This window comes from Tamandua tetradactyla, chromosome 15 (assembly GCF_023851605.1).
Source record: "Tamandua tetradactyla isolate mTamTet1 chromosome 15, mTamTet1.pri, whole genome shotgun sequence".
Taxonomy (NCBI): domain Eukaryota; kingdom Metazoa; phylum Chordata; class Mammalia; order Pilosa; family Myrmecophagidae; genus Tamandua; species Tamandua tetradactyla.
The window spans coordinates 85893931-86029365 of record NC_135341.1 but is presented as its reverse complement, the minus strand read 5'-3'; the positions used below and the strand labels follow the sequence as shown (position 1 = coordinate 86029365).

At 41.6% G+C, this 135435-nt stretch overlaps 1 protein-coding gene across 1 annotated transcript; it reads right to left on the bottom strand.

Moving 5' to 3' along the window:
* Window positions 1-16028: 16028 nt before the first annotated feature.
* On the bottom strand, window positions 16029-86233 carry ATP1B3 (ATPase Na+/K+ transporting subunit beta 3). The gene is made up of 7 exons (XM_077130297.1): window positions 86008-86233; window positions 64652-64780; window positions 52916-53023; window positions 43708-43892; window positions 42229-42279; window positions 18751-18837; window positions 16029-16712 (listed from the first exon to the last, which is right to left on the bottom strand). The coding sequence occupies exons 1-7, from the start codon at window positions 86114-86116 to the stop codon at window positions 16542-16544; spliced, it is 840 nt and encodes a 279-aa protein (XP_076986412.1). The 5' UTR covers window positions 86117-86233; the 3' UTR covers window positions 16029-16541.
* Between the last annotated feature and the right edge of the window lie 49202 nt (window positions 86234-135435).

Below are 135435 nucleotides of genomic sequence, written 5' to 3'. Positions count from 1 at the left end.
CTCCCCAGCACCCCTGGCCTCGGGGCCCCCAGCACCCCTGGCCTCAGGCCCCAGCACCCCTGGGCTCAGGTGTCACAGCCCCAGCATCCTTGGTGAGGCAGGGCCCCCCTATCTGCTTCCTGTGCTCCAGGTGGTGCCGGCCCTGTGTGCAGCCCGGTGGGCCGCAGGGACTGGGCAGTGCGGGGGTCGCGTGGGGGGCGGGGGGGGCAGGCTGGCCCGACCTCCTGCTCCCGCCCCGAGGTGACCTGGCTGGGCCCGCGGCTGTGGGGCGCCCAGTGGACACCCCGCCCGGCCGGGGCGCAGCAGCAGGCAGGCGCTGAGGGCCGCGGGGCCTGCCTCGGGCTCAGCGGAGACGGTGTGGCCCGCAGCCGCAACCCTTCCTGCTCCCGCCCCAGGGCCCATCCCTCCTGCCGCGCGAGCTGCACCGACACCCCGCCCGGCTCCCCTCCGGCCTCCCCGCGGGCAGGAGGCCCCGGGCGCCCTCGCTCACACTTGCTTCCAAGGAAGTGTCCTCAGAGCATGCACTGGGGTGAAGCCTGGGCTCAGGGTGGGAAGCCGGCCCTGGAGGGCCGAGGGACCCACAGCACCTCCGCCACGCGAATGGGGCTCCGACACGGGCCCGCGCTGACCCCGCCAGCCCCTCCTGCGCGGCTCCTGCCCCGGGTTCTAGGTGCTCACTGTCCCAAAGCCAGGAGGCTCGTTTCCTTCTTTTCCACTCCAGGGTCTGCCCGCGGAGCTCGGGGCTCGGGGGCAGGGAGGGCGCGCAGTCCCGGCCGGGCGGAGCCCCTGCGCGGGGTCCCCGGCCTGAGGCAGAAGGTGCCTCGGCCCCGCGGCGCGTGGGGGGCCGTGGACCCGGGGCCGGGGCTGCGCGGTGCCGGGGCCCAGCCCACCGCCGTCCGCACCCCTCCAGGTTTCCCACGGTTCAGCCGGCAGACCGCGCCCAGGTGAGAGCAGGGGCGTGAGAGAGGTTTACAGGGACAGACGTTTCCGGAAACGACTTCTTAAGAACAGAAGCAGCCCAGGCCCGCGGCCCCTGGAAGGAGGGTGAGGCGGGGGCCGTGCCGGGGGCCGAGTGGCCTGTCCCCTCCTGGCCGGGCAGGGGGCGGGCCCAACGAGCCCTCGCCTGGACGCCGGACAGGCCCCTGGGGCTGGGCCTCTGCCTTCGAGGCCCCCCGCGGCTCGGGGTGGCCCCTCGGGTCCGGAGCTGTGGACTGAGAGTTTCTGGGAAACGCGCCCGCCAGGGCCGCTGTCCCTCCCGTGGGCCTCGCCGAGGCTGTCCATGGTCACTGCAGGTCGCTGCCGGCCTGGCCATAAAGTGAGCCTGCCCAGGGGAGTGGGCTCTCCCCCATTCCCTCCCCACCCTGACCCCTCCTGAAGCGGAAAGGTTCCCCAGAGCCTGGGGGTAGGGGGGGGCAGAGCTTGACCCTACGGTGGGGCTGGGGCCGGGCCACGCCCTCCACCGCGAGGGGAGCCGGGCCCGGGGCGGGGGGTGCGCAGCAGCTCTGCGGCCTCTAGTGCTGGGAGCGACGGGCCGCGTGTCCGGGGCGTGAGCCACCAGCCGCCGCCGCCGCCGGCCAACAGGAGCACCCCCTTCTCTTGTTGCTGTGCAGTGTTTTGTTTTTGTTTGCAGGACTCAGCAAATACCTTTGGCACAGATGATCTGGGCAACGCCAGGGTGAGTTAAAAAAAAAATGGGCTCTTATTACACCGTGTCCTCACTGCGTCAAGAAAGGGCAAGACGAAAAGAAGAGTGAAAAGGTGCAAAGGCGCGGCGTCTGCCCGGCGGGCACAGCGCGAGGCGCGGGGGCGGGGAGGCGGCTCCCAGGGGGGCCTCGCTCGGCAGCGCTGGCCTCTGGTTTCTGGGGACCAGGTCCCCCCTTCATCCTGCGGCTGGGCCCGGCAGTCCTGCATTCTGCGCCCTTCCTCTCCCCGCAAGGAAGCCGATCAGCCAATTTCCTATAAGTCCAAAGAGACCTGGACACAGGGCAGTTGCGCGTCTTTGGGAAGCCCCAGCCCAGACGGCCCGGGGCTCAGACACCCAGGCGGCTTCACCCCTGCCCCCGCCCGGGTCCGGCCCTGTCCCCTGCCTCAGCGGGCGCCTGGCGCTCAGCGGCCGCCTCTGGCCCTGCACCCCGTGTGGGCGGCCAGCAGCAAGAGGACACTTGCCCGGAGAAGCCAGAGAGCGCGGGAAAAGGAGCTGGAACAAAGTCAAAACCAGACCATTAAGAACTGGATTAAGAAAAAGAAAACTAGATTAGGAGGTTCTTAATTCTTACAGCCGTGTCCCCGTGGTAATTATGTGTAGCGTCTCCCCAGGAGGAGCTCGGGCAGCTGGGGGGTGAGCGACCGCCCCCACGGCTCAGACCAACGCGCTGGCAGAGGCCCTCAGCTCCCCGTCCCCCCACCCAGCTGGGGCTCGGGCAGGGAAGGGCCCCACGTTCCAGGGGCTCCGAGGCAGCGGGAGATCTGTTGCCCCAGATGTGAATTTTGAGGGGCTCATCAGCTATGCACCCCCCCCCCGCCCCATTCTTAAGCTCAGGCCAGCCAAACATGGGGCCCCTGTTTAAAAAGCGGAACCGGCAGCGACACTCGTGGGAAGCCCAAGGAGAGGCGCCAGGTGGGGCCCGGCCTGTGTCCGCCTCTGCCCTGCACCGGGGTGCCCGCGGGGCCACAAATGCGCCTCCATCGCAGCACAGCTGGGAAGTTCAATGAGCTACTAGCCTTGGAAAGGGCAGACGTCCCCACGCCCCCGGGGGGCCGCGCGCAGCCCTGAGCTGGGTGCACAGCTAGGGAAGCTGGGCCGGCCCGGTAGGCGAGCGGGGAAGGCTCAGGTGACGTCGGGCACAGCAGGGTCTTGCCTTCAGACGCTGGGGACCGGGCAGCAAGACTGTGCTTCCAACAAGGAATCCTTAGCAGGATCACCAGTAGGACTTTCGCAGGGCTGGGCTGAGGGCGCGACTCTCAGCTCGCGGCCCGGGAGCCCCACCCCCGAGGTGGGGGATTCGCCCACAGCCCCCCGGGAGGTGCGGGAGGGCCCAGCCCGGAGGAGCGGCTGCAGGCCGCGCGCTTAAGGGTAAACTACGGCCCCCAAGCTCGGCAGGGCGGGCTGCACTCGGGGAAGTCCGGGTTCACGTTTCAGCCCCCAAGTCCATGGCAAACGGGTGGCCCACTCCTGGCACAGAGTCGGGGGGAGCGGCCGGTGGGAATCCGTCCTCTCGGGTTTGCGGGGGGCCTCCCTCCCGCGCTGGGCCGGCTCTAGTGGAACGGGGCGCCCCCCGCAGACGGCCTGGAGGGCGCGGCCAGGCGGACGCGTCTCGGTGTCTGCGCCCCCCGCCCACCTCCTGACTCAGTGGGCCTCCTCCCCGCACAGGCTCTCCCCAGGCGGTGGCGGGCGGCCGGGAGCGGCTGTGGGGCCTCTCCGCCCCCCAGCCGGGCCAGCGCTCCTCCCGCCCAGGGCCGGCCTGGCTCCCCACGCCGTGGCTGGACGGCCGCGTCCGGGGAGCTCCACCCCGCCCGGCGGTCCCGCTGGAGAAGACGCCGTAAGGTGCATTCGCACCCTGGAGCCACCGTTTTTAATAGCTCCTGTGACGCTAACGGCCCAGGCAGAGGAAATTAAACACCGTGGGGAGCGCGCGGGAAAGCACCCGCGGGTTCGGTGGCCCTGGAGAGGACGCGCGGCGGCCCGGGCAGGGCGGAGGTGAAGGCCCGGGGCTCCGCGCTGCCTTCCCGGGTTTCCGCGCTGCCTTCCCGGCCAGCGGAGCCGCTCCGCCCTCCGCGCCTCGCCACGTTCCCGGGGAAAACACGAACGTGAAAGTGCTCGACCCGACGGAGGAACAGCAAAGCCTGAGAAAAATCCACGTGGCAAATGGGTGACAACGAAGCTGTGATGACTCAACACCTGTGGGCGGCCGTGGCTGGGAGCGGGAGGCCAGAGGCCGGGTCCCTGCGGGAGGGACGGTGCGCCGCCGAGAGACGACCGCGGCGCGGGCAGCGCAGTCACGACGCAGCACTGACGGCCGCCGGACAGACAGACACCCAGCAGCCAAGGCCACGACCCTGCCGCCCCAGACAGGCCGAGCTGGGAGCACGTTCCCTAGGGAGGGCACTCACGGAGGGGCCGCGGGGCGGGGAGGGGCACCCATGGCAGGGCCGCCCCGGGGCGCGCACATCCCCCCCGTAAGAGGGCGGCGCGCGGGCAGGGCCCTCCTCGGAGGCGTCACGGGCGTGCGCTCGCCGCCCCTGGGAGGGGGACCCCCGGGAGCTGCCCCCGGGCCCCGCTGCCGGCCGCCTCCCCCCGCAGGCTCCCCCCCGAGAGGACGGCGGCCCGGGGGGCGCCACGGGCGGGGCTCCACCTAGCGCGGGGGCGGCGGCGAGCTGGGCCCCCCAGGGCCGGCCTGTCGCGGGGTCCGAGCCGCGCGGCAGCCGCCTGGGACGGCCTGGGACGAAGCCGCCGGGACCGGCAGCAGCCGGGTCGCGGGGTAAAGGAGCCGCGTGCCGGTCGCGCCGCCTGGTCCTCGCTTCCTCCCGCGGGACCCTGGGGACCACGCGCCCTTCCCCGCCGACACGGGCTGGCCCAGGCCTGGGCACCTTCCTGGCCCACAGGGCTGCCAAGGACCTGAGGGAGGGGTCCCGGGGTGGGGCGCCGGGCGGCGCCGCAGCCGCCAGCGGGTCCGCGCGGGGGGATTCGTTCCTGCGGGCCTCGGCCCCCGGCGCCCCCGCCCCGGGACAGCCTCAGCGCCCCCTCGCACCCCGGGCCCTCCGCAGCCGCCGCCGCGGCCTCTCAGCGCCCCTCGCTCCAGCCGGGACGCAGAGACTCAGGCCCCGCCGGGAAGGGCGGAGCGACCAGGCCTGGTGAACGGACCCGGGGTACGTCCGGCATGAGGGCCTGGGCGGGGGCTGAGGACGGCGCCGCCCTCACAGACGAGCACAGACGCGGGACTGACCTCGGCGAGGCTCCCCGGACACAGGGGACACCCCCTGCTCTGCTCACCCCGCGCAGACTTCCCCGGGCCCTGGCATGTCCGCTTCTGCCGCAGGCCCGTGTCACCTGGGCTCCCCTGGGCAATCCAGGACACACTTCCCATCTGAAGGCCACCTGATTGGTAATCTTAGCTTCCCCTACAAAGTCCCTTTCACCTCATAATTTAACAGCCACAGACGGGACACCAGAGGGCAAAGGTCATGGGGCCAAAATTCTCCTAGACAATGACTTTAGCAGCCGAACGTCCACCCCCGGAGTGCTCCCCAAAGGTGCTCTGGAGCGCCTCCCCCGAGCCCCCCAGCCCCACGGCGCCTGCCCCCGCCCCGGCCCGTCGCTGACCCCACCCCACCCCCCGCGGTTCCTTGGGTCCCTGCCCTTGCCGCCGCCCAGGACTTCCTCCCTTCTCACACCACCCCCAGCTGTTCCCAGGCACCGGGCAGAAGGGGCCCCAGTAATACGCCTGGTGCAAAAACAAAACCCCCACGGTGGCCTCCTGTCTGCTCTCCAGCCTCCCTGCCTCGGCTCCCCTTGGAGACCCAGGGCTGTAGCCCAAGGCCTGGGGGCGCTCGGAAATCCTAAGGCCAGGTCCCGCGCCCACGCTGTCCTCCGACCTCTCGCCCAGGCAGGGGGCAGGTCACAGGGCAGCGCCCCCTTCCCGTTCCAGAGTCCCGGGCGGTCGGTGCAGCGGCCACGTCCTCAAACAGGTGCAGGACGAAGGACCCGCAGCCACCAACTGGGGCCACCTGTAAACTCCAGCGCGTTCTCAGGAAAACAAATGTGCCACCTTCGGCTATTCCAGGGCATTGCGTCCTCTGGAAAGGCCACCCTCAGTGGACACATCCTGCCACTTCTGATAATGGTCAAAACAAGGTACTGCGGGCTCCCTGAAGCAAATCCAGAAACGATTCCTCAAATTTTTGAAGGCTGAAGCACAGCAGCCACTGGGATGTGAGAAAGCGGGCTTGCTCCAAAGCCAGGCCTGGGCTGCTAGCAGACAGGCTGGGAGGAAGCGCTCCGGTCACCGTTCTCCCGGCCCCGGCGCCGCAGGGCGCCCAGGATCGCTGCCCAGAGCACGCACCACTTGAAAAGACAACACAAGTCCTTCAGCGCGGGAAGTAATGGGTCTGAAAAACTGAAACCAATTTAAGCAAACTCTGTTAGGCTTTCATTCAATTCCAAGTTGGAAACTTTTACAGAAAGAAAACCAAATGAAATTAAAAATAAAATGCGCGAATCTGTGACCTTTGGAGCAAACCAGTCCGACGGCTGGGGGCAGGAAGACTTCCAAAGCCTACCTTTGCCACCGCGCCCCCCCGGGGGTGACAGAGAATAAGCAGGCTCACTCCAACAGCAGCAAAACTGCACTCGTAGTTTCTGGTTACCAGGTACTAAACACTTTTGAAAAATCTGAATATAAGAAATGTTTCTTTTGTCATACACTTCAAAGGAGGGTGAGAAGATGTGAACATTTATTAAAATTCTATTACCTTTTGGCACGTTACCCGTATTTCCTTATTTAATCCTCGACAATTGTGGGAGGCACCATCCTTATTTTACAGATGAGAAAACTGTAGCTCAGAAGATAAGCAACTGATCTAAGATCTCAAAGCAATCAAATGTAAATTGGGATTTAAAGCCAATTCCACCTCCATCTCCTTCCAGGACATTTCAATTTGATTTCTCCCAGCAGATTTCTGAATAAAATCTGATGTCCTCCTCACAGGTTGCAAGTTCAGCAATAGATAAGTCCCATTATATTTGAGATTTGCTGACACAGCAAACTAAACTAGCCTTTCTTATTAGTCAAAGAAGGATGAAGTTACAGAGACCAACTACACAAGTTCTAGGTAGAGCAATTTCTAAAGAAAATTCTAATTGGATACTACAATAATGTGAGGCTGAACGCCTGTCGTTCAAAGTGGCTGAACAATGTTGTAAGTTGTCACGACTATGCACTGAAGTGATCAAAATAAAATTACAGAACTCATGTATAAAAAGTTCCCAGTAGAGAGGACTTCCTGGAAGATGGCGGCTTAGTAAGACGTGCGGATCTTAGTTTCTGCTCCAGGACAGCTACTAGGGGAGTAGAAACGATACAGAAAGCGCCCAAAGCCACAACACAGATAAAAAAGACAGCGTACCCCATCCTGGAACAGCTGGCTGGCTGAGAGAAGCAGCTCGGGTGAGATCGCCGAGGCGTGCGGGCTTCACCAGGCGGGGCGGCAAGCGGCCGGAGTTACTCCCTTCCCCCTTCCCGGGCCGGCTGGGAGAATTGGAGAGGCGGTCCCCTGAAACCAAGGCGGCTGGCGCCCACACCACGCGCGGCCCCCCGGACCAACTGAGAGAATTGGATCGGAAACCCCCAGGCCGCGGAGAACGGTGACGGGTGGGGGAGGCCCCTTCCAAACCCGTGACTCCAGGGGAACGTGCACTCTCTCGGGCGGGCCGTGGCCGCTGGCGCCCAGGGCCGACTAGGAAATTCAGACGGGCTCTTTCCCGGGCTGCGGCGACCAGCAACCCTCCCTGCGTTCGGACCCCGGGCCGGCTCAAGCCGCTTCGGCTAGCGAACCCCCCGGACGGCGAGAGTTTTCCAAAGTCTAAGGTCCCACAGCACCTTTTACTGGTGGGACCCGCAGACAAACGTGTGCCACGAGCGCCACCTACTGGGCAGGATAAGAAAAACAGAACCCAGATATTTCACAGGAAAATCTTCCAAACTTTTGGATCCAATACCCAGGGAAATCTGTCTAAATGCGCAGACGCCAACAGAAGATAACGGATCACGCTCAAATAATTGAAAATATGGCCCAGTCAAAGGAACAAACCAATAGTTCAAATGAGATACAGGAGCTGAGACAACTAATGCTAAATATACGAACAGAAATGGAAAACCTCTTCAAAAACGAAATCGATAAATTGAGGGAGGACATGAAGAAGACATGGGCTGAACATAAAGAAGAAATAGAAAAACTGAAAAAACAAATCACAGAACTTATGGAAGTGAAGGACAAAGTAGAAAAGATAGAAAAAACAATGGATACCTACAATGATAGATTCAAAGAGACAGAAGATAGAATTAGTGATTTGGAGGATGGAACATCTGAATTCCAAAAACAAACAGAAACTATCGGGAAAAGAATGGAAAAATTTGAACAGGGTATCAGGGAACTCAAGGACAACATGAACCGCACAAATATACGTGTTGTGGGTGTCCCAGAAGAAGAAGAGAAGGGAAAAGGAGGAGAAAAACTAATGGAAGAAATTTTCACTGAAAATTTCCCAACTCTTATGAAAGACCTAAAATTACAGATCCAAGAAGTGCAGCGTACCCCAAAGAGATTAGACCCAAATAGGCGTTCTCCAAGACACTTACTAGTTAGAATGTCAGAGGTCAAAGAGAAAGAGAGGATCTTGAGAGCAGCAAGAGAAAAACAATCCATCACATACAAGGGAAACCCAATAAGACTATGTGTAGATTTCTCAGCAGAAACCATGGAGGCTAGAAGACAGTGAGATGATATATTTAAATTACTAAAAGAGAAAAACTGCCAACCAAGACTCCTATATCCAGCAAAATTGTCCTTCAAAAATGAGGGAGAAATTAAAACATTCTCAGACAAAAAGTCACTGAGAGAATTTGTGACCAAGAGACCAGCTCTGCAAGAAATATTAAAGGTAGCACTAGAGTCAGAACCGAGAAGACAGAAGAGAGAGGTATGGAGAAGAGTGTAGAAAGAAGGAAAGTCAGATATGATATATATAATACAAAAGGCAAAATGGCAGAGGAAAATATTATCCAAACAGTAATAACACTAAATGTTAATGGACTGAATTCCCCAATCAAAAGACATAGATTGGCAGAATGGATTAAAAAACAGGATCCTTCTATATGCTGTCTACAGGAAACACATCTTAGACCCAAAGATAAACATAGGTTGAAAGCGAAAGGTTGGGAAAAGATATTTCATGCAAATAACAACCAGAAAAGAGCAGGAGTGGCTATACTAATATCCAACAAGTTAGACTTCAAATGTAAAACAGTTAAAAGAGATAAAGAAGGACACTATATACTAATAAAAGGAACAATTAAACAAGAAGACATAACAAACATAAATATTTATGCACTGAACCAGAATGCCCCAAAATACGTGAGGAATACACTGCAAACACTGAAAAGGGAAATAGACACAAATACCATAATAGTTGGAGACTTCAATTCCCCACTCTCATCAATGGACAGAACATCTAGACAGAGGATCAATAAAGAAATAGAGAATCTGAATATTACTATAAAGGAGCTAGACTTAACAGACATTTATAGGACATTACATCCCACAACAGCAGGATACACCTTTTTCTCAAGTGCTCATGGATCATTCTCAAAGATAGACCATATGCTGGGTCACAAAGCAAGTCTTAACAAATTTAAAAAGATTGAAATCATACACAACACTTTCTCAGATCATAAAGGAATGAAGTTGGAAATCAATAATAGGCGGAATGCCAGAAAATTCACAAATACCTGGAGGCTCAACAACACACTCTTAAACAACGAGTGGGTCAAAGAACAAATTGCAAGAGAAATTAGTAAATACCTCGAGGCAAATGAAAATGAAAACACAACATATCAAAACTTATGGGATGAAGCAAAGGCAGTGCTAAGAGGGAAATTTATTGCCCTAAATGCCTATATCAGAAAAGAAGAAAAGGCAAAAATGCAGGAATTAACTGTTCAATTGGAAGAACTGGAGAAAGAACAGCAAACTAATCCCAAAGCAAGCAAAAGGAAAGAAATAACAAAGATTAGAGCAGAAATAAATGAAACTGAAAATATGAAAACAGTAGAGAAAATCAATAAGACCAGAAGTTGGTTCTATGAGAAAATCAATAAGATTGATGGGCCCCTATCAAGATTGACAAAAAGAAGAAGAGAGAGGATGCAAATAAATAAGATCAGAAATGGAAGAGGAGACATAACTACTGACCTCACAGAAATAAAGGAGGTAATAACAGGATACTATGAACAACTTTACACTAATAAATACAACAATTTAGATGAAATGGACGGGTTCCTGGAAAGACATGAACAACCAACTTTGACTCAAGAAGACATAGATGACCTCAACAAACCAATCACAAGTAAAGAAATTGAATTAGTCATTCAAAAGCTTCCTAAAAAGAAAAGTCCAGGACCAGACGGCTTCACATGTGAATTCTACCAAACGTTCCAGAAAGAATTAGTACCAATTCTCCTCAAACTCTTCAAAAAAATCGAAGTGGAGGGAAAACTACCTAATTCATTCTATGAAGCCAACATCACCCTCATACCAAAACCAGGCAAAGATATTACAAAAAAAGAAAACTACAGACCAATCTCTCTAATGAATACAGATGCAAAAATCCTCAGTAAAATTCTAGCAAATCGTATCCAACAACACATTAAAAGAATTATACATCATGACCAAGTAGGATTCATCCCAGGTATGCAAGGATGGTTCAACATAAGAAAATCAATTAATGTAATACACCATATCAACAAATCAAAGCAGAAAAATCACATGATCATCTCAATTGATGCAGAGAAGGCATTTGACAAGATTCAACATCCTTTCCTGTTGAAAACACTTCAAAAGATAGGAATACAAGGGAACTTCCTTAAAATGATAGAGGGAATATATGAAAAACCCACAGCTAATATCATCCTCAATGGGGAAAAATTGAAAACTTTCCCCCTAAGATCAGGAACAAGACAAGGATGTCCACTATCACCACTATTATTCAACATTGTGTTGGAGGTTCTAGCCAGAGCAATTAGACAAGAAAAAGAAATACAAGGCATCAAAATTGGAAAGGAAGAAGTAAAACTATCACTGTTTGCAGACGATATGATACTATACGTCGAAAACCCGGAAAAATCCACAACAAAACTACTAGAGCTAATAAATGAGTACAGCAAAGTAGCAGGTTACAAGATCAACATTCAAAAATCTGTAGCATTTCTATACACTAGTAATGAACAAGCTGAGGGGGAAATCAAGAAACGAATCCCATTTACAATTGCAACTAAAAGAATAAAATACCTAGGAATAAATTTAACTAAAGAGACAAAAAACCTATATAAAGAAAACTACAAAAAACTGCTAAAAGAAATCACAGAAGACCTAAATAGATGGAAGGGCATACCGTGTTCATGGATTGGAAGACTAAATATAGTTAAGATGTCAATCCTACCTAAATTGATTTACAGATTCAATGCAATACCAATCAAAATCCCAACAACTTATTTTTCAGAAATAGAAAAACCAATAAGCAAATTTATCTGGAAGGGCAGGGTGCCCCGAATTGCTAAAAGCATCTTGAGGAAAAAAAACGAAGCTGGAGGTCTTGCGCTGCCTGACTTTAAGGCATATTATGAAGCCACAGTGGTCAAAACAGCATGGTATTGGCATAAAGATAGATATATCGACCAATGGAATCAAATAGAGTGCTCAGATATAGACCCTCTCATCTATGGACATTTGATCTTTGATAAGGCAGTCAAGCCAACTCACCTGGGACAGAGCAGTCTCTTCAATAAATGGTGCCTAGAGAACTGGATATCCATATGCAAAAGAATGAAAGAAGACCCATCTCTCACACCCTATACAAAAGTTAACTCAAAATGGATCAAAGATCTAAACATTAGGTCTAAGACCATAAAACAGATAGAGGAAAATGTTGGGAGATATCTTATGGATCTTACAACTGGAGGCGGTTTTATGGACCTTAAACCTAAAGCAAGAGCACTGAAGAAGGAAATAAATAAATGGGAACTCCTCAAAATTAAACACTTTTGTGCATCAAAGAACTTCATCAAGAAAGTAGATGGGCGGGCCGCGGTGGCTCAGCGGGCAAAGTGCTTGCCTGCCATGCCGGAGGACCTCGGTTCGATTCCCGGCCCCAGCCCATGTAAAAAAACAAACAAACAAACAAAATACAATAAAACAAGAAAATGTTTAAAGATGTTTCCCTTTCTTCCTCCCTTCCTTCCTTCCATCCTTCCTTCCTTCTCTCTGTCTTTCCTTCCCTTCCTCCCTCTCTCTTAAAAAAAAAAAAAAAAAAAAAAAAAAAAAAAAAAAAAAGAAAGTAGAAAGACAGCCTTCTCAATGGGAGACAATATTTGGAAATGATATATCAGATAAAGGTCTAGTATCCAGAATTTATAAAGAGATTGTTCATCTCAACAACAAAAAGACAGCCAACCCAATTACAAAATGGGAAAAAGACTTGAACAGACACCTATCAGAAGAGGAAATACAAATGGCCAAAAGGCACATGAAGAGATGCTCAATGTCCCTGGCCATTAGAGAAATGCAAATCAAAACCACAATGAGATATCATCTCACACCCACCAGAATGGCCATTATCAACAAAACAGAAAATGACAAGTGCTGGAGAGGATGCGGAGAAAGAGGCACACTTATCCACTGTTGGTGGGAATGTCAACTGGTGCAACCACTGTGGAAGGCAGTTTGGCGGTTCCTCAAAAAGCTGAATATAGAATTGCCATACGACCCAGCAATACCATTGCTGGGAATATACTCAAAGGACTTAAGGGCAAAGACACAAACGGACATTTGCACACCAATGTTTATAGCAGCGTTATTTACAATTGCAAAGAGATGGAAACAGCCGAAATCTCCATCAACAGAAGAGTGGCTAAACAAACTGTGGTATATACATACGATGGAATACTATGCAGCTTTAAGACAGGATAAACTTATGAAGCATGTATTAACATGGATGGACCTAGAGAACATTATGCTGAGTGAGTCTAGCCAAAAACTAAAGGACAAATACTGTATGGTCCCACTGATGTGAACAGACATTCGAGAATAAATTTGGAATATGTCCTTGATAACAGAGTCCAGCAGGAGGTAGAAACAGGGTAAGATAATGGCCAATTGGAGTTGAAGGGATACAGACAGTGTAACAGGACTAGATACAAAAACTCAAAAATGGACAGCACAATAATACCTAATTGTAAAGTAATCATGTTAAAACACTGAATGAAGCTGCATCTGAGCTATAGGTTTTTGTTTTCTTTTGTTTTGATTTTACTATTATTACTTTTATTTTTTCCTCTATATTAACATTCTATATCTTTTTCGGTTATGTTGCTCGTTCTTCTAAACCAATGCATATGTACTAAGAAATGATGATCATGCATCTATGTGATGATGTTAAGAATTAATGATTGCATATGTAGAATGGTATGCTCTCTAAATGTTGGGTTAATTTCTTTTTTCCGTTAATTAAAAAAAAAAAAAAGGGATAATTGGAGCTGAAGGGATACAGACTGTACAACGGGACTGGATATAAAAACTCAGAAATGGACAGCACAATACTACCCAATTGTAATGCAATTATGCTAAAACACTGAATGAAGCTGCATGTGAGGTATAGGTTTTTTGTTTTTGTTTTTTTTTTTTTCTATTATTGTTTTAATTCTTATTCTGTTGTCTTTTTATTTCTTTTTCTAAATCGATGCAAATGTACTAAGAAATGATGAATATGCAACTATGTGATGTTATTAAGAATTACTGATCGTAATGTAGATTGGAATGATTTTTTAATTGTTTTGTTAATTCTTTTTTTAATTAATAAAAAAAAAAAAAGTTCCCAGTAGAAAACAGTTTAAAGACCTAAGGAACTAAATTACAATTTTCCTTGAGCTAGGACTATACTATAATTGATAGGAATATAATATGCTTGCTGATTTTAAGGATCAGCTAAACAGTTTAATCTTTCGCATTCATTAAATGAAGAGTGCTAGACTCCCTGGCCAGCCAAGCTGGTCTTATTTAGTCCCTTGGTTCCTTATTATTCAGACTGAGCAGCGTTAACTGTTACCCAGGATGTTAGAAATACAGAATCTCAGCCACTCCCCAGATCTAGACTCAGAATCTGCATTTTTAAAGCTGAGGTAGCATATGCCACCTGAACTATTTTTAAGTGTACAATACCGCAACATCAGTTTAGTGTTATACCACATCAACGCCACCCATAACCGAAATTTCTTCACCACCCAAGACCAAAACCCTGTACCCATTAAGCTGTAACCCCCATCTTCCCTCTCTCCAGCCCCTGGAAATTTCTAATCAACTTTCTGTCTCTGAATTGTCTTTTTCTAGATATTTCCAAGTGGATCATACATTATTTGTCCTTTTGGGTCTGGTTTATTTCACTTAGCATGATTTCAGGGTACTTCCATGTTGTAGCTTGTTATAACTTCATTCCATTCCGTGTCTGAATAGCATTCCTTTGTATGCACACACCATGTTTGTTTCTCCACTCATCTGCTGATGGACGCAAGTTTTTCCCACCCTCTAGCAACTGTGAATAATGACACTATGCACATCGGTGTCTAAGACGCTGAGTCCCTGCTTTCCATTCTTCGGGGTACTTCCCTAGGAGTGGATTGCCAGCGCACATGGAAATTCCATACGGTCCCTTTTCCTCTCCAGAACACACCGCCTTGTCTCTGGGGATGTTTTCACAAAAGTAAATTTTCACGAAGGAAGGAGTCTTTGGAATCATCTAGTACCCGCTCCCCCAACCTCCACGGCCCCCTGCATACTACTGCCAGCACTGGGACCATCATGCCACGTGCTGTGCCCAATGCCTACTGGCTCATGATCTTGGAGAAACCATCTTTCATCTCTACATGCTCAGCAAACAGTAGCAGCACACAGCGGGACTGGGATAAATACTTGTTAAATTCTCTAATTTCAACAACTGAAGAAAACAGAGCCAGGAATTGTTGGGTTAAGTCAACTAAATGACACAATAGTCAAAGCTGAGCCAACTCCAAGTTCCTGAACGAGGAGGCACAAAAATAAGATGAATTACTGATTTATGTTTGTGTCCCATTTTTCTCTCTCTCTACTCTCATTTTGGATACTTCAATTCTTATTTCATAAATGACAATTAGTCTGCTTTTTACTGGGGCGTGGCTGCCACGCGGCTCCTTCCCTCACAGCCTCATCTGCACAAGCAGATGCTGAAACCCACCTGGTCAGTCAGGTCCACGCAGCACCCAGTGTTTCCCCAGCCACTCCTGAGCCAGCTGGGCTGCAGCTACATGCCAGATACTGTTAAGAGGACCTGCTTTCCAAACCCCAGGATGAGCCAGGACCCAGCATCGAGGAGTTAATGAGAAAGCCTTTTTGACCAAAAGGAGGAAGAGAGAAATGAGAGAAAATAAAGCGTCAGTGACTGAGAGATTTCAGACAGCTGAGAAGTGATCCTGGAGGTTATTCTTAGGCGTTACATAGATATCCCTTTTTAGTTTAAGGTGTCTTGGAGCGGATGGAGGGAAGTACCTGAAACTTGGTGACCTGTGTTCCAGTAGCCTTGATTCTTCAAGACCATTGTATAAAGATGTAACTTTTACCAAAAAAAAAGTACCTGGGGTGGGCCACGGTGGCTCAGCAGGTAAGAGTGCTTGCCTGCCATGCCCGAGGACCCAGGTTCGATTCCCGATGCCTGCCCATGTTAAAAAAAAAAGTACCTGCTTTCCCTTAAAAAAAAAAAACAGGCTTTTAAGGGAAGCACACCTGTCTCAGGAGAGAAAGTAGTACTTATTATGACAAAAATCATATCAAGAATAAACTTAAGACTGAATGAAGAAATATTTCATGACACTATCCAAAGAATGCATACATAAAGCTCTATTGCTTGGTTGTGAATAAGCTTTGAGTACATTCCAAGTTTTGATATTTCATAATCTGTATTTTTAATAGAGTCCAGTTTACTAGATAAAAGCAGTAACAATATTTCACAAACTAATCTATGATTAAATTTTATGATTTAATTTTTAGAAAGTCAGATGCATAGTCCTACTACCTAAACTAAAAATGCTATGTTTTATCTATGATTTAAAATACTCAAAGTAATCTGTAAGAGATTTAGTTCTGGTTCTTTAACATAAAAAAATTTGTGCTCTTAATCAATAAAGGTACAAACTAATTCGGTATGTAAAAAATAATTTTACAAAAATCCAAGATAACACTTTCAAATCCATTTTTATTTTCTTTTTTCCTCCTCAACATATAGAACTTCTCTCAGGGGTCTCTACATAACCACATTCATTGCAGCTATAAAGTCACTTATGTTGGTCAGGTACCATTTATTGTTCTATCATTTTATCCCTAAAACTTGTTGGCATCAAAATACGACAGTTAACCAGTGTTAAATCCATAAAATATTTACAAAGCACAGCATGTTAAGTTTCAGACACCCGGCAATTAAACCACATAAAAACAGGACACAACCCCCACCCCAGGTGTTAGGGGTCAGGCGTCTCTACACTGGTTCAAAGGGCAGCAGAGGCAACAGGCAGCCACGTCGGAGGACTCGGAACACCACGATCTGGAAGCACATTACGGCGTTACCCCAGCGTCATGTACCAGCCCACCTTCTCCAAGGTGGTCTCAGAATTCTAGAGTGGCAGGTCCAACTGATACAGAATGAAGACAAGACAACACGAAATTTACTCTGTGGAAATACCCTACTAATGCTATGCATTCACTGTGACTTTGAACACAACTCGTCCCAAAAACTTGTCGCGATCATCCTGGTTTTTTAGGTTGGGTGACCCATCAATCTTGCACTCAACTGTCGTCTCTTTCTTGGTACTGTTCGAGTTGAAGACTGGCTGGACAGCAACTACTGGCTGTAAATAGCCCACCTGGCAAACAAAGGAAAGTAAATTAATACAAATGTGGTAACAACTTTGCTTACACTTTTCTCTCAGGGGTTGGTCTATTCTGTAAATTAAAAAAAAAAACAAAAAACAAGATTTTAAAATTAATCTGATCTATTACTTTCCATTTTCTACCTCACTTCTTTAAAATACTTCTAATTTTGAAATATTTTCCAACATACAGGACTGGCTGTAAAAACAATACAAAACTCAAACAGAGACTCCAATATCTCCCTCTATCCCCAACATCCAGACACCCAAAAACTGCCAACATTTAACATTTTGCCACATTTGTCATATCATTCTATTACATCTGCTTTCCTGGTTATTGCTTTTGAAGCTAGAAATTTAATTCATTAATTTTCACACTTTCGTTTTCATTGATAAGAGGGCTTTACGGCTTTGAATTTTCCTCTGATCATTAAATGCATCACCACAGTCTGTGAGTTTGTTTTCATTATTATTTTCTAGAGTCTATACTCTTGGTTTTAATTTTCCCCTTCATCCAAGAGTTGTGTAAATAGGTTTTTTTTTAAATTTCCAAGTGTACGGATCTAATTTCCAGATTCACATATTGTGTCACAAAGTACTGTTTACAATATATTTCTACTTTATAGAAAAAGATTTTTCTCTGTGACCTAGATACTCTGCGACCTAATACACAACACATTTTCGTGACTGGCTCACATGTGTTTGCGAAGGATATGTGGACTCTATTATCAGGTGTGATGACTGATAAACATTCCTAAGACCTATCTTATTGTGATAATATTAGGCCTCCTATATCCCAATGTGGTTGCTTCATAACTTGGTGCATATATATTCATAATATTTTAGCTTCACTGTGATATTTAAATATAATTCTTCACCAAAACGGAGGGACCAGGGGTGATACCAGGGCTGGGGAAGGGAGATTACAAGATGAGACCAGAACATCCTGTGATGTCGGAAAGTAACAAGTGCTCAAACAACTACAGGAGCACATTGAGAGGGCACGGCAGCAAGCTCAAGGTCGTCACCAGCCAAATATGGACAATCTGGACATCAAAATAAACAATGATTGTAATAGCTAAGGCTTTGGGAGAAAGTCTGAAACAGGATATTTACATATTCTCAAAGTGTGGCGATGCTGATCACAAAGGGGGACTGCCAACACCACCGTGACCGAGTGATGAAGGTAACTGCACCACTACAGGAGCCGATCAATGCCATGTGCCTCCTGATATGATCACTAGGAGAAATACTTCCTTTGAGAAATCCCTGACCAAAAAAAGGGGGCACAATCTATAATCTAATCATAAAAACATCAAACAATCAACACAAACAAAAAAAGTCCTATAATCATTTTTGAGGAGCACAAAGGAATGAAACAAAGACTAAAGAACTGCTCCAGAATAAAGCAGCTAAACATGTAATAATGGATATCCTGGCCCAGGATAAAACTGCTTTTCTTTTGTTATAAAGGACACTACTAGAGCAACTGGTGAAATCTGAACAAGATCTGCACACAGGATAACAGCTGTATCAATGTTAATTTCTTTTAAAGTATACTATGGTTATATAAGATAATATCCTTATTTTTGGGAAATACACATTTGGGAAATGCAGGTAAAGGGTCTTGCAGAAATTCTTTGTACTATTTTATACCGCTTTAATCTTAATTCTGAAATCATTTCCCAAAAAAAGTTTTAGAAGTATATACAGTATGACCCTAATTTTATAAAATGGTATGGTTACTTTTGGATACTGAGTTTTCTTATTTCTTGAGTACTTTTCTACATTTAAAAAATAAGCACATAATGTTTTTGTAATGAAAGAAGAAAATGGTATTTTAAAAATAATCAACCTTTATCTGCTTGGGTTTCTTTGTGCTCTAAATTAGATCTCCATTCGCCACCAACCAGGTGAGAAGGTGCACGAGTTATACTGGGCACATGTCCAGCTACTCCAGACACACCACATTTAGGAAACGTGCCCATATCCTAAAAGACGTATTATTATTTAAGAACATCTAAGTACTTACATGCAGTTTTTTCCCATAATATGGAAAATATTTTAAGTCTACCACTCCATCATGTGGATAAGTTGATAAAATTGCTGCGCTTTCATCCTAAAGTTGAAAGTAAAAGAAACATTTTTAAGTCCAGCAAAGGGAAAGGGGGATGTTAAAAATAGTATTTATTTATATGAAAGCAGTAGCACTTTTGAACAGTATGGAGAAATTGCAATACTGCTACAACTATATTATTTGTAAATGTATTTTTGAGAAGGGATGTGTCCATCTTGATCATTAAATATAACATTATTCACCCCTTGGAAAAAAAAACTTTGATTCTTCTTACATTTTTTTATATGCCCTGTACCCTTTTTCAATGAGTCCCTTCTAATACACAGTCACACCCATACGTACTGCCGGGTAAATCCTACCTACCCTTCACTGACATCTAGCCTGGTCATTGTCAGTAGGCATGTACCAGTATGTTTAGGACTGATGCTGTCCTGAAAGAATAAATGACTGTGCTTCCATGCTGGAAAGCAAGAGTCGTATAGCTGCCAATCTAGAACGCAGCACTCAGGCCTGGGAGGCAGCAGGCATTTATGAAAATCTCATGAGTAACACATTACAAATAGCCCTAATTCTAATAACTATAACTGTAACATAAACTGAAGAGATAGCAAATACACTACAATGAATTAAAATCAGTGGCAGGTTAATGAAACAATCATTTAACTAAAACATTACTAAACATCAATTGGAGACTTGGATGAACTAATTTCTATTTTTCAAAGCACATACAAAACAGTACAGCAAAAATAAGAACTTATTCTAAGGTGATGTCCTACTTACTGTTGCTTTAATTTCATTATCATGAAGCAGCACATGTGCATGGGATAGGAGGGACAAATACACTGGACAAGAGGCATGGACAAGACAGGACAGAACACACAGTGATGACACTCCCACAAAAAAAAGTCAAATTCTGATCGTTCAGATCAAGGATATATGGAAAAAACAGCCTATAACAAGGCTAAGAGAAAGTGGAGAAACCATTTTTTGATCACTATTCAACACCATACTACATGTGCACTCCTTAAAAACTTTTAATCTAATATCGTATTTACAAAGGAAAATTAGGAGCTTTGAGATCAAAGCTTTTATGCATTAACTACTTTTTATTTAACCTATTTTTCCCTAATATTTAAGCTTAATTCACAGAAACACAGGGAGAGGTAGCTGGAGGTAGGGAGGGAGGGCAAGGTGGTGGCATAGTGAGGTGTGGAATTTAGTTCGGCCTTCAGAGCAGCTAGTAAATAGCCAGGAACAGGACCGAACAACTGCTAGGGGACATCAGTGACCAGACACACAGTGTACATACACCAGTCTGGAAGAGCTGGACCAGCTGAGACCCCACCCAGAACTGTAAGTCCCCCAAGCTGTAGAGGCCGGTGCCCCGCCTCCATGGGCACAGCAGGCTGTTTCCCAGAGGGGAAAGGAAACAGACTGTACTAGCAGCTAAGGGCTTAGCTCAACCAAGATCCAACTGCAGAATTAATTAACAAATTCTGACTAGTGAAAACAGACCTCCAGCACAAATAAAAATGGAGTAAGTACTAAAGAAACCGGGATTTTCACACAGGCAAAGACAGGGTGGGGCTGAGAAGAAAAAACAACAGAGGCTTTTTTAGTAGGACAGCACCAAAATACTGGAAAAGGGCTGGACCCCAAGAAAAGAGGGCACTTAGAGCCTGGAGATACACAGAAATGCATAGAGCCACATACCAACCCAAGCTCTTGTTTGGCAAAACGTGGGAAGCTGGGGCCCTGCTCTGGAAAGGCTTTTTTCTCTGTATTTATTTATGTTTTTTACTTCTTAACAGCTCATTAAATAGAACTGCAAGCATTTTCAGGCTTCAGCACTGCCCCAGGCAAGGGCAGAATTAAGCTTGTCTGAGAAGCCAAGTAACTAGTCAGGTGAAAGGGATTAATCCCCTAAAGGGCATATCTTCCCCAAGAAAAAGGGGGCAGGACCCAGCTCAAGTGAAATCCCTCCTTCAAGGAATTCAAGCCCAGGGAATGGAAAACTGAAGTAATCAAAGCCACCCTACAATCATATCTGTCTCAACCACACCCCAGCAGGGAGAGTCACCTCAAGCTAAAGGCACTGCATCACTCTGTGCAGGTGGGACCCACAGGCAGACAAGCACCATCCTGGGGAGGATGGGAAAAGCACAGAGTCTAGAGGCTTCTTTGGAAAGTCTGTCAACCTGCTGGGTCTCACCCTCAGGGAAAACTGATGTAGGGAACTCTTAACTCCTGAGAGGAGGCTATGGGAAAATCTGACTGGGGTCTAGAATATCTGAGATCATCCTCCTCCTCAAAACAAAAAACACTCTTTTTTTTTTTTTTTAATTAATTAAAAAAAGAATTAACAAAACAATTAGAAATCATTCCAATCTACATGTACAATCAGTAATTCTTAACAACATCACATAGTTGCATATTCATCATTTCTTAGTACATTTGCCTCGATTTAGAAAAAGAAATAAAAAGACAACAGAATAAGAATTAAAACAATAATAGAAAGAAAAAAAAAAACCCTATACCTCACATGCAGCTTCATTCAGTGTTTTAACATAATTGCATTACAATTGGGTAGTATTGTGCTGTCCATTTCTGAGTTTTTATATCCAGTCCCGTTGTACAGTCTGTATCCCTTCAGCTCCAATTATCCCTTTTTTTTTTTAATTAACGGAAAAAAAGAAATTAACCCAACATTTAGAGATCATACCATTCTACATATGCAATCATTAATTCTTAACATCATCACATAGATGCATGATCATCATTTCTTAGTACATATGCATTGGTTTAGAAGAACTAGCAACATAACCGAAAAAGATATAGAATGTTAATATAGAGAAAAAAATAAAAGTAATAATAGTAAAATCAAAACAAAAGAAAGCAAAAACCTATAGCTCAGATGCAGCTTCATTCAGTGTTTTAACATGATTACTTTACGATTAGGTATTATTGTGCTGTCCATTTTTGAGTTTTTGTATCTAGTCCTGTTACACTGTCTGTATCCCTTCAACTCCAATTGGCCATTATCTTACCCTGTTTCTACCTCCTGCTGGACTCTGTTATCAAGGACATATTCCAAATTTATTCTCGAATGTCTGTTCACATCAGTGGGACCATACAGTATTTGTCCTTTAGTTTTTGGCTAGACTCACTCAGCATAATGTTCTCTAGGTCCATCCATGTTATTACATGCTTCATAAGTTTGTCCTGTCTTAAAGCTGCATAGTATTCCATCGTATGTATATACCACAGTTTGTTTAGCCACTCTTCTGTTGATGGAGATTTCGGCTGTTTCCATCTCTTTGCAATTGTAAATAACGCTGCTATAAACATTGGTGTGCAAATGTCCGTTTGTGTCTTTGCCCTTAAGTCCTTTGAGTATATTCCCAGCAATGGTATTGCTGGGTCGTATGGCAATTCTATATTCAGCTTTTTGAGGAACCGCCAAACTGCCTTCCACAGTGGTTGCACCAGTTGACATTCCCACCAACAGTGGATAAGTGTGCCTCTTTCTCCGCATCCTCTCCAGCACTTGTCATTTTCTGTTTTGTTGATAATGGCCATTCTGGTGGGTGTGAGATGATATCTCATTGTGGTTTTGATTTGCATTTCTCTAATGGCCAGGGACATTGAGCATCTCTTCATGTGCCTTTTGGCCATTTGTATTTCCTCTTCTGATAGGTGTCTGTTCAAGTCTTTTTCCCATTTTGTAATTGGGTTGGCTGTCTTTTTGTTGTTGAGATGAACAATCTCTTTATAAATTCTGGATACTAGACCTTTATCTGATATATCATTTCCAAATATTGTCTCCCATTGAGAAGGCTGTCTTTCTACTTTCTTGATGAAGTTCTTTGATGCACAAAAGTGTTTAATTTTGAGGAGTTCCCATTTATTTATTTCCTTCTTCAGTGCTCTTGCTTTAGGTTTAAGGTCCATAAAACCGCCTCCAGTTGTAAGATCCATAAGATATCTCCCAACATTTTCCTCTATCTGTTTTATGGTCTTAGACCTAATGTTTAGATCTTTGATCCATTTTGAGTTAACTTTTGTATAGGGTGTGAGAGATGGGTCTTCTTTCATTCTTTTGCATATGGATATCCAGTTCTCTAGGCACCATTTATTGAAGAGACTGCTCTGTCCCAGGTGAGTTGGCTTGACTGCCTTATCAAAGATCAAATGTCCATAGATGAGAGGGTCTATATCTGAGCACTCTATTTGATTCCATTGGTCGATATATCTATCTTTATGCCAATACCATGCTGTTTTGACCACTGTGGCTTCATAATATGCCTTAAAGTCAGGCAGCGCGAGACCTCCAGCTTCGTTTTTTTTCCTCAAGATGTTTTTAGCAATTCGGGGCACCCTGCCCTTCCAGATAAATTTGCTTATTGGTTTTTCTATTTCTGAAAAATAAGTTGTTGGGATTTTGATTGGTATTGCATTGAATCTGTAAATCAATTTAGGTAGGATTGACATCTTAACTATATTTAGTCTTCCAATCCATAAACACGGTATGCCCTTCCATCTATTTAGGTCTTCTGTGATTTCTTTTAGCAGTTTTTTGTAGTTTTCTTTATATAGGTTTTTTGTCTCTTTAGTTAAATTTATTCCTAGGTATTTTATTCTTTTAGTTGCAATTGTAAATGGGATTCGTTTCTTGATTTCCCCCTCAGCTTGTTCATTACCAGTGTATAGAAAAGCTACAGATTTTTGAATGTTGATCTTGTAACCTGCTACTTTGCTGTACTCATTTATTAGCTCTAGTAGTTTTGTTGTGGATTTTTCCGGGTTTTCGACGTATAGTATCATATCGTCTGCAAACAGTGATAGTTTTACTTCTTCCTTTCCAATTTTGATGCCTTATATTTCTTTTTCTTGTCTAATTGCTCTGGCTAGAACCTCCAACACAATGTTGAATAATAGTGGTGATAGTGGACATCCTTGTCTTATTCCTGATCTTAGGGGGAAAGTTTTCAATTTTTCCCCATTGAGGATGATATTAGCTGTGGGTTTTTCATATATTCCCTCTATCATTTTAAGGAAGTTCCCTTGTATTCCTATCTTTTGAAGTGTTTTCAACAGGAAAGGATGTTGAATCTTGTCGAATGCCTTCTCTGCATCAATTGAGATGATCATGTGATTTTTCTGCTTTGATTTGTTGATATGGTGTATTACATTAATTGATTTTCTTATGTTGAACCATCCTTGCATACCTGGGATGAATCCTACTTGGTCATGATGTATAATTCTTTTAATGTGTTGTTGGATACGATTTGCTAGAATTTTACTGAGGATTTTTGCTTCTATATTCATTAGAGAGATTGGTCTGTAGTTTTCTTTTTTTGTAATATCTCTGCCTGGTTTTGGTATGAGGGTGACGTTGGCTTCATAGAATGAATTAGGCAGTTTTCCCTCCACTTCGATTTTTTTGAAGAGTTTGAGGAGAATTGGTACTAATTCTTTCTGGAACGTTTGGTAGAATTCACATGTGAAGCCGTCTGGTCCTGGACTTTTCTTTTTAGGAAGCTTTTGAATGACTAATTCAATTTCTTTACTTGTGATTGGTTTGTTGAGGTCATCTATGTCTTCTTGAGTCAAAGTTGGTTGTTCATGTCTTTCCAGGAACCCGTCCATTTCATCTAAATTGTTGTATTTATTAGCGTAAAGTTGTTCATAGTATCCTGTTATTACCTCCTTTATTTCTGTGAGGTCAGTAGTTATGTCTCCTCTTCCATTTCTGATCTTATTTATTTGCATCCTCTCTCTTCTTCTTTTTGTCAATCTTGATAGGGGCCCATCAATCTTATTGATTTTCTCATAGAACCAACTTCTGGTCTTATTGATTTTCTCTACTGTTTTCATATTTTCAATTTCATTTATTTCTGCTCTGATCTTTGTTATTTCTTTCCTTTTGCTTGCTTTGGGATTAGTTTGCTGTTCTTTCTCCAGTTCTTCCAATTGAACAGTTAATTCCTGCATTTTTGCCTTTTCTTCTTTTCTGATATAGGCATTTAGGGCAATAAATTTCCCTCTTAGCACTGCCTTTGCTGCATCCCATACGTTTTGATATGTTGTGTTTTCGTTTTCATTCGCCTTGAGGTATTTACTAATTTCTCTTGCAATTTGTTCTTTGACCCACTCGTTGTTTAAGAGTGTGTTGTTGAGCCTCCAGGTATTTGTGAATTTTCTGGCATTCCACCTATTATTGATTTCCAACTTCATTCCTTTATGATCCGAGAAAGTGTTGTGTATGATTTCAATCTTTTTAAATTTGTTAAGACTTGCTTTGTGACCCAGCATATGGTCTATCTTTGAGAATGATCCATGAGCACTTGAGAAAAAGGTGTATCCTGCTGTTGTGGGATGTAATGTCCTATAAATGTCTGTTAAGTCTAGCTCCTTTATAGTAATATTCAGATTCTCTATTTCTTTATTGATCCTCTGTCTAGATGTTCTGTCCATTGATGAGAGTGGGGAATTGAAGTCTCCAACTATTATGGTATTTGTGTCTATTTCCCTTTTCAGTGTTTGCAGTGTATTCCTCACGTATTTTGGGGCATTCTGGTTCAGTGCATAAATATTTATGATTGTTATGTCTTCTTGTTTAATTGTTCCTTTTATTAGTATATAGTGTCCTTCTTTGTCTCTTTTAACTGTTTTACATTTGAAGTCTAACTTGTTGGATATTAGTATAGCCACTCCTGCTATTTTCTGGTTGTTATTTGCATGAAATATCTTTTCCCAACCTTTCACTTTCAACCTATGTTTATCTTTGGGTCTAAGATGTGTTTCCTGTAGACAACATATAGAAGGATCCTGTTTTTTAATCCATTCTGCCAATCTATGTCTTTTGATTGGGGAATTCAGTCCATTGACATTTAGTGTTATTACTGTTTGGATAATATTTTCCTCTGCCATTTTGCCTTTTGTATTATATATATCATATCTGACTTTCCTTCTTTCTACACTCTTCTCCATACCTCTCTCTCCTGTCTTTTCGGTTCTGACTCTAGTGCTCCCTTTAGTATTTCTTGCAGAGCTGGTCTCTTGGTCACAAATTCTCTCAGTGACTTTTTGTCTGAGAATGTTTTAATTTCTCCCTCATTTTTGAAGGACAATTTTGCTGGATATAGGAGTCTTGGTTGGCAGTTTTTCTCTTTTAGTAATTTAAATATATCATCCCACTGTCTTCTAGCCTCCATGGTTTCTGCTGAGAAATCTACACATAGTCTTATTGGGTTTCCCTTGTATGTGATGGATTGTTTTTCTCTTGCTGCTTTCAAGATCCTCTCTTTCTCTTTGAACTCTGACATTCTAACTAGTAAGTGTCTTGGAGAACACCTATTTGGGTCTAATCTCTTTGGGGTGCGCTGCACTTCTTGGATCTGTAATTTTAGGTCTTTCATAAGAGTTGGGAAATTTTCAGTGAAAATTTCTTCCATTAGTTTTTCTCCTCCTTTTCCCTTCTCTTCTTCTTCTGGGACACCCACAACACATATATTTGTGCGCTTCATATTGTCCTTTAGTTCCCTGATACCCTGTTCAAATTTTTCCATTCTTTTCCCGATAGTTTCTGTTTGTTTTTGGAATTCAGATGTTCCATCCTCCAAATCACTAATTCTATCTTCTGTCTCTTTGAATCTATCATTGTAGGTATCCATTGTTTTTTCTATCTTTTCTACTTTGTCCTTCACTTCCATAAGTTCTGTGATTTGTTTTTTCAGTTTTTCTATTTCTTCTTTATGTTCAGCCCATGTCTTCTTCATGTCCTCCCTCAATTTATCGATTTCGTTTTTGAAGAGGTTTTCCATTTCTGTTCGTATATTTAGCATTAGTTGTCTCAGCTCCTGTATCTCATTTGAACTATTGGTTTGTTCCTTTGACTGGGCCATATTTTCAATTATTTGAGCGTGATCCGTTATCTTCTGTTGGCGTCTGCGCATTTAGACAGATTTCCCTGGGTATTGGATCCAAAAGTTTGGAAGATTTTTCTGTGAAATCTCTGGGTTCTGTTTTTCTTATCCTGCCCAGTAGGTGGCACTCGTGGCACACGTTTGTCTGCGGGTCCCACCAGTAAAAGGTGCTGTGGGACCTTAAACTTTGGAAAACTCTCGCCGTCCGGGGGGTTCGCTAGCCGAAGCGGCTTGAGCCGGCCCGGGGTCCGAACGCAGGGAGGGTTGCTGGTCGCCGCAGCCCGGGAAAGAGCCCGTCCGAATTTCCTAGTCAGCCCTGGGCGACAAGCGTGGTGGGAGGGCGCCAGCGGCCACGGCCCGCCCGAGAGAGTGCACGTTCCCCGGGAGTCACGGGTTTGGAAGGGGCCTCCCCCACCCGTCACCGTTCTCCGCGGCCTGGGGATTTCCGATCCAATTCTCTCAGTTGGTCCGGGGGGCTGTGCGTGCTGTGGGCACTAGCCGCCTTGGTTTCAGGGGACCGCCTCTCCAATTCTCCCAGCCGGCCCGGGAAGGGGGAAGGGAGTAACTCCGGCCGCTTCCCGCCCCGCCCGGTGAGGCCCGCGCGCCTCGGCGATCTCACCCGAGCTGCTTCTCTCAGCCAGCCAGCCGTTCCAGGATGGGGTACGCTGTCTTTTTTATTTCTGTTGTGGCTTTGGGCGCTTTCTGTATCGTTTCTACTCCCCTAGTAGCTGTCCTGGAGAAGAAACTAAGATCCGCGTGTCTTACTAAGCCGCCATCTTCCAGGAAGTCCAAAAAACACTCTTAAGCAGGGCAAGCAACAGAAAAACAAAACTGAAAAATTCTGAGCAGTTAAACAGATGCTATGCTAGCAGTCTAGAATAAGTTGAATAAGTTGAACTGAATGTCAAAGAACAGAGAATAAAGCCATACAGCAAGAAAATCCTAGGTTTTTCTTGTAAACCTAGAGTAAAAGCAACCTCCAGAATAAACTAATTAAGGAAATCAAATGTCTAGACACCAGCAAAAAATAACAGAGCTCTGAATAATATGATCAATGAATTAGACTTAATGGACACTTACAGAGTGTCCCCACAACAGTAGGATACACCTTTGTCTCACATGCTCCTGTATCATTCTCAAGGACAGACCATATGATGGCTAGCTCACAAGACAAGAGTCAATAAATTTTAAAAGAATGAAATTATACAAAACACTTTCTTGGATCATAATGTATGAAGTTGGAAATCAATATTAAGCAGAGTGCCGGTAAATTCACAATATATGAAGGTTAAACAACACATTCTGAAACAACCAGTGGCTCATGGAAGAAGTTACAAGAGAAATTAGTAAATATTTCCAAGCAAAAGAAAATGAAAACACAACATATCAAAACTTAATAGGATGCAGCAAGCAAAGGTGGTGTGCCAAGAGGGAAATCTGTTGCCGTAAATGCCTATATGATAAAAGAGCAAAAATTGAGGAATTAACTGTTCACCTAGAAGAACTAGAGAAAGAATAGCAAACTAACCCCCTAAGCATACAAAAGGAAAGAAAAAGGGCATGCCACGGTGGCTCAGCAGGTAAAGTTCTCGCCTGCCATGCCGGAGACCTGGATTGATTCCCAGTGCCTGTCCATGCAAAAAAAAAAAAGAAAAAGAAAAAGAAATAACAAATATTAGAGAATAAATTAAATTGAATATTGGAAACAACAGAGAAAATCAACAAAACCAGAAGTTTGAGGAAATCAATAAAATTGATGCACCCTTAGCTAAGTTGACCAAAAATAAACAGGATGCAAGTAAATAAAATCAGAAATGGGAGAGGAAACATAATCACTGACCCCTAGAAAAGGAGGTAATAAGAGGATACTATGAGCAACTAGATATTATAAACTATACAATGTAGATGAAATGGACAACTTGCTAGAAAAGCATGAACTAGGAGCAGTGACTCTGAGAAGAAATCAACAAACCAATCACACAAGTAAAGAGATCGAATCAGTCATCAAGAAGCTCCCCAAAAGGAAAAGTCCAGGACCAGATGGCTTCACATGTGCATTCTACCAAGCATTCAAAAACGAATTAGTGAGCTATCTCGAGACTTCCGGGTCAAGATGGCAGCTTAACAACGTGTGCATTTTAGTTCGTCCTCCAGAACAACTACTAAATAACCAGAAACAGTACAGAACAGCTCCTGGGCCACGTCAGTGACGAGACACACAGCGTACCCCAGTCTGGACCAGCTGGACTGGCTGTGAGCAACCCCCACTGTATTAACTAACAATTAATACAGAACCGTGAGATCCCAAAGCTGGGGCGGCCAGCGCCCCTCCCCCACAGGCCGCTTCCCAGAGGGGAAAGGAAAAGACTTTACCAGCAGCAGGACTGGGCACAATCAAACGCCAATTGTGGAATTAACAAATTCTGACTACTAAAAATAGGCCCTCAGGTTAGGTGAACCTGATCAAAGCGGAGGTTGCTCATTTTTGCCCCGGCGCCAAGGGGGCAGGACTCACAGAAAAAGGGGGAAAAAAAAAGGAGGAAACAGAGGTTTTGGTGTCTGTGTATCTACAAAGGCTTGAGTGCCTCTGGATACAGCAGCAGGACTTTTCAGGCTGCAACTGCCCCAGGCATAGGCAGAAGTGAGCTCTTTTGGGGGCTTGTCTGGAGCCTGTGCCTTCCCCAGGGGAAGGGTGAAGCCCCACCCAGGTGGAATCCCTCCATCAAGGAATTCAGACACCAGGGCTTGGTAATTTGAAGCCATTAAAACCAGCCTACAACCTCTCCTCTGTCTCCACCACGCCCCCAGCAGGGAGAGTCTGCCAAAGTTAGAGGTACCGCATCATCTTATGCTGGTAGGACCTGCAGGCAGACAAGTGCCACACACAGGGCAGGATAAGAAAAACAGAGTCCAGAGATTTCACAGGAAAGTCTTTCAACCTGCTGGGTCTCACCCTCAGGGAACACCGACTCAGGTGACTCTTTCCTCCTGATAGGAGGCCAGTTTGGTCTGGGAAAATCTGGCTGGGGTCTATAATACCTATGTAGACCCTCCTAAGTGTGTGTGTGTGGGGAAGGCACCACACAAGCAGGGCAAGAAACAAGAAAACAAGAACTGAAAAATTCTCCTCTGTTAAACAAAAGTTAAGCTAAAGGTCCAGATAAAGCTGAACGGAATGTCAAAGAACAGATAGACAACAAATTCATCCAGCAAGAAAACCCTAGATAAAAGAAGGGAAAGCAATCTCCAGAATAAACTAATTAAGGTAATCAAATGCCTAGACACCAGCAAAAAATAACAAATCACACTAGGAAAATTGAAGATATGGCCCAGTCAAAGGAACAAACCAACAATTCAAATGACATACAGGAGCTGAAACAATTAATTCAGAATGTACAAACAGACATGGAAAACCTCATCAAAAACCAAATCAATGAACTGAGGGAGGATATAAAGAAGGCAAGGAAAGAATGAAAAAAAAAGAAACTGAAAGTCTGAAAAAACAAATCACAGAACTTATGGGAATGAAAGACACAGTAGAAGAGATGAAAAAAAAACAATGGAAACCTACAATGGTAGATTTCGAGAGACAGAACATAGGATTTCAAAACTGGAGGACGGAACATCTGAAATTCGACAAGAAACAGAAACTATAGGGAAAAGAATGGAAAAATTTGAACAGGGTATCAGGGAACTCAAGGACAATATGAACCGCACGAATATATGTGTTGTGGGTGTCCCAGAAGGAGAAGAGAAGGGAAAAGGAGGAGAAAAACTAATGGAAGAAATTTTCACTGAAAATTTCCCAACTCTTATGAAAGACCTAAAATTACAGATCCAAGAAGTGCAGCACACCCCAAAGAGATTAGACCCAAATAGGCGTTCTCCAAGACACTTACTAGTTAGAATGTCAGAGGTCAAAGAGAAAGAGAGGATCTTGAAAGCAGCAAGAGAAAAACAATCCATCACATACAAGGGAAACCCAAAAAGACTATGTGTAGATTTCTCAGCAGAAACCATGGAGGCTAGAAGACAGTGGGATGATATATTTTAATTATTAAAAGAGAAAAACTGCCAACCAAGAATTCTATATCCAGCAAAATTGTCCTTCAAAAATAAGGGAGAAATTAAAACATTTTCAGACAAAAAATCACTGAGAGAATTTGTGACCAAGAGACCAGCTCTGCAAGAAATACTAAAGGGAACACTAGAGACAGATACGAAGACAGAAGAGAGAGGTGTGGAGAAGAGTGTAGAAAGGAAGACTATGAGTAAAGGTAAAAAGAAGGAAAATTAGATATGACATAAAACCCAGAAGGCAAAATAGTAGAAGAAAGTACTACCCATGCAGTAATAACACTGAATGTTAATGGATTAAACTCTCCAATCAAAAGACACAGTCTGGCAGAATGGATTAAAAAACAGGACCCATCTATATGCTGTCTCTACTCAAAGGACACGAGGCCAAGGACACAAATGGACATTTACACACCAGTGTTTATAGCAGCATTATTAACAATTACCAAGAGATGGAAACAGCCAAAGTGTCCATCAACAGACAGTTGACTAAACAGTGACATTTACATAAGATGGAATATTATGTAGCTGTAGGACAGAATAAAGTTATGAAGTATGTAACAACATGAATGGACCTTAAGGACATTATGCTGAGTGTGATTAGCCAGAAACAAAAGGACAAGTACTGTATGGTCTCACTGATATGAACTGACATTAGTGAATAAACTTGGAATATTTCCTTGGTAACAGAGACCATCAGGAGACAGAAATAGGGTGAGATATTGGGTAACTGGAGCTGAAGGGATACAGATTGTGCAACAGGACTATAAAATATAAAAACTCAGAAATGGACAGCACAATACTACCTAACTGTAATGTAATTATGTTAAAACACTGAATGAAGCTGCATGTGAGAATGATAGAGGGAGGAGGGATGGGGACATAAATGAAATCAGAAAGAAAGATAGATGGTAAAGATCGAGATGGTATAATCTAGGAATGCCTAGAGTGTATAATAATAGTGAAATATACAATGTACAAATTTTAAAAATGTTTTTGCATGAGGAAGAACAAAGGAATGTCATTATTGCAGGGTCCTGAAAATAGATGATAATTAATACTTTAAAATGTCACCTTATGTGTGAGACTAAAGCAAAAAATGTTTATTTGTTACAAAATTTAGATTTTGATTAGAGCATTTCCTAATATAACTCATGTAGATAGTTTGATTGAATGTCATAAGTACTTGGAATCTCAGGTAGGACAATGAGTTTGTTGGTTTGTCCAGAGTGATGCCCCGATGAATCCCAGAGTGATTTGATCAGTGACTGGAAAAGTATTTGCAAGCCCCCTTCGGGGAATGGTGAGAGTGGGGAGAAATTCAACTTCCCCAAGTTAAATTCTTGATATTCTCACAAGCAGTGTGGACAACCAAAGCTATAGGCTGAGCCCCCAGTCTTGGGGTTTGTTCATATGAAACTTAACTCCACAAAGGATAGGTCAAGTCTACTTAAAATTTAGGCCTGAGAGTCACCCCCAAGAGAGCCTCTTTTGTTGCTCAGATGTGGCCTCTCTCTCCAGCCAACATGATGAGCAGTCTCACCACCCCTCCCCCTCTCTGCGTGGGACATGACTCCCAGGGGTGTGGACCTTCTTGGCAATGTGGGACAGAGATCCTGGAATGAGCTGAGACTCAGCATCAAGGGACTGAGAAAAACCCTAGAATGAGCTGAGAATTAACATCAAGGGATTGAGAGAACCTTCTCGACCAAAGGGGGAAGAGTGAAATGAGACTAAGTGTCGATGGCTAAGAGATTCCAAACAGAGTCGAGAGGTTATCCTGGAGGTTATTCTTATGCATTAAGTAAATATCACCTTGTTGTTCAAGATGTAACGGAGAGGCTGGAGGGAACTGCCTGAAAACGTAGAGCTGTGTTCCAGTAGCCATGTTTCTTGATGATGATTGAACAAAGATACAGCTTTCACAATGAGACTCTGTGAATGTGAAAACCTTGTGTCTGATGCTCCTTTTAGCTACTATATCAACAGAAGAGTAGAACATATGGAATAAAAATAAATAATAGGGGGAACAAATGTTAAAATAAATTTAGTTTGAAATGCTAGTGGTAAATGAAAGTGAAGGGTAAGGGGTATCATATGTATAATCTTTTTTTCTCTGTTACTGTTTTATTTCTTTTTCTGTTTTCTTTTTATTTCTTTTTCTAAATCGATGCAAATGTTCTAAGAAATGATGAATATGCAACTATGTGATGATATTAAGAATTACTGATTATATATGTAGAATGGAATGATATCTTAATGTTTTATTTTTTTAATTAATAAGAAAGTTAAAAAAAGAAAAAAATTAAAACAAACAAACAAACAAAAAAACGCATTAGTACCAATCCTACTCACAGTCTTCACAACAACGGAAGAGCAGGGAGAGGTATACAACTCATTCTATGGAGCCAACAATACCCTAATAACAAAGTCAGACAAAGACACTACAAGAAAAGAAAATTACAGATCAATCTCAACCCTCAACAAAATACTTACAAAGCCAATCCAGCAGCACATTAAAAGATTTATACACCATGATGAAGTGGGATTTATTTCCAGGTAAGCAAGGCTCATTCAACACAGGAAAATCAATTAATGTAATACTCCACATCAATAAATCAAAGCAGAGAAATCACATGATCATCTCAATTGATACAGAAAAGGCATTTGACAAAATTCAACGTCCTTTATTAATGAAATCACTTCAAAGGACAGGAACAGAAGGGAACTTCCTCAACATGATAAAGGAATCCGTCACCCACAGCTAACATCATCGTCGATGGGGAATGCCTGAAAGCTTTCCCTCTAAGATCAGGAACAAGATAAGGATGTACACTGTCACTACTGTTTCCAACACTGTGCTGTAAGTTCTAGCCAGAGCAATTAGACAAGAAAAAATAAGTAAAAGGCATCCAAACTGGAAAGCAAGTAGTAAAACTTTCACTGTTTGCAGATGACAGGATATTATATGTCAAAAAGCCCCAAAAATCTACAGTCAAGCTCCTAGAACTAATAAATGAATACATCAAAGTGGCAGGATACAAGATCAACACCCCAACTCAAGTGTTCCTACGCATTAGTAATGAGCAATCTGAGGTGTGATCAAATATTTAGGAATAAATTTAAATAAGGACATGAAAGACTAATACAAAGAAAGCTACAAGAAATTGCTAAAAGAAATCATGGAAGACCTAAATAAATGGAATGGTATACCATGTTCATGGATTGGAAGAGTAAATATAGTTAAGATGACAGTTCTACCCAAATGGATTTATAGAGTCAATGCAATATCAATGAAAATCTCAAGAATCTATTTTACAGAAACAGAAAAACCAATAACCAAATTTATTTGGAAAGACAAGGTAGCCCAAATAGCTAAAAATATCTTGAAAAGGAAAAATGAAGTGGGAGGTCTCACACTACCTGACTTTAAAGCATATTATGAAGTGGGACAGATATACTGACCAATGGAATCAAACTGAGTGTTTAGAAATAAACTCTGTCATCTATGGACAATTTATCTTTGATAAAATGGTCAGGCCAATCCAACTGAGACAGAGCAGCCTCTTCAAAAATAGTGTTTGGAGTACTGGATATCCATATGCAAAAGGATAAAAGAAGACCCATATCTCACACCCTATACAAAACTTTACTAAAAACTGATCAAAGACCTAAACATTAGAGCTAAGACCGTAAAACTTCTAGAAGAAAATATAGAGAATTATCTTACGGAGATCTCCTTAAAATTAAATACACTTTTGTGCATCAAGGAACTTTGTCAGGAAAGTAAAAAGGCAGCCTAACAATGGGAGACAATAGTTGGAAATCATATATCAAATAAGTGTTTAATATCCAGAATATATAAAGAATATCCAAAATGTACAACTCTACAACAAAAAGACAAACAACCTAATTAAAAAATGAGCAAAAGGCATGAATAGATATTTTTTAGAAGAGGAACTACAAATGGCTAAAAGGCACATGAAAAGATGCTCAACTTCCCTGGCTATTAGGGAAGTGCAAATCAAAACCACAATGAGACATCACCTCACACCCACTAGAACGGTGTGCTGGTTTGAAATGATGCATGTACCCTAGAAAAGCCATGTTTTAATCCTAATCCCATTTAGTAAAGGCAGCCATTTCTTCTAATCCCTACTCAGTATTGCATGCTTAAAACTGTAATTTGACCATTTCCCTGGATATATGATTTAATCAAGAGTGGTAGTTAAACTGGATTAGGTGGAGGTGTGTCTCCACCCATTTGGGTGGGTCTTGATTAATTTACTGGAATCCTATACAAGAGGAAACATTTAGGAGATAGATTTCTGAGAGAGCAGAGAATGACACAGCCATGAGAAACAGTCTACCAGCCAGTGACCTTTGGAGATGAAGAAAGAAAAAATGCCTCCCAAGGAGCTTCATGAAACAAGAAGCCAGGAGAGAAAGCTAGCAGATGACGACCCGTTCGCCATGTGCTCTACCAGCTGAGAGCGAAGCCCTGTGTTCACCATGTGCCTTCTCACTTGAGAGGGAAATCCTGAACTTCACTGGCCTTCTTGAGCCAAGGTATCTTTCTCTGGATGCCTTTGATTGGACATTTCTATAGACTTGCTTTAATTGAGACATTATCTCAGTCTCAGAACTGTAAACTAGCAACTTATTAAATTTCTCCTTTTAAAAGTCATTCTGTTTCTGGTATATTACATTCCAGCAGCTAGCAAACTAGAACAAATGGCCATTATAAAAAGAAAAAACAGGAAACAACAAGTGCTGGAGAGGATATGGAGGCACACTTATCACACCACTGTTCATGGTAATGTAGAAAACTGCCTTGGAAGGCAGTTTGGCAGTTCCTCAGGCAGCTAAGTATTGAACTGCCAGATGACCCAGCAACCCCATTACTAGGCATCTATTCAAAAGAACTGAAGACAAGGACATTAAAGGACAATTGTATAATGATGCTTATCACAGCATTATTCATGATTGGAAAAAGATGGATACAGCCAAATGTCCATCAACAGACAAGTGGCTAAACAAGCTGTGGTATGTACATATGATGGAATATTACGCAGCTGTAAGACAGAATAAAGTCATGAAGCATGTAACAATGTGGCTAAACCTTGAAGACAATTTGTTTAGTGAAATTAGCAGAAACAAAAGGACAAATACTTTACGGTCTCACTAATATGAACTAACATTAGTGAGTGAACTTTGAGAGCTGAAGTTAAGAACACAGGCTACCAGGAGATAGAAACAGGGTAGAAGTTGGGCATTTGTATTGAAGGAATACAGATTGTGCAACAGGACTGATCATAAAAATTCAGAAATGGATAGCACAACACTACCTGATGGTAGCACAATAATATAAGTATTGAATGAAGCTGAGTGTGAATATGGTTGAGGGAGAAAGACTGCAGGCATGTGTGACACCAGAAGGAAGACAGAGGATAAAGACTGATAGGGTATAACTTAGAAATGTTAGAGTGGACACTGATGGTGATTAAATGTACAAATATAAGAACGTTTTTGCGTGAGGGAGAACAAACTAATGTCAATACTGCAAGGCGTTGAAAATGGGATGGTTTACAGGAAAAAATACAATTGATGCAAACTAGGGTCTATAGTTAACTGTAACATTGTAATATGCTTCCACTGAATATAAGAAACGCAATATATCAAAACTAAATGCCAGTAAGTGGGGGATATATGGGAGGGGTATGGGATTCTTTGCCAAAAAATGGTAACCGCTTCATATAGATTGTGGTGGCAAAGGCACAGTTATGTGATTATACCAGGAACCATTGATTTTTCACTTAGGTTGGATTATACGCTGTGCGGACAAAACAGATTAAAAATGAACAGAAAGATATAAGTGATGGTGAAAATGTGGAGAAAGATAATAATGTTCATTGTGGTAGGGAAAGAGTGGTGTGGCCCCTTTGGAGGGCAGTGTGTTGATTCCACAGGAGGCTACAGGTGGGATTGCCATACGAGCCTGCAACCCCGATATTAGGTATATAAAAAAACGAGGAACTGAAAGTGAGGACATGAACGGACATTTGCACACTGGTATTTATGACCGCAGTATTCAGGATCTGCAATGATTGGAAGTGGCCTATACGTACGTTGAATGAAGAATGGAAGGGGGAACTGTGGCGTGTACATACAACAAACTACTGAGCAGCTGCAAAAAGGAATGAAGTTGTGAGGCATGCAAACGGGAAAATGAACCTTGAGGACAGTATGCTGAATGAAATGTCAGAAACAAAAAGACAAGTATTATCATGCCTCATTCACATGGACTAACTATAACATACAAAATTGGAGAACCGAAGATACAGCACAGGTTATCAGGTTGGGGCCCTTCGTAAAGGTTCCTAAATTTTAAGCTCTTACAGCAGTCACACCTATTCCAGAATTGTAACTGTTATTTCTAAACTCTGAGTTGCTGAACAATTTGTATATAACCTGGTCATTCCCAGAAACTTCAGGTTTTTAAATGACACCTGAGACTCAGAGTTATAGTTCTGAAGCTATCAAAGTCAGCATTACCACAGCAATTGCTAAAGAAATTGAAAAAGTGATCATACTTCAACTAGAGATATGAATGAAGCTGATCTGGACAGGGCTAAAGTAAATCAGAATATAGAGTAAAGGATGATATGGTCTCTATTTTTAAGCCTCAATTTCTGTGTGGTACCAAAGGAAGGAATGTTTAGTTAGTGCAAAATTTATTTCTCTGGTAGCACTTTATCTGATTTAACTTGTATGGTCAGTTTATTTGAACACCATAATTACATGGAATCTTGAATAGGCATGAGATCTTATTGCTTTGTATAGTTTGTGCAATGCCCCAATACAGCCCAGAAATATTTGGGTAGAGAATAAAAAATATTTGCAAAGTCCACTTGGGGCCTGGGGAGAAAGGAGGAAATATTAAACTTTCCCATCTGGGGAATTCCTGATATTCTGAAAAGCAGTGGGGATAACCAATTCAACAGGCTGAGACCTCAATCTTGGGACTTGAAACTTATTCCTGCAAAGGAGAAGCTAAGCCTACTTATAATTATGCCTAAGTGTCATCCCTAGAGAATCTGTTTTTGCTCAGATGTGGCCTCTCTCTCTAAGCCAACTCAGGAGCAGAGTTCACTGACCTCCCCGCTCCATTGGACATGACTCCCAGGGAAGAGCTGGGACCCAGCATCATGAGACTGAGAAAGCCTTCTTGACCAAAAGGGGGAAGAGAGAAACGAGACAAAATAAAGTTTCAGTGGCTGAGAGATTTTAAACAGAGTCAAGAAGTTACCCTGGAGGTTCTTCTTCTTCATTATAGATATCCCCTTTCAGTTTATGGTGCATTGGAGTGGTTGGAGGAAAGGATTTGAAATTTGAACTGTGTTCCAATAGCCTTGATTCTTGAGGACAATTGTATTAACTATCTAGCTTTTACAATGTGACCGTGTGATTGTGAAAAGCTTGTGGCTGATGCACCCTTTACCCAGGGTATGGACAAATAAGTAAAAAGATAAGGACAAAATAAAGTAATATGGGGAGATAAAGGGTAAAAAAAAAAATTGCACAGACTGCAATACTTGTGATCAAATGAGAACGAGGGGTAAACGGTATGGGATATATAGGTTTTTCTTTTTGTTTCTTTTTCTATAGTGATTCAGATGTTCTAAAAATGATCTTGGTGATGAACACACAGCTACATGTTATGATGCTGTGAGCCACTGACTGCATATTTTGGATGGACTGCATGGTGTATGAAGATATCGCAATAAAAAAAAAAGAAGGAATGCAGTTCTGATACATGCTACAACATGCAACACAGACGAACCTTGAAGATACCATTTTGAGTGAAATAAGCCAGGCACAAAAAGACCAATACTATATGATTTCATTTTTGAAGATATCTCAATAAACATATTTTTAGAAAAAGAAACACATGGAGATATTCCCCAAAGTTAAAAACAGTTTTCTTTGGATAATGGAATTGGAGATAACTTTTAATTTTCTCCTACTTTCTACACTGTTTAAGACAGAAAGAAGCCTTTAACTGTATTTACAGAAACAAACTACCTTCAAAAGGAAAAACCCAATCCAGTCTCATTCCCAATGTAGGAAGAGTTGAAATTTATTGAACAGTTCTGTATTTCCTGCCAGATACCACATTTGACTTATATTTACCTCATTTATAGAGAGCTGACCTAAGGCCCAAAGTTAAGGTCAAGTTCTCAAGATCACTCAGATATGACAAACTCTTAAGCTGTTATCTTAGTTTTTGCCTAAATCATTAAGTTGACAGGCTTTTTCTTAAAATTATATTTTAGACCTTCTGTGAAAATAAACATTCCCAAACTGTGAAATACTGAAACGAATATGTGAACAATAATGGGATGCTTTTGGATGAAGCATACAAATTTTGTAAGTAGACGAATGGCATCATATTGGAGATTTAAGAACAAGTAACTCCAAGAGTCCACTATCTGTCACAAAACTCCAGTGAAAATGAAGTTTGAAAATTAATGTATTCTGCTTCTGTGATCATCACCTATAAAAGATTTAAAATTTTTTTACTGTATTTTTCTAATTTTCTAAAATGAACATGATTCATCTTTGTAAATAAAACTTGGCAAAAATGATAAAACTAATGACATAGAAATACGAATATTACATCTTTCACAGACTCATCCCTTAACTTAATATGAACTAAAAGGCCACCTCTAAGAGCATGTTCTGTGACTAGTGTTTCTGTATTTTCGTTCTGTAACTCGAAAAAAGGCAATTAAAGCAGAGTAAACTGTTGAGAATGCAACATGAAATACAAGACACATCTATTACATAAAAGATAAATAAGTCAACTAAGAAATTTAAACAAAAGAACACCTGATGCAGACAAAGCTAATGGGGAACAGCAGTTATGATGATTATATGCAATAAATGCTTCCATCTGTTCTACAGGGCCATACTTACATACTCCTTTGAATGTAAATAAGGCATAAAATTCAAATTTTACCAAAATCTAAAGGACAAATACTGTATGGTCCCACTGATGTGAACGGACATTCGAGAATAAACTTGGAATATGTCATTGGTAACAGAGTCCAGCAGGAGTTAGAAACAGGGTAAGATAATGGGTAATTGGAGCTGAAGGGATATAGACTGTGCAACAGGACTAGATACAAAAACTCAAAAATGGACAGCACAATAATACCTAATTGTAAAGTAATCATGTTAAAACACTGAATGAAGCTGCATCTGAGCTATAGGTTTTTGTTTTTTTTTTTACTATTATTATTACTTTTATTTCTTTTCTCTATATTAACATTCTATATCTTTTTCTGTTGTGTTGCTACTTCTTCTAAACCGATGCAAATGTACTAAGAAATGATGATCATGCATCTATGTGATGATGTTAAGAATTACTGACTGCATATGTAGAATGGTATGATTTCTAAATGTTGGGTTAATTTCTTTTTTTCCGTTAATTAATAAAAAAAAATACAAATTTTACAAACATTTCTTCAAATTTTATTTACTAAAATTTAAAAAAAGAAAAATTTCACAACCAAATAAACAACCCTTACCTATATTAATTATTTTACGTACTTTACACCTAACTCTTCAAGGCAAAAGGGTCAGAAAGCTGAAATCTTAACCAAGAGAACCATATTTTTCACAGACATTTCTCAAAACTATTTGAAAGCAAAGGTTACCTATATAGATACTTAACAAGGAAAAACCCATTTAAAACCTGAAAGAGTTGCTTCTATACAGTACATAGAGTCGTTTATACTGGCCAAGAACTTTCCAAATTGAAACCTTAGGAAAGGTTTGAAGCGTTCTCGCCCTCTATGACTTGGACGTGTGTGTGTTCTCCTTTCTTGGTCGTGCTGGCCGCAGAGACCCGTCCCAAGCGTACCCACGTAGCCCCTCACAACCAGAGGCAAGAGCCCGCACACAGGTGCACCACCATGAAGTGACACTTTACCAGGCTGAAGGCGGCCCCAAACATCAGGAATTTTCTGAAAGATTTACTAGAAAGATTTGCAAGTCCAGAGCATCATAAAGTTACAAAATACTTTTTTTCTAAATGCATCTTGTAGTCATAAGTTCTTCTGTCTTTCACTGATTTTTAAAAGGATTTATTTATCAAGGAAATCTCAGCTTAAATGCAGCATCCAATTTTAAGCAAGATCCTGGCTTTTTCCCCAAATTTCCTGCTGCGCTGACAGGAGTATGAGGCAATAAAGTGAATAGCCACAATATATAGTCACAATATGCACCCCAACCCATGTGAGAAACATACACCTCCTGGCTCTTTAATCTAAACAACGAAGAAATAAAGACATAAAGATACTAAAAGAAGTTCTCAATGTGGGCCTCAGACCAGCAACATCAACACCTCACCCAACATTACCTAGCAGCTCCTGAGAAAAGCACCCATTCCTATGTATTAAGTTAGAAACGGGGGGATAGGACCCAGTGATTTGCCTTTTAACAACCCCTCAAGATGATTCTAATACATGATCAAGTTTAAAAATGACTGAGCAAGAAGTTTCTGCCCAAATAAGAAATCCAATTATGGTCAGAAACAATTATAATATGTCTTACAGCCAACTTCAAAGGAATTTCAACATAACATTTCAAGTAAAATACTTCTGAAATAGAGCTGGAGTTGGATGTTAATACTTAGCACAATGATAAAATTAAGTTTATAACTCAACAATTTCTCCTCAGAACTCTTACCCATCATTTACATATTTGTCTTAGTTGCATTTGCAGCATGGAGAAAAAACAAAACAAGTTATGAGATGAAAACTGCACAGTACTCTGGAAAAAATAGAGATGGTGAGAAAAATAATGCCTCTACCTCAAGGAAAATGTACCATATTTCAATGAACCTCAGATGCCATTGATGGAATAAGTTAGCACACCAACTTATGTATTATTAAGAAAGAAAAAAAATCTTACGATACAATATTGAGATACCATCAATTATAAGGCCAATCCCAATTTCAGAGGTATTAAGCTACCAAAAAAAAAAAGTAACTCTTAGAACTGAAACAGGGCAGGCCATGGTGGCTCAGCAGGCAGAGTTCTTGCTTGCCATGCTGGAGACCCGGGTTCAATTCCCAGTGCCTGCCCATGCAAAAAAACACAAAAAACATAGAACTGATACAATATGCTTTATGTAAATGTTAAGGGAATGCATACAAAATCAAATAGACACAAAAAACATATTTTTTTGAATTCCCATTAGCAAAGAGAGAAGGACTACCTCAGAAAGATTTGGTGGAATTTTACCCTCTTCAATGGCATTAGAGAGGACTTATAAATGACTAAACTCATTAGACTTTTAAAGTATTTTTAAGAAGTACCAAAGCTTTAACAGAAGTCATTTTATTTTAATGTTACTAACCTTGGCAACACACATTATCCTTGGTTCTCCTTCAGGCTTTAATCCAATTATCTAAGGTTAAGAAATATTGATTAATTTAAACATCACACACCAATATAGTTGTTGAGAAACAGGGCTGGAGGGATTAAGATAACACTAACCCCATGTAAATCCTATTAAATCTGGCTTTTTTTTTTTAGGGGGTTATTTCTGATATATTTATATATATATACACACATACACACATGCATATATATACAGCATACAAACACAGGTAATGCCAATACTGTACTAGGCAATTTAGAAAACAAATCAGTTACCAAAGAACTGATCTAAGTACAGTAATGCACTTTGTACCATTAAAACAAGAAACAAACAAAAACCCTCAAATTTTATTATACAAACAAATCATTAAATGTAAATAAATAAGAGTTTCAGAAGCACAGTATAATAATGAACTGTTGTTGAAAATATTTTAGGTCACAATCCCTAACATATGTACTTCTCTCTATCCCCAACAGAGATCTATCATGTCTAACAGTTCCCCAAAATGCTATCTGGGTAGAATCCCATTTAAGACTATCAATGAATTGTCCCTTCTATGTAACTGCTCTACACCTGTTTATAGAATTGCTTTGTCTTCCAAGTAAATGACCAAGAATGACCTAGTTCTTCAAAGGCCTTGAGGCTCAACAGCATAGCTATCAGAGTATACCCCTGCAGCATAACATTCACAGGAAAGCTAGGTAAAGGGGTCAGGGACCACATCGTTATACAAGTAAAGCATCTTTTTTGCAAAATACCTAATTCGTTATTACCTGCACATATAGAACATTAGCTTTTTAATTTGCTAATGGTTATACAATTTAGGAAACCATTCTGTATTATATAGCCAAAGGGTAATGTTTTTGCTACAGTGAGCTCATTAGAATGTAATTTTATTTGTATTTCTATTGTTTTATTACATACAAATAGAGAGAGAGAGAGAGAGACACTATAAAACTAAAGATTCACCTGGAATTTTAAATTACTTTGCAGCATAAGACTCAAAGAACAGCACTGTGCATTAACAAAACCATGCATCAGGTGGGGTGACCAGCTCCCTTGCCCCTTCAAGCATCAACCTATGCCTAAATGCATGTAACTACTGCCAGAAGGAAAAGCTTAAGTTACTTAGCTCCCTGGTTCATCAATAACTTATGAACCATTTTTTTCTCCAGTATTAACTCTTTTTCAAAGATCAATAAATATCACTTCTATTCTTTTTAAATAAGTTATTCCCAAATAGATAACAATAAGGAAGGCAGATTCAACCAAAATGATCCTCCAAAGGTTGCCAGTTTCTTCAAAGGATTACTTTTTTTTATTTTTAACATGGGCAGGCACCTGGAATCGAACCCGGGTCTCCAGCATAGCAGGCAAGAATTCTGCCACTAAACCAGCATCGCACCGCCCAGGATTACTTTTTAAATCAGCAACAGCAGTAAAGTACATACATACTCTGTTCATTTTCACAAGAATACAAGGTTTTCCTTGGGAATAGCCAAAATCAGGATCTTGCACACCACTGCATTCTTCAAGTAAGTGAACAGGAAACTGACATGCATGATAATCTGGGCCCTTCTGTTCAAAAAGTACTCCATCAGGACAGACTGTGAGATTCTTCTGTTCTTCTAAATCATATGCTAAAAAAGGAAACACGTAAGTGTGCACAGATCAACCAAAACAGAAGACAACAAAAACAACCAAGAATATATCATTCTTTGGATAATATTCTTTAAAGGCAAAACAGCAATATTATCCTTGGTGCTCCTTCAGGCTTTAATGACCAGTCAACTTTATGGAAAGAATGTTAAGTCTGCTTAATTTAACTTCCAAACAGCTGTCTAGCACCTCTAAAATATACTACAATTTCAACCAGTATACAGACATCCTAGATCAGTTTCTTTTGTCACCACTGGGTGGCTCCAGCCCTGGCTATAGCATTCACCTTCTGAATGCCTTGTGTACTAGGCCCAAAAGACAAGTGTGAGGACATAAGAAAGCATTGCTGCTGCCCTCATGGAGCTTACAGTCTAATGGCAAAGAAGACACTAAGGGAATATAAAATCATAACTGCAAGGATATTAAGATATACAGTACTATGGCAGCATATATGAAGGGGGCCATGCCGAGGGCTACAGGTTAAGCGTGACTTAACTGGGCTGGGAGAAAGCACTAAGGTAAAGGAAGTAGAAGCCAGACGACAGAGTCATATAGGCCATGTTGAAGGATTTGGGGGCGGGGTAGGAGGTGGTGGTGGTGTGTTTTATCCAAAATGCAATGACAATCCACTACAACATTTTAAACCACAAGTATCAAGGGGGGTATAAGCCTGCTCATGTTATGAAAGCTAATTTACAGTAATGTGGGGATCACCCAGAAGCAGAAAAGTAAGGACACTAGGAAAGTAGTTTGGGAGATTAGTAAAGCAGCCCAGATGAGAACTGATGGTAGCTCAGAAAGGGTGTTCTTAGTAGAGATGAAAGGAACTAGATAGATCCAAAAGCTGTAAAAGAGTTAGAACTTGGGCATGGGAAGAAGGGAAGGAGAAAAGAAAGAGAATTGAGCAGTGGGTCTGCAGCTGTGTGCTTTGCACCTGGCACAGGGTTAGTTAGGCATGTGTGCCACAGCAGTGAACAAGCCTGTGTGGTCCGTGCCCTTAATGAGCTTAGTCTAGTGGGAAATACATTAAACAAGATTTACAGTGCCTCCATAAAGACCACTGGTATGTGGGGATATGTATCAGGAAAAAGCGCCTGAAGTGAACTCAACTAAAGCAGGAACCAAACTTTCAAAGTAAATGCTTTTAAAAGAAAAGTTTGGCTCTTCATCTTGAAAAAAAATTCATTGTCAAAACTTTTGGTTTCATCTAATATTCATCAAAATTCAGGTTCATCATGGGAACCATACACTCATTTAAGAGCACAGAATGAGACAGTTCTTCAGTAGGGCAGGTAAAAACCAGTATGCCTTGATAATGGACTGGAATCAAAGATTAAAGGGAAAGGAGATATCGAGAATGACTGCCAGCGTCCAGTGCAGGTCCGTGACAGGTGGTAGCGCTCACGCACTGAGCAACCCAATGCAGGAGGCATGCCAGGAATGAAGCTCATGTTGCTTGTTTTTGGCAACAGATCATAAGCTATATTTGGACCAACTGAGACTGAACAGCTTGGCTTAGCTGAAACTTAAAAGTAGGTGGAAAATAATATAATTTATGTGAACAGCTTAACTGAACACCATAGTACATGGAACCTTGAATAGGGCATGAGATTTTGTAGGTTTGTCCAGAGTGATGTCCCAATTAATCCCCGAGTGATCTGAACAGTGAATAAAAAAGTATTTGCAAAGTCCCCTTGGGGGAATGGTGAGAAAGGGGGAAAATTCAACTTTCCCAAGTGGAGAATTCTTGATATTTTCACAAGCAGTGGGGACAATCAAAGCAATAGGCTGAGCCCACAGTCTTGGGGTTTGTTCATATGAAACTTAACCCTGCAAAGGATAGGCTAAGCCTACTTAAAATTAGGCCTAAGAGTCACCTCCAGAGAACCTCTTTTGTTGCTCAGGTGTGGCCTCTCTCTCCAGCCAGCAAACTCACTGCCCTCCTCCTCTCTACATGGGACATGACTCCCAGGGGTGTGGACCTTTTTGGCAACGTGCGACAGAAATTTTTGAATGAGCTGGAACTCAGCATCAAGGGATTGAGAAAACCTTCTCGACCAAAAGGGGAAAGAGCAAAATGAGACAAAATAAAGTGTCAATGACCGAGAGATTTCAAACAGAGTCAAGAGGTTATCCTGGAGATTATTTTTACACATTAAATAGTTACGATGCAAGGGAGAGGCTGGAGGGAACTGCCTGAAAATGTACAGCTGTATTCCAGTAGCCATGTTTCTTGAAGATGATTGTATAATGACATAACTTTCACAATGTGACTGTGTGATTGTGAAAATCTTGTGTCTTATGCTCCTTTTATCTACCTTATCGACAGATGAGTAAAACATATGTACTAAAAATAAATAAATAATAGGGGGAACAAATATTAAAATAAATTTATTGGATTGAAATACTAGCGATCAATGAAAGGGAGGGGTAAGAAGTACGGTATGTATGAATTTTTTTCTGGTTTTCTTTTTCTGAATTAATGCAAATGTTCTAAGAAATGATCATAATGATGAATATACAACTATGCGCTGATATTGTGAATTACTGATTATATAACAAGAATGGAATGATAATATGGTAAGAATGTTGTGTTTGTATGTACATATGTTTCATAAATTAAAAAAAAAAAAGTATGTGGAAAAGAATTAGCAAAAGAAGACAGGCAAGGCATCACCAGAGACAGAAGGAAAACCAGGAATATAATGTCACAGAATCCCAAGAAAGGGCATTTCCAATAGGAAGGGGTACTTAGTAGCTGCCTTTGAGAGGCCACTTGAGACAACGTCTGCATTTAGAAACATGGGGCACATTAATGCTTCTGGAAGAGCTTCTTTCTCAGTGGAGTGTTCTGGCTGAAAGCCAGATGGCACAAGGAAAAAGAATAGCAGGTAAGGAAAGGAAAGGAGCTCACTAAGTAGATTTTGGCTTGGCTTGAAAAGATAACACAAGAAAATCTTTTCTACCTCCCAAAATACATTAAAATGAATGTAACAGGATTAAAGTTAAATTCAAAACAATAAAGAATGGGCAAAGGGCCATCAGCAAAAAAGAACTGAACCCCTCTCTGGAAGACAGCACGACCAGGGCAGAGGAAGCCAAGGAAGGAGTAAACCTGCCACACAGACTGCCAAAGAGACTCAGACACTAAAAGGCCAGGTATGGTGGAGTACCAGAGGACAGCTCATCATATTCCACAATAAAAAGAAAAATGACTGTGCCAGTTTGAAAGGATTATGTACCTAGAAAAGCCATGTTTTAATCCTGATGCATCTTGTGGAGTCAGCCCTTTCTTTTTCTTTTTTTTTTTTAAACATGGGCAGGCACCGGGAATCGAACCCGGGTCCTCTGGCATGGCAGGCAAGTGTTCTTGCCTGCTGAGCCACCGTGGCCCGCCCAAGCCCTTTCTTTTAAATTTGATTAGATTATCTCCAAGGAGGTGTGCCTCACCCAACTGTGGTTATTAACCTTTGATTAGAGGGTGATGTGACTCCACTCATTCCAGGTGGGTCTTGATTAGATTACTAGAATCTCTTAAAGGAGAAAACACTTTGGAAAAAGTTTCAGAGCCATGAGAACCAGGAGAGCCCATGCAGCCAGAGACCTTTGGAGATGAAAGGAAAGTGCCCCTGGGGGAGCTTCATGAGACAAGAGGCCCGCATAGAAAGCTAGCAGACATCGCCATGTTCACCATGTGCCTTTCCAGTTGAGAGAGAAACCCTGCACATCACTGACCTTCTTGAACCAAGGTATCTTTCCCTGGATACCTCAGATTGAACATTTTTATAGACTTGCTTTAACTTGGACATTTTCACAGTCTACAACTGAAAACTTAACAACTTAATAAATTCCCCTTCTTAAAAGCCATTCTGTTTCTGGAATATGGCATTCCAGCAGCTAGCAAACTGAAAGAACGACCCAATTTAAAAATGGCCCAAGAGACATGACTCCCAGGGGTGTGCACCTTCCTGGCAACATGGGACAGAGATCCTGGAATGAGCTGAGACTCAGCATAAAGGGATTGAGAAAAACCCTAGAATGAGCTGAGACTTAGCATCAAGGGATTGAGAAAACCTTCTCGACCAAAAGGGGGAAGAGGGAAATGAGACAAAGTGTCAATGGCTGAGATTCCAAACAGAGTGGAGAGGTTATCCGGGAGGTTATTCTTATGCATCAAGTAGATATCATCTTGTTATTCAAGATGTAATGGAGAGGCTGGAGGGAACTGCCTGAAAATGCAGAGCTGTGTTCTAGTAGCCATGTTTCTTGAGGATGACTGAATAATGATACAGCTGTCACAATGTGACTGTGCGATTGTGAAAATCTTGTGTCTGATGCTCCTTTTATCTACCTTGTCAACAAAGGAGTAGAACATATGGAATAAAAATAAATAATAGGGGGAACAAATGCTAAAATAAATTTAGTTAAATGCTAGTGATCAATGAAAGCAAGGGGTAAGGGGTATGGTAGGTATAATCTTTTTTTTTCTTTCCTCCATTTTTTTTATTTCTTTTTCTATTGTCTTTTTATTTCTTTTTCTGAATTAATGCAAATGTTCTAAGAAATGATGAATATGCAACTAAGTGATAATATTGTGAATTACTGATTATGTATGTTGTTTTATTTTATTTTTTTATTAATAAATAAATTTTAAAAAAATGGCCCAAGAGTTTGAATAAACATTTCTCCCAAGAAGATAGTCAAATGTCCAATAAGGACATGAAAAGATGATCAACATCATTAGCCATTAGGGAAATACAATTCGAAACTGCAACGAGATACTGTTCCACACCCACTAGGATGGTTGTTTTTTTTTTTTAAAAAAGAAAAACACAGACTCTGCTTATGAACTACGGAGAAAGTGGATCCATCATACATTGCTGGTAGGACTGTAAAATAGTACATTTACTATGGAAAACAGTTTGGTGCTTCCCCAAAAAGTTAAACACAGAGATATATCAACCTCCAATTCCACTGATAGGTACAACCCAAGGGAAATGAAAACCTATGCCCATGCAAAAACATGTCCACATTCATAACAGCATTATTCACAATAGCTAAAAAAGTAGAGAGAGCCTAAGTGTTTTCCAACTAATGAATGGATAAACAAAATGTGGCATATCCATACAACAAAATATTCAGCCATAAAAAGGAATGAAGCACTGAAACATGCTACAACATGGATGAACTTTGAAAACATGCTAAATGAAAGACAGGTACAAGAGGCCACATATCGTATGAGTTTGTTTTTAGGAAATGTCCAGAACAGATAAATCTATACCGAAAGAGGGGATTTGTAGTTGGCAGGGGCAGGGGGAAGAGGGAAGAAAGTGACTGCTAATGGGTATGGGGTTTCTTTTTGGGGTGATGAAAATGTTCTGGAATGAAATAATGGTGACAGCTACACAATACTGAGCTGTACACTTCAAAAGAAGAATTTTAACATATGTGAATTATATCTTAATTAAAAACAAAAAACAAAAAAATGGGTGGGGGTGGCCTACAGAAATTAAGCGAAAGTATATAGACGGAACAATCAGCCCCCTCTAACCCAGGCACAGAATGCCCATCAGGTGACATTCACTAACCCCTGGGGGAGAGGAAGGGAACAGGAAATAGTTTTCCTAAAGAAATGGAAACATTGTTAGAGAAAGACTACCAAAGCTTGTGCAGGAGAAGGTGGCAGCACAGAGTGCAACAACATTCATTCCGACACCGAGAGTTCCAGAGTGGCGACACTGCTGAGCAGCTGCTCTCAGCACAGCCCCTCCGAGGCAAAGCCACTCCACTACCTCTGCCTATATGACACAGCTCTACAGGCTTTTACCACCATGTTCATATATGCAACAGAGAATCAAAGGGTACCATGCATCTGAGGAAAGCCTAAAGAAGAAAAAGAGGAAGATAAACAGAAAAAAAAAGACCCTAAAGGAAAGGGATAATTCAAACAGAATAAAATTTCAATTCTAATCAGTATCCACAGAAAAGGAGAGAAGACTGTATATTTTAACCAGGTAATGTACCTTTTATCCATAAAAAAGGAAGTCATGAGAATTAACATAACAGTTGAAACCTAAAAACAAAAACAATTAGTAATAGATTTGAAAGTTAATCTCCCAGAACATATACAGATAAAAGCGGAAAATGAGAGAAAAACAGTATGCCCAACACTCAACTAAATAGTAATTCTTGAAAGAGACCCAAAATACTGAGTTGAGGAAATTATCAAAGTAACAACAATTTCCGTGAAGGATCTGTTTTTATCCCGACAAATTTCATCAAGCTCTTAGTGAAATGATATTTCAGAGACTGAATTCCAGACATAGACATTTCAGAACCCCAAGGAGATAAAGAAAATTGTAAAAACTTGCAGAGGAGAAAACAGACAAAAGCAAAGGACCTAGAATTCTACATTAGCTAAACTATCAACTCTAAAAGCAGAATAAAGGTACTTTAAGAAATGAAAGTTGTCTGGTCTGAAGCTGTCATGTACCACAGAAAAGGCCATGTTCTTTTAATCCACTCCTGTGGGGGCAAACCTGTCGTGGGTGAGACTTCTTGATTAGATTGTTTCAACTGAGATGTGACACCCCCCCCCCACAATTCAAAATGGGTCTAAATTCTTTACTGGAGCCCTTTAGGAGAAGATTAAGGACAGAAACCCCAGAGAGAAAGGCCCAGAGGAGCTGAGAAAGAGCGACTGGAATCAGAAGCTGAAAGCAATGGAAACTGGGAGTGATGGAACAGCAGACACCAGCCACTGCCTCCTCAACTGACAGAGGAACTTCTGATGCCAGGAGCCTCTCTTCAGAGAAGGAATCTTCCTCTTGATGCCCTCATTTGGACGTTTTCATGACCTGAGAACTGTAAACCTGTAAACTAAAGAACTCTCATTGTAAAAGCCAACCCATTTCTGTTATATTGCACTCTGGCAGCTTTAGCAAAGCAAAACAGATTTCAGTATTGAGAAGTGAGTGGGGTGCTGTGACTTGCAAATACCAAAAATGCCGGAACAGCTTTATAAATGTAAGGGGAAGATTCCAGAAGAATTGTGAGGAGCTTGACAGAAGAGGCCTAGACTGCTTTGAATGCAGCCTGCCTTTCCTTGCAGCTTACAGTAAAATGTAAGATAAAAGGGACAAGCTGAGAACTGAACTCTTTGCTACAAAGAAACCAGAAACTGATGGTTTAGAAAACTCTGGGCTTCGGGAAAATGAGACCCCGGAAGCTAGTGCCCCACATGAGGATTTAACAGAGCATGGAAGAACCAGTCAGCCATTTCAGTGCTGGTGAAGCCTGGAGATGCAGCTATCCAGAAAGGATTTGTGGAAAGCCTTATTGTCTGACATCAGGACCCCTGTGTGCTACATGTGAAACCAACAAGTTTGTTTAGGGATCTGTACAAAAGGAACCTCTGCCAGTCTGGACCAAAAGGGATGGAAAACGGACAGACTGAAGGAAAATGACTTCAAAGGCAGAACGATGGAAACTGACCTCTGGAACCAAGAAACCTCAGGCCAGGAGAGTGGACCCACCCACACATGTGGAAAGAGTAAGCTGCCCTGGAGTTTGCAGAGGACGGGCTTCCTTTACATTCCTCCCTGTTGTTCAGGAAGAGCGCTGTCACCCCGGGACTCACAGATGCCCGGGGAACCGCGGGGAGCTTGGCCGCCTGCTGCTCAGGAAGAGTGCTGTTGCTTCAGTTCCCCAGGGACTGGGGAGAGCCTGGCCATCACCCCACTGCTCTAAGGGGTTGAGAGTGTCATCCAAAGATGGCAGAGAATCCGGCTGGGGGTGCACCTATCTGAGGACTTCTATTATCTTTGTGAAGCGGGAAACCAGGTTAGGCAGGGAGAAAAAGGTAAAGAGAAGAGGGATGAGTACAGGCTTGAAATAATCCTTTCTGTGAATTATCCAGAGGAATTCAGTAGGATTACCCAGCAGCAGAGCAGACCCGCTTGAGGGAGGTGATCAAGTACCCACAGTGTTGATGAGTGCTACTGAATGTCTCTTCTGCAGCACCTGGTGCTGTTATCGGGGCAGCCAGAGAAAGAAGAGCTGGTTTCACTCAGGAGTAGAGTTCCGCCACGAGTATATGAGAGGCACAGGATTTCAGAGAGTTAACAAAAGCAAAAATGGAACTAAAAACTATGGAACCCAATGAGCTGGATAAGAAGGGAAGCTGAGTGTGGAGGCTGGGATAAAGTAAAAAAGGTTAGCTAACTGGAAATCCCAATGCGGAAGAAGAATAGTGGAGGAAAAGCAAACTGGAAGAATAGGTTCGGAAAGCCTCAATCAGTGATTCTGGCAATGGAGCGCTACAGATGGTGACAAGTTCCAGGGAGCAACAGCATGAGTGCAGAGGAGAAGCGGCTGTTAATACCATGGAGTTAAATCAGGCAAAACCTGAGGGGAAAACTGGGCTAGAATGGCTATCAGCATTACCAACCAGTAACTCTGAAAACCTTGCAACTGACAGATATTTCACGTTTTATGTAAAGGTACTTATTTTAACAGAATAGAATGACAAGCTATTACACTACTTTTAGTACCTGGAAGCACAACTGAGCATACAATTTCAAAACAAACCCCAGGTATATAACACAAAAAAGAGTAACAATTTTCTATTTTTTTTTTTTTAAGGATAAGCACCACTCTCAATCCCCAACATAAAACACTATAAAAGATCTATCAAAAAATCAAATACTTTTATTTTTAGGGTAGTCATAAATATGATGTAAATGAACTGAGGATACTTACGACAGGTAAATGAAAAAACAAATCAACCCTTCACTAGGTTTATGCCCTTATGTCTTTCCATTAATTAGAGTATTCTTACAACTAATTATAAAATATACTTGCAACTGCTTTCAGTTGTCTGTATTCAACAGAAAAAAATTTGTGAAACAAACTCTTAGAATGATGTTTCTAAAAGCCATCATAATTTAGTGCTACTGTCTGTAGTAACTAAAATATTTTACCTTCTCTAAGAAAATATACTCACGCCTTAGAAAGTTAGTAAGGTCTTCAATGTATGCTTTATAGGAACCTGAATCAGACATACTGATTGTATATTCCAACGCCGTAAATGGTTTTGGAAAAACCATAAGTCCTATAAAAGGATAAAGAAAAAAGGGGACATTATGAAATTTATCTTCTCTTATTTTCTTGTCCCTAAAGAGCAGATCTTGGTAAATCACATGGAAAACTGTTCACAGGCATGCTGAGATTATCAAGAACTTTCCATTATTATCAATTGACATATAAAATGAAAGAGAATTCCAAATCTTCAAAAAACCTCAGAATCTGAACTGCCAATTTAGAAACCCACCCCTAAATTTGTTCAGTTATAGTAAATTGTAATCACACTGTACCTTATTTTAAAAAAAAAGATATGTTTTATTTTGTACATTCTATATTCACTTTTCCACAAAATACTATTTTTAAGTTTTGCCAATTTGCCATTATTATCTGGAGAAAAACTTTTATCAAATTGAAGTGTAAGAATTCTTGCCATTCAAATTACAACAGCATGGAAACATTCATACAGGCAGCTTACTTTTTTCATTAAGAGGCCTATACAATTTTTTTTTGAGGAGGGTCTCCTCAGATATTCTAGACACCAGCCAGATTTTCCCAGACCCGACAGGCCTACAATCTCAGGAGTTAACAGTCACCTGCATCAGTTTTCCCTGAGGGTGAGACACAGCAGGTTGACAGACTTTCCTAAGAAGCCTCTAGACTCTGGGCTTTTCCTGTCCTCCCCAGGATGGTGCTCATCTGCCTGCGGGTCCCACCTGCACAGAGTGATGCGGTGCCTTTAGCTTCAGGTGACTCTCCCTGCCGGGGTGTGGTTGAGACAGTTGGGAGGTTGTAGAGTGGCTTTAATTGCTTCTGTTTTCCAGTCCCTGGGGCCCAAATTCCTTGAAGGAGGAATTCCACCTCAGCTGGGTCCTGCCCCCTTTTCTTTGGGGAAGATACATTCTTTTAGGAATTATCTCCCCAACTTGATAATCATTAAATTTGTCACTCAGACCTACCTTAACTCAGCCCTTGCCTGGGCCCTGCTGGCAAGTGAGAATTCCTGGGGCTTTCTTTAATGTGCTACTTGAAACATTTTAAAATAAAAGAATAAAAGATATCCCTTCTCAAAGTCAGTCCCCGGTCCCAAGGTTTCAGTACTTTAAGATCTGCAAACTGCAAAATCCTCTATCTTTATTCTATTTCACTTATTCTTATTTTTTTTTTCTGTCAGCTCCACCTTCTCTCTGCTGGGATTAAAACCTCAATTGGAGTTTGGCTAAGCTACCTTCTCTTGCTGCCAGTAGAAGCAGTTAAAGATGTGCCCTTTAGGGAACTGTCCCCATCCACCTGACTATTTACTTTGACTCACAGACATGCCTTACTTCTGCCTTGCCTGAGTCAGGGCTGGAGCCTGAGAATGATGGCAGTTCTATCTAATGGGCTGTCAAAAGCCTTTTCAGAGCCGGACCCCAGCCTCCTGGGTTTGCCAGCCAAAGGCTAGAGATGGTACACAACAATATGTGCCCCCTTTGCTTGGAGTTCAGCCCTTTTCCACTATTTTGTGCTTTCCAACTCAAAAAGCCTCTTATCTTTTTATTCCCTATCAGCCCTCCTCCTTTTCTGCCTGGGTGAAAACTCCTGGTTCCTTTAGTGCTTACTCCAGGTTTATCTGTGCTTGGGCCTGTTCTTAACAGCCCTAATTTGTTAATTAATTCTGCAATTGGAGCTGTCTTGCGCTACCATCCTAGCTCCTAGTAGAGCTAATTTCTTCTTCCCTTGGGGAACCAGCCTGTCCTGCCTGGGGGAGGGGTGTCGACCTCCGCGGTTGGGAGACTAAACAGTCCTGTGTGGGGTCTCAGTCATCCACCTGTTCCAGACTGGTGTACACGGTGTGTTCAGGCACTGATGTCCTCCTCACAGCAGTTCTTCCAGACAGTTCCAAGCTATTTAATAGCTGCCCTAGAGGATGAACTAAATTGCACACCTCACTATGCCACCCTTTTTACATTTGTTAACTGTAGTAGCATATGTAACAAAATTTGTCATTTTAACTACTAAATGTAGAAATTAAGTGGCAGTAATTACTTGTACCATGTTGTCCTATTCACCCATACTATCTGTTACCAAAACATCTTCTTACCTAAAACAGAAACATGTTACCCATAAAGCAGTAACTCCCCATTCCCCCATCTCTAGCCCCTGATAACCACTAATCTTCCTTTCTCCATGAATTTATTTTAAATATGTTATATAAGCAGAACCACACAATATTTGTCCTTTTGTATCTGGATTGTTTCACTTAGCATGTTTTCAAGGTTCATCCATGTTTTAGTATGTGTTAACACCATTTCTTTTTACATCTCAATAGTACTCCACTGCATACATATTTCACAAGTTGTTCATCCTCTCATTTGTTGACTGACTTGGGTTGTTTTCACTTTTTGGCTACTGTGAATATAACACTGCTATGAGCATCAGTGCACAATTATCTGTCTGAGTCCCTGTTTATAATTCTTTGCGTTATATATATCTCAGAGTGTAATTGTTGGGTCATATCGTAATTCTATGTTCAATTTTTTAAGGAACTTCCAAACTGTTTTCCACAGTACCCATTCTATTTTACATTCCAACCAGCTATAAACAAAGAATCCAACTTTTCCACATCCTTGCCAACATTTTTCATTTTAAAAATAATGGAGGGTGGGCCACGGTGGCTTAGCTGGCAAAGTTCTTGCCATGCCAGAAAGCCAGGTTCAATTCCCAGTGCCTGCCCATGTAAAAAAAAAAGCAAAAATAATGGCCATCCCAGTGGGTGTGAAGCAGTAGCTCATTGTGGTTTATTTGCATCTCCCTAATGACTAATGATGGTGAGCATCTTTTCACCTGTTTATTGGGATTTGTGTATCTTCTTAGAAGAAATGTCTATTCAAGTCATTTGCCCATTTTTAAACTGGGTTGTGTATTTTTCTGGTTTTGAAACGTAGGAGTTCTTTATATATTTCAGATACTAAACCCCTATCAGATTTATGGTTTCCAAATTTCCCCCCATTCCGTAAGTTATCTCTTCACTTTTTTGATAATGTCCTTTGATGCACAAAAATTATTTTTGATAAAGTCCAATTCATTTTTGTTGTTCAGGTGTTTGGTGTCATATCTAAGAATCCATTGCTTAATTCAAGATCCTGAAGATTGTCCCCTATGTTTTCTTCTAAGTATGGTTTGGGCCTGAATCAATCTTTAGTTAATATTTCTACATAGTTTGAGGGTGGGGGCATAATTTCATTTTCATTTGTATGTGAATATCCAGTTTCCCCAGCACCATTTGTAGAAGAGACTACTCTTACCCACTGAGTGGACCTGGCACCCTTGTTGGAAATCAACTGGCTACAGATGTAAGGGTTTATCTGTAGAATCTCATTTCTGTGCCCTTGGTCCATACGTCTATCTTTATGCTAGTACCATACTGTTTTGATTACCGTAGCTTTGTAGCAAAAGTTTGGAAATGTGATGTGTGAGTCCTCCAACTGTGTTCTTCTCAAGATGGTTTTGGCTATTCGGGACCCCTTGCAATTCCATATGAATTTGAATATGTCTTTTCTATTTTTCAAAAGAAAAAAAAAAGCCATAGATTTTGATTGGGATTGTACTGAATCACTAGATTGCTCTGGGCAACGCGGACATCTTAATATTAAGTCTTTGAATGAACAAGGGATGTCTTTCCAGTTATTTAGGTCTTCTTTAATTTCTTCTGGCAATGCTTTGTGTTTTCAGTGTACAAGTTTTTCACAATTTTGTTGATTTTTGGGATCTTGTACCCACACCTTCACTAAATTCATATATGAGTGCTCATAACTTTCTTGTGGATTCTTTGGAATTTTCTAAATATAAGAGCATGTCATCTGCAAAGAGAGATAATATTACTTTTTCCTTTCCAATTTGGATCCTTTATATATCTTCTTCCTGCCTAACTGATTTGCTATAAGTTTCAGTACAGTGTTGAAGAGGAACGGTGAAAGCAGTCACTCTTGTCTTTTTCCTGATCTTAGAGAGAAACCTTTCAGTGTTTCACCATTATATATGCTACTAGCTGTGGGGTTTTATATATACACTTTTATCATGTTGAGGAAACCTTAGTTTTCTGACCGTGTTTATCAAGAGAGGGTGCTGGATTCTGTCAAAGTGTCTTTTCTGCCTCAATGAAGATGACCATTTGTGCATTTTATTTCCTTTATTTTACTACTGCAGCATATTACGTTGACATTTTCTTATGTTTTGCCACCCTTGCATTCCTGCGGTAAATTCTGTTTGGTCATAGTGTACAATCCTTTTAATGTGTTATTGCATTCAGTTTGCTAGTATTTTTCTTATTTCTTTTTATTGTGAAATATATCACATATACAAAAAAGCAATGAATTTCCAACTACATTTTAACAGCTAGTTAAAGAACAGATGTTAAAGTTTGGTATGGGTTACAGTTTCACGATTTTTCATTTTTTCTTCTAGCTGCTCCAAGACACCAGAGATCAAAAGAAATATCAATATGATTCAGCAGTCATTCTCATTTGTTAAATCCTATCTTCTCTATTATAGTCCTCCTCTTTAAATAACATACATAAAAGCAATAAATTTCAAAGTATATCGCAACAAATAATTGGAGAACATTCTTCAGAGTTTGATATGGGATACAATTCCACAATTTTAGGTTTTTATTTCTAGCTGCTCCAAGGTACTGGAAGCTAAAAGAAATATCAGTATAATGATTCAGTATGCACACTCATTTGTTAAGCCCAACCTTTTCTGTATAACTCCACTATCACCTTTGTTCTTTCTCCCACTCATTAGGGGTATCTGGGCTATGCCCATTCTAACTTTTTCATGTTGGAAGGGGCTGTCAATAATATGGGATAGGGGGATGAATTAGTTGATGTTCTGGAAGGGCTGGCCCCTCTGCATTTCAGTAGTTATCTGGTCCAGGGACCCATCTGGAAGTTGTTGGTTCTGGAAAGTTACCCTAGTATACGGAACCTTCTGAGGAATCTTACAGAATGCCCTAGAATATGTATTCTTTAGGATTGGCAAGAATGGCCTTGGCTGGGGCCCAGCAAGTCATGATAGGCAGCAATGTCCAACTGAAGCATGTCTAACAGTGACATTCAGTGCAGGCTCTCAATTATTTAGACTCTCTCAGCCACTGATACTTTATTTGTTACACTTTTCCCCCCCTTTTGGTCATGATGGCATTGTTGATTCCATGGTGCCAGAGTCAGGCTCATCCCTGGGAGTCGTCTCCCATGTCGCCAGGGAGACTTTCATCCCTGGATGTCATGCCCCACAAAGCGGGGAGAGCAACAGTTTCACTTGCAGAGTTGGGCATAGAGAGAGAAAAGCCACATATGAATTTTCTAGTATTTTGCAAAGGATTTTTACATCTGTGTTCATAGGGGATATTAGTCAGTAATTTCCTTTTGCAATGTCCTTATCATTGCAAAAGGTTATGCTGGCCTCACAGGATGGATTAGGTTATGCTGGCCTCATGGGATGGATTAGGAAGTGTTTCCTCCTCTACATTTTTTGGTAAGAATTTGAGAAGGGTTGGTATTAATTCTCCTCTGAATGTTCGATAAAATTCACCAGTGCAGCCATCTGTTCTAGACTTTGTTGGGAGGCTTTTGATTACTGATTCAGTTTTTAGTTATTTAAGGTCTGTTGAAATTTTTTAGTTCTTAAGTTGGTTGAGATAATTTGTATGTTTCTAGGAATTTGCTCACCGCCTCTAGATTATCAAATTTGTTGGCATACAACTCCTCATAATACTCTCTTATAATAATTTTAATTTCTGAAAGATTGGTAACCATGTCCTGGATTTCATTTCTGATTTTTGTTTTTCTGTGTGTCTTCTTTCTCTTTTTCTTTGTCAGTTTAGCTAAAAGTCCATCAATTTTATTATCTTTTCAAAGAACTAAATTTGGTTTTGTTAATCCTCCCTATTATAATCTTAATTATTTCCTTCTTTCTGCTCACTTTGGGTTTTGTTTGCTCTACTTTTTCTAGCTCATCAAACTATAAGATTAGGTTACTGATTTGAGATTTTTTTTTAAAATGAAATTGTTTATAGTTATAAATTTCCCTCCTAGCACTGCCTTTATTGCATATTTTCAAGTGTATTGTGTTATCATTTTCATTATATTCAAAGTCTAGTTGGTTTAGAATAGTGTTCAAGTCCTCTAGTTTCTTACTGATCACCACCTGTCCAGATTTTCTATCTATTATTGAAAGGGGTGTACTGAAGTCTCCTACCATTAATACAGAACCACGTATTTCTCCTTTCAGTTCTGCCAATGTTTGCTTCATATAATTTGGAGCTCAGCTGTTATGTGACTATATGTGTATAGCTGTTATTTCTTCTTATGGAGTCACTCTTTTGTCAACATGTAGTGCTCCTCTTGCCCCTTATTAACAGTTAATGAATGAAAGTCTTATTTTATCTGATATTAGTACAGCCATCCCCACTCTCTTAATCATCATATACATGGAATTTTTTTTTTTATCTTTTCACTTTCAACCTATTTCTTGTCTCTGGATTTAAGAGAAGTCTTTTATAAGCAGCATATAACTCAGTCATGCTTTAAAAAAAAAAAAATCCATTCTGTCAGTCTCTGCCTTTTGATTGGAGGATTTAATCCATTTACATTTAAAGTAAATGCTGATAATGCAGGATTTTCTTCTGCAATTTTGCTATTTGATTTTTGTAAGCCTTACACATTTTTTATTCCTTCTCTCTTGCACTAATGCCTACTTTTGTGTCTAGCTAATGTTTGTAGTTAAGTATTTAGAATTCCTTTACATCTTCTTTTTGTGTAATTTTTAGATATTTTCTTTATAGTTACCATGTGGTTTAAATTTAAGATCCTAAATGTATAACAATCTCTTTTGATAGTAATTTAACCTCAAAGCAAACATAAACTATGTTCTTATGCCCCTCCATAACTCCACCTTTATGTTGGTCTTGCCAAAAATTACATCTTTATATACTGTGCCCCAAATCCTAGATTTGTATTACCTTTAAGCATTTGAGTCTTAGATCGTGTAAGAAGTGAAAAAGTGAAGTTACAAATAAAAAATGCAATACTACTTACTGGCTTTTATAATTACCCATGTAGTTACCTTTTTGCAGTTCTTTATTTCTTCATATAGCTTTGAGCTAGTACCTAGTTTCAATCTGCAGAACTTGCTTTAGCATTTCTTGTAGGACAGGATTACCAGTGAAGAATTCCCTCAGCTTTTATTTGGGAATGCCTTATATGTTCTTCCTCATTTTTGAAAGCAGTTTTGCAGATACAGAATTCTTGGCTGATAATGTTTTTCCTTTCAGCATCACTGCCTTTTCACCTCCATAGCTTCTAGTAAGAAATCAGCATTTGGTCTAACTGAGGCTCCCTTGTACATGATGCGCCGCTTCTCTCATGCTGCATTCAGAATTCTTTGTCATTGGACAGTTTGATTATCATGTGTCTTGATATGGACCTCTTTTGAGTTTACTCTATTTGGAGTTCATTGACCTTGAATGTGTATATTCGTGTCTTTTGTCAAACTGTCAAATTTGGGAAGGTGCTAGTCATTATTTCTTCAAATATTCTCTCTGCTCTTATCTCTCCTCTACTTCTGGTATTCCCACATATGTACTCTCTTATATTGATACATTTGATGGTGTCCCAGAGGTCTCTTGGGCTCTGTTTATTTTTCTTCATTCTTATTTCTTTCCATTCCTCAAAATGATAATTTCAATTGTCCTTATCTTAAAGTTCTCTGATTCTTTCTTCAGCCAGCTCCAGTCTGCTGAACCTATCTAGGGAATTTTATATTTCAGTATTTTTTTATATTGTTATACTTTTTAGTACCAGTATTTCTTTGTGGTTCCTTTTTATACTTTGCATCTCTTTATTGAAATCCTCATTTTACTCACATACCATTTTCTTGATGTTTTAGTTTTCGTTCCTGTTTTCCTTTCAGTCTTTGAGTACAAGATAGTTTTTCAAAAATCTCTGGTAAACAAATGTGTGCACTTCCTCATTGATGAGTTCTGTTTTATTTTGTTCCTTTCTTCAATAGACCATCTTTCCCTGTTTCTTTGTATGCCTTGTGACTTTTTAAACATTTGAGTATTTTAATGTTTCAACTCTGGAAATCAGACTCTCCTCTTTACTCTGAGTTTGTATTTTTTTCTCTCTCATTTTGTTGAAAGCTAAAGTAGTCTGTCTGGGTAATGATTTTTCCAAAATAGTCAAAGACAGGTTGAAACAGACATACATATATCCAAATATGCAAATAATGGTGACTTTGCTCCCTCTGAAACCTGGGATCAGAGACCAATTTTGGGAATGAGAGCTGGCTCCATATTGAGTGGGGGAGGAAGTGGAGTAAGGGTTGGAAAAGGTGCTGTGAGGCTTACCTACTATTTTTAAATTGCTTTTTTCTTATTTCTCCTTAGTGACTACACCTCTTTGACTATTTTTCAGAATTCTGAAAAAGCTGATTCTACCAGCTTCTATTTGTTTTCAATATTTCTTGTGAGGATAGGATTCTGGAGGTTTTACTCTGCCATATTGCTGACATCAACCCAAGGCCTATACATCTTTAAGTTTATGACTAAATTTTCTCCTTTCAATAATAACTATTGCTCTGTCATTACAATGTAGTTTTCACATTTGAATTAGTATAACCACTAACAATTTCATATCATGAATCTAGGCCCATGCATACAGAACATGCTGCATGAACTTATTAAGAGAGTAAATAAGAAGTGAGGCCAGGGATATGTCTAAGTATATCAACCTGTAAGGAACATACTGAGACTTCTAACTTTCAGATTTCCTTGTTCAAAGAACATCAGCTGTAGATTATTAATTTGGCTTTGTGTATAGGCTTGAAAACAATCCTAAAATTTTCAGTAGTCTCCAAATATTCCCCACATCAAAGCTATTAGGATGATATGCCTTGCACTGAATCTGAGACTACACAAGTAAAACAAGTAGCTTCAGTTTCATTAAAATTGCTGCTCACAGACATCTGTTTGTGTAACTGTTCAGATCATAGCCAGTTTCTTTCAAACCCTAAACAGTTGCCTGTGTTTGCTTTGCTCTTGAGTTAAACTAGATCCAAGCTATCCAAATATAATTAAAGAATGCGCTCAAATGGCAAAGCTAATATTCTACACTTAGCACAAAAGAGCACCCAATTAAACTATCCATTCACTTCCCCCATTCCAGATCACTTTGGTGATTTCAATGTACCTATTTTTCCTTACTTCTCTATCTGCTGTCTAAGTACCATAAAATTAATAGTAATTTTCTGATTTTTTTATAATAAAGGTATTTAATGAAAGAACATAACCTCTGACGATCCAGTATATATCTAAAATTTCTTATGCTATTATTTTTAAGGGTTATTGTAGACAAGAATAAACCAGAATATACTGCAAGTAAAAAGTAACAGACTCCACCACAGGAACCAACTTGTGAGAAGCAGGGGCAAAAGCAAGGAGATCCAGGAGGAGGTCGCAACAACGCTCTAGGCAAAAGATGAGCATTGTTACTATATTTGAGAACGTCTTCTCTATTAATTTTTCTAAGAGCAAAGATAATATTAAGAAGATCTAAATTTTGGTCATCCAATGTAAGACATGAAATTTGAATGAGAGATATTCACACGAGAAAATAAAAATTAGGAATGTTTCTAAAATGAATCAAAGTATACAATGGACCTACTAAAAAATAACACAAAAAATTTTAACAGAATCAAGGCCACTTACAAATAACTGTATAAGAACTTCTAACCTGAAGAAACTCAACATAAAACATTCAGATTTCCAAATCAGAGAATTTTTCAAGGGAAATATGAAAGTATCTATGCCTTATTTAAAAAAATTACCTTCTTTTATGTCACTAAATTTTAAGGTAATTCTAAAATGAGTCAATTTACAGAAAATTTGTGTTAAAACTTGAATGTCTATTTTTAAAACTTAGAAAATATAAGTTAAAATTAAAAAAAAATTGCCCATAATCTCTTCTGAAGAGAAAGACTCAATAATATGATGCACAGTCATCTAATATAATATATACATGTGTATGTATATAAATAATATGTATTTGCTTAAATTAATGACTTTCACAGTTGGTAAGTAATTTTAAGGAACTCAGATTAAAACTGTACTTAAATATACTCAAAACATATTTTATCTGCCTATATTTTTCATGCAATTATAACAGAGTTTAGTATTTCTGAAATAGATTATATTTTGTTCGATAAGGTCAATTTAAGTAGCAAGAAAAATTATATCTTAGAATGAGTCTAAGTAGAAAGAAATCGAGGCACAGTGACAGATAAGGGAAAAATTAACTAACCTAACAAATATAGTTTCTGATATTTGGCCAAATAAACAAAGAGTTAAGAGAAGGGGTTTATTTGTGATATTTAGACAAATTAGTATTAGCTGCAAACAAAGGAGAAACCATAAGAACAAACTGTTCAAAGAAAAAAAATGGCTGGGAAAATTGGTTCTGTTCGGCTGTTTGGTTCTATCCGTGGCCCCATCCATAACCGTCAGCAAGGATTCAGACCACTTCTCAGCCGTGGTGTCCCTGACATGCTCTTTGCTGTGGGGGGCAGCCCTGAACATTACAGGATGTTTAGCAGCATCCCTGGTCTCTACTCACTAGACGCCAGAAGCACCCACTCCCCAAGTTGTGACATCCAAAAATGTCTCTAGACATTGCCAAATATTTCCTGGGGATAAATCAACCCTGGTTCAAAGTCAGTTGCTCTAGAAAGATGCTTCCTGCTAGACTCCCATCTTCCTGGTTTGACTGCCTACTCTCCCTACTATCCAAATCCCGTTACTCTGTGTAAAGCCTTCCTTTCTCTAGCATCTCCACCAGCCATTCGCATTTTTAGGAATTATATAGTTTTAGGAGTCTGTATAGTATTGTTTTCTTAGTTATCTAAAAAAATTGCAAACACCTTAAGGACAAGGTCATGTCTAACAAAGGCAAATCTGGCATTCAAAGAATATTATTAAAAAATATATATTCTTTTTTATTTTTAAAAAGAATAAAGTCTGCAAGTGCAAAATATGATTTAAGCAAGTATGTCAGTAAGGATTTTTACTTTGGCAAAATATACTGTCCAGTATAATGGAGAACCTTTTTAAAAATGCAATTAACAAAGAATTATACATATAAAGAATACACTAGTTTCATTCTCTAAAGACGCATCATTATTTAACATTTCTTACTATATCCATAACAAGCAATCAAAAACATGAAGCATGTACTTTACAAGACCAATGTTCTAATCCCTCAGCTGGAGTGGAAATACACACTTTCTCTGTAAATTACTCAAGGTGAAGTGAAATTGCTACACAATATTCATAAAAGGCATTCATAACTATCAGTATATTGTTCAAATTTAGTTTCACTATAATTCTCAATATTCTGCTTGCCCCTGGCAACAGACTCAAGATTTATTAGTCCATGAATGTTGAGGTCTTCAAATCAGTATGTAAATATTACACATCAAACAAAACTCAAAACTTTCAAATTACCTAACCCAAAGGTTTGTATCTTCTATATGCTATACAAAACAGGTTTATAGCAAAGGTAAATTACATATTTTAAGAAAACCATTTTATTAAAAGCCATGATAACTGCAACATAATTACCTGGACTAGGAATCTGGTCACGATATTTTGGAACCTCATCGTTCAGAGTCTGAAGCATAACCCACATTGTAAATGTGAAGAGTGCAGCCAGGAACCCGTAGAAGACGAGGTAGAAGAGCAAGATCAAACCTGTGAAAGAAAATAAAACCTATGAAATCTGGGGATACACACATATCTACACGCACATCTGTGTGTATTTGCCCAGGTTAAAAAAACAAACCAATCATTACAAGGCTACGATTCCAAGCTTAGCCATGCACATAGCCAAATATCCCCATATCCAGAACACATGGATTTGCCCAAACAAGGGGATATTTCAGCAGGCAGCAGCCCTCCATCCACTACATCCCTCCCCTCCTCTGGTACTTTTAAGTAAAAGTAGCTTCCACAGTTCATACTCTGGCTCAAAGTGAGAACTTAAAAATTCTAGCACGTAGGGCAGTGTTTCCCAAAGTAGAGTTGATGACCTCTAAAAGATGAAAGTTGATTTTAGGTGGGACAACATTTCCAATATTTACATGTTCCATTAAGTGGCAGGTAGAAAAGAATTAGTATATCAAATCCCTATATCACAGATAGTAATTATTTGCAAAAGTTTTAAAAAGTTGATTTAAAGAATAATCAGGAAATATTCAGAGAAAGCAAAAATCATGAAGATGGTAATAATGAGTAAAGTTTAGGAAACACTGCTTCAGTGGAAGGCTCATGCAAGAGTGAAGAGTGGACAAGACAAGAAACAAGCACCGAGAGAGACTTCATGGGTCTACTGCTAGGCAGAAAGCAAGATTTTGCAGATACAAGTTTTAATATCAAGGGCTTAATATTATTTTCTTCACAATTTGGAAATACTAAGATAGAACTATACTGGCTCAATGATTTTAGAACTAACTCAAATGTTTTTAGTCAAAGTTCCAACATCAGAAATGCTTAACATCAGGATTAGAATATATTGTTGAAGTCACTCGTTTGTATTTAAGTGTTAAAAAATTTTATCAAAGGATATTAAACAAACCCCAGATATGGCAAGAGTGAAGAAAACTTAAATCCCCAGAGCTGAATTAACATCTGACCTTAATAAGCAGGATCAGCAACTTATTCTTTATTTTTGCCTTTTCTGTTCCCTGGTAGAGAGGCTAGAGCAGGGGGTTCTAATTTGGAATTTGCAGATCTTCCCCTTCTTCTCCTAGAATGAGCTGCAGGGGGTTTCTAAGATTTCTCCAATAATTATTTTGAATGTATTCCATGTTTTCTGTGGAATGGCTCCATTACCTATTCAGATTTTCAAAATACTCCATGATCCCAAAACAGATTGTTCCAAAGCTGGATAATCTTTTCTTCCTCACTTGCAGGCCAAGAAACTGTTCCCCTCTTCTTTTTTTCTTTCTCCCCCAAGTAAAGAGGGAATAACTGAAGAGGCTTCATTTTAATTTAGACTAGCATGCCCGCCAGCTCCACCCCCCAATTACCAGAAGGCCAAAATAGGGAGCAAGAGGACAGAAGGAAGAAGACAGGATTTCACCTTCTGACAGCATCACTTCCCTACCACTTACTGCGATCCTGCTGCAGAAAAAGAAAAAGACGACCAGTCTCAAAGTGGTGCTCAGTTTACTATGGAAAGAAAATGAAAATACATGCAAAGTCCACAGGCCAGTTAAATGAGATACAGGGGAGAAATTATTCTAAAGACCTAGATGTCTGTATGAATGAATGAATTCCTCTACAGAGTAGATCAAGGGGCCAGTAAATACACAGCAACGAGAGAATGTGTTCCCAAAAACTTCATTTACAAAAACAGTCTGATTGGGCCGTGGTAGAGTGCTCTAACCTGCAGCAGAAAATAAACAGTTTGAATAATAATAAATAATAGTAATACTAGGGTTTAATAAAGAAGTCTGAAAACTCATTTTCAAAATTCTGATTTTAAATTTCCAGGAAAAAGTAAATGTAATTTATAACACAGTTACAAAGTAGATAAATATAACTTGCAGAGGGAGTTTGCTGGTAGGCTTAACACAACAACCTTAATGATAGTATACTGTTCAGAGTGCCATGTTTGCCACAGTACTACTTAATAAAAATAGGAAACAACACACTGAGCTTAAACAGTGCTTATCGCATATTTCCTGATTTTAAATTATCCAAGAATTTCATTGTCATTAACCAACTAGAGAACTAACATGGATTTAAATTCTGGACACACATTAGTATTTTAAATAGTCTAGATTAGGTCAACATAATCAAAACCAAAAATGTCAACAAAATAAATACCAAAAAATTTAATTGCTATGATTGGCATTTTTGTATCATCACACTGTCATTTCTAACAAATATTACAGAAGTTGTAAAAAATGTTACTTTTATATTCTTATGGTGAGACCTAAGGGTATACAATACAGGAAACACTACAGAATGCAAAAAAAATTCTGCCTCTCCAAAATATTGGAGTCAATTCTCCTCCTCTGTTCATTAATAATTGCTGAAATGACCAACTTTTTTCATGTTTAAAAATAATCCTTTTTAAAATTGTAAAGTTAAAAAAAAAATTGTGGTAAGGTACATACATCATAAAAGTAGTCATTTTAGCTATTTGTAAGTACACAATTCAGTGACATTAATTACATTTACAGTGTTTTCCTACTATCAACACTAACTGCTACCAAACCTCTTCATCACTGAAATAGAAATTCTTTACCCATTAATCAATAACACCCTCCACCCCCCACTGCCCTTACCCCAGGTAATCTCCAATGTACATTCTGTGGCTACATTCTGCTTATTCTAGGTATTTCATAAATCATGTATTTGTCTTTTTGTGTCTGGCTTATTTCCTTTAACTAAATGTCTCCAAGACTCATCCATGCTGTAGCATGTATCAGAACTTCATTCCTTTTTATGGTCGAATAGTATTCTGTTGTATGTATGTGCAACACTTTGTTTCTTAATTCATCTGTTGATGAGCACATGGGTTATTCCCACCTTTTGGCTATTCTGGATAATGCTGCTACGATGTATAAGTATCCATTTGAATGTCTGCTTTCTATTCTTTGGGGTTTATTCTTTCCCCATTGAGTGGACTAGGCACCCGTGTTGAAAATCAACTGGCTATAGATGTAAGGGTTTATCACTGCATGCACAATTCTATTCCACTGTCCCATATGGCTGTCCTTATGCCTGCAAAACACTATTTTGACCAGTATCGCGTTGTAGTACGTTTTGAAATTGGAAAGCGCAAGTCCTCCAACTCTGTTCTTTTTTTCAAGATGGTCTGGCTATTCAGGGCCCCTTGCAATTCCATATGAATTTGAGGACTGGCCTTTCCACACTGTAAAAAAGGCTACTGTGGTTTTTGACTGGGATTGTGTTGCAGTTATAGATCTCTAGGTAGCATTGACATCTTAACACTATTAAGTTTTCTAATCCATGAACATAAAATGTCTTTCCATTTATTTAGGTCTTGATGATGTCTTTCCATTTATTTAGGTCTTCTAAATTTTCTTTCAGGGCAGGCCACGGTGGCTCAGTGGCAGGGTTCTTGCCTGCCATGCCGGAGACCCGGGTTCGATTCCCAGTGCCTGCCCATGCAAAAAAAAAAAAAAAAAAAAGTAAAATTTCTTTCAGCAATGCTTTGTAGCTTTCAGTGTTCCAAGTCTTTCACATCCATAATTAAATCTACTCCTAAATATTTTATTCTTTTACAGGCTATGCCAGTTTGTAAATTCTCTCTCTCCTATTTTATGATTGAGGGGTCTGTTGAAAAATTAGAAACCCAGCTGGAAGCTGTGTCATCGAGTGGTTGGTTATACACATGGGCTGTGCTAGTGTCAAGAGACCTAGGCTCAAATCCTAGCCTGACCACGTCCTGCTCTGTGCCCTTGGGAATATAAGAAATAGAAATTTCCTAATTTCTATGCCTACCTGAAAAGAAGGGTTAACAGTATCACCTGTCTAATTAGTTCACGTTACAGAAAGGAAAATAAAAGTAACAAGAAATTTGATGACAAAAAACAAAACCCCTCAATGGAACCACAAGCCAACAAGAAAACAGAAATATTCTTAGAATGTGTAACTAGATTTAAGGTTCAAACACAAGGTTTAAAATTTAACCTCATCAATGGCATTTTATCTCAAATAAAACTTATTAAATGCGGTTTGATTCATACAGACTCTATAAAATGAACTAAGCAGCAAGAAATCCGGCAGTTTACCCTGTGTCACTGAGCATACATAACCTGGGACACAGGAAAAAGTCACCAGGCTTCACCACCGTCCCACTCCCTCAACCCCCTGCGAGGCCCTGGGCTGTGGCCGCCTATTCAGTGAACTCTCTGGAAACCAGAAAGACTGCACCTCTCTTCAAAAGATTCTGATAACTAGAAATTATTTCTCCTTAGTAAACAAATTTGCATTCAGATTTATAGTTTAAAAAATTTTAAGTAGAAGCAGGTATAGTAAAAAAAAAAAATCAATGATATGGACGGGTACAAATTTAAAATTCTTTGTATATTTGAATTTTTTTTAATTACAGCTTTATTGAGGTACAATTCACATTATCATACAATTCACCTATTCAAAATCTGCAATTCAGCAGCTTTTAGTACATTCACAGAGTTGTGTAACGATCACTACAGGGTTTTACAATCACCACCATCAATTTCAGAATATTTTCAACAATGCTTCCCCAAAAACCCCTACCATTCGCAATCACCCTACATTCCCTCTCCCTCCCCCTTCAACCCCAGCAATTACTTATCTACTTTCTGCCTCTTTGAATTTGCCTAGTCTGGGCAACTCATATAAACGAAATTACAAAATATGTGGTCTTTTGTGCCTGGCTTCTTTTACTTAACTTAATGTGTTAAGTAAACATGTTTTCAAGGTTCATGCATGTTGCAATATTCTTTTTATGGCTGAATATTTCATTGTACATATTTACCAGTTTTGTTTATCCATTCATCTGTTGATAGATATTTGGATTGTTTCCATTTTTTAGCTATAATGAATATGCTGCCACGAACATTCTCATACAAGTTTTGGTGTGGATATTTTCAGATCTCTAGGGTATACACTTTGTAGTATCAATACTGGATAATAAGGTGTTTAGTCTTTTGAGTAACTGCCAAAATATTTCCCAAAGTAGCTGTACCACTTCACATTCCCACCAATAATGTGTGAGGATTCTAATTCCTCCACATACTTGGGAATACCGATCACAGTCATCCTAGTGAGTGCACAGTGGTATCTCTGTATGGGTCTAATCCGCATTTCCCTAATGGATAATGAATGGCGTTGAACATCTTTTCGACAATTCATATATCTTCTTTGGAGAACTATTCAGATTTTTTGCCCATATATGAATTGGGTTGTCTTCTATTGTGGCGCTTCAGTTCTTTATATAGTGTAGAAATAACTCCCCTTTCCAATATGTAATATATTTCCCCCCATTTATGGGTTGTCTTTTCATTTTCTCTTCCCCTTGTATGTATCTTTTTTTTTTTTTTTTAACATGGGCAGGCACCGGGAATCGAACCCGGGTCCTCTTGCATGGCAGGCAAGCATTCTTGCCTGCTGAGCCACCATGGCCCGCCCATCTTTTCATTTTCTTGATAGAGACCTTTTAAGTATAGAAGTTTTTAATTTTATGAAGCCCACTTTATGTCTTTTCCTTAGGTCCCTTGTGATTTTTGGTGTCATAGCTACAAAACCATTGCATATTCCAAAATCACAAAGATTTGTGTCTGTTTTCTTTTAATAATTTTATATTTTTAGCTCTTAAGCAATTTGAGTTAATTTTGTACACAGTGTAAGGTGAGAGTCAAACTCAATTTGTTTGCAAATAGCTATCCAGGTGTCCTGTACCATCTGTTAGAAAAACTGTGCTCTTAGGTCAAGCCTACTTAAAATTAGGCCTAAGAGTCACCCCCAAGAGAACCTCTTTTGTTGCTCAGATGTGGCCTCTCTCTCTCAGCCAACACAACAGGCAAACTCACCACCCTGTCCCTGTCTACATGGGACATGATCCCAGGGGTGTGGGCCTCCCTGGCAACATGGGACAGAAATCCTAGAATGAGCTGAGACTCAGTATCAAGGGATTGAGAAAACCTTCTCTTCCAAAAGGTGGAAGAGCGAAATGAGACAAAATACAGTGTCAATGGCTGAGAGATTCCAAACAGAGTCGAGAGGTTAACCTGGAGGTTATTCTCATGCATTAAATAGATATCATCTTGTTAGTCAAGATGCAATGGAGGCTGGAGGGAACTGCCTGAAAATGTAGAGCTGTGTTCCAGTAGCCACGTTTTTTGAAGATGATTGAATAATGATATAGCTTTCACAATGTGACTGAGTGATTCTGAAAACCTTGTGTCTGATGCTCCTTTTATCTACCTTATCAACAGACAAGCAAAACATATGGAATAAAAATAAATAATAGGGGGAACAAATGTTAAAGCAAACAGATTGAAATGCTAGTGATCAATGAAAGGGAGGAGTGAGAGGTATGGTATGTATGAATTTTTTTCTGTTGTCTTTTTATTTCTTTTTCTGAATTGATACAAATGTTCTAAGAAATGATCATGATGATGAATATGCAACTATGTGATGATATTGTGAATTACTAATTATATATGTAGAATGGAATGATATGTTAAGTATGTTTGCATCTCTTTGTTGTAATTTTTTTTAATTTAAAAATTAATTTAAAAAAAAACCCAAAAACTGTGCTCTACTCATTCAAATGGTCACAGCACCCTTTTCAAAAACCAACTGATCATGATATTTGTAATAACTTTTTACTTGATATTCTGAGAACACATCCAGTTTTGACAGTTAATCAAATGGTATTTAAGATAGTGTTTAATATTTAGAATTTAAGAAGCTCTGCTGCTATCTGTATCTATAGATTTTTCTTCCTTGCTTTAATTTTAAATTGGTTTAAGAAACATACTGTATAAACAGGCTTTTTGATGATTACTTGGTTGTTTTTTTAAAAATATGCATATGGATAAGCTAACTAAGATATCCATTTTAGGTGGTTAAGATTTCCATATGCTAACTGTAAAAATATTTGTATATTTATATTTTCCTGAAATCAGGGAACTGTTTAGTAACAGGTCATTACTATAGCAATGCAGATAATTTGTAAGAACTTTCTATCTGAGATTTTGAGAACACTCAGTTTTGACAGCTGACAAATGGTATCTAAGTGTTTAATATTTAGAATTTAAGAACTCTGCTATCTGAATTAGCAGATTTTTTTCCTTGCTGTCTTAATTTTAAATTGGTTTATGAAACTTACTGCACAAACACAAGTTTTACAATGATTATATAGATACTTTATTTAAATACGCCTAAGGTTAAGGTAACTAAGATAGCCATTTTTAGCATTGCTAACTGTATTGTTTGTTTTCCTAAAAAAAAAAAAGAAATAAGAGGGGGAGGACCCAACTGATCATAAATGTGAGGCTTATTTCCAGACTCTCAAATCCAACCCATTGTTCTATATATCTATCCTTAGGCCAGTGCCACAACGTCTTGATTAGTGCACCTTATAGCATGTGCTGAAAGCAGGCGCTGTGAATCCTCAAACTCTACTTCCTGTGTACAAGTCTGTTTTGCCTATTCTGACTCCCTCGAATTTCCATGTGAATTTTAAGATCAGGCTCTCAACAAGCTGGTACCAAAACTTTTTTTTTTAAACTAATGAGCACATACAATTATTATAATAAAATATATGCAGAGATATATGTTTATCTACACACATATATTTACATATTTATTAAAATCATGGAACTATAACAAGAATTTATAAACTAAAAAAAAAAAAAGATTCAATAACTTGGCTAAGATTAAGCAACTAGTAAGGGAAACAGCCAGACCAGTACTTCCCTATGTGGTACCTGACCTTGCCTGCTCTCCTCAGGATACTCAAGCTCCATTACTGTGTTAGTTAGATTCAGTTGTCAACTTGGCCAGGTAAGCATACCTAATCTTGTTGCTGCGGACATAAGCCAACAGTACGTGAACCTCATCTGTTGCCAATTACATCTGCAGTCAGCTAGGAGGCGTGTCTGCTGCAATGAGTGATGTCTGACTTAATTGGCTGGTACTTAAATGAGAGAGTGCAACATGGCACAGCCTAGCAGCTCGGCATTCCTCATCTCAGCACTCGCAGCTCAGCCCAGGCCTTTGGAGATGCAGAAAGAAGTCACCCCGGGGACAGTTGTTAGAACCCAGGGGCCTGGAGAGAAGACCAGCAGAGACCATCCTGTGCCTTTCACGTAAGATAGAACCTCAGTGGAAAGTTAGCTGCCTTTCCTCTGAAGAACTAACAAAATTAATCCCCTTTTATTAAAAGCTAATCCGTCTCTGGTGTGTTGCATTCCGGCAGCTAGCAAACTAGAACAATTATTTCTGATCAAAACTTCCATTCTCTGAAAAATGTTATTAGTCAAGCATTGTGTTACTACAAATGGTAGAAATTTTACATCTGAATAAGATCTGGTCTTTCTCTCCACGAGTTCAGTTATCAGAAGTGACAGACATGTAAACAAAGAATTATAGGTATCAAGTGCTAGGGAAAAAAATAAAAAAAAATTAACTTTCCCTAGCCTGGAGAGAAAGGAAAAGGATTTGATGAGAGAAGGCCCCCTAGAAATGAGAGCTTACTTGGTTCACCAAAAATGGAGTCTAGGAAACTGGCTGGAGTAGCGGTACAGCCAGGCAACTATAACCTTGTTTCACTCCACATCCACATGGCCCTGGTACCCAGCAACCGGCAGCGGCAGCGGCAGCAGCAACATCCATACTGAAGTGGGAAAAGGGAACCAAACCTGAGTGCTTGTGCTGAAAACTGGGCAATGTCCTGGGTATGTTGGTGAAAATCTAAAGGAGCAAAGAGAGTCTCTATGCCTAGACCAGCTCTTGGCTACAATATACCATCCACATCCCCAGATGCTGTGATAGGAAAGTCCAAAGAAGGGAGGAGAAGCCCACAAGCAAGAAGCATTACATATGAGAAAAAAACTAACCCAATGAAAGAAAAGCATCAACTCACCAAGGGAAAAGGAACTGACAGCTAAAAAAAACTGGGTTATAAGAGCTAACAGAAAAAGACTTTAGTAAAAGTGTAAGTATAACTAAAACACCGAGTATATAGTGAAAGGATAATTTTAAAAAGATTTCATACTCTGGTTATGGACATAAAAGACTTAGAGATAAGTTGAATTGCCAGAAGAGTCAAGATAAAGTTAAATTCAGACACTTAAGAAAACGAGAAGGCAAATCTGGCTGGTAGAAAAAAACTGCAAAACATACAGGCGACAAAGTAATCTTACAACAATAAGACAAAACACACTTTAAAAAAATGTTGAACAGAAACTTCAACAAAGAAGATATAAGGATGACTCCTATAAGCTCATGAAAAGGTCCTCTTGCCATCAGGCAAGAACAAACTGAAACAACAGAAAGCCTCAGTGAGCCACAGCTACAAACCCGCACGACTCCACACCCGCGCGACTCCACACCTTAAAGCCTGGTCCATCGCAGAGGTGGAACAACAGGAACTGGCACAATCGCTTGGAAAACAGTTTGACAATTTCTTGAGATACTTAAATTTCTTAAAAAATCCAAGACCAGGAGAAAAACACAAAAAGCAACAATGAGCAAAGAAACAAGTAAGACTTACTGGCTAACATCTAGGTAAGTGTTGACTTTAATTTTTCTTACCAGTTTTGAGGACAGATTTACATACAGTAAACTGCAGCCATTTCAATTCTAGTAAGGGTGACAGCTGCATACCACTATAAAACCACCACCATAAGAGAAGCCAAGGATGTTTCCATCACTCCCAAAAGGTTCCTTGTGCCCCTCTGCAATTCACTCCCTTCGCCAGACAACTGCTAATCTCCTTTTGTCACTTTAGATTAATTTGTATTTTATATAAATTTACATAAATAAAATTAGAAATTCTAGTGTGTTTATGTTTAATTAACAATCTGGAGCTAAAATCCCAAAATAATACAGCAGTAATAATTTTAAAAGTAGTCAAATAATACAAGACACTAACAGAGTGAATTAAAATAATTCACCACATGTAATTTATAGACAATAATCTTAAAAACAAAACACAAAATGGTTGAAGATAAACAAGATGGGTTGAAGATAAATAAAGTAGGTCTTGGATAATAAAGGGAAGACAGATGTGGCATTATTACTGCAATCAAATTAGAATTGAAGTCAAAAAGCATTAATGAAGGCGAAGATATTCTGTAGTAATAAAAAGTAAATAAAGCACATCAAAAAGATACAGTCCCATAGCCATGAACCTTTGTGGTGTTAAGTGGCTTCAAAAATAGAAAGCAAAAGCTGAATTACAAAATTTACCACAAACAGGAGTGGTGATTTTATTAACATGCCTCTCTTAGAGATCCACAGATCAAACAAATACTAACAACAAAAAGGAAAAACCTAAATCATGTTTAGATATTTTCAAAACATAATTAACAGTTATCTAATAAATGAAGCACTTTGCAATCACCAGAAAATATACACTTTACAACTTGGGATACTACCCCCAAACTGACCATGACTTAAAAGAAGAAGAAACAAAAACAAAACAAAAAACTTAGGAAAACAAAAATCAGTCAAGGCACTTGGTTCTCAACTCCAAGTAAATACATTCGAAACCAAAAACAAAAAATAACAAAATGCACTTCCAAATATCCCTTGGATTAAAATTACCTCAAAATTCAAAACAATATAACCAAAGCAGAATCAAATGAAAACATATAGTCTTAAGGTATTCATTAAAAATGTAAATCCAAAGAAAACAGGAGAGTTAAGATAACAGCAAAATCAATGGCAACAAAACACACAAAATATATATTTGATCAATAAAATGTTTTCAGTTAGTAAACTGTAAAACAGAGGAAATATTTAACTTTTTAGAAAATAAAAATGCTCATATCAGAATTTTTACAAATAATAAAACAGAGCTCTACTCCTCAAATTACACCAAGTCCAAATGGCTTTAGTTGGTTCTCTGAAATGTTCAAGAAACAGATTATTTTCCTATCATAAACTATTTTTTGTATGCCCTGTAACCTTATAAAAACCTATATGGTTTATAAGGTTAGCATAACCTGATATCAAAATGAACAACAGTATTGACATAAATATCACCTGTTTATTTTCTTTTATAAATATGTAAATAGAGCAAACATACCATAGTGTGATAACACAGAATAGATACAAATCAACAAAACACAATGGTATCTAAGAAATAAAATGGAATTCTGCATGTAACACAATTACCAATACAAATCAGTAAGGAAATGATGGATTTTTCAATATTGATTGGGATAAATGATTAGGAAAAGCCCATGAAGAAATTATGAGATTTGTGACGTTAATTTAAAACCAGTGCAATAAAAGAAAAAAAAAAGTTAAGAAACAAGGAAGAGCACAAAAAAGATGAAGAAACTGCAAGATATTTACAAGTAAAACAAAGGCTAAATAGAGTATATAAAAAATTTCCTTTAGCCAATAAGAATATAAACAATACAAATGAAAAATAAGCAAAAGATATGCAGGTATTACCCAGAAAGGGAAACTGAACAAACACACAAAAATATACTCAGCAGCAGTTATCAAATTAAACCAATCACTCACCAGTATCCCAACAAAAAGCAAAAAAAAAAAAAAAAGATTTAAAGTCTGATCATATTCAGAAGTACTCAAAAAGTTGATGAGAAGCAAGCAAGTACTTTTATCCACTGCTGATGGGGGTTCAAACTGGTACAGCTTTTTTGGAAGACAATCTATTAATAATACAAATTAGCATATACTATGTACTGGCAATTCCATTTCTCAATATTGACCCTAGATAAATAGCACATATGCACTGCAATTTTTAGTACCAAAATATCAGGAACAATCTAAGTGTTCATTACAAAGAAAATGATAAGTCATAAATATTCATACCATGGAATTCTAAGTCATAGTCCAAGGAAGGAGACAAATCTGCTGACACAGAAAGACAATCAAACCATATTAGGTGAAAAGAAGCAAGTTCTAGAATGTACAGGCTTACCACCACTCATGCAAAAGTGGGGAAGAAGAAAAACCACATATTTGCACATATTCCACACATTCTCAGATACGTGTTTGTGCCTGGCAGGTAAATACTCACTACCTGTAGAAAAGACTACAGTCGGTGGGAGACACTCAAGAAGCAATGTGAATGCATTTCTGTATTCTTTTTTCTGTTTTATAAGGAATATTTACAAATACACATAAAAGCTGAAGGTGACGTACACTGATATACATCCATAAACTCGTCTAGATTCTAAAATTAAGTATTATTTATTTCATATCTGTCTGCCTTCTATATAATTTTTAATGCATTTCAAAGTTGCATGTCGGCACACTTCACCTCTAAATACTACAGCATGCACATCATTAACTAAAATTGAGAAAAAAATGTCTCCTACTAACCAACATTAAATAGGTTTTAACAAATGCATTCAGCTACATAATGTAAATCTTACCAAGATAAAGAATATTACCATCGCTCTAGGAAGTTTCTTCTTGTCCCTTTTGACAATCTCTGTCCCACTGCCCTAGAGGCAACCACCACTGTTTTTTTTTCCAGCATAGATTCGTACTGCTTATTCTAAAACTTCATATAAATGGAACTGCAACGGTACTCTGTTGCATAAAGCTGCTTTCCTACCCTGCATTGTTTCTGAGATTCATCCATGTCTCATGTATGCATAATTTGTTCCTTTTCACTGCTGAGTGGTAGTCATCGTATGGACAGTTTGTTTATCCACTCTCCTGCTGATGGACTCCTGGGCTGCATTCCAGTTTGGAATTATTATGAATAAGCTACTATGAACATCCTTGTACAAGTGATTTTATGGACACGTTTTCACTTTTCTTGGATCAATACTTAGGAGTAAGAGGTACTGAGTCACAGGGTAGGTGAATATTTACTTTTATATGAAACTGCCAGACATTTATCCAAAGTAGATATATACCAGGTATTAAGTTTCTAAAAGTATTAAAAGTTAGTCAGGGAAGCAGCTAAGGGTGACAGTGGACATAGTGATTATCCACCTCTGTACTGTAAATATTCAAACAATGTCATATGAAAAACACAAAACTAAGAGTCCACATCCCATTTAAGATCAGTTAAGAATTTTGGGGTCAGGCTACAATGACTAAACTCTCACAAACTATTTGCCGCCTCCTATTTTTGTCAATGAAGTATTGCTCAAACACAGTCAAGTCCATGGCTGCTTTGGGACTAGAACAGCAGAGCTGAGGAGCTGCAACAGAGACATGTACAGCTGCAAAGCCTAAAATATTTATGGTCTGGCCCTTTAAGGAAAAAGTTTGTTGCCTCCTGTTCTAAAGCATTTATAGACTTGCTTTTAATTTCAAAATAATATTTGAAACTATCTCTTTTGAGAGGAAACTAAGGCTAAGAGACTTAAGCCTAAATGGAGATGTGGAACTAGAACTTAGGTCTGTATTCTGACTCCCAGTCACCCTGAGTATGGTCACCTTCCAAGCATGCTTCCAAGATTCATCACGTAAAAATACATACACCCACAGCCTCACTTTAACATGATGCCCCACCTGGAAACTTCAAAATGAATTAGAAGCTTAGTCCACAGAGTTCTGGTGAGCTAAGGGCAATTACGCCTTCACATATAGTTATCTCCATAAATAAGAATCGCACAGAGTGGATCTATACCAATTAATCCACAATAATCTCAACTTTAGGTCAAGGAATAGGTGAATCACAAGCACAAACTGATTAAATGACAAACAATTTGTTCATTTAAAAATAACTTAAAAACAAAGTTTAAGTCCTCACTATGAACTATGTGTAGATGTCCTGCCCTCTGGGAACATCCAGTTAAAAGGAAAAAATAAAAATATATATACAAATATATGTATGTATAAAAGCAACTCAGGACAGACAGTTTTTGCTTATACGAGACAGAAGCGGTATTAATTTCACTGGCATATCAAAGGATTGTGGCAGAGCTGGCATTAAGGCTAAGTCTCTGAAGTAGGGAAGAATTTATAATGTATAGAATAAAAGGAAGTGCAGGGAAGAGACAAGAATAAGCAGCAGGGCATTCTGACAGGGCATCAGATACCTGGTGCATATAAAGAGGAAAAAGGCAGGAAATGACAGGTTATGAGGCTGGATTGAAAGCCAATTTCTTATAAGCCTGGATTGCCAGGCTGCCTGGACTCTATTTAGACTTTCTCAAAGCAGTGAGGATGCAAATACAGTTCTGTGGTATGGGGAATAACATGATCAAAGCTGTGGCCTTACAAATGATCTGACAGCAGTGAGATTACACTGGTTTAAATCACAATAATTTCAAACTGTTTCCTTGGATCTCTCTGGAGATGGTCAGGAGCTAAGACTCCCACCCTTTGTCCAGCATCAAGAATGCTACCTGTTTTTTTTAAGCAGCAGATACAAGTTGGACAGTCAATGTTTTAGTTAAATTTGGAATAACTTTGAAAGTTAGGAAAGATCTTCACCTGGTGCTTTAAGTTTTTTAACCAAAGAATTTGTTATAAAAGGCACTACCAGATCATGATGGAGTGGGACAGGGTGGGTGGGAGTGTTATGGGCTATGGAATTTTAAACAGGAGGCTACGATTATGAAGCTAGTTACAATGAGCATCCTGGGCTTCATCTAAATGTGAGTTTTCAAATGACTGGGGTGAGTGGATGAGAGAAAATTAATCCTGAATCAAGTATAGTAGTAGTGATGGGATGTGGGTCACAAGCAGATTCAAGAGGGTCATGGAAGTAGAACTGCCATAATTTTGCCAGGTTTAGAGCCCGGATGACAGAAAGGATGGTAAAGCTATTTGCAAGAATTGTAAATGTAGGAGAAGACAGAACTTCGGTGGAGGGAGAGGAACATCAACTGTTTACCAGGTGATGCCTGAAGTACTGGAGTTACAGAGCTAGACGACATCCAAGTCTCATTCTCTCTCAGGTTTGTGGGACATGCGGGAAGCAATCAAAAACAGAGACCTGAAATCTTGAGGAAAATATCAACCCAGAAATAAAATTTGTGAGTAATCTTTGCAATTGTTTTATGAGACTGGCAGGGAAAGAGATGCAGAGAAAACAAGGCCAAAGACAGAACTCGGCAAATACACATTTGGTAATCAGGAGAATGAAAAGAGACTGGAAGGAACCAGGAAAGGAATGGTTGGAGAAGTAAGGATTAGGAGAGTATGGGTTAAAAAAGGTCACTTTTTTATGGGTCAGATACTCCCAACAGGCCAGAGACCACCAAAAGATAAAAATCTCATGCCCTGAAGGAGGTTCAGTTCCAAAATCATGCCCTTAGCATGGCATCAGCAAATACTAAGAGAAAGTTACAAAGAGTCAGCTCCACAAATGTAACAATGTTTAAACAGATTAGAGGAGGCTTTTAAATTAGAGATTTCTATTCAGAAATATTATTAGTACTCAGTACTTTGTAGGAGGGAGGAGGACGCTATTAAACCAACATTAAATGAGAGTGGTCAGTTTTTTAAAAAAAGACTCATGACAGTTCTCATAAAAACAGTATAACATAACTACAACAAAGAGCAGCAAGGAAGGAAGCAGGAGACCTGGTTTTTTTTTACTCCAATCAGACGCATGATCCAGGCATGTCACAAACTCAGTTGAGTCTCCAACAAGAAAGTTGGGTGGAAAACCTCTAAGCTTCCTTCAAACACTAAACTTAGATCAGGATATAACAGGCGACAACTAGCCAGCCAGGTCAAGGTGGAGAGTGGGAAAGAGAGACCTAGAAGCTGGAAAACAGGCCCACTGGGGAGGGAAAGGAGAGAACTGTATGGAATGGTCAAGATGACAGGAGAGAAATAAGCTGGCAAGATTATCAAGGGTTTACAAGGCATACTGAGGAGCCCCTGAGGATAACGGAGAGTTAAATGAACGGTCTTGAGCAATCAACAGGTACCCAACTGTACTTGTGAAAGATCATTCTGGGTTACACAGCAGATAGCCAACCAGAAGGGAAAGAAACGACTAGAGGTCATGAGACCAGCTAGAAAACATTCAGATCTCCTTTCATTCAGGGTATGGACAGATAAATAAAATAAATAAATAATGGGGGGGGGATAAAGGGTAAAAAAATTGGGTAGATGGAAATACTGGTGGTCAGTGAGAGGAAGAGATAAAGGACATGGGAGGTATGAGTTTCTCTTCTTTTTATTTCTTTTTCTGGAGTGATGAAAATGTTCTAAAGATTATCAAATTATCATGGTGATGAATACACAACTATGTGATGATATTGTCAACCATTCATTGTATACTGTGGTTAGACTGTAAGTGAAGATTTCTCAATAAAAATATTTAAAAAAAAAAAAAGAAAGCTATCAGAGTAATTCAGGCAATACAAGAGAGTGGACTACACTAAGGTTGCGGCAATAGGACTGGAGAATTAGGGATTACGTGAAAGGCAAAAAGTCCTGGAAAGGGTGGGGAAGAGCAAGAGGTCAAGCATAACCACCAAGTTTCTGGCTTTGACCAGTGGATCAGTGCCATTCGCTGTGATGAGTGAGAGACACACAACACCAAGCCCGGCTGACAGGGCGAGGGGCTCAGGGAAGATCATCTACTCGGTTTTGGGCAGAAAAGGTGCCTATCAAACAGCCAACTGAGGACTTCTAACACCCACTTGGATATAATACATAAAAGCCACACAGACACAGATGTGGAAGCCCCAAAGAGACAGAATCTAAAGTGAGGGGAACCTGGCTCCAGAAGAAGTAAAAGGGGCCACACAGATGGTGGAGACAGCCCAGAACGCGCCCAGCACACCCACCTCCAAGAAGGCAGAGTGAGAGCCGCTCCCGTAACTTTAAGTGATAAACCTGAATGTGTTTTTAAAATGTATTTATATATATTTTAAAAATGTATTTAGAGCGGTGTGACAGTGGCTCAGTGGTAGAATTCTCGCCTGCTATGCCAGAGACCTGGGTTCAATTCGTTGGTGCCTGCCTATGCAAAAAAAAAAATTGTTTTTATATACAGGAAAAAGACTGTTAAGATGTTAACAGTGGTTGTACTAAGTGGTTAAAGATTACAGGTGAGTTTACTTCAAATATCAGCATGAATGCATAATTTTAAAAGGAATATAAAAAATTTTAAAAAGTAATAATAAATTTATATTTTAAAGTAAAATTTTTTTTTTCTTCTTCTGTTACACAATCAGTGTTAAATGATGGGTCCTTAATCAAACATAATAAATCCTGGAACAGTTGTCACTAAAGATGCAAGCTTTTTAAGAACAACTAAGAGTATTCTAATGATATAAATTCAAAAGTCAATCTCAAAGAAACCATAAATTATTACAGGGGTAGGGGGAGAAGCAGCTGCTCTTTGCAACAGCGCTAAAGCACATACTACCATCATTAAAATGGCATCTGCAGCCACGTAGTTTTACATGTAAAACTATGCCCTTCCCTCCCCTCCCACTCCCAGGCCAGGAGCACTGCTGCTGCCAGGTGAGGGCTCGGTATGCACCCTGCAGCCACACCCACCTCCGACTTCACTTACCGCCTGCACAAAGGGTAAGCCAAGTCCTACTACGCCCCAACAGTACACAGTTTTGTAAAGTTTATAAAATTTCTTTAAATCGTTACACTCCAAAGGGCAAAGAACATCACCTTACAAAACTCTGTGCTACTGGGGAAATAAAGACACTTGCCTTCTCCCCTACAGTTAGGCAACCTAGATGGGATGAAGTGTGATCTCCCAAGCAGAGCATTTACTCAGGCATGACCCAGTATGGGAGCAGGTAATTCTGAGAAAACTGCACCTCATGTATCTACAATAAAAGAAAAGGCACACATGAACAAAATATAGATGCTAATAATTTTGGTCCAGAATACTGACTATGCTCGGAAATATGCAATTCAAGTTTTAATTTAATATTAATATAAAACACTTAATAACAGATAACCTAAGACAATAAACTCCAAAGACGTACACAAGCAGATGTCATTACATGACACATAGGAAAGTTTAAAAAAAGAAAGCTGCGGCCCTGGAATCTGAAGGCTCAAGGATTCTGTCAGTAACTCACTGAGTAAATTATGGCAAATTACATATCCTTCAGGTTCACTTTTCTCATCTATGAAATGAGGGCATTAGATAAGTGACTTTCAAAACTTCTGACTGTAAGCCACAGTAAGAAATGTACTTTATGTTGGGGTATGTGTAGATACAAAATACACAAAAGTTTTACAGAACACTTTTGCCTAAGTAGAATAAACATATTAGGTACAATTATTTTTACTATTCTACTTCATCATTTCTAAAAATGTTAACTGCAACACACAGCCCACTACCTACAGTTTAAATAATCCTAGATGATCTCTGAGCTGCCTTTCACTTCTTCACTCTAAATGCATTTAACATACTTAGGTTATTTAATATTTGCAACATCAGTCACAAGGTGCTAATTTTTTTCTTTTCTATGTTTCCATAAATGCCAACTACTTATTCCTGGTGTATACTTACTGTTCAGCCTGAGAAACAAGATCTAGTTTTCCTCTACAGTACACTTTGATCACCTACCTAGCCTGCTTTAGAAGGTTATTACGAAAATCCAATGAGGTGACTTGTGTGTATATAAAGCATACTGAAACTGTTATAACCAAATGCTGGATATTAGCTAAATATATGAAGTAGTTACTCAAAAATCTTATATAACTGCTTAAATAAATGAATACGATATAACATCTGATATTTTCACTTGATCCCAAACATACCTCAAAACTGCTTTCTGTATATGTGTGCTTTTTAATATATCTAATGAACTCAGAGAGTAAGTTAGAGCAAAGTGGGACAAACTAAAGATTTAAATGTAAAAAAAATTTAAAAAACTAGAAAACATCTTAGGAGTGTCTTTATAAAGCCCCAAGGATAGAAAAAACATACTCTGCACACCAGCAGACCTGACTTTACCAGACCAAAGATGGGATTTTTTTCCTACCACTTATATTAAATTTCTGAATAGCCAAAAAAAAAGTCCAGACAAACAGGGGGGGAAAACATTTATGCAATTGACAAGGTTTTTTACAACAGCTGTTACCAACATGTAATTTTTTAAAAAAGACGACACAGGATGAATAGCATCAGTGCTGATGGACCCTGTACATCGATGGTAGGACAAGCTGACTTAAACTTACTGTTTTACATGAACTAGAAACTCCACCAATAGAAATATACATCAAGGAAATAAATTTGCAGAAATGTGTGAGCAAGGACAAAGAGACTGGGGCGGAGTGGAGTTGGAGACCAGTAGCAATATGCAATAACGTACAAGGTTAAAGAAAAAAATCACGGCATATCTATCTATACAATGAAATACTAGTTAGCTATTAAAAATGGTGATAGAGATCATATCACAGGAAGACACCCACAATATACTCAGAAGACCATAAAGCAACACTCACCGGTATGACTGCTCTTTGTAAAAAAATATTTAAATGTTATACACATTTCTCAATCTGTCCAGAAAGGTATAAGCTGAAATGTTAGCAGCATGTTTGGGGCGATGAGATCCAGGAAACCACTAGCCTTCTGTAGGAATTAGGAAAAAGCACCCTTTCTTGGCAGATGCACCCCACAGACACATGGCTCTGCAGGCCCATCCTGTTTTCCTGGGAATCAGAACAGGCACCTCCTTCTCCAGGCACATCCAGCCATGCTCCAGGGCACAAGCCTGGTGAATTGAGACGGATTTCAGCCTCCACTGCCCACTCCGCACCACTCACACCTCCTTGGAAGGGTGCCCTTGTGAAGATCACAACTTGCAGGCTGGGACAGGATTATGGATAACTGTCACTTATTTATAACATTCTGCACTCGCTTATTATTTACAATAAACACATAGAGATTGTCGGTAAGAGTAATATTTGGAGTAAAATTTTCTATTTTGAAAAAACGGTCTGCCTTAATCCTTCTAAACTGGTCCCGACTTTTACGTGTATTTCGACATACTGCGATAATCCGTGCACCTGGTTATCTATGAAAGACATATACCTAATAAAACTTCTACCCCCATATCCTGTAATAGTGAGGTCAGACGGGAAGTACCACCTACACTAAGAAATGTCATTCTAAGACACAAGTAATATACTCAGCATTGGAAATGAGAAGGCACAGAGGAACAGAGAAGGAAGGAAGTAGTCTACTGGATTAATCCCTTTCCACCACACCCAAAAACTCCTTCAGCAAAAAGTTAGTGCACTCTAGAGAGAAATCATTAACCGTTTTAATTGTCCATTTTTTCCCATTGAACTCTAGACATAAAATTTATTTTTTTCATCACACTAGTGGGTTTTCAAAGATAGCAATTTAAATAAAAATCATGAATGATTACCATGCAATTAGATAAGCATCTGTAAAATAACAGAACGCTGAGACAGGATTAAAGGAGAACTGGGTTCTGTCCTCGGCTGGGGGACTATGCAATTTCACACAAGGCAAAGTCACGACCTCTCTGGGGCTCATTTTTTCTCATCTCTAAAGCGAGGGGTGGGTCAAGACCCTCCAGGACCCTCTCAACTTCCGACAGGACTGAGTCCCTGTCCGCGGCAACACTTGTAATCTGAGTCACAGCTAATCCGCTCTCTTCTGGTGATTCTCCTAAAAACGGACCCAAATAGTTCAACTCCAGAAATGCATTCCCGCTCAGAGAAAAGATCTGTCAAAACCCGCTAGCAAAATACTTTCCGAAAGATCAAAGGGGGAAAAAAAAGTAAAAATTACAGACAAAAATCCCTAGTCCTTATTCAACCATTAATACAATTTCGCGAACCAAAAGGCACCGCGAAGGGTCCCTACGCGACGGCTGGGACGTCTGGAGTAAAACAAAGAACCCCGGCTCGGAGGAACCGTTCCGGCGCCCACCACCGCGCGCCCGCGGGACCGGGAGCAGCCGGCAGGTCCCACCGCAGCGGCCGCGGGACCAGGAGGGCACCGGGGCGGCCCCAGCGTCCTCCCGCCGCCGCTCCCGCGACCACGCGCTGCGCCCACTCCGCGGCGTGGACGAGTCACCAGGGCGGCAGCGAGTGGAAATTTCCTCTCGCCGGCGGCGGCGGGTGGGCCTCCCCGCGGGCGCGGCACGAGGAGGCCGGCAGCACGTGCGCCCCGCTCGCGGCCCGGGGAGGACCCGCCCCACGGGAGCCGAAAAGGCCGCGGCCGCCCCGAGCCCGCCCGGGAAGAAGGCGGCGGCGGCGGCTGCAGGGCCGCGCGCGAGGGCCGGGCCGCCGCTCCCCCGCCCGCTCACCCCAGCTCTTGGCCGTGCGCCCCAGGAACTCTCCGGTGGTCGGGTTGTAGACGAAGAGCTTCCACTCCGCCAGGCTCTCGTTGAAGGGCTTCTTGTCTTTCTTCGTCATGGTGTGTGTGGGGACGGCGAGCGGGCTGCGGCCGGGGGGCGGAGGCGGCGACCGGCGCGGAGGGCGTCCCGGCTCAGGCGGGCAGCCCGGCGACCGCGGCAGAGGGCGGGACGGCCGGAGACGCTTCCTGGCTGCGGCGAGCACTCGAGCCGACTGCGCCGCGCCGCGCCGCGCCGGGCGGCCGCTCCGGCCGCGGGAGCCTGACGTCTCCGCCCGCCGCAGCCAATCCCCGCGCCGCTGCGTCCGCGCCGCCGCCGCCGCCGCCGCCTCCGCCTCCGCCCGCGGCCGGGGCGCAGCCAGAGGCGGCGAGAACGGCCCGCCCCCGCCCCGCCCCGGCCCGGCCCGGCCCCGCCCCGCGGCCGCCCGGGCTGGAGGAAGCCGAGCTCTGTACGGCGACGTGAAATCGTAAGGCCTTGAGTAAGGAATTTATAACAGTAAGCAAGGGGGGCGGCGCAGGTGTTTCAGGAAGACTGGCTTCCGGGGAGCGGGCCCAGCGCGGCCTGGGGTCCAGCGTCTCAGTCCTCCTCACACGCGCTGCCCGCGCCCACCCCGGCCGCCGCCCCGGCCCCCGCGCGCTCTGTGACGCCACGGCCGGGCCGCCCGCGGGTCCCCGGGCCGGCCCGCTCGGCGCGGCCGGCTGTGGCTCTGCCCCGGGAGGCGTCGTAGACGCGGCGCGTTCGTTAGGCGCGGTTTTCTCAGGCCGGGCGACGCCCTCTCCTCAGTCGGTGTGCCCGCCTTCGCGGTCTCGGTCCACCGAGACCCTCAGCTCCGTTTTCCTCCAGCCCTCACATTCCCAGCCTCCGAAATGGAGCGCCTCGTTGGCGTCCGCGCCCGACGGCGCGCCCGTGCTTCGCTGCGGAGGGGGGTGCTCGGGTGGGGGGTACTCCTCGGGAGGCTCCTTGGGAGGGGGCTGCTCGGGGTGGGGGCGCTGCACCTCGGGAGGCTCCTTGGGAGGGGGGTCCTCAGCGGGAGGGGGCGCCTCAGGAGGGGCTCTTCGGTGGGGGCTCTCAGCAGTGGGGGCTCTTTGGGGGGGCTCCTCGGGGTGGAGGGGTGCACCTCGGGAGGCCCCTTGGAAGGAGGCTCCTCAGCGGGGGGGCGCTCTTCGGTGGAGGCTTCTCGGGAGGGGGCCTCTTCGGTGGGGGCTCCTCGGCGGTGAGGGCACCTGGGGGGGCTCTCGGGGGGTCCCTCGCGGCGTGGGGGGTGCTCTGGGTGGGGCTGAGCCGGGCAGCACCCTGCGGTTCCGACGGAGACTGGGAAGAAGGCGCCTTACTTAGGAAGAAAAGAAGTGGAGCAACACAATTGCTTCTTGTCCATCTGAAATTCATGTTTAACTGGACGGCCTGTGTTGTCCAGCAAACAAAGCTGATGAAGGAGGGAACGTAGCACTCATTGTCTGGAATGACAAATGACAATCCATCTGGAGCTTTAAATGCAGCCTGCAGAAAATCTGACATTTCCCTCATTTCCTCACTTTGCTTATCAAAGCAAGGATTTAGAAATTTGTTTCCCACAAGTGGACAACAGACAGGAGACTATTGTGAAGTGATGGCACTTATGTTTACGTGAACTTAAAGAAGGCTGAATTTATAATGGTCACGTGGGGAATGTTAGCAAAAGTCCCATTACTTTTTTGAGTCAGTGACACCAAAAACGTGTAGAAGCTTTTTGAAAATTTGGCATGAAATTGTGTCAGAAATAGCAAAATACCATGCCAGCAGACTAGAATGCAGTTCTTTAGGTCAGAATCAAGGTTGAAACATAACCAAGGAATGAAAATAGTTAACTACTTTTATCTCACTGAAAATCTAACTACAGATTAGAGAAAAGCTAAAATAGAGGTTGAGTTATCAGGTTCTTTAGGTGAGAAGATAAAATGTACTGAGGATAATATATAAATGAAAACATGTTTGTGTGTGTATTTGTGTGTGTGCAGGCCCATGCATGCTAATAACAAGCACACTTTTGAAATTACCTGGCGCACACAAAGAAAACATAGTAAGTAATATTATGAGATCATGTTTTGCAAAGGTATTAACAAAATGGCTGCTAGCAGAAATTTTGTTTGTATATTTTTTGTGGCCTGTATTATGACTTTCATACCTATTGCTTTGTGGTTTTCCAAATAATGATTTTACCATAAATATAATTCAGTAAACAATCTCAAAACCCATGGCTAATTTAGTGTAATAACTAGATGCAACATATTTCAGTTGGGGGAAATTTTACGTTCTACTGCAAAATGTGGAAACTTTGTTTCCTTGATATGTGACCCTTGAAGACATTACATGGAAGAGAAAATACTGGGTGTGTTGGGAATATTGACCCACCAAGCAAGAGCAGATAGAAAATTTGAGTTTAATCTCCCTTTTATTCCCTGCAGGTTTACTTTAGTGTACCAGAAGCTCCCCTTTATGGGAGAAGGTATTTACTCACCTGTTGATTGCGTTGTAAGATAAAAGACAAGATGTCCAGTTAGATTTAAATTTCAAGTAGACAAGGACTAATTTTTTAGTGTAAGTATGTCCCATGCAGTATTTATATTCAGCTGGATCTCTTGTATTTTTATTTGCTAAAGCTGGCTACCCTACCTGTAGAGGATACCTGTGAACCCCGCAGTGGTGACAACTATCAGTGATAATTAACTAAGCCCTAGGGCATGGGCTACTTGCTTAGTGTGATTTATTTATTAATCTTCACAAAAATACCGTAAGAGGGAGGATTGCTTCCCTAATTTTATACTGATGAAAAATGAGGTTTAGAGAAATTCACTAACTCTGTCATGGTCAGAAAGCTCTCGAGCTCCGCAACCCAGGACTACCTCTGCCGTGATGATGGCAGAACCCTGGGGAAAGTGAATGAGACGCAAAGCTGGATGAGGATATGTGAGAAAGAGCAGTGGGCCAGTTCTTGAGAAAGCTCTGTAGTTCCCAGAATCCATTTTCTACTTTCTAGGGGTATAAACAAAGTGTTTTGGCTATTAATTTACTAAAACTCAGTTTTCATTCCTGATTTCTGAAAGCATATGGACAGAAAAGTACTTCAGTCTTTATAGCAGCATCTCATTTATAATTTGGTGTTAACTGATGAAATTATGGTGTATGTGCAGGTTTGAAAGGATGTATGGACCCTAGAAAAGCCATGTTTTAATAAAAATCCCATTTTGTAAAATGGCAGAATAATCCTTATTCAATACTGTATGTTTGAATCTGTAATTAGATCATCTCCTTGGAGATGTCTCCCAATCAAGAGTGGTTGTTAAATTGGATTAGGGGAGCACTGTGTCTCCGCCCATTTGGGTGGGTCTTGATTGGTTTACTGGAGTCCTATAAAAGAGGAAACATTTTGGAGAATGGGAGATGCAAAGAGAGCAGAGAATGCTGCAGCACCACGAAGGAGAAAGTCCACGAGCCAGTGACCTTTGGAGATGAAGAAGGAAAATGCCTCCCAGGGAGCTTCTGAAACTGGAAGCCAGGAGAGAAGAAGCTAGCAGTTGATGCTGTGTTCACCATGTGCCCTTCCAGATAAGAGAGGAACCCTGACCGTATTCGCCGTGTGCCTTTCCAGATGAGAGAGAAACCCTGACTGCGTTCGCCGTGTGACTTCTCACTTGAGAGAGAAACCCTGAACTTCATTGGCCTTCTTGAACCAAGGTATCTTTCCCTGGATGCCTTAGATTGGACATATCTATAGACTTGTTTTAATTGGGACATCTTCGCCTTAGAACTGTAAGCTTGCAACTTACTAAATTCCCTTTTTTTAAAACCATTCTGTTTCTGGTATATTTCATCCCAGCAGGTAGCAAACTAGAACAGTGCTGAATTACTGAAAGGCTATTATTTGTCCCTCAGAGAACAGATCATAAGATTTTGTTAGAAGTAGTCTTTCCACACAAACAGCAGCTATAATTGTGTTGCCATTTCACAGTATCTGAGAAATGCAGTTGTGAATACATACTCTTCAGAGAGCAATGTTCTTTTCCAAACAATTGGTTTTAATACTGAAGGCTTTTAAAAATAATCCTCTAATAGCATCTCTACATCTTTTGCAGATTCGCAAGCAGATACTTGCATTTATTAATCATCTTATATGAAATTAACTGAACCAGGGTGTGTAAATCAATAGTGCAATATCTGTCACAAAGAACATGCTCTGTAAATGGTAATTGTTATAATTTTAAGTTATAATTTAAAAAAATTACCAACCACTGAGTTAGGTATTTTGTGAAAAAAAGCATATGACATGATCTAACGGGACAACCAGTTAAATGAAAAATGAATTCAAATATTCAAATGGCAACTCAGTTTGAAAGAAGCAGTACCTTTGTCTAGTGATTATACTTAATAATTTGATTATAAAATTTTGTGATAATTGATGGAGATATGTAGATGAAATGAGAACGACAGAATGTTGATGTTTATTGAAGCTGGGTGATAGGTACATTGGGAGTCAGTATACTTATTACTTTGTATATGTTTGAAGTTTTTAAAACTGGTGGGTAGGACAGTGCAGTGGTGGCTCAGTGGCAGAATTCTTGCCTACTATGCCAGAGATCTGGGTTCAATTCCTGGAGCCTGCCCATGACAAAAAAAAAACAAACCTGAAGGCAACAGGCAATTTTCCTGATACCCATTTTTCAGGTTCACATAATTGAAAATGATCCAATAGAAGATACAGATTTTAACTATTTTCAAAAGAGCTATTACATTTAAAAGCTGACCTCATGGGAAACATAATTCTGGGAACTGAAGAGAATATTTTCTTATATTCTAATTATGATCTCAGGAAAATCTGAGAAGCTGTTGTATCCATAAAACAGGAACAAGTTGTCATATGTACATAAATATATGAACACACACACACACACACACATATGTATAAAGGAGCAAACAAACGAAAGATTCTTGGAAATTAAAGATATAATTGCCAAAAGAAAAAATTCAACATAAGGTCTGGAGAAAAGGTCAGTGGACTCAAAGTATAAACACAACAGACGGTGGAAAAGAAATATTTTTAAAAGTTCAAAGGCACTTAGGGTCAAACTAGGAGGGACAGTATTTAAATAATTCCAAAGGAGATAAGGAAATGTAGGGGGGGAATAATGAGAGAAATAATTGAAGAAAATATGCTAAAGGTAAGGAAAGACAGGAGTCTTCAGACATAAAGAGCTTACTGAGTGCCCAGTAAAACAATAGGAACAGATCCATACTTAACCACAATAGTGTGAAATTATAGAACATCAAATAGGAAGAGACGATCTGAAAAGCTTCCAGAGAACAAACAAGGGGTCACCTAGAGTGGAACAGAAATCTGACTGGCATCACGCCTCCACCAGCACCACCCGTACCAGAGGTTCTGGGGCTCAGAACACGATTCCCAGCCGCATGTCACACAGTGTAAGGGTAACATGAGGACCTTTTCAGACACATAAGGGCTCAGAGAGTTCCCCTCTCACAGCTCCTTTCTGAAAAAATCAAGTAAGGATAGACCAGTAAAAACAAAAAGGAATCCAAGAGTGAGAAAAACCTGGGAGCCAAGAAACACTAATGCTAAGCCAGGATGTCAAAGAAGGGAAGTCCTAGGACAGAGCCGGAGAGCAGGCCTAGCGAGCAGCTGGCTTCATTGGGGAAGAACGTCTTCCAGAGGAAAATGGGTCCTTTGCTTCTGGGAGTGAGATTAAGACTCTGCATAAATGTAGTCATATGGCGAAGGCACTTGCTGCTTTTGTTAAGAAGGAAGAGGAAAGCAATTAAAACAGGAAAGCTGTATTTCAAATATAAAGCAAAATAAACTACGACGTTATTTTGAGCAGCTAACAGAGTGTTTGAAAACTAACTGGCTGGCCATGAGGTTTGGAGCGTTCTCTTTCTAGTGGCACGAGGGCTAGCAGCATAGATTTACTTTTACTGCTTTAAATGATTGCCTTTCATTCTACCGTAAATGATACTCATTTAATGAAAATGGTATCATTGCAGTTTATTGGCTTTCAGTACTTAGGGCCAGTCAAGTGACTGGTTGTAGAATAAATTGTGTTATCATGTCTGACATTACAGAAGTAATGGTGGCACTAGCAGAAGTCGAGACCTGCGGAGGAGAAGCGAGTGGAAGAAAGAGTGTTGAAGTATAGAGTGTTCATTTCTTTTCCTTACATAAGAGGGAGTTACAAGCTACTGCTTAAAGATGCTGGAACTGGGAGTAGGGATTTAAGTTTATCTTTATGTCATAAATTAAAACAGAATAATAATATGATTAATAAAATAGGCAAAGCAGAGTGAACTTGAACACAGTGTGTAAATGTCTCATTCCTCAACTTCTTTGGCAGGTGGTTAATTTAAAGTTGACAAATGAAAAAACAGATAAGGATGTTATTTAAAACTAAAGAGAGAGTAACTGGATGAAATAAAGCTAGAAAGGATTTAAGGTGTTTGCTTTGAGGGCGTTCAATGAAGGCCACTTGTTTTTCCAGTGTGATGGGGAAACGGCTCTTCATCCTTAGTCCTTTTGCACTGCTTTTTTTTTTTTTTTTTTTTAACTATCTACATGTTGTACTACTTTGATAATTTGAATTAAATATTTGGAAGAAAGACACTTTAGTATAACTGTCTCCTCCCATTTACAAACTCTGATCCCCACAATCTCTAACTGCAATTTTGTTTTCCTCCTCAAAGAAAGATTTACATTCTTTAATAGCAGAGTAAGAACTAACATGTAAGCATTGAATTACAAGGTCTGATGGTTAAGTTCTTGTGTCAGCTTGGTAAGGTTTGGTATCCAGTTGTTTACTCAACTGAGCACTGGCCTCATTTGTTACCATGGATTTAAATCATTAATCAGCTTGATTGTTACTATGGATTTAAATCATTAATCAGCTGATTGCCTCTATAGCTGATTACATCTACAATGAACAAAGGAGATAGCCTTCAGCAATGAGAGGTCTTATCCAATCAGTTAAAGACTTTAAAGGGACAATGAATGATTTCAGCAGAATTCAGTTAGAAAAGGAATTTCTACTTTAAAGGGACAACGAATGATTTCAGCAGAATTCAGTTAGAAAAGGAATTTCTAACTCTACTTCTGCAAAATTCACTGAAAGCTTCATCAGAGTTCCCAACTTGTGGCCTGCCCTGTGGGATTTGAATTTAACAATCTCCACGGTTATGTGAGCCAATTGCTATAATAAACCTAAATACTTGCATATCTTTATAGTTCCTGTTAGTTGTTTCCTGGAGAACCCTGACTAATGCACAAAGTAACATAATTAAGAGCTATTATATACCATACATTTAGTTTTTTTATGTTGATCTCCTAACTCAACTAAAAATGTAACTAAAAAGGTTTTTAAAACTCTCAGAGCCCTGTTAAAATATAAAACTGTTTTAAAATCATAGGTGAAGTTAAGGATCAGTCAGTCAGTGAGTTTTAGTTTACTTTTGATGTGTTCGTTACAGAGCAACCTGCTAATTTAACTCAAATTTGAAATTTAAAAAGGTGGCATAAAGATATCTATAAAATAATTAGGCCATCTGAACACAATATATGCTGAAATGATGTGCTGCAATTTTTTAATTTACTTTCATGAAGAGTGCTAACTAGAGAGAGAACACAATTTCCTTCTGCACAGGGAAAAGCAGACACAAGAATAACGCCTCATGCTTTTTAGCATCATTTTACAGCAAACCTTGAAAGAATCTTATTCTTAAAAATAAGCCCTAGGCCTTATCTTGATAAACCTCAAATATTCCTGCCAAATTTTGGGTATTTGATTCCTTTATCAAGGATTCCTTCATGACAGTTGTCATTCTAAGCCTGATCATTTATTTCTGGTGTCACCCTGAAGGACTAAGAGCTGTAGAGAACGTGTAGTTTCAAAGTAGTGCTCCTGACGTTGAGGTGAGATGAGCACAGCGCCCATGGACAGCTAGATTTCTGTGGGAGGGACCCTGGAGATGAACTGGTCTCAGCCCCTCATTTCACAGAAGACAAGCCCAGGCCCTAAGACATGAGAAATCCAGTCTACTCAGAAAGTTAATGAGATATGTAGTGTGAGACCAAAGCACTTTCAGCACCTGGGTAGGCCTTCTTTTGTCATCTTGTGCTGCTTTCCTGAACGCAGAAATCACCATAAAAAATATCAGTGCTTCTAAAAAAAGCAAGTTTAAATTGGACCTTTATAAACCTAAAAAATCATGATTCTCCAGAAATTCCAGAAAAAATGTTGTCCCCCAGAGATCAGGACTAATGAAAGAAAACAAAATATTTTCCATTTCCTGCAGTCTAAGAAACGGAGTGACAGTACTTAGTGGCCAAACCCAGATTCCAACACATCATTTAAGTCCCAGGTAGTGTTAATCAGAAAACTGACTCTCTCCCCTACACAGGAAGGGATAGGAAGTGTTCATATATTTTGGATGTTCCCACTGACTGAGCAGGAAGTAGCAAGGAAGATAACGGGTGATTATCTTTCTCCAGACTCCCTTGGAGAAAGCAGCCTTTGGGAAAACACATGCAGAACATGAGAGACAAGTATAGCTGAGATGTTTTCAGCCCTCTTCTGACTGAGCCTTCCCTGTTTACAGAACATTCTGGAATAGCCAAATGAAGCTGCTACACATGCAGGGGATCTAGAAAACAGGGAGGCCACGGGGGTTGTACCCGTGGCCTTTATTTTGTTCTTTAAAGTTTTTTTGTTTATCATTTTTCAAATTTAGCTTGCTGAATCTAAGGACCCATTTGATTTTCCTTTCCTTAGAGGAAGAAAGGTTTTGGGGGTTCAACAGGGTGCTCTGATCTCTCAGTGTCCCAGTTTAAGAACAGGTACATGTAGAAAAAATTGGAGGCATGGGGAAGGAAATGGAACAGAGAAGACAAGTTGGAAAAGTAGAGAAAGGCAACAGCAGACCTTGCAATTCACTCCTTACCTGTGACCAATACCCAAAGAGCTGAACTTCCTTTTAGGGTCCCCAGGTTTACAAATAGAGCTGATCTTTAAGCAATTCCTCTGAAAGTTACAACAGAGTATTGACCTGCCAAGACTTTATAGGAGGGGCTTAGTTAGGTGACTTCTCCAGGCACTTGGACTTCTTGCATGAGCCATCCTTCTAAAGTGAATGTGTTTTGATTTCTAGAGTTGGGGGTTGGGTGGGGGGTGGGCATACTAAACGCAAGACTTATCTCTGTGATTTTTGTACAGGGTCAGCTCCTCCTATACAGATATGTGGATCTTATTTTTGTAGCAATAGTGTGTCAGCCTTTTGTGCCAGCAATGGAAATTCTGAGGAAGCAGGGTGTTGAACTTCTCTTGGAGCTTTTGCTTGGCTGTTGAGCACCCCTGCCCCCAGCCCTGGCTCAGCACTGCCTCTCACTCCAGGGACTATGTGCCTGAGGGAGGCGTCGGGAGCGCTGGTGGGAGACTCAGTGCCTCAGAGTAGGATTGGTCTCGCTCTTTCCCACACTGCCTAGGCCTTGGCATCCAGGTTTCTAGTGCCTGGGTGCCTGCCTACCTTCCTACTCCTGGGTGAGCCTTGCTTTGTTCCAGGTCGTTAGTAACCGTGTTTCCTTCCCAGTTCCTCAGTGAGGTTGTTGTCCTCTGGTCCCTCCAGGAGCTAGATTTTCTGACCTCCTGTCCTAAGCTCCTTGGCCTAAGTCATACGCACGCATGCACACATACTAATATTTTCGTTTTGGCCATATGCTCCACTTAGCATTTTTTTTTTTTTATTTCTGACAAACAAAAAAGTTCACATCTGAGTTATTAGCTTATCGAATGACCTGAATCTCGCTGAAAACAGCTCATTGCAGCAGCTGGTGGGAGCATGAACAATATGAGTAAAATAAACTGGACCAGCATCTAACATCTCTGAACACAAGCTAGAGGCTGTTAGTATCAATGTGATATGAATAAAAACCGGGGCAAATAGTTTAAGAAAATGTGAACCTGCTGTAACAGCCATCTGGTTGAGAGCCCCATTTTTGTTCTTATGAGAGATCAAAAGCTTAAGAATTAAGAATCACAGTCATAACAATTGCCATAATCATCCTGCTGCTTAAAACAGGAGGAAAAAACATTGCTGTGTTCTGTTTTGTCTCTAGGTTATCTTGGCAGAAAAAAATGAAATGTGTTTCAATTTTGCAGATAATTTGCTTGGAGTGGCTGTTCTAATACACAGGTGGTTTCTGTCTCTATTTTGTCATTGAAACAATTCAGCAGACCAATTGCAGGATAAAATTTGTTTTTAAATCTCTTTAGAAATGGTATATAAGAATATCTAGTTGGAGTATCAGTACTATGCAAGACCAAGACATACAAAACAAGCTGGTAAAATGTTCAACTTTTTCTGGACTCTGAAACCATTGATATTACATGAGGTTTAGTTGTGCCATAAAAGTTTGGTAGAGCTCACTTATTTTAGTTAGGATGCTATTAGCTGCCAATAGCAGAAAACCAGAGGAAAGTGGTCTATAAAAGTCTATTTTTTTCTCATGTAGAAGATCCCAGAATTGGCCCAGTGTTCAGCTGCGTCACTGAAAAGCCTTCCCGTCCCATCCTCAGTGGGTTGGCCTTGTGTTCTCTTGGGGCCAAAGGGTGGCTGCAGAAGATTGACAACATCCAAAAGCTGGGAGGAAAGGTCAGGGCTCTCTCTTTCACTTTTCTTTTCATTGGAGAAGAAAACCTTTCCCAGAAGCACATATACCTCTCTCCCCCTCACCTTTTTTTTTTTATCATGGGCAGGCAACGGGAACCAAACCCGGGTCTCCGGCATGGCAGGCGAGAACTCTGCTACTGAGCCACCATTGCCTACCCTCTCCCACTTCTTTTATCTCATTGACCAGAGCTTGGTTATACAGCATATCTAGCTGCAAAGGTCTGAAAAATGAACTGTCATTCTCAGCCTGCTTTGATTTCAGGGTTGTGCTAGTCAAACACTACGCTAAGGGTACGCTTAGTACCTTCCATCTACTAAGCCATAGCACATTTCATGTCACATGGTGTTTATCTCCTCTTTGAAATCTTGGTAGAACTCAACCATAATGCCATGTGGACTTGTGTTCTTTTTTTGAAGGTAGGTCTATTGGCTACCTATTTCTCATATTATTATTGGTGAGTTCAGGCTTTCTGTTTCTTGAATCAGTTTTGCTTGTTCATATTTTTCTGGAAAGCCATCCATTTTTCTGAATTTTCAGATTAGTTGGAATAAAGTTGTATGTAGCATTTGATTTATTTTTAAAATCTCTCCATCCTGTTTTCATTCCCTCAGTGCCTTTCCTCTCTTTCTATCTCTTTTTTTTTTTTTCTGGATCACCCTTGCCAAAGGCTTTCTATGTTTTGATCTTGTAAAAACATAGTTTGGTCTATCATTTTTTGGTTTTCTATTTCATATTATCTATTTTATCTTTATTAATTCCTTCCTTCTACCTTCTTTGGTTTCTTTGTTATTCCTTTCCAGTTCTAGAGTTGAAAGCTAAGTTCCTTTATTTTCAGCCTTTCTTGCTTTCTAACATCTGGATTTAACATTATAATTTTCTCCCTGGGAAACAATTTTGATATGTCTTAAGATTGTGAGAGCTTTGTTCTCATTGTCATTGATTTCTAAATAACTGTGCTGCCCCACCCTCTGGGGAAATTGTACTTCCTTACCCCATTGATAGTAGATTTGGACATGTAGCTTGCTTTCGCCATTGAAATATGAATGGAAGTATAAAGCAAACATTTAAAAAGTCACAGTGTGGTTCCATCATCTTTCTCTTCCTCTGCCACTGGACCAGCCGTGTCCCATACAGAACTGCTCCTGCAGGCTGTATCCCCGATGGGAGATGACAAGAGTAGAGTGGTGTCTGACTGTGCTGGTTATGGGGTATGGATGTGAAATAGACCTTTCTTGTTGTAAACCCATAATACAGTTCTAAGTACTTCTGTATGCAATTCTAAAGAATAAGAGCAATTCTATAGCCAAAAAACACATTTTCATAATTGTTTTTCCTTAATATTATCTTATATTTAATACATATTCAGATTTCCTTGATTGGGCCCAAAATGTTGCTTACAGCTGATTTGTATAAACCATGATTCAATCTAGAACCACACGTTGTATCTGTTCTGTTTAAACTCTCTTTTAGACTTGACCAGCCCCTTTTCTCATTATGCTGGTTTGTTGACGAGCCCAGGCCAGTTGTCCTAAAGAATCTGCTGCCTCATGTTGTGGTTCAGCCTGTCCTTACACCTACCTGCATTGCATGCAAACAAGTTAGATATAAACATTTGGTTAGACTCAAGCATTTGGGGCTGGAATGCGATGTAGGTAATGATTTGTACTTCATAATGTATCAGAACAGAAGACAAGTAAGCACTAGCAGTCTGCTGGTTCTCTCACCAGTCATGATCCTAATGGTTAAGTGACGAGTAGGCTGAAGTGGAAATGCCCAGATCCCTCCATTATATAGTTATGTTTTTATCTCTTGTGACCAGAAAGGCACGTGAATGGTTTGGTACCATATGAATTACCAGTTCTCCATCTATAGTAATTTTCACACCAATTGATAATCTTTGCCTGAATCAATAATTTCATTAGGAACTGCAAAATGATTCTTCTGTAAAGTAGAGTTTTTCCTGCACAACTGGGGCCATTTGGTGTCCCTGCCATTGAGTTGTCTCTGGAAAGGCAAGATAAATGTTTATCTTCCCCTTTTAGTTATCTACTTTCAAAGGAAGGAGATGGTTTAAATGGTAACAAATGAGTTTTTCCTGATTTCTCTCTCTCTCTCTCTCTCTCTCTCTCTCTCTCTCTCTGAGTATCTTTCTGGACTTCTGGATTTTCAGGGATTTGATGTGTTTCAATCAACTACAGCATTTTTTTTTCCTGATGTTAAATTGTTTCTAGTGTAACCCCTAATGAAATTGTGATTCTAGTAGACTCTCTCATGAGGGAAATGGAAGCACAGAAACCCAAGCGTTGACTAGTGGGCTTCAGTGAGGAAAAGTCAAAAAGGGAAACCAACATGGGTCAGATGGTCAGACGTGTGGCTCCATGTCCTGAGAGAGGGGCACGGTGCATCTCTGTGACCTGCCCGGAGAATGGAAGGCCACAGGCAGCACTGGCCCTCAGGGCCGCCTTGGTGAAATCCAGAACCACCACTGCTTTTCACATACACCAAAATGACCAAACTGGTTTCACCAGCCCATGCCCGGCACCAGGGGTGTTGGTTAATTTCTGAAATGCAAATATTAAACACCAGAGGGAAAAATCACGTAATGCATTTATGATGGTTTGAAGCTGTATGTATCCCAGAAAAAAATCAGGATCTTAAATTGAACCTGTTCCTGTGGGTGTAGACCTATTGTAGGTGAGACTTTTTGATTACATTATTTCAACTGAGATGTGACCCACCTTGAAATGAGTCCATTATAAGAGGATGAAAGACAGAAAAAAAAAAAAGACCTGGAGAAGCTGAGAGAGGGCACACAGAAAACAGAGAGGAAGTCACCGAAGCCAGAAGCTGGAAACCTGGGAGGGAAGGGAGAGCCAATAGACATGGCCACGTGTCTGGTCATGTGACAGAGGAGCTGAGGGTCACCGGTAGGTGGTCTTTGGGGATAAAGCATCTCCTGTTCATGCCTTGAGTTGGACATTTTCACGGCCTAAGACTGTAAGCCTGTATGTTAATAAATCCTCACTGAAAAAGCCAACCCGTTTCTGGCATATTGCATTTCGTCAGCTTCAGCAAACCAAAATAGTGGAGTTGATGATATTCCTGTATGCAGACACATCCTGGTTTTGAGATAAAGAAGAACCAGTTACCATCCTCCAGTGATTTCCAGCCCCTTCGGAAACATGTAGCCCATTAACAAATATTTACTGAGGAGATGAGTGATGGGGCAGTAAATTGGATGGACATAGTTTGGAACTGCTGGGATTCTTAGGAGGGAGGACTCCCTCCCACTGAAGAGGTCAGGGGAGCTCCAGGGAAGGAGATGGAAGGAAGCGAGGCCCTGGCAGCTAGCAGCAGCTTACTGCTGAGAGTAAGGTGTGGGGCATGGGGCACTGGCAGGAGAGCGCACATGTTTTATAAAAATTACAGGGCATACGCATTGAATAGTGCACTAGGGCCAGGTTAGGTGGGCCCTTGAATTCCTGGCTGACCATTTAGATGTCTTTTTGTAAATAAGAAGGATCTACTCTGTGTTTTTCAGCATGAATAGGAAGAACTGATGGACGGATTCCCGAATTTAAATGTTTAAAAATCAGGCTCAGAAATCCTCCCACTTTGCAAGTTACTGATACCTAATTTGGAAGGATATTTAAGAAAAACATTAAATGAAAACAAGCCAGGTGCCGACCTACAGGTGCACTGGCTCCCTTTTGCCTGAGACAGGTATGTCTAAGTTCACCACACTGGGACTCTCGCTGGGAGAGCTCAGAAGCCACTGGAAGGCTCTGGTCGAGAAGGTTCTCTCAATCCCTTGATGTTAATTCTCGGCTCATTCTAGGGTTTTTCTCAGTCCCTTGATGCTGAGTCTCAGCTCATTCCAGGATCTGTGTCCCACGTTGCTAGGAAGGTCCACACCCCTGGGAGTCATGTCCCACGTAGAGAGGGGGAGGGTGGTGAGACTGCTCGTTATGTTGGCTGGAGAGAGAGGCCACATCTGAGCAACAAAAGAGGCTCTCTTGGGGGTGACTCTCAGGCCTAAATTTTAAGTAGACTTGACCTATCCTTTGTGGAGTTAAGTTTCATATGAACAAACCCCAAGACTAGGGGCTCAGCCTATAGCTTTGGTTGTCCACACTGCTTGTGAGAATATCAAGAATTCAACTTGGGGAAGTTGAATTTCTCCCCACTCTCACCATTCCCCGAAGGGGGCTTGCAAATACTTTTCCAGTCACTGATCAAATCACTCTGGGATTCATCGGGGCATCACTCTGGACAAACCAACAAAATCTCATGTCCTACCTGAGATTCCAAGTACTTATGACATTCAATCAAACTATCTACATGAGTTATATTAGGAAATGCTCTAGTCAAAATATAAATTTTGTAACAAATATTTTTTTGCTTTAGTCTCACACATAAGGTGACATTTTAAAGTATTAATTATCATCTATTTTCAGCACCCTGCAATAATGACATTCCTTTGTTCTTCCTCATGCAAAAACATTTTTAAAATTTGTACATTGTACATTTCACTATTATTATACACTCTAGGCATTCCTAGATTATACCATCTCCATCTTTAACATCTATCTTTCTTTCTGATTTCATTTATGTCCCCATCCCTCCTCCCTCTATCATTCTCACATGCAGCTTCATTCAGTGTTTTAACATAATTACATTACAGTTAGCTAGTATGGTGCTGTCCATTTCTGAGTTTTTGTATCCAGTCCTGTTGCACAGTCTGTATCCCTTCAGCTCCAATTACCCAATATCTTACCCTATTTCTGTCTCCTGATGGAAGAGACCGAGATTTTGAAACATGATGTACGGGATACAAATTCTAACTGCTAGGCTGGGTTTGCCGTTCTCATCTAGCGGGGGTGGGGGGTTGGGGGATGGATTGTGCATGCGCGCGCGCGCACACACACACACTCTCTCTCTCTGTCTCTGTCTCTGTTTCTGTCTCTCTGTTTCTGTCTCTGTCTCTCTCTCTGTCTCTCTCTGTCTCTCTCTCTGTCTCTCTCTCTCTCTCTCTTGCCCTAGCCTAGCCCTTTCACCAGCAGCTGTTCCCCCGGTGCAACCAGAGTTCACTCACAGCAGGCTCTGACGAACTCTTTACTTTCTGGTGTGAGATGTGAAGCTTGGTTTTGGGTGTCCTCTCTGGAGAGCCTCAGTAATTCAGAGCACTAATTGAGCGATTACATTCCAGAGGCTCTGCTTAGATATCTCACTGCAGACACTTTAACGGGGGCTCTTGGCTTCTTGGGACACCGACTTTCTGGGCACTGCTCTGGAAATGGTGTGCAGAGAACGGAACGTTGAACGGGCTTCCCAGCATCACTCCTCCTTTTGCCATTCACATTCAAGTCCATATTAGGCAACAGGAAACTAAAGTCAGGGCGCAGTTTCATCAGTGCTGGCTGGAAAGTGGCTACACCCTCCCAGGACTTCCCTCTTCCACACAGAGCTTTTTCCTTTTGAAAAGGAGTTTCGTTGTTGTTCTTTTTTTTTTTTCTTCTATTTTTAGAAGAAGCGTGGGTTCCTTTATCATACAATTAGATTGAGTGAATTTCTCATTGAAACCGACTCTTTCCTCTGAGTGTCCACATAAATTCAGACAGAGCGGGTGCACTTGGCTAGTGACCCACAGCCACGCGGCAGCACAGAACGAACAGACGGCACCCACTCCTCTGAGGGCAAGGCCAGATGAGGGGCCCACAAAGCAGAGTAAGTCTACTGAGAAAGAAGATACAACGAGAAAACCCACATACCTTTAGTGTAATGCTTATACATTTTTTGCACAGTCATTTCTATATGCTAAATACCCTACAGGTATTTCAGTATTTAATATAACCTTATGCAGTAAGTGGTATTATTGTCCCTGTGTTAAAATGAGGTAACCTCAGCACAGGATGGTTAAACACCTTGCTCAGGGACACACACGGGAACTTACTTCTCGGATGAGGACACTACTTCCGTAGGAGCCCTTTCAAGAAGGCCCCACCCCCACCCCCACCCCCATGCGTGGGCCATCGAGCGTGAAGCCAGGGGGGATTGTCCTCGTTTCTCCTCCCTGGTGCTTCATGATCACCAGCCCTAAGTTCTCAGCGTTGAAGCACATCATCAGCCTCTCCTCACTAAACACTTCTCTTTGTTGAACCAACTGCAGACCCCAGATCACTTCCCCACATGTTTTGGAGACTCTTGCTTGCTGTCACTCTTTCCAAATTCAAAGTGCTTCTAAACCCATAACCTGGACAACCCCATCAACACCCAGGCCAGGGCCTTGACCGCCTCTCTCCCATGCTGTCTGTCCATCCTTCCTTGCTAGAGGCCAGCCAGATCTGTTTCCCTCCTCCCTGTGCAGGTGACATCTCCCCTCCACTTCTGTGGTGGGTGCAGTGATGCATCCTCCCATCTTTACTCCCTTGTGTCCACCCTCCCCTCCCCTGCCCTTGCCTCCCTCCATTGTGTTCTCCTGGCAAAACCCCAGCTGCGTTTGCATCCTCCTCTCTGCCTGCACTCACCAACTGAGGACACGCAAAACCAGGCTGACATCTCACTTTGAACTAACAGACACTTCAATTGGCCATTAGGGCTTCCAGAAATTTTCCTTTATTTCCCTTCCCTTAGACTGCTCTTTCCCATCTTTTCTTCTCAATCATCCTTCAGTTTCTCTTCTCTCTATCAACTTCTGACCAGGCTACCTACTTCTATGAGAAAATGAGATCAATCGAAAGAGATAAGCCGCCCACACCTGTGCACTACCACACTGGCTGGTAGGCACACGCGCTCCCAGCCCTCTTGCCTCTCACACATTGCTCCAACAATTGTCTCCTCACTCTCCTATATCCTTTTTTATTTTATTTTGTTTCAGAGTTTCAAAAGAGTTAGGGATAATTTAAATACAGGAAAACGCACCAATCGTGTGTTGTTGGCTGGCTTTTTGCACACATGCACCTGAGTCACGATTGCCCGGATCAGGGTGTAGAATTTTGCCAACACTCCTAAAGACTCCCCCAACTCCCCTCCCGAATCATATCCCTTCAGGCCCTCTACTCTATCTATATTACTCTTGACGGATTTTGCAAATAAAACTTTACATAAATGGAGTATTACAGAATGTCTTCTTTTGTGTCTGTCATTTCATTTCGCATTACATCCGTGAGGTTCACTCATGTTGTTGCAAGTAGCAGTTGTTCTTTCTTTTTTTTTTAAGACAAGAGCTTGAATGCCCTTTGTTTTATTTTTTAACTTTTTTTTATTATATAACATAAATAGAAAGCAAAGAAAAAAAAAGCAATAGTTTTCAAAGCACTTTTCAACAAGTAGTTACAGGACAAATCCCAGAGTCTGTCATGGGCTACCATACAATCCTCTCATATTTTTCCTTCTAGCTGCTCCAGAATATAGGAGGCTAGAGGGCTTAAATATTTTTTTACTATCACAATCCACTTTTTTTCCTCCTTTTTTGGTGAAGAATAGCATATATGCAGCAAAAAAGGCTATAAATTTCCAAGCATAGCACCACAATTAGTTGTAGAACATATTTCAGAGTATGATATGGGTTACGATTTCACAGTCTAGGTTTTTACTTCTAGCTGCTATAAAATACTGGAGACTAAAAGAGATATCAATTTAATGATTCAGCATTCATATTCACTTGTTAAATCCTATCTTCTATGTATAACTCCACTATCACCTTTGATCTTTCCATCCCTCTCTTTAGGGGTGTTTGGGCTATGACGATTCTAAATTTTTAATATTGGAAGGTTTAATATTGGAATTTTAATATTGTCACTAATATGGGGTAGGAAGGTGGAATTATCTGATGTTCTGGAGAGGCTGGGCCCTGTAGGTTTCAGGACTTATCTGGACCAGGGACCCATCTGGAGGTTGTAGGTTTCTGGAAAGTTACTCTAGTGCCTGGAACCCTCGTGGAATCTTATATATTGCCCTAGGTGTTCTTTAGGACTGGTTGGAATGGCCCTGGTTGGGGGCTGGCAGGTTATGATGGGTGGCAACGTCTACCTGAAGCTTGTGTAAGAGCAACCTCCAGAGTAGCCTCTCGACTCTGAACTCTCGCTGCCACTGATACTTTATTAATTACACTTCTTTTCCCCCTCTTTTTTTTTTTTTTAAATTTGAATTGCTGTGCAATATTCCATTTCGTGAGTTTACAGCAATGTGTTTACCTGGTTTACTGATTTGTCAGGTTTAAGATGACCGAGACTTCTTTGACATTGTTCCCGTCAAGTGTAGAGTCTGTGTCCCTCGACCTGGACTGGCTCTGCCTGCTCCGATGAATAGACTGTGGTGGAAGTGATGCTGTGCACACCCCAGGCAGCGCCTGTAAGCAGATGGATGATGTCTTCTTCCTTCCTTTTGGGACCTTGAGCCACCTTATAATAAGACTGCCATGAAGCCCCCACTGTACCAAGAAGGCCGGGTTAGCCCCTAGCAATTCAAGTCCTTCCAGCTGAGGCACCATTTATCACGGAGCAAAGATGAGGGGTCTCTCTTGTGCCCTGCCTGGATTCCTGACTCACCGAATCATGAGATCTGATGACATAATTTGGGTTTTGGTCTCTAAGTTTTACGATTGCCAGTTCACAGCAACAGATAACCAGAAAACTCATGGATATTTGGGCTGTTTCCAGTTGTCAGCTATTATAAATAAAGTGACTATGAAAATTCTAGTCAATGGTAACCAAAAGCCTTCATTTCTCTTGGGTATATATCTATCACCAGTTTGTCCTCTACCCTGTATATTCTCTTTGGTATATAAACAGATTATAATTGCTCCCATCATGAAAAAAGAAAAAAGAAAAATTTTCTTGACCCCTGCTACTGCCCTATTTCTCTGATCCTCTTTATAGCAAAACTTCTTGAGTTAGCTATACTTTCTGTCTTCCCTTCCTCTCCTTCTCTTCTCCCTTGAACCCACCGCTGCCAAGCTCTTATCCCTTCTACTCCACAGAAATAGCTCTTGCCCAGGTCTCTAGGGCCTCTGTGCTCCTAAATCCCTGCGCATTTCTCGGTCCTCATCCTTACTCAAGTTTTTCCTCAGCGTTAGCACAGGAGAACTCTCTCTCCTTTTTCTTTCTTTTTTTTAGCGGTTTCTTCATTTGTCTCCCAGACCTCCCTTCTCAGTTCTCCTTCCACCTTACTGGCCATTCCTCCACAATCCCTCTTCATCTCCTGAATCTCTAAACATTGGCATATCCCATTTGTATTTTGGAAAATTGTGATGGGGTTCCAGATTTAACCTTTTTGAACCTGTTTCTTCAGCTATAAAATCAGGAAAATAAAAATACTGCTCACAAGGGTTAGTTATTGACTTAATTAAGTGATATTTGTTATGTAGACAACAGTAAAGCAATTGAAAATGTAGATAGGTCTGGAGGCACCAAACACTCAACAATGGTCTGAACAAAGACCGGAGAGCGGTGCTTTCACTTTGCATTTTTTAAATGAGCATATGTTCCTTTTGCAGTTAAAAACAATAAAGTTTTAAAAATATTATATATAGTGTTTACTGATTTTGTAACCATATACGAATCTATAAATATGTTTCTTATGGTAATATAAGTCCTTTCATCTTTTTTTTCACCTTGCTGGGATCATATTTCTAAATATTATTTTGAAATATGTTTTTTCCCTTCTTATTGTAGAACAAACCTCGTTCCATGGTATTAAACATTCTTTGATAATATCTCTGTACCGGCTCCTTATTGTGGTCGACTGGGCTGTCTCCAGTTTTTTCCATATTGTAAACAATACTGTGAAGAATAGTCTTATGTCTATTGTCTGATTATGCCCTTAGGATGGCTTCCCACAACTGGAGTGGCTGGGTCAAAGGGAAAGCACATTTTTCAGATTTCTGATTCTTATTGTTGAATTGCCCTTCAGAAAGATGGTATCAATTACGTTCCTGCCAGCAGTGCGTTACTGAAAAAACTGAAATCTAACACATGGAAACAAAAGTCGTCCGTAAGCAGCCTCTGCAGCTGGGTGGTTTCTCTGTCCGGTGACCAGGAAGCATTGGATTGAAGTGGCGACTCCTGGACTGGCCCAAGCCTCCCCAGCGGAAAACCACTCCAAGCCCACCACCGTCTGGCTCCCTGATGATCAGCTCAGTGGGTCGAGGACACCCTATCTGCTGTGGCAGAAGTCACTCAGGCGCCTTTTGGCATAAGCACCAGAGGAGACCCTCCCTCCAGCCCAGCAGACCCTCTTTCTGCGAGCAGGTGGAGGTTGCTGGCGGAGGGCCTGCAGCTGGCCTGGGCTGGACTGAGCCCCTTTGCTGCTGGCCTGACCCTTCTCCCTGAAATACTGGAAAACTGGACATGCCTGGGAGCAGAAGCCCAGCGGCAGGGGAGGCTGCGGCCACGTCTCCTCTCCTGTCCCCCTCCGTGCTGGAGGTTTTCAGGAACCTGGGCCTCGCCTTACGGGCTCTACCAACCAACTCGGCACTTTCTTCCCTATTTCTCTCCCGGCCTGGAGGAAATGAATAAGAATTCTTTTCATTCTTTTAAGTATTTTTTGTTGTTGCTGTTGTTATCAGAAGTCAGATCGGAAGCAGAAAGGAAGGGAAGCCTCCAGAAAGTCTTTAACCTCCTCTCTCTTCAGTAGCTTTTGGCTTCCAGCTTGTACCGTGATGTTTTGATATTTCCAAGCCTAAGAAGAGACCAGGCGGTAGGGGTGGCTGGTGGGAGGGTGGGGTGAAGGGAGCAGTGTTTCTGGATAGTAAAGAGATAGAAAACACCTGTGGATTTGTGACAAAGACCACTGGACTCAAAATACTGGGGGTCTTCAAAGTACTGCTATTCCTTATAGCCCCAAATTCTAACAGTCCACGGATCCGTCAACAACAGAATGGACAGACAAATGGTAGTATGTATATATGAAGGAATACTATACAGCAATGAAAAGGGACAAACAACACTCTCACAAACGTCATGTTGGGTAAAAGAAGGCAGACACATACAATACATAAGGTATGATCTCATTTATATGTTACCATCCTGTGGAGGGATCCTTACACATAGACTATAAAGAAAAGTAAAGCAACTTTCATAAAAGTCAGGACAGCAGCTACGTTTCGTGAAAGGGAATGTGGCAGCTGTACTGTGAAGCGGCATGAGGTGGCTTCTGATGTACTCGTGATGATTGATTTCCTGACCTGGGCAGTACTTATTTTTATTTATTTATTTATTTATTTATTTTTTACATGGGCAGGCACTGGGAATCAAACCCGGGTCCTCTGGCATGGCAGGTGAGCATTCTTGCCTGCTGAGCCACTGTGGCCCGCCCTGGGCAGTAGTTATTAGGGTTTTGCTTGATAATAATCCTTTAAGCTGAATTCTTATGTTTTGTGCTCTTTTCAGTACATGTGTTGGCTTTCCCAATTTAAAAGTGGAGTCTGCAGAGAGGACCCAGCCTCTCCAGAACATCAGCTAGTTCCATCCCCCACCCCATATTACTGACAGCCCCTTTCAACGTGAAAAAGTTAGACTAGCCACAGCCCAAATACCCCTAATGAGTGGGAGAAAGATCAAAGGTTACGGTGGAGTTATGCAGAGAAGGTAGGGTTTTTACAAATGAATACAAATGCTGAATCATTAAATTGATATCTTTTAGTCTCCAATATTTTAGAGCAGCTAGGAGTAGAAACCTAAAACTGTGGAATTGTAACCCAGGCCAAACTCTGAAATCTGTTCTACAAATATATAATTGTGGTGCTAAGCTTTGAAATTTATTGCCTTTTTGTATATATGTTGTTTTTCACAAAAAAAGGAAAAAAAGTCGATTGTAATGATAAAAAAATATTTATTCCTTCTAGCCTCCTGTATTCTGGAGCAGCTAGAAGGAAAAATCAAGAGTATGATATGGTAGCCCATGACAAACTCTGGGATCTGTCCTGTAACTACTTGTTGAAGAGAACTTTGAAAACTATTGCTTTTTTTCTTTCTTTGCTTTGGATATATGTTATATTATACAATTAAAAAAAGGGTTTGAGTGTATCTGTGCATGTGTTTGGAAAGACTAGGGGTCTGTGTCCTCCAGGATCAGTCCCTGTTATGAATGTGGAGGGCCCCCCCAGCCCTGTCGGTGACTCAGATTGACAGGAAGCCCCAGAGAAACATTCCTGTTTAAAAGGTAGAGCAGAATCTAGTGGAAAGAAACGCCCATGTGTTAGAGGCAGATAGCCGGGGGACAAAACTTGTCTAGGCCTGCGAGATCCATAAAACTGAGCATAATGATATTTCCTTCTGGGTTTGGGGGGAGGAATAAATAAGCTAACTTGTAAAGAGTCTGATACAAGTAGATACTCAATAAATGGTGGAAATTATTATTCTCCTTTGACCTATGAAGACACAGACCCCTGGTGGAGTTGAGACTTGCCCAAACTCACCCAGCTAGCAGGGTGAGGACTGGAAATGGAACCCCAAGCATTTCTCCCCCTGCACGCCTACCCCTGGCGTGCTCTGATGGAGACAGCCGTGAGAGTTCAGGGAAGGGAACAGTGACATGGGCTCGGATGGAAGGCATTTCACAGAGGGTGGAGGCGACATTTGAGCTGCCCCTTGAAAAAGAGGAGAGGCCTGCTAAACAGAGCGGGGTGGGGTGGGGGGCTCGGGGCGTTCACGTTCTCAGCATCATTCAGGAGTGGAGGGGAAGTCACTGCGCCTCTCTGAGTTTCTGGCCACACCCGTGGAATGGGGGTAATCTCCAGCTTGGAGAGTACATTTGAAAATTCTTTGTGAACTGTTCAGCAATATACAATTGTAAGATAATGTGTGCATGTGTGTGTATCTCAGGGAAGATATAAAAGAAAAAATGTAAAACTTGGCTGATGTCAGTGGGCAAAAGAGGGAATTGTGACTTTGCGTTTGGACCTAAAAGGACTACTCCCAAGTCAGGGGCTCATAATAAGGGAAATTCCTGCAAATACTCATCTGGAAGATACTTAGCATGTCCAATTAATCCTATAGTATATGTTACTAGGCTAAATTCTGGTATCTAAAGTTTATTGTTAATAAATATGGCATTGCTAGCAAAAACTCCAGGATATTCAGGGTTTTACTGGAAGCAAACCTAAACGTGAGGGGGCAAGGATGAGCCTGTCTTCTGAAAAAAACCCAAGAACAAAGGACTGACTTTCATCAGCAAAATCATGCCCATCCTCCTGGCCTCTCGTGATCCTCTGGAAATACCGACAGCTAAAGCTTCCGGCACGTTTACTACATGCCAGATGCTTTCCTAAGCATTTCACCTGATTCCTATCAAATCAATACCTAATTATAAAAATTATTTTTCCGCATCACATCAATCCTGAGAGGTGGGTTACTCTGGTGGCTTCCATTACACAGGTGAGGAGATTTTGACATCTTAGGTAACTTGGCCAAAGCCAAGCAGTTAGGAAGAGGTGGGGTTTAAACACAGGCAGGTCTGACTCTGGAGTCTACACGTGTATTCATTCCACATTACTGTCTTTTCACTTGGTTAGCTTATCCACGACACTGACCACTCAAAAAACAGACTCTAGGGTGGTATGACAGTGCCTCAGTGGCAGAGTTCTCACCTGCCATGCTGGAAACCCAGGTTCGATTCCCGGTGGCCTGCCCATACAAAACAAAACAAAAAAACAGACTCTGATTACTTCGCTTATCTTTTTAACAGTAAGCCTAGAATTTCAAAGCCTTTTGGAATCAAACTTTCATCACCTGCTTTGAATTCAAAACAGTGCATGGACAGCTTATGAGGAGTTCCATATCACTAAAAGTTTATGCAAAGACTTGTATGTGTTTTTGAGCATTTATTGGCTTGCTTGAAGTTTCGAGAGTTTAAAAATATATATAAAGGTAACTGAACTCCATGCAAGAGCTTGCAGAATGCCTAATGAAACCCTGGAGGAGAGAGGAAATGGGTAAGGGCTGCTGTGAAGCTCTGCGGTGATGGTGGAGACAGAATAGCTAGGCCTTGGGCCTCAGCTGGCACACCCCAAGCGGGCATGCAAGGGGGCCACTGGGGACCTGCGATCTGCGGGCCCTGCATGAACAGCCATGAGGATCTGCCAGAATGGCTCGCTGTAACACAAGCACAAGCAGAGGAAACACGGTGGGCTTGACTGAGACAGACGCAACCCGTTGTCTCGGTGTCCCTTCCTCCACCGCCTTCCCCGCTCCAACCCGAAAGGGCTGGGCCGACTGGCTGCTTGGTGGCCTTCGGGGGCCTGTGGCAGGGGTCCCTGTCCCTGCTCACAGCCCTAGCCCCAGAACAGCCCTCCGTGTGCTGCCAGGGCGCACCCAGCCCCATGGGCCACGCTGCAGGGCTTTGGCACCAAAGATGGGATTAACCCACAGGGAGGTGTTGCCTCAAAAAAAAAAAAAAAAAAAAAAAATTGGCAACTGATAGAACTAAGGAAATGAACTGAGAAAAAGTAAAACAAAGAACAGCGGTTGAGTGATTCATGAGGCGGGCGCTCCTTCCTGGTAAGTGGATGTATAGTACCATCGTAGGAGGGTGGTCTCCTGGGGCTGACCTTTTCCTTAATACCGTCATGTCCTCAGAACTGGAGGTGAAGGTCAGGCCCGGGGAAGGGAAAGGGTGCTGGAAAGAAGGTCTTTTGTTGTGCACTGCTCCCTTGCCTCTGACGCCCCTTCCTGCCAGGGCTTCAGCTGTGACAGATTCAGCCCTGCGGCTAAGTCACGTTCGTGCAGGCAGTGCGGCTCCTTGTTTTGCCGCCTTTGAGGACTCAAGGAGGAAGCGCTTTTAAGACTTACTGAGTCATATATATTCAGGAGTTGTAACTGTTCATTCTAAATTCTGAGATGCTGAGCTGTTTGCATATAATATGATCTTTCCCAGAAACTTCAGGTATTTATGTGATACCTGCGGCCCAGAGTTAGAGCTTTGAAGCTATGAAAGTCAGCAGGACCCCATACAGGAGCAGTTTAAAAAGATGAAAAAGTGATCAGACATCAAGTAGAGATATGAATGAAGCTGATCTGGATAGGACTAAGGCATATCAGAATACAGGATAAAGGTTGATATCATCCATATCTTAAAACTTCAACTTCTGTGTGAGACTAAAAGGAGAAATGTTTATTTGCAAAATTTGTATTTTGGCTAGTACATTTCCTAATTTAACTTATATGGTCAGTTTAATTAAACACCATAAGTACATGAAATCTTAATAGGGCTTGATTTTGTTGGCTTGTCGAGAGTACTGCGATACCCCAATAAATCCCAGAGTGATTTGGACAGTGAATAAAGAAGTATTTGCAAAGTCCCCACGGGGAATGGTGAGAAAGGACAAAATATCCAACTTCCCCATTTGGAGAATTTCTGATATACTCGAAGGAGTGGGGACAACCAAATCAATAGGCTGAATCCTCGATCTTGGGGTTTGCCCCTATGAAAATTATCTCTGCAAAGGATAGGCTAAGCCTACTTAAAATTAAGCCTAAGAGTGACCCCAGAGAACCTCTTTTGTTGCTCAGATGTGGCCTCTCTCTAAGCTGACACACAAACAAACACTGCCCTCCCCACCCACTCCCTACGTGGGACATGACTCCCAGGGGTGTAAATCTCCCTGGCAACGTGGGACAGAACTCCCAGGATGAGTTGGGACTTGGCATCAAGGGATTGAGAAAACCTTTTCAACCAAAAGGGGGAAGATGGAAATGAGACAAAATAAAGTTTTAGGTCTGAGAGATTTCAAACAGAGTTGAGAGATTATCCTGGAGGTTATCCTTACACATTATGTAGATATCCTCTTTTTAGTTTATGGGGTATTAGAGTGCTAGAGGGAAGTGCCTGAAACTGTAGAGCTGTGTTCCTGTAGCCATGTTTCTCGAAGATGATTGTAAAATGATAAAGCTTTTGCAATGTGACTGTGTGATTGTGAAAATCTTGTGTCTGATGCTCCTTTTACCTAGTTAAAAATATGGATAAAAAATATACAAATAATAGGGGGAACAAAGGTTAAAATAAATTGAGTATATTGAAATACTAGTGGTCAATGAGAGGGAGGGGTAAGGGGTATGGTATGTATGAGTTTTTCTTTTTTTCTTTTTTATTTCTTTTGCTGGAGTAATGCAGATGTTCAAGAAAAGATCATGGCGATGAACACACAACTATGTGATGGAATTGTGAGCCATTGATTGTACACCATGTATGGAATGTTTGTATGTCAAGAATGCTTGTATGTATGTTAAGTTGGGTTGTTTTTTTTCTTATGCTGTATGGCAGGGATCACATTTCATTCTTTCTCCATGTGAGTATCCCATTATTGCATCACCATTTCTTGAATTTGTTTTGTTTTTGGGAAGTGCATGGGCCAGGAATTGTACCCGGATCTCCGGCGTGGCAGGCAAAAATTCTACCACTGAACTACCCTTGCATCCCTTTGTTAAATTTTTACAATAAAAATATTAAAAAGAAAGAAAGAAAGTAAATGCCCCCAGGGAAGCCATTGAAGAAGCCTGGAGAGAAAGCTAGCAGACATGGCCATGTGCCCTTCCAGCTGAGAGAGAAACCCCAAACATCATTGGCCTTCTTGAACCAAGGTATCTTTCCCTGGGTGCCTTAATTTGGACATTTTCATGGCCTTAGAACTGTAAACTTGCAACTTAATAAATTCCCTTTTTAAAAGCTGAAAAAAAAAAGACTGTTCTCTGGTTTGCTCCAATGAAACCTGGGAATTACTTGCATGTCACATTATTTCTGGGCTCAGGAACTTTTCCATATTGCTATTGTGGGCACTGTCATTGTTTTAACCAAATAATAGCCCAGGTGCAGTTGGGACTTTTTCCTTGGGACAGGAAGAGCTGCCAATTAATAACCATTCACAATGTACAATTGGTGGGTGGCTGTTATTTCCAGCACTACCAAAGGTTTAAAAGTTTGGATAGCCAGCTCGAGCAGGGTTGGGAGGGGGAAATCACACACGTTGTCCCCTCGGGCTGTACCAGGAGAGGGTTTGCTTTGAGAAGTTAAAGAAGTTGAAGACCCTTTCATCAGAGGGAGGTGAGGAGTGGCGGGGTGGGTGGTGGCATAGGGGGGCAGGGACAAGATTCCAGTCACACATGTGCTCCCAGAAAACTGGGTGGGGACCAGCCTGGCCTGAAAGGAATTTACAGATTAAATTTCCCTTCCACGGTTTAATAACAGCAATGATAAAAAGGATGCAGCTGCTGATCTCTGGTAAAACCTGGGTTTTGGAAATTGTTTGTCTGGGTTTGAATCTAGGTTCCTCCAAGAACCCTGTCTCCTTGGGCCAGGTGCTTCAACACTCAGTGCCCCCTTAACTTGTAAAATGGGGATACAGTAGTACCAGCGCCATGGAGCTGCTGGGGGGCACCTGATTAATTAATGGAAAGCCTGGACTGAGTATTCAGCAGATGCCAGTGTCCCTGATGACCAGGCGGTAACACCACAACCAGTATTCTGCAGCCCAAATTAGGCAGAAGTTCCTGAAAGTTTGTAGTTAGCTGTGTGATCTTGAGGCCAAATTTTCTCATCTGTAAAATAAGGGAGTTAGATCAGAATCAGTCTACACTGGCCTTAAAAGTCTAGAATTATACTTTTTGCTCTTTCTTAATGGAAATACTGAAGCATGGAAGTAGTAACCTGTCCTCGCTACATGCAGCCCAGCGACCCTCAGGCTGAGGAGGTAAATGGTTGCCAGCCCCTCCTGGCTCTGGTCTTTATTATGGCTCCTGGGATAGCACGCTGATAGGACCTTTCTGGAAATAATACTTCCTTATATGGAAATAAATATGTTCACCCCCAAATTTCACTTTCCTGACAATTCGCAATGATAAAGAATAAATCCTGATGTTAAAGACAACTAAAATGATTATTTATAATAAGGAAAAGCTGGAGAAATATAGATAATCAAAGCAGAGGGTTGGTTAAATAAAACTGGTGCATCTATGGAATGGAAGGCAGCTGTGAAAAATGATACAAATTATTTTTGACATGGTAACATGCTTACAATTGTTAAATGAAAAAGCTGATTATCAAACACTATAAAGTAGGATCCCAAAGTGGTAAAAAAAAACATGTTATGTATGTGTATATACATATGATTGAACATATATGAGTATTAATATATATATTTAACAAGCCACCAAAACATAAACAGTGCCTATCTCAGGGTGGTGATTAGTATTTTCTATTTAGTTTTTTACTAAGTTTATACCACAAACATGTTTTGCTTTTTTTGAAGTTATTTTTCTGGAGAATTTTGAACTTAAAAATAGAATTGTGATAACGCTCCCATATACCCATTAATGAATTTCAACAATTATTAACTCATAACCAATTTTGTTCCATTCTGTATTATTTTTTAATAGGAAAAGGAAACAATTTTTTTTGTGTGTTTTATTTTATTGATACAACAACGTACAAGTACATACATTCTTAACATGCAAACATTCCATACATGGTGTACAATCAAGAGCTCACAATATCATCACATAGTTGTGTATTCGCCACCATGATCATTTTTTAGAACATTTGCATCACTCCAGAAAAAGAAATAAAAAGAAAAAATTCATACATACCATACCCCTTACCCCTCCCTCTCATTGACCACTAGTATTTCCATCTATCCAATATATATCTTTTTTTTTTTTTTTTTTTTTTTTTTTTTTAAAGACAGAGAGAAGGAAGGAAGGATAGAAGGAAGGAAGGAAGGAAGAAAGGGAAACATTTTTAAACATTTTCTTGTTTTATTGTATTCTGTTTCTCCGTTTTTGTTACATGGGCTGGGGCCGGGAATCGAACCGAGGTCCTCGGGCATAGCAGGCAAGCACTTTGCCCGCTGAGCCACCGCGGCCCGCCCTATATATCTTTTTTAACATTTGTTTCCCCTATTATTTATTCTTAATCTACATTTTTTTTAACTCATCTGTCCATACCATAGATAAAAGGAGCATCAGACACAAGTTTTCACAATCACACAGTCAAATTGTGAAAACTATATTATTATATAATCATCTTCAAGAAGCATGGCTACTGGAACACAGCTCTACAGTTTCAGGCAGTTCCCTCTAGACACTGTAATACACCATAAACTAAAAAGGGGTATCTATATAATGCGTAAGAATAACCTCCAGGATAACCTCTCGACTCTGTTAGAAATCTCTCAGCCTTTGACACTCTCGTCTCATTTTGCTCTTCCCCCTTTTGGTGGAGAAGATTTTCTCAATCCCTTGATGCTGAGTCCCAGCTCGTTCTATGATTTCTGTCCCACGTTGCCAGGAAAGTCCACACCCCTGGGAGTCGCCAGGAAAGTCCACACCCCTGGGAGTCATGTCCGACGTAGTGAGGGGGAGGGCAGTGAGTTTGCTTGTCCTATTGGCTGAGAGAGAGAGAGAGACCACATCTGCGCAACAAAAGAGGTTCTCCGGGGGGTGACTCATAGGCTTAATTCTAAGTTTGCTTAGCCTAGCCTTTGTGGGGATAAGTTTCATAGGAATAAATCCCAAGATCGAGGGCTCCGCCCATTGATTTGGTTGTCCCACTGCTTGCTAGAATATCAGAAGAAACAATTTTTTAAAAGACTCTCTATAGGAGGAATCATTCATTGCTCATTTCACTCCAGTTAAAGAATAATAAAGCAATTCGTTCAAGATTCATTGTGGTCCAGGACATTGCGTGGTTACTCATTTCAGGGGCCGGTAAGAGCATTTCTGCACAGATCTAGATCAGGTCTTCCTCAGTCAAACCTCCCAGTGAAGACTGCTTCTGGTGCTGCGACGGAAAGCAACTCAGGCAGAGTCAGAAACGGCTGCCAGGGTGCAGGGGTCCCCAGCCCCTGGGCCCCCCAGCTCCCAGCCTCACAGTTGAGGACAGAGAGAACCCCAGTGCTCCAGGCATAACTCCTGGGAGGTCTATGGCCGCCTTAGGTGGTCACTCCCCTGTGGCCCGGGAGCAGGGTCTCCCTGAACAGAGACTGCAAGCCAGGACCCCGCTGGGATAGCCAGAGATTCTAGAAATAACAGTGTCAGACCGCGGCAGCAGCTGCAATGCGTGGCACCTGCTCTGGGTGACCGTCTGCCCGTGCGCACTCACCGAGGCCCCGCTATGTCGGCGCCTCGCCCCCCGTTCAGCGCCGGGATACGGCGCCCCGACGGCCTGGCGCTGCCCCGCAGGCGGGCAGCAGGTGCGCACAGGGCTCCGGCCCACCGTGGACCTGCCCGGTGCGCTGCTAGGGTCTGAGCACCGACGGGTGGTGGTGTCTTTTAGCAGGTGCAATTCTAACAAACGTCACACTATGAACTCTGAATTAGGTGAGAAAACTGAAAGCGCGAAACCAAACATCATTGTTCCCCCAGGGGGGTTCTCCGGTGCCCGCCCCCCGCGGCTCCTCCCGGCCAGGCCGCGCTCTGCTGCGGCTTTGCGCGCCCACGCCCGCCTCCTCTCCGGGCCCCTCGGGCGGCCCACCCCTGCCGAGGCCTCACCGCCGTCCCCGGCCTTTCCCCTCCTCCCGGCCCCTTTTCATCCCCTGGACGAGCCCGGCGGTCGGTCACCGCCCCGGGTATCAGATGGAACCAGGTCTTCGGCACCGTCATTATTATTTCCAGGCCCGAGTCCCGGGCAGCCTGCGACGCCCCGCCCTCAGCGCCCCCAGGAGCCCCGCCGGCCCTCGCCCTGAGCATTCTCGGCTCCGCCCGGAGCGGGCTCGCCTCCGCCGCCGCGCCACGACCCCTCAGCCGGAGTTTGGGCAGGGACGCAGAGGCGCAGCGTTTTCCTTCAAACCTCTCTCACTGAGGCCCGAGCCGTCTCTTTACTTCTCATTGGCCAGAACAGGGTGACGCAATCATGCCAACAGCCAGTCATTGGCAAAGCTGACTTTGGGCTCGGGCCAATCACCATCACTCCCTGGGCGGCTGGGCGACCCGGGGGGTCCGGCGTGGGTGGGAAGAGGCGTGCCGGGGCCACAGCACTCCTGTCCTCTGGTGGCCTGCCCGGCCAGAAGCATAAGCCGGGAACCTGGGGCAGAGTCGAGGGCAGGGTAGGGGACTTAGTCTGCTCACTAATGACATTTGGAGTCTCCACAGAGTAAATGACCTTGTATTCCCCTGGCTCCCTCAAGGCTTCAGAAAATTTCATAAATTCCAAAGCTGAAAAAAAGTCTGTTGAGCCTGTATTAGTTTCCCACAGCCGCTGTAACAAATTACCACAAATTTAGTGACTTAAAACGGCACAGTTCTGGAGGTGAGAAATCCAAAGTCAGTTTCACAAGGCCATATTGGGCTGCTTCCCTCTGCAGGCTTCCCTGGAAAATCTGTTTCCTTGCATTTTTTATGCCTTTACTGTTTCTGTGTTCCTTGGCTTGTCTCCTTCCTCCGCCCCCAACCTCTGCATCCCGGTATCACTTCCCCTCCTCCTATTTCCTCTGCATCCCTTTTATGAGGAGGGTTGGAATTATGTAGAATCCTCTAGGGTAGTCCAGGATAATCTCCCCATCATAAATCCTTAATTAATCACACCTGCAAAGTCCTTTTGCCATATGAAGTAACATACACAGGTCCTGGGGCTTAGGCCATGGATAACTTTCAGGACTGTTATTCACCCCCCCACCCCCTCTTTACCCTATCATCCAATCTCAAAAGTTTATAAAGAGGGAAATTACAGGGCAGGAGGAAGAACAGACCAGGTGGGCCACGAACTGCATGTCAGATGCTGTAATTGATCAAGAATGGAGCCAGGCCTGGAAATGTTGCTGACACAGTCGTGTCAAGCCGGAACATTTCTGAGAAGCCTGCGTGCCCGGGCAGAGCTCGGAGCGGCAGGATGTGCCGTGCGCTCTCATGGGCCTAGCCCCCGAACCTGCGGCTGGCGGAGGCTGGAGGGCACGCCGCCCCGTGGGAAGCCAGCACAGACAATGCCACCCCAGCGCTTGTTTGCTGAGCTGCTCTCTCACCATTGTCTGCCTGGCTACCGGTTCTGACAGGTGCCAGATTTGCCTTCGCCCGTTCATCCCGCTGGCATCTGTTAAACCAACATTTGCCAAGATCCAGTCTGGATGTGTTCTGTAGCCTGGCTGTAACATTCCATTTTAAGAAGGGGGTTACGAGTCTTAATGGTACAGTTTTTAAGAACAAGAATTCTAAAGCATAAACCTAGAAGAAATTCTTTTAGAGGGGAAAAGAAGAGGTGGAACTGGATTTTGGTCCCTAAATATTCCCCGTGGCATTGGCCACTTAGTCCTTGGCTTCAACTCGAGGGTGACAAGAGAAGTGGGAAACATGGGCTCACCTTGGCTAACAGGGATGTCCAGCCAAAGGGTGAGATGCAAACTGTCTAACAGCCCGGGTTAGGGACGTGGAGAGTGGCTGGGAGGGTAGAATCCTTTGGGTGGACAATGTTTGACCCCTGGGATGGGGTAAGTCCTGAGTTAATGTTTGCTGAATGAATGACTGACTGTTTTCAAGGGTGCAAACAAATAAAGAAATGTAGTTTCAAAAGGACTCTTTTCAAGTGTCTGAACCTCAGGTGCCTAGTCCACAGGCCTGGAATTAGGGCGAGGGGTCCGAGAGCACAATTTAAGGAGGCACTTTCTGGTTTGTGCAAGTCCTAGTTCCACCTCTGCTAGTCCACTCAGGAGAGACCGAAGCTAGTTTTTATATGGTTTCTTCTTTGGGCTTGGTCTGCGAGCTCGCGTCTGAGCTCAAACAAGTCATTTCTGGGATCAGGGTCAGCGGCAGCTCCAGCCTTGGGAGACCAGCAGCCTCGTAGCCCGACAGCGTCAGACAGACCCAGGTGGGCTCAGCACGTGGCCTTGGGGCGGTCAGGAAACCTCCCAGTGCTCCACTGTCTTTACTTTTGAAAATGCAGCCAATGAGCTCTACTTCCCAGGGCGAGGGTGAGCTGTGGGAGGAAACACCGTACCTGCAGTGTGCAGTACCCGGCACACAGTGGGGGCTCCATAAATGGGCGCTTGCATCCACTGGTAGCGGCAGTGGGGTGTAGGCAATGCCGACCTGCCAGCTCTCTTTGGATGAAAATGACACAAGAACTAAACCCTGGGACAGACTACCGGGTCCAGGTCAGATTCAGGTTCAAGCGAGCAGACTGGAGCGCTGACTGCGCGCCCGGCTCTGCGCTGGGAAGGCCCTGCATTTTATTTAAATCTGATCACAGACTACTCTGAATTGATTATCTATGCTCACAGACAAAAAGCTAATTTTTTTTTTTTTTAGTATAAGTGTGACCCAAGCAACATTTGGGACATAGTCAAACTAAAACAACCAACCAAACAAAACCCTCTCGTGTCTCTGAAATTCGAATGTAACTGGGCATCCTGCATTTTCTCTGGCAGCCCTAGAGGGGGACCTTACTACAGGGGCTCCAGGCTGGGGCTGCCTTGGGTGTGCCTGAGGGCTGCCCATGGACACTGATTGCCCCAGGGGCTCCCCACCTCCCCCGAACGGGTAGCAGGTGCCCTCCCCTCCTCCCCCGGTCCTTCTGGCCCAGGCCCTTCCTGCTTTGTCCTCTCCTGTCGCTTCTCCTTTCACAGGCAGGGACTGCGGTGCGGCAGGAATGGCCAGGACAGCTGGCAGCAGCAGATGGGAGAGGCAGGGTGTGGTGGTTCAGTTTAAAAATACATAGTAGTCAGCTGACCTGTGCACCCCAACCCCTGGGCAAGTGCTAACTGCTTTCTGGGGTCAGCCCCGTCCCCACCAGCCTCTGGTAGCGTCTCCTCTGTGCTGTGGGTTTTAGAAAACAACGGAAGGAGAGAGGACTCTTGCTTAAAAGTTTTACTTAGGGAACCAGAATTCCAAAACTATGCCTCTGGTTCCCTGATCCCTTTGTGACTTTCTGGTCATGTAACTTTTCCCTCCAAAACAGGGTAAAACCATGACGGGCATACGGAAAGAAAAATGAACTGGTGTTAAAGAGTTTAGCTCATTAATGAAGATGCTGGTAAGATGTTACAACCAGTTCAAAGTCAGGATAAGCACAGATAATATGGACTAAAGGAATGTTGAAATGAATAAGCAAATGCATGTAAAACTGGCTTTGTGGGTATAGAATTGTATAGAATTTGTGGGTATAGAATTGTTTCCCATGCCCATCAGTTATCTACAACTTACAGAGTTCTAAAACGGAACTACAGAAGCAAATAACCCAGTTAGCTTAAAAAGAATTTATGACTAAAGGTCAGCAATCTACTGCCTGGGGGCAAATCCAACCCAACTACCTCTTTTTCTTTTTTAAATAAAATTTTATTGGAACCTAGCCACACTCAACTTTTTTTTTTTTTAATTTTTATTGCTAAAACAACATACAAGCATCTACATTCTTAACATACAAGCATTCCATACATGGTATACAAGCAATGGCTCACAATGTCATCACATAGTTGTATGTTTACCACCATGTTCATTTACAGTATATTTACTGTTTATTCCATTATTTTCCTGAGTTAGTTCTAAGAAAGGAAACACAAATTTGTATCTGAAGTTTATTGCAAACAGTAAAAATACGTGTTAAAGAATCAACGCAACAAGACATTAATTTTGAATGTCTTACATTTATAAAGCCAAGTCCTGAAAGTTCTGCTATCGGAAAGCTCTGGTTAATTGGATTTCTGTTAACCGTTACTTTCTTAGTAAAAAATATTTTATGGATTGCCTCGTGTCCCCCACCAAAACACAGTTATGTCCCAGCTCAAGTCCTATATGTGTGAATTCATCTGTAAATGGGATCTTCAAAGATCCTATTAAGACGAGGCTGCACTGAACCAGGGTGGGCCTTAGTCCAATATGACCGGATCCGTATAAGCAAAGGGAATTTCAACACGTTGGAGGAGTGAATAGGGGACAGAGGAGACAGATCAGCCTGTGACAAAGCCAGAGATGGAGTGGCGGATTGACTTTGGAGAAAGCGCAGCCTGCCAATACCTTGACGTGGGACTTCAAGCCTCTGAAACTGTGAGACATAAGTGCCTGTGGATTGTCAGCTGGTCTGTGCTATGTGTCATAGCAGCCCTGGCAAACTAAGACAACGCACTTGTTAGAAATGTTACCAAGACATCTTAGACTACTTTCTTGCTTTAGGAAAAAGAACCTGCTAGGCACATGTACATCTTGCCGTGGTGCCTCAGGTCTCTGCAGTGATCACAGCTCGGGACTCAGAGTGTCCAGGAGCACTGGCCCAGGGCTCAGTGCTCACCTAGTTACCATCGTCACACAGTTGAGGAGTCCTGTTAGCTGGATCCCAGATCACCAAAATTTTCTGGTCAGCGATTTTGCAACTCTTGGGTCCCTCACTCAAGGGATGAAGCCCAGCCAGGCTTCTCACCACTGAAATGAGAGAGACTTCTTTCTGTACACATGTGCATACATTTCACCCAGATTTATATTTGTGTCCAAATATTTTTTGCAGTGTTAGAATTCTCAGGTCAGCAGGGCTTTTGAGAAGAGCTAATTCTACAATGCCGGCCTGGCTGGGCGGCCACGTGAAGTGAAGCCACCGTTGGTTCAATTCCACTTAAATTTCTAAGCCTCCTATTTCTCTCTGGGGTCTTGAACAGCCAAAAGGTCCACATTCCAAGGTATGTGCGAGGAACAGAAGTGTGTGAGGACAAGAGAATCTTTAAGATCTATAAGATACAGATCTTATAGATCTGTATACTGCAGTTTCGTTTATACTGCAGTTGCTAAAAATACATGCTTTTGGGGCATTTGGAAAGTTGCTATCCAAATTTATGATTGAAATTTTGAACAGTGAAAACAAGCACCCACATGTAATTACTTTTTTATATAGTTTTTTTTTTCATGGGCAGGCACTAGGAATCGAACCCAGGTCTCCGGCATGGCAGGTGAGAATTCTGCCACTGAGCCACCGTCACACTGCCCTACATTTTAAATGTATATGACAATGTTTCCTAAACTTTGTTGCATGTTAGAATCACAAGGACAATTAAAAAAAATTTTAAATACAGGCTATACCCCATACCAATTAAGTCAGTATTTTCCCAAGATCCCTATGATTCCAAAATACAGTAAAGTTTTCTGGTATATGTAATTCATGTAAGGGAAATTTGTAGCATGTTATATAAAGGACTCAATTTAGAGAACACTTTACTTCACAAACATAATGCATATTTACATTTAAAATACTTAAAAATTATTTCAAAAAATAAGAGATCTGCCAGTGGAATCAAAATTATTTTTTACTCCAGAATACTGACAAAATATTACCATTCGCTACTTCTTAGAGAGAGAACATAAGAACATTTATTTCCAGCTTCAAAATCCTTTCTGTAAGTACAGAACCAGGAGAAATACTGAAAGATGAAGGGGAAAAAGTGTATAAACAAAGAAAAACTAAAAAGATTATGTATTAAGAATAACAGATGCTCATTTTCTGAGTATACCAGAAAGTTCTATCCTCTGTTTCGAGGACTTTGTGTAATTTGCAGGGACTCTGATGAAGGACACATGCTTTAGTTTATCAAAATAAACCCGAATGTTCCTTTTTCCATCCCTCATTGAAAACCGAGACTTTACCCATCTTTATTTTTAAAAAAGGAAAGAAAATGTGTCCCAGGGGTAGGCCCTCTGAGCTGTACTATGGCTGAAATACCCCTGCTCAGTGACCAGTCTCCGTTCCTTTGGAACACGTGAGGAGTGTGTCAGCTGCGACCCTGCCACCAGCCTGTACACTTTACAATCACCAGCCCGCAGGCTTGGGTGAATTACCCTCCCCACTGCCTACAGGAGTCATTCAACTCTGTACTCTTCCTGCGACGTTGTGGGGACAGCACCTGTTGCAAAATCTTTGGAAGAATTTCTTAACCTTGGTCATCAAATTCAACCACCAGAAATCTTTGAATTCTTCCATTTCAATGATGTCTTTGGCATGAACCACCGAAGAGCCTGGAACAGTGGGGCTCAAAGAGGCCAGCTCCCAGGCAAGGAAAGTCGATAGTTTTGAAGAAGGGGTATTTCCTGAGATCATCAGACTTTTCTCTATGAAGAAAGACATGGTCAGCCTGGGATACAGCTAAAAAACCAAAGCAGGAAGTGTTCTAAGAATGCAAAGCATGCGGCGTTCTTTTCCTACAGTACGTTTAATTTTCATTGAAAAGACAGTATAATTATATGATGAGTAACTTTGGAAAGTAAGAACTTTTAAAATCATCCATGATTCCACCGCACATGGATGGGAGTATTTTCATTGTTTGCAGACATGCTTCCGGTGTAATTTTTACAGAGCGAGACAGTTGGCGTATCTTTCTTCCTTGGTGTTTCATGCCTGCTTCCAAAGCCAGAAGTCCTGCCAGGAGAGTTCAGTGGAGCCAGCACCTGCTAGCCACTGCTTCCTGCCCTGCTCTTCAGGGTGTGCTAGTTTGCTGGCTGCCAGAATGTGATATACCAGAAATGGAATGGCTTTTAAAAAGGGAAATTTAATAAGTTGCTAGTTCACATTTCTACAAGAAAATGTCCCAGTTACAGCAAATCTATAAAAATATCCAAATTAAGACACCAACAAGAAGTTACCTTCATTCAGGAAAAGTAAGTGAGGTTCAGGGTTTCTCTCTCAACTGGAAAGGCACATGGCAAATATGGCGACGTCTGCTGGCTTTCTCTCCAGGCTTCTTGTTTCAGGAAGCTCCCCTGAGGGTGTTTTCCTTCTTCATCTCCAGAAGTCTCTGGCTGCATGGGCTCTCGTGTGTCTTGAGGCTCTCTTCTCCTTCTGAAGCTTTTTCCAAAATGTTTCCTCTTTTCAAGGATTCCAGTAAACTAATCAAGACCCACCTGGAATGGGTGGAGTCACATCTCCCTCTAATCAAAAAGTTAATACCCACAACTGGGCGAGTCACATCTCCATGGAGATAATCTAATCAAAAGATTCCAACCTACTTGAATAGGGATTAAAAGAAACAGTTGTTCCCACAAGATTGGATCAGGATTAAAACATGACTTTTCTAGGATGTATAATCCTTTCACACCACACACAAAGTCATACAGAACAAGTCAAATATGTCTCTGCTCCCACATGACTTCTATGCACATACAAGTCAGTGCTCATATCTCCTCATTTGTCATATGACATTTCTTCTTGGTGGTATTTCTTAAGACTTAAGAAAAATCCATTAGTAATTTGCAGTAGCACAAATGACCACACATGTGGTACTCAGGGCCATGGTTGTTATTTTCAAGTCCTCCATCCCTATGATAGACTCAAGCATCTGCCTTGGGATGAGGAGAAAAAGTATGTTTCCAGCTGTGTAGCCTCTCGTATTAGTTATCTATTGCTGGGTGATGAATCAACCAAAACTTAATGGCTTGAAACAGCAAACATTTATTATCACATCGTTTCTGCAGGTCATAAATCGGGACATGACTTAACTGGGTGCCTCTGGCTCAAGGACTCCCAAAACATTGCAGCCGAGCTGTTGTCCAGGGCTGTGGTTCCATCTGAAGGCTTGCTGGGGTGTGGAGGCTGGAATCTGTTTCCACGCTCATGCACATGGCTATGGGCAGGCCCCCATACTTCCCATGTAGGCTGCCCCAAAAGACTACCTTATAACAATGGCAGCTGGGACTCCCAGGGCTCATGATCCAAAAGAGGAAAAGAGAGAATGTGCAATGAGACAGGAGGCAGAGACTTTCTGTAACTTGACACTGGCCGCGACACTCATCACGTCTGCTTGGTTCTATATGTCAGAAGCAAGTCAGTAAGTCCAGGCCACACCTTAGTGGAGAGAACTACCCAAGATCATGAATGCAACACGGGTTGCATTCCTAAAATGCCCATATTTTTTATCTCTTTATTTACTTCTGCATTCATCCATAGCTATGCATCTGAGGAACCCAGGGAAATGGGTACATTTTTCAGAGGAAAACCTGCAGTCCAATTTTATAATGGAAGAGAAACACTCAGTTGCTGGCATCTGATGTCTAGCCATTCCTTGGATGGTTGTTCTGAGATTCAGACCTATTCGCATCTGGAAAGTTCCATCCAGGACCTCTTGGACTTTCCCCTCGGGGATCCACCAGGGCAGCAAACACGTGTGGAGAGGTGCCAGGTGAGGTGCGATGCACGGTCTCTTTTCTTCCAAAAACCACAAAATCTCCATTAGCTGAATAAAAGGGAAGTGCAGACTTGCCGTCTGCTGGTGCCTACTGACCTGACACCTGTGTAGCTTACATACCACACAGTAAGAGCAGGTTTTGAAACAAACTGAAGCTTTAGGAGAGGTGATTTTTGTCAGGTTTATTGAGTTATAATTTACACTGCGATTCACCTTTTTTTAGGCATCAGATGGATTTTTAGATGTGGCAGAAGAAGGATAGAGCTAGAATTCGATCCAAGCAGATCAAGAACGAACCTGGACCCATATGTCTCAGGGGGAAGAAAGGAGTGGGAATGGGACCAGGTGCCACGAGGAAGGAGCTTGTACCACCTTGATGACCACCCACAGGCACAGACACGTTCTACCAGCAATGGAAAGGACACCTTAAAATTTACTCTGAGCAGCATTACTTCCGGAAAATGGAGAGTGGCTTGGCAACCTTGGGAGAATTGTCAAGCCAATATACACATAAGGATGACCAGGTCTCAAAAGGCATCTCAAGTAAACCAGGCACCCGTGGGGCTTGCCCAGCAGGGCTGACTGCCTTTTCCCAATGGCTATGCAAGAGAAGGGAACCTAAAGCCACTTTGAGGCTTCCTTTATGTTCCTCACTTTCAACTAGATGCCCCTGGAAGGCAGGGCCCATGCCTTGTAACTTTTTTTCCAATACATGCCTGTGATTCTGATGCCAACAATGAGAGGCTAAGCTTTCCACCCTCTGTTTCTTAGTCTTGGGTCTGGACACTGCAAGGCTGAGCACTATATATTTTTTTAATGCTGTATGGCGGCGGTCAATTTTTCGTTCTTTTTTCCATGTGAGTATCCTCCATTTCTTGAATTTTTGTTTGTTTGGGCTTTTGTTTGTTTGCTTGCTTGCTTGTTTGCTTGCTTGCTTGTTTTTTGGGGGAAGTGCATGGGCTGGGAATCAAACCCAGGAATCGAATGACAGGCAAGAATTCTGCCACTGAACTACCCTCATACCCCGAAGCTGAACCCTTTGATCTTTGGTACTAGTGACTCTCACCGCAGTTCTATAATGAGCAATAGCATGAGATTGTTTCACTCTTGGATCTTCCCCAAATGGCCTTGTGAGGGACTCTTGCTCATCACCACGCAGTGCACTCCCAGATAGGAGAGGGTCTTGGGGGAGGCAACAGCTTTTATATGATCAAAGCAGCAGCTGCAGAGTGACTTCTTCTGCTGTTGGAGTAGAATATATTTCAGAGCATTGACAGAGGTTTTTGTGTCACTGAACCCCATGCAGGGATTTCAATGGATTTCTTATACAAGCCAATAAAGAAAAGACACTGCCTGCCCATACATGAAGCCCAATCTGTGGGATCCGATCTGCCAAGAACAGTGGTATTGGCATGAAATTGTGTGTTTAAGAAGCACTTAAGTCAGAGACTTGCATGGTATTTGCTTGCATTCTGCTGCATCAATAATAAAAAGGAACACGCTTTTAGAATGTGCAAAAAACAAGTGGTTTTTGTCTTTTATTTTATTGGAAAACACCATACTTGGCCCCATGTAGAGTCCCTGTGAGAAGCTCAGAAAAGCTTTTGGCTTCTCTGCAAAATTAACTCAGAGCCCGTAAATGCAAAAGAGGAAATCCTCTTCTGTGATGTCTAGAGAAGGAGACAAAGTTTCTAAGTTTATTTCAAGTGTTCATGAACGCGTTAGAGGGGGCTCCTGAACCCTTGGCTGTGTAATGTGCTCCCTAGGCATTGTCTAGGCTTAGAGGACACTCTGTAAATTAATCAAAAGTTATCCCATTTGAGGGAAGTTTGTTAAAAATGCAAAAAGCTGGAATAAAATTATGGGAAGATTTTCTCTTTCACCGAACAAGTGTTTCTTATATGCCTTTTCTATAATGTTGTACAGTGTTATGTTCAAGGCAGTCGTAACAACAGGTAAAAAGGTTTTGCTTGATGAAGCAGCTTTAGATAACGATCCAGTGCTTTATTGTGACATTTTCCTGAAGAAGCTTATCAGTATATCATTTTATAAACCAAAGTGTGCTTATAAAGTATTGAGAAGGTTTTCCAACAAGACACCTGTGCATTGAGGCACCCACATCCCTTCAGGGAAGTCAAGTAAGAGACTGTCCACTTGCCCTACTGCCTCCAGCACTGTTTGTGAGCCTTCAGGCTCTTCCTGAACTTGAGAACCAGGACAGTGGAGTTTGTCAGTGGTCACACCATCCACTTCTCCTCTCCTTCCTGGGCACACAAAAGGCCACGCTAGCCAGCACCCACACAGTCAGGTCGGACCCTGGGACTAGTTCTGCCCAAAACACTGTGAGCCTGGGTGACGTGTGTTGAAAGAGACGGGTGACGTGTGTCACTTCCCAGCTGAAGCAGTCTTTTCTAGTCTGCTAGCGGCTGGATGCGATATACCAGAAACAGAGTGCCTTTTAAAAAGGGGAATTTATTAAGTTGTCAGTTTACAGTTCTATGCCTGCAAAAATGTCCAAATTAAAGCAAAGTTATAGAAATGTCCAATCTAAGGCATCAGGGAAAGATACCTTGGTTCAAGAAGGCAAATGATATTCAGGGTTTCTCTCTCTACTGGAAAGGCATGTGGTGAACATGGCGACGTCTGCTAGCTTCCTCTCCAGGCTTCTTTCAGGAAGCTCCCCTGAGGGTGTTTTCCTTCTTCATCTCCAGAAGTCTCTGGCTGCGTGGGCTCTCGTGGTTCTTGTGGTTCTCTCCTCTCATGGCTCTGTTGCTCTCCCAAAATGTTTCCTCTTTTAAAGGATTCCAGTAAACTAATCAAAGACCCACGTGGAATGGGTGGAGTCATATCTCCAGCTAATCAAAACATTAATACCCACAATTGGGTGTGTCACATCTCCATGGATATAACCTAATCAAAAGATTCCAAACTACATTATCAAATAGGGATCAAAAGAAAGGGTTGCTCCCACAAGACTGGATCAGGATTAAAACATGGCTTTTCTACGTACATAATGCTTTCAAACCAGCAAACAGTAAAACCGTGTAAGATCTCTAGGCTCTCTTCTGTTGAGAGAGCAACCAGAAGCCACAAATTCTTTTATAACTACGAGATGGAAGCCGCCTGGATCTCTGAGTCACTGCTCAACAGGGAGCTATCCCTAAGAGCCACTGGACTCATAACAAACACTGTGGGAAGGAGAAATTCATTTATTGGTTTAGGTCACTGAGACTTGGGGGTCAGCTTTCTGTCATAACACAGCCAATGCTACACTTAACTAACACAGTAGGTTGGGATCTGCATAGGAAAATTGTTCTCATATTTTTACTTCCACATCCATACAGACTTGTATCTAATTTCAAAATAACCATTAGTCAGTTTGATTATCTGTCATGCTTTGAGTGTTATTACAAATGACATTTTTTTTTGTTATTTCAAAAAATGAGGTATTTGCTATAATTTATGGAAAAACATTTATATAAATGTATTATTAACTATAGAGTCATTCTTTTATAATAGGGTTCATTGCGTTGCACAGTCCTATGCTTTTTTGTCTAATTTTTCTGGGGGGAGTAGGTGCATGGTCTGGGAATCAAACCCTGGTCTCTTGCATGGAAGGTGAACATTCTACCACCGAACAGTGTCTAAATTTTATTCTAATAATATGTATACTACCTAAAATTTCCCCCTTTTAACCACATTGACATATATAATTCAGTGCTGTTAATTATACTCACTGTTAATTATCTTCACCACCATCCATTACCAAAACTTTACAATTTACTCCAATAGAAATTCTACAATGTAAGCATTAATTACCTATCCCCTACCCCTGACCTATCCTCTGGTAACCTATATTCTAGATTATGACTCTCTGAATTTGTTTATCCTAATTACTTCAAAACAGTGATGTCATACAAAATTTATCCTTGTGTATCTAGCTTATTTCCTTAACATGGTTGTTTTCAAGATTCATCCAGGTTGTTGGACAAGTCAGAATTTCATTTTTTTTAATGCTAAATAGTATTCCAATGTATGTATATATCACATTTTTTGATGGACACTTGGATTGCTTCCTTCTTTTGGCTATTGTGAATAATGCCTCTATGAACATCGGTGTACAAATATCTGTTCGAGTCCCTGCTTACAAATATCTGTTCGAGTCCCTGCTTTCAACTTTTTCAGGTATGTACCTAGATGTGGGATTGCTGGGTCCTATGTAATTCTATGCTTAGCTTTCTGAAGAATTGCCAAACTGCACTGCACAACGGCTGCACCATTTTACATTGTGAAGAGCAATGAATGAGTGTTCCTATGTGGGCATCCTCTCCAACGTCTATAATTTTCTGGTTTTTTTTTTTTAATAACAGCTATTCTAGCACATGTGAAATGATATCTCATTGTGGGTTTTATTTTTATTCTCCTAATAGCTATTGATATTGTTTTAGTATCTTAGGCTGCTTAAAGCAAAACACATGAAATGGTTGAGCTTGAACAATGGGAATTTTTAAATTTATAGTTTTTCTTGTTGTTTTGCATGGGCAGGCTCCAGGAATCAAACCCAGGTCTCCAGCACAGCAGGCGAGAATTCTGCTCCTGAGCCACTATTGCCCGCCCTAAATTTACGGTTTTGAGGTCCAGAAAATGTCCAAATCATCAAGGTGATGCTTTCTTCCTGAAGACTGGCTGCTGGTGATCCTTGGCTCCTCTGCTACTCAGCAAGGCACATGGCAGTGTTGGCTAGTCTCTCCCTTCTCTTCCGGGTTTGATTGGTTTCAGCTCCTTCCTTCCATGACTTTCTCTCTCTCTGCCTGCACTTCTTTCTCTTATAAAGCACTCCAGTAAGATGATTAAGACCATCCTGAATAATGTGGGTCACACCTTGTGCCAGTTTGGAACTCTTGCATAGTCCAGAAAAGCCGTGTTCTTTAATCCTCATTCAATATTGTTGGGTGGGATCTTTTTTATGATGTTGTTTCCATGGAGATGTCTCCACTCATTCAAGGTGGGGTTGCTTACTGGAGACCTTTAAGAGGGAACAATGTTGGAAAAAGCTTGAAAGCCCACACAACCTGAGACCTTTGGAGATGCAGAAGGAAAATGCTCCTGGGGCAGCCTTTTGAAATGAGAGGCCTGGAGAGAAAGCTAGCAGATGTCACCGTGTGCCTTCCCAGCTGACAGAGGTGTTCTGGATCCATCAGCCTCTCTTGAGCCAAGATATCATTCTTTGGATGGCTTAGTTTGGACTTTTTTTTTGTAGTCTGTATGGCGGGGTCACATTTCATTATTTTTCTATGTGAGTATCTCATTATTGTAGCACCATTTGTTGAATTTTTGTTTGTTTTTGCTTGTTTGTTTTTTGGGAAGTGCATGGACCAGGAATTGAATCTGGGTCTCCCATATGGCGGGTGAGAATTCTACCACTGAACTACACTTGCGCCCCCAGTTTGGACATTTTTATAGCCTTAGAACTGTAAATTTGCAACTTAATACATTTCCTTTTTCAAAAGCTGTTTCGTTTCTGGTATATTGCATTCCAGCAGATTTAGCAAACTAATACACACCTTATCTGAAGTAGCTCCATCAAAAGGTCTTACCTACAATGGGTCCACACCCACAGGAATGGATTAATTTTCCCAATTTTTTTTTTTTTGCATGGGCAGGCACTGGGAATCTAACCCAGGTCTCTGGCATGGCAGGTGAGAACTCTGCCTGTGAGCCACTGTGGCTTGCACAGGAATGGATTAAATTTAATAATATGCTTTCATTGGGTATATACAACTTTAAATCACCACATTTCCCCTTTGGACCACAAAAACACATGTTCTTTCCATATAAAAATACATTCTTTCCATCACAATGCTTAGTACAATACTTCACCAAAATTGGTTACAGGTGAGGTCTGTCCTGGGGCACAATCCCCCTCTGTGGACCTGTAAAACCTAGAGAACAGGTTACCTGCTTCCAATGTACAGTGTATGGACAGTTATAGGATAAACATTCTCATGCCCATAGGGAGAAACTGGAAGGAAAACAGGGGTCATGTGTCCCAAGGAATTACAAAACCCTTCAAGACATACTCCAATTAGGTTTCAAGATCTCAGAATCATCCGTGGAATAATGTTTTGTTCTCTGGGCCTGATGGAATGGCAGTCACACCCTTTCCAAGTGCTTGCACAGCCGCCATGCCCTCTCCGAATGCCTGGATGATGACTCCACTTTCTATAAGCATCGGGGTGATGGCCAGGCTCTCTGCTATCCTTGGGGCACAGGCTCCACCCTCTGAGAAAACTGGAGTGGTGGCCAGACACCCGTTCTGAAGACTGGGGCAGGAGCACTCTTCCTGAACAAGGGGGCAAAGGCCTGCCCTCTCCAGGCGGTGCAGACTCACCCTTCCCACACACGGGTGGGCCTGCTCCCTTGACCTAAGAAGATGTCTTTGGTGCACACCTCAGCTTTCATGGTTCTGCCTTTGACATCATTTTCCCTCCAATTGTCCCTTTTCCATCCCTTTTAGTCAGGCTGGCAGTGCTTCTGGTAATACAGATCTCTCAAGAACTTGCTGGAATCAATGAGAGGGAGGGGTAAGGGATATGGTACGTATGAGTTTTTTTCTCTTTATTTCTCTTTCTGAATTGATGCAAATGCTCTAAGAAAGAATCATGGTGATGTATATACAACTATGTGATGATATTGTGAGTTATTGATTATGTACCAAGAATGGAATGATCATATGGTAAGAATGCTCATGTGAAGGGACTGTCACCATGGTTTATGGTGACAGCTGGGGACCTCTCTGCTGCTGAGTTACAGCTCGAGCTTTGACTGTGGGGCCCGAGGAAGCGCTGGCGCTCAGGACCGAAGTCACTGAGGGACTCAAAGACTTGAGGCAGAGACCAATTGTAGCACAAAGCTTGTTTTATTGTAATGGTTAAGCTTAGGCCATAGCTGCTCAAGTGCTAAAGACCCCGAGGCTTGGTGAGCCCTGGATTATATACAGTGTAAGGGAGGGTGGAGTTGGGACGTGGACTTCAGGGGAGGGTAGCCAATCACACAATTTTAGAAGTAGTTACTAGGCTTTGGGCAGAAGTTAGGTTAGGGATAGAGTTTGAACATAACAGGAGAGGTTTGTGGTTTTGTGGTGGGCTACGGAAATGGGCGGTCTACGACAAGAGGGGGAGAGGACAGCAAGTAGGAAGAATAGGGAGTGAAATCTAAAAATTTTTAAGGACTGCTAGGCTCCAATCCCAAATAATATGCCACACTCATGTTTGTATATTGTTATGTTTTTTAAAAAAATAAATAAAAAAAAAAAGAAAGAGAGGAACTTGCTGGTATTACATGCAGCACATAGGGGTCCAAACCATCAGACAAAGGAACTGCTCACAGCTCACTTCTGGGTAACTGCATTTCCAATCCTGTCTTGCACTGAAATGGTTGACTGGATCCATGTTCAGAATGGAGAACTGTTCTCTGGGGACTCACTTTCCAGAAATTAAGAATTTCCCAAACCATCAACTTCTGGTTTCTCTGTGCCCAGAATTTCAGTTCTCAGCTTTTTTCCTTTTCCTCTCATATCTTACTATACGCTGCTTTCCACACCTCACTTGGAATCTCCTTAATTAAATACTGAGTTCATAATTCTCAAATGCTGCCTTTCATCTGATATTGGAACTCGAATTTTCCGAATTCTCCACAACTTTAAAACAAGGATCGCTTTTTTATCCAGCTTTCAATAGCACATTCATCATTTCTAAGTCCTCATCAGAAGTACCTTTATCATTCATATTTCTATCAACAATCTCTTCCAGGCACTATAGGCTTTTTCTATCAAGCACTGTAGAATTTTTCCAGCCTCAACCCATTACCCAATTCCAAAGCTGTTTCCAAATTGTTGGTATTTACAATAGCAGCATCCCACTCTCCTGACACCAAAAATCTGTTCTAGTTTCCTAGGCTACTTAAAGCAAAAATCATGAAATGGTTTGGCTTGAACAATAGGGGTTTATTAGCTTATAGTTTTGAGGCCCAAAATATGTCCAAACCAAGGCATCATCAAGGTGATGCTTTCTTCCTGCGGACAGGCTGCTGGTGATCCTTGGCTCCTCTGCTGCACAGCAAGGCACATGGTGGTATCTGCTCATCTCTACCTTCTCTTCTGGGTTTTATTGGTTTCACCTTCTGATTTCCTTGGATTTCTCTCTCTGTCTGTATTTCTTTCCTTTAAAAAGGACTCCAGTAAGAGGACTAAGACTCACCCTGAATGAGGTAGAACACATGCCTGATTAAAAGGTCCCACTTAAAATGATCCATACTCACAGGTATGGATTAGGTTTAGGAACATGTTTTTCTGGAGTATATATAGCTTCAAACCACCACAGACATTGCACACACTTACTTGTGCTTTTTAACCATTTGTATATTCTCTTTAAAGAAATGTCTACTCAATTTTTTTCCTTTTTTTTTTTTTTTACAATTTCATTGAAATGTATTCATACATCAGGCGAAACATCCAAAGTATGCAATCAATGGTTTGCCATATCATCACATAGGTTTGCACATATCCCTATGCTCAATTTTAGTACATTTTCATTACTCCAGAAAAGAAATAAGATAAAAAAATAAAACCCAAGTCCTCCCATACCTCTTATCCCCTCTATTGTTGACCCATAGTATTGGTGTGGTACATTTGTTACTGTTGATGAAAGAATATAAAAATATTACTGTTAGGGTGGGAAATGGTGGCTCAGTGGCACAATTCTCACCTGCCATGCCAAGGACCCAGGTTTGATTCCCAGAGCCTGCCCACACCAAAAAAAAAAAAAAATTAGGTTAACTTTGGTCCACAGTTTGCAATAGGTTCATCTTTCCCTATATAACCACTACTATGAACTCCTTGTAATAACATCATATATTTGCTCTAATTCATGAAAGAACTGTTTTATATTTGTACAGTTGATCACAGTCATAGCCCACTGCAAGATTCACTGTGTTATACACTCCCATGATTTAACCTCTACCTTCCCTTCTGGTGGCACACATGATTGTAAACTTCACTTCCCCCTTCCACCACCATGACACACCACTCAGCACTGCTAATTATTCTCACGATAACATACAACCATCACCTCTGTCCATTTCCAAACGTTTAAGTTCAGCCTAGTTGGACATTCTGCACCTATTACCAACTGCTTCCCATTCTTTAGACTCATTCTGTACGCTACATATTATATTTATGAGTTTACATATTAGTTGATATCAGTGACATCGAATTATATTTGTCATTTGATGTCTGACATTTCACTTAGCATAATTCCTCATGGTTCATCCATGTTGTCAGCTGTTTCATGACTTCATTCATTCTTACTGCTGAGTAATATTTGTATATAAAAATATACAAATTTTCATTGCATATAAAAATCACAGTTTGTTTATCCATTTGTCTGTTAATGGACTGGGGTTGTTTCCATCTTTTGGCAATTGTGAATAATGGTGCTATGAAGATCAGTGTACAAATGTCTGTTTGCACCCCTGCTTTCAGAGCTTCTGGGTATGCCCCAAGAAGTGGGATTGCCAGATCGTAAGGCAGCTCTGTACTTTAGCTTCC

What these genes read in the sequence shown, in the direction of transcription:
- ATP1B3 (XM_077130297.1), bottom strand. Translation starts at nt 86,116, where the DNA reads ATGACGAAGAAAGACAAGAAGCCCTTCAACGAGAGCCTGGCGGAGTGG. An exon ending in CCTTACTAACTTTCTAAGGC is followed by an intron (nt 43,893 to 52,915) that starts GTGAGTATATTT and finishes TTCCTTTTTTAG; the next exon opens with CATATGATTTAGAAGAACAG. An exon ending in GGATAATGTGTGTTGCCAAG is followed by an intron (nt 18,838 to 42,228) that starts GTTAGTAACATT and finishes TTTCAACTTTAG; the next exon opens with GATGAAAGCGCAGCAATTTT.